The following is a 144,179-nucleotide window of genomic DNA, read 5'->3' on the forward strand; positions in this document are numbered from 1 at the left end:
CCTCCTTCTAAGGAAGGGCCTTCACCTACAGAGCAGCTTTAAAATATTGTTCCAGACACCGCAAGCAATTCTAACACACAAAGCCTGAGATGTTGAGAAAAGCTTGGCAGGGCTATTTCTCTGAGGGCTCTAGAGGATTCGAACAGGTGCACAGTCTTGACCTTACATAGAAAGAGCACAATTTTTCTCAAGCATGAAGCATGACTGCACACTTCCTGTAAGACCTGGGGGCCATGGCCCCAGGAAATTGGAAGCTCAGAAAATCAGCATTCAGATGGTGAAAATATTTCATCTGGTTGTAAGAAGCTTGCATGGAGTAGTGCCTTCAACAGGCACTTGGATATGCTAAGCACATCCACTGCAGTGTCCTTGGTTTGTGGGTCTAATTTTATCACCCTTCAGGGATGAGGGTGTGGGTGGGAGGCTTTTACCCTCCATCATTTAGATCCACTCATTCCAATAGGAGTGTGAGGGGGCAGAGCTGATGGTAGTTTTTCCTCTGTTTATATAAAAATGCTCAAATAGAAACAAGGAAAACAAGGAGATGTAAAGAAGAAAATAATCTTCTATAATCCCATCTTAACATGGAACCACCAAGAAACACTCACTGATAGTCATTAGTAACATTGTGTCATGTGCATTGTCTCTCTGTTCCTTCCTCCATCCATTTATATATTTTAACAATTTTATTAATACATATTCATATGTTACACTATTACTCCTTTAAATGGTAGGGTTCAATGATTCCTAGTAAATTTACTGAGTATTTTAGCCAGCACCCTAATCCAGTTTCAGACACTTTTTCATCAGCCAGTAAGACCTTACATGTCCATTTATATTAATCTCCAGCTTTAGGTAACCACTGTGCACTTTCCATCTCTAACAGCCTGTATTCTATGAGTAATTTCATATAAATGGAATCCTACAATATGTGGTCTTTTGGTTTTGCTTCTCTCAGTTTGCATAACATTGTTTCCTCCATGTCATAGCATATATCAAAACTTCATGTACTTTTAAGGCTAAATAATATTCCATTGTAGGCAGACACCTTACTGACACCCTAGTGGACATTAGGTTATTTTCTGTTTGCTTATCATGAATTATGCTGCCAAGAATATTCAAATGCAAATATTCATACAGGCATATGTTTTCAATCTCTAGAGCAAATATTCAGGGGTAAACATCTACCAATTACTAGGTCATCTGGAAAATATATGTTTTATTTTTTAGGAAATTAGCAAGCTGTTTTGCAAAAGGTCTGTATCATTTTATATTCCCACCAGTAATTCACGAAGGTACCCATTTCTTCACCTCATCACCAGTACTTGGTATTGTTGGCCTTTTGGATTGTAGCTATTTCAGTGGGGGAAGCCTATTTGCATATGTCACTTCATTAAACCAAAGAACACATTTAGATGGAAACTTCAAAATCTCTTACACAAGGTAGCACATAAGTAAACAAGATATGCATTAGTACTTGCAAAAGTCACGGAGTTTTGCTTTTGTTCAGTTACTGTTTTTTCTCTCCATGGCCATGCTCAACAGTATGAATACATATTCTATGTGTCACTGTGATGTGACATGTCATCCTAAATTACTGGCCCAGGTATGTCATTTCTCCTCTTATACATAGGCCTCAGAAATTTCTTCTGAGGGCACGCAAGGCTTCAACAGACTTTCAAATGCAGAGTTCCAAGCAGCTGTCACCAATCATTTGGCTTTGGCATAAAGATGAAATTGATTTGCCGTGTTGACATATAAAGTTCTGCATATTGCTTTTTCATCGATTAAAATTAAAAGTATGTAACACATGTTTTGCATGAAATAATTGTAATGGTTTGTAAGAATCCACCTGGAAGCACATTACCATTTAATCATTCACCTAGTGTGCACACAAAATTTTCCCTGGTTTGTTTCTATTATAAATAATGCTATAGTGAATATCTTGATACATACAGAAACTATATAAGAATATATTCATATATTCTAGACGTAGAATTATTGGATCAAAGAGTGAAAACAACTTGAGTCTCAGTTTATCACCAATTGAGGCTATACCAGAAAACAAGTACCAGGAGGTAGAAGCCTGTTGAATTTTCAGCACATAGTGCATGTTCAAAAGTAAGAATGAGAAAATGCATCTGAAGCTCCTCAGTAGCCAGACACAGTGCTAGCAAATACAGGGACTAAAGTCGCATTTTGAGGCACATTTTCCCCAAAGGAGCAACTATATTTAAGCTCAACTCTAATTTCTGCCGCTACAGAAATAAATTACCACAAATGTAATAATTTAAAACAACCCAAATGTCAGCAGTCCAAAATGAGGGACAGAGTTGTGGTCCTGGAGGCTCCAGGGGAGAATCCTTTTCTTTGCCTTTTTTTTTTTTTAGCTTCTAGAGGTTGTCTGAAACTCTTGGCTCATAGCCACACCTCTCTTTTAAGCCTCCAATCTCCTCTCTTCTGCTCGCTCTCTTCTGCTCTCCTCTCCTTTTCTCTCCTCCCCTCTCTCTCCTCTCTCCTTTCTGCCTTCTATAACCACATCACCTCCTGTATACTTGATCTTCCTATCACCCACCTCCCTCTCCTAACCAGGACATCCCTAATGAGCTATAAGCTCACAGATGTGAGTATTCAGAGGTACAGGCAAGATCACCTCTAAAGTGACTTTTGACAGGCATGTTCTAGGATATAAAAGAAAATTCATTTTTCATGCAACATCCCAAGGTATTACCACATTTTTGAGAGGGAAGAATACAGAAACTCTCATGATGAACAAAGCTTTGACCTCGAAGTTGGGAAAATGCTAGATTGGACTGTCCTTCTGGCTAGTGTTATTGGGTCAATCACAGGATGCCTCCGACACATGGATTCTTGTCATGCATCAAGAGGGACAGTGACTGTTGTCATGCTGGCTGGAGGAGAGGATTAATGGGGTAAGGTGTGCAAAATACTTTAAGTTCATAAAGACCTGACACGATGCCTCTCATTCACTCATTCTCCTTATGATCTTTTTTCACACTCCCCTCCCAATGCTAAAAAAGAAACATGGAAACACAAAAGACTCATAGAGATACCAGAGTTAAACCAGCATGTGTTCTGGAATTAGATAATTGTGATGGTTGTGTACAACTTTGCAATTATACTAAGGAAATCACTGAATTATGTTCTTAGAAAGGCAGACTGTGATATGACTTCTATATTAATAAAACAGATAAACATTTAAAAAGTAAGCCCCCCACATAAATACACACAAACAATCTATAGTCAAATTTTAGGAATGTAGTAAGAATTGAGAAAGTCATGGATTTATTTTAAAAAACAATACACTCTTGCTCACAACATAGAAAAGTTAAAATCTGATTCCAGTCTGAACTCCAGGGTTGGTGAATCTGTGGAGTGAAATCACTCAACTTTGAGAGCAGTTGGTGATGTCCTTGTGAGAGGAGCCCACTGGAAGTGGAAGAGGTGGGAAAGTCCCTTCAGTGTTTTCTACAGAATGATGGCGTCATTGGCTCCTCATGTGCTTATAAGTTCCAGTGAATTCTCAGCCACTGTGCAGAACAATACCAACTCCAGTAGACAAAAGTGAACACTCATCTCTCTTCCAGCATCTGATAATTTCTGCTTTGATCAGCTAAACATAAATTTTTCCAGATATTTTGCTCCATTTCTTGCTATTTATTATGTTGAACACAGATAAACTATAATGGGAGGTTTGGAGGCTTGGGTTTTTTTCTTTGTTGACTAGCAGAGAGGAATCTTGCTTCTCCTATGTAAAGAGAAAGTATGTGATACGACTTTCAGTGCTTACAACTGTTGATGGCTTTCCATTGGCAACAAGTTGATGTCAACACTACCACTGTGCTCTACTTAGACCTTGTCTGCATTTCCACCTCGTTGCCTAATTCCAGGAGGACGTCTGATCTTGCTCTTATAACATCTGTATGAAGCAAAACCACACACAACCTCTAGCTCCACACATGCTGTAGAAGTAAGCATTTGAAAACAGTCTGTCCCTCCTTCCCTGCCTCCTCCTTTTCTTTCTCTCTCTCTCTGTCTCTCTCTCCCTCCCTCCTCCTTCCCTCCCTTTCTTCCTTCCTTCCTTCCTTCTTTCCTTCCTTCCTTTCTGACAGTACTAGGATTTGTACTCAGTGTCTTGTGCTTGCTAAGCAAGTACTCTACTGCTTGAGCCACTCCCCCAGCCCCTTTTGCTTTATTTTTAGGGTCTCATTATTTTGTCCAGGGCCAGCCTCGGATGTTGATCCTCCTACCCCTGTCTTCTTTGCAACTGGGATTACAAGTATGAATCACTGTACCTGACTTGGTTTTTGAGAAAGGGTCTTGCTAACTTTTTTTTTTGCCCAGACTGCCCTTGAACCATGATCCTCCTATCTCTGCCTCTCAAGCTGGACTGACAGGTGTGAGCCACCTGGTTGGGCTGTTTTGTTGATGCTTATGTTTTCAGCATGAGTATGGAGGACATGATCTATAATAAGCTCTCTCTCTCTCTTTTCACCTAGGTCACTGGGGTTAGTAACAGTCTAATCAATAATGAGGCAGTCTCTGCTAATTGGTTATTTACCAAACAGAGGTAGCTATATATTGAGATACCTTTGGCCACAAGTTAAAAAGGGCTTAAATCACAGCACTTTACTATCTTTTTTTAACAAGAAGTGCAGAGGTAGGCAGATTGGGTCATGAGTAGCCCTTCCCAGTTGGGTTGTATATTTTCTTGCTTGTTTATTTATGTATTTGGTTAGTTGGGTTTTTTTGCAGTGCTGAAGATAAAACCCAGGGCCTTGTATATGCTAGACAAGCACTGTACCACTGAGCTATCTCCCCAGCCCTATTTTCTGTTCAATTTTAAAAATTTTTTCACATGCTTTAGATACAAGCTGCTGTTGGATATGTGATGTGCAAATATTTTCTCCTAGTTCTCTAGCTTGTCTTTCATTTCTTTATGGTGTCTTTCAGAGAGCATTATAGAATCATATGAGCCTCATTCTTTTTAAAGCAAGATCTTGCATTGAGTGAACGAGCTTGCCAGTCTATGAGGTGGAAGTGGTGTATCTGAAGACACCATGCATTCCCATGGCACAAATTTCCATGAAGTTTTGCTGAGCCTATCTTTCTTTTTCTTCCTTTCTTTTTTTCTTTCTTTCTTTCTTTCTTTTTCTTTCTTTCCTCCTTCCTTCCTTCCCTCCTGCTCTCCTTTCCTCCTCCCCCCTTCCTTTCTTTCCTTCTTTCTCTTTCCTCTTTTTGTCTTTGCAACACTGTGGTTTTGAGTTGAGGATCTCACATTTGTTAGGCAAGTGCTTTACCACTTAAGGCACGCCTCCAGCTCTTTTTGTTTTAGTTTTGTTTTTTTAGGTAGGGTCTCTTACTTTTTTGCCCAGACTAGTATCAGACTGAGATCCTCCTGACCTCTGCCTCCTTAGTAGCTGGGATTACTGGTGTGTGCCATGGTACCCAACAAACCCTCTCTTTATTTTTTTACCTTAAACATTTATGAAGAAGACACATTAAGGAAGTAAAACAGAAAATCACAGACTTGGAGGAGATATTTGCAAAACATATCTGATGAAGGACTAACCTCCACAATATATAAATAAAACTACAAATATATAAGAAACAAAAAACAGATTGGATGTGTGGTTCAACTGGTAGAGTACCTGGTTTACAAGCATGAAGCCCTGAGCTCAAATCCCAGTTCCACAGAAATAATTAGAAGAAAAATACACAATGATGAACAAACAGGAGACCTAGTTAAAAGTGGGCAAACCATTTGGATGGACATGCCCCCCCAAATAGAATGTCAAAATGACCAGTAAACCTGCACCATTAAACACATCAATACCATCAGATAGCATTTTAAAAGACTGACAATACCAAATACAGATAGGGAGGTGGAACAAGTGGTATCTGCTCACATGGCTGGAATGGGTGTGCAGTGATATTACCTCTCTGGAAAATTGTTTGGAAGTTATCCTGTAAAGCTGGGCATACCCTCCAATACAATACAGCAGAATGCAAGAATGTTTGCCATTGCTTCATTTCTAGTGTGTGAGACCATTGGCAGTTTGAATATTAAACTATTCCTATACAGCAATTAAAAGAGTAAGAGTAAAAGCAACAAGAAAGTGCCACACAGGAGATATTGAATAAAAGGAGGCAGACACAAACATATATGTGCTGCATTTATCATATATAACGTTCAGAAATGGACAAGCATAATACTTGACTGCAGAGACTGGAGGACTCACCTCCAAGTGGGGATTTTGATATGTTGAAGCAAGAACACATGCGGGAGCTGTTCCATACATTGATATGGGTGCCGTTTCCATGGATACACACAGACATGTAAGCTTACTACATTATATGCTTAGCCTTACACTTTTTAAATTTTTTTACAGTATGAAGGATTAAATGCAGGGCTCCCACTTGAGCTATACCCACAGCCCTTCTTATTTTTATTTGTTTTTGAGACAGGCTGTCACTAGTACTACCTTTTCCTCAGGTTGGCCTTGAGCTCACAGTCCTCCTGCCTCTGCCTCCAGAGTAGCTGGAATTACAGATGTGTACTTACCACACTCAGTAGACATACACACTTTACTGTATGTAAGTTGCATCTCAATTCTTTTTTCTTTTTTTAGGGGGGGTGGGATTAGAGTTTGAACTCAGGGCTTCATGCTTATAAAGCATTCTACTGCTTGAGCCACTCTGCCAGCTCTATAGCTTTTCTTTCTTTCTTTCTCTCTTTCTTTCTGTCTTTTTTTAAGGCTATACTAAGGATGGAACCCAGGACATTGTACATGCTGGGCAAACAACCACTGAGCTATATTCCCAACCTCATTCTTGGTCAATTCTTAAACCATGTACTTTTTGGTGTGGTGTCATAGCTCTTCAGGAGCTAATGCTTACCTTCCTCAATGCTCGTATTTTGCTGGAGTAGCCAATCAGGACCTGACTTTCCCAGGTATCTCACTGTCAGGATTTTGCATATTGTTTCCCTCACACTATTCCTTTAAGCATGAAAAAATTGCTTCATAATCGTCCAGTACCACTTTCAACATCATTACCTTCCAGAATAATCTCTCTGTCACCCTTTCACCAAGACTCCGTTAGACAGGTGTGCCTCTTTTTTGCCTTCACACCATTGCATACTTAATCTTCACCCAAGCTGAGCCCAAGTTACTCCCATTATATTCTGAAATTCTTAAGGGCAGAGGTCCAACTTATGGCATATCGTCAGTACCCTTTGCAAGGGTACCATCAATGCCTGAGGAATTAAATTCTAAATCTCTCCTCTCAAATATGCCACCAGCAGCCCAGAACTCTCTCCTCCCAAGAGGGCTAGTGTTTATAAGGCTTTTGCTAATGCCACGCTGACATGTTCTGTTCTCTGGGCCTGTTGGAAAATTAGATCAGGTGTCTTCCCACTTTAACATATGACACTTTTCTAATTAGGGCAATGTTTAATTTACTGTCTCATGGCTTTTTGAATAAATATAAATTGTCATACTAAAGTGACAGGTGTAAAACCCAGGATGGCTGTGTTAGAGAGGTTAATCTGCTGTTAATCAAATCAGTTCTGCTTGACTTTCTCCCAGGGAGTGAGAGATAATGGCCCTGTTTAACTGGAGATTAGCCAGCTTTTGGCTGGAAATCCCCCAGGGTTCACCTGAGCCTCCTTGTGCCTTGTTCAGAATGAAGATATTCAAATGTGTCTATAATTAAAGTTGGGCTTTTCTCCCTCCTTGGTATCCTATGATGTAAAGACACTTTCTATTGGACCTTTCCTTTTACCAGAAGGTTTTCTCTCTAAATCTAGTTAGTTCTAGAACATTCTGGAATATTCTTAAAAGGTCCTCCAAAGTTCTAAGTTCTTACTAGCAACAGAGTTAGTAGACTCAACTCTCAGAGCTGCAAACCATAGCAAAGCTGGAACAGTCATAGCATGGTGGGGAGAGTCTAGCCTTTCCTTGATGTGGCCCCATAGATGCACCTGTTTGTGGTCCAGGAATAGGGTTGTTGGTAGGAGCCAATGAGACAGTTGGCATAAGACACAGTGAGTCTGGGACTCAAGACCACTATTGATTTGGGGTCTAGGAGACTAAGTAGGGTCTGGGCTTGGGAAGGGAGGAGTTCTCCTTAACTTTTGCCAAGATTACACATGGCTTTGGTACTGTGAAGACTGAAAGAACAACTTTACTTTATAACCTCCAAGACTTGTGGCCTCAAGAATAGTGGGGTTCTTATAATAGGCAGAAAAATATCAAGATTTTCCTGGGCTCCAGTGTTGAGCATGAGGCCCCATGATCAGTGGCTTTGCAGGCAGTGGGGCAAAGCAATTACAGATGGGTGAGAAGAAAGATTATATTCTGGAACTCTTAGAATTGTCTCAGGAAGATTTTGGAGGGTTGGCAGGTACCATCATGCAACTAGGGGAAAATCAAACAAAATTGGAGTCATCACTATTCACTTGAAGCCACTATGAAAGAAAGGGGTATAATGGCATGGTGAAAGTCAGAGGACTCTCAAGCCAGAGTGCTAGGTCCCAAGCACAGCTCAATACTCAAGTTCTGTGTCTGTGGGCAAGGCCTTGAACCGCTCTTAGTTTCAAAATTCCCACGTGTCAAATTAGGTGGCTGTGATTAAATGATACATCATGCATGATGCACTTAAAACCGCCTGGTTATAAAGTCACAAAATAGTCACCATCATCACATATCATCGTTGTTATGTCATTACTATAACCATCGTTATTCTCATCACCATCTCCACGATGCCACCACCACCACCATCATCATCTTCACCATCCTCCTCATCATCCCCACAGTCTCCATCAGCATCAGCATCATAGGTTTCTAGAATGATAACAGTAAGGAAATTAAAATTCCATGGGCATTTATAGTTGAAGAAAGCATTGATCTGAACTAGAGATTTGTCTGAGACCAGATAAGGACAACATCAAGATTTGAACCCAATTCTCTTCATGCCTCCAATCCAATCCTCTCTCCAGAGAGTTGCTACAGAGCAAAGACCCTGGGAAGCAAATGACTGAACAACAATAAATACTGTCAGATTATATATCACCATTAATTTAAGATGTGACATCATTACATGGTTGGCTGGTTTCAAAAGAATGAGCATGTTCTTAATTACTGGAAGTTGGAACTTAATTTTTTCTTTCTACCTATAGATTAATGATGCACTAAGAACAGACTTGTCCCCTGGCATCTTTGCAGCCAGCATCACTTGTTCATCTCCCCCATGACCCTGAACTGTCTCTGGATTTTGGAGAGGCACAACAATACATCCACTTATTTTCCCGTAACTCACCCAGCATGTAAAACAAATAACTAGGCTGACATGTCTGAAGTGCTATGTCGTGGACAAAACAAGGAGAAAAGACAGTCATGCTCTTCTATTTATGGACCATAAACCCTTTACAGTGGCATTGATGAAGGGTTTATAGTCAGTACACAAGCTGCTTACACCATAAATTGTGATGTTATATGATAAACTGGGACTTTATAGCAGTAGTAGATATCAAAGAAAAAAATGAGTTGGAGTCTGAAAGGATCTATCATTGAAGATACTGCTGCAAGTTTAAATATTCAAGCTTGTTTTGTCTTCATTTCATTCAAGCATTGGATAATTCATCTTCTTCTAAGTGAGGATTTATAGATTTACCTAGAGATCAACAGTGTAAAGAAACAAACAAACAAAAAAGCAGAGGGTGCCATGAGCGGTGAATGGCACAGTCATGGCATGGATAAGAAATAAAAGAGCAGAAACACTGAATTAGTCAAACATTTGGGCTTTCTATTTTTATACTGGCAGATGACAGGTGAGGCTTACTTTTGGGCCTATGAATGTGGTGCTGTTATAAGACATCTTGGTTACTATATTGAGAAACAGAAAATATTTACAAGGGAAATGTGTTAAATATAACTTAATTGCCTCCAGTTTACATTAAAGCAACAGCAGTAAAATGTCAACAAATGTTAATTTCCTTGCCTCTCTAATGGGCACACACTCTTTTCAGCTCTCAATTCTGTCCTTATTCATTATGGAACTGCGATTGCTAATATTTACTTATTACTTATTTATAAGTAATTTCACATTTTCATTTGAAAGTAAAAGTAAGCTCATTTGCCATAATAACAGCTTAATATTACTTGTGCTAAGAAACTGACTTTTAAAAGATTTCTATTAATGGCCTCTCAGAAGAAGAGATGAGAGGGATCTCACTTTTTGCATATGGAATACAAGGAAAGTATCATTAACTTACAGCATGATCATCACTCACATCGGTGTTTACTTAGCATTCTGGAAAAGAAGGTGCCTTGAATTCTTACAAGGAAAAATTCAACATTTGACATTGGCTGAGGGGCAAAATCCACTATGCAGAAAATGGGAGCTGAGAGGCTATCCCAGAATCTAAGGGTCTCACCTCACATCTTGACATTTGCATGGCTGACAACACATGGAGACCCAACTGCTAGAAGGTTAGGAGGAATGTGGCAGAGACTGGAGGAATTCTCACCTCTGAGCTAGGTTAGCCAACTTCCTCTAGTCCAGTTCAAGTGCCTCTTCAAAGGCTTTCTGGAGAGTGTAAGCCATCATTCCCCTTGACCTGTGCCCAGTTATCTGATTGCCCAATCAACAAGCAGCATGGCAGATTGCTCATATGCTTGTCTACAATGACCCAACTCAAATCAGTACTAGAAAGTACCAAACCTCCAAGCTTGCCTGAGACTGAGGGAGTGCCTGGGACATGGAGCTTCAAACTTTAAATTCAGTGAAGTCCCAACAAATTTGAATGTGCTGGGTACACTAGTGATTCTGAATTACTAGGAGTGACTGAGATGAAGAAATCCCTTGGTAGCAATGCAAGTCTGGGTGAGGCTCAGAGAGAAGCAGGGAGTGATAAAGATGGAGGACCACCTGTACAGAGGTCACTATGGGAGAGGGGTAAGAATCTAGCTATGGGGTTTAGAGCAAGGAAGAAAAATAAATATCACCTTGGATGACAGCTCCAACAGCCTGCAAATGGCAACCTGGGAGACACAGTGCTGATAAATGTCATGGAATAAAGAAAAATAAAAATGATAGCAATAAGTACATAGCTTAGTACCCTAAACTTGGTGGAAGGAGAGAGACTGCATTGACTGAGAATTGGAGGAAGCTGCCATTTAAAACTTAATTTAAAATTAACTTTAGAACATCTTACTAAATAAACTAGCAGTCATCAATGAAGAAAAATGAGAAAGCACGTAAGTCTGATATAAAAAAGCTGTATCATTTTTCTATGCATAAATGAATTCTTAACAGATAGCACTATGTATATTGTTTTACCAACCTTTTGCTTTTGATTGTATTGTTGTGTTCAACAAACTACTTTTTAAGCAACATCTCTGTTATTAAATACTATTTTACAGCATTATTGCAAAGTGTATTTTTACACAGAGTATATTGCTTAACAGCTATGCTGTTATCAAACATCTGATTGTTGTTATTTTTTGACCTGGAAACATTGAAGTTTCAAACAGTTCAACCTAATAATACATTTGATCCTACCCTGACTTCATGTTTCCTACAATAATAGTGGAAATGTGCCCTTTTTTGAGACAGGCTCTCATTACATAGCCCAGGCTGGCCTCAACCTCACAGTTCTTCTGCCTCAGCCTCCTGAGTGAGTGGGATTAGGCTATGCCATGCCTGGCTGCAACATGTATCCTTATAGTTAGGGTTTGTACACTTACGTGGCTCTGTCAGGGGAAATTACTGAAAGTAGACTTGCAGTTTCTAAGTATGCATTCCAATCCTTAGGATGAGACATCAGACCTTAGCACTGGACATTTCCTGCAAGCTTAGCTTAGCCATCACTCACCATAGAGAAAGAAAAGCCATCCAAGGACTTGATGACCTGTTCACAGTTGGGTCACACGGAAAACATACCGTAGACAGCTTCTTCCAAAGTCACCTCCTAAAATCATAGAAGCACCTGATGTTGCCAAAGATGCAGACGGGATGAAGGCAAGTACGGGCATGTGTTCAACATTTGGAGGATGGAGCTAAGTAGAAAAAGGTGTGATTGGATCATTCTGAAGGTGTGAATCAGAAGTGTTCTTCCAAATGCAAGCAAATGTTCATATCCACCCTCATCAACACATTACTTATTTCTGAAATTGTATGTACTAACTTATTTTATAGAACAGAAATTATGTAACAAAGTCTTTACATTGTTTCACTGTTGTCATTTAAATGCATCCAAAATGCATGTTTATATCATCACCAAAAGCCAATATTTTTCTCACATAAATATAAACATTATTATTTTTAGGTTTATCTATAGGTCACCAAATATCATCCCATTCATCCATGTTGAACGGCACAATCTTGAAAACACTATACTCAAAGACATTCAGAGAGGCGTTATAATTCTCTTACTTTACAAAGGGGGAAAATCTGTTGAACAGTGTTTGGTTTTTTTTTTTATTGTTTTATTATTCATATGTGCATACAAGGCTTGGGTCATTTCTCCCCCCTGCCCCCACTCCCTTCCTTACCACCCACTCCGCCTCCTCCCTCTCCCCCCCCACCCCCTCAATACCCAGCAGAAACTATTTTGCCCTTATTTCTAATTTTGTTGTAGAGAGAGTATAAGCGATAACAGGAAGGGACAAGGGTTTTTGCTGGTTGAGATAAGGATAGCTATACAGGGCATTGACTCACATTGATTTCCTGTGCGTGGGTGTTACCTTCTAGGTTAATTCTTTTTGATCTCACCTTTTCTCTAGTACCTGTTCCCCTTTTCCTATTGGCCTCAGTTGCATTTAAGGTGTCTGCTTTAGTTTCTCTGCATTGAGGGCAACAAATGCTAGCTAATTTTTTAGGTGTCTTACCTATCCTCACTCCTCCCTTGTGTGCTCTCGCTTTTATCATGTGCTCAAAGTCCAATCCCCTTGTTGTGTTTGCCCTTGATCTAATGTCCACATATGAGGGAGAACATATGATTTTTAACAAAACTTCACAATGGAATTATGATTTTAGCAATTACCTCAGAGTTTTCCACTGCTTGGCAAAGCTTGTCCTCCCCAAGTTAAGTGTTATTAGTAACTGTGCCTTGCTAGCCTATCTGTTTTAGCCTTTGAAAAGAACTCACCCATTTGTTAATTTCCTTTCATTCTCATTGCCTGTCAGTCAGTGTTAGCTGCACTTTACAGATGAGAATATTGAGATGGGGATATTTAACTGCTTATCTACATTCACCCAGAAAACTCATTGTGGAGCTCAGATGGGAAGTCATGCCTCTTCACAACAGTATGGGGTACGATACCAAGGACCATTTGGAGAATCAGATGGTTTATTATTCAGGGGTCTCCATTCTTGTCTTATAAATGAGAATATCATCTGTCTGCCTCTTCATCACTAGCCTCACGTGACTTCCTTGCATTTATAGTCTTTTGTTTCTATCATTCATACACCTTTTTTCTGCTGAGGTTTTTCCTTCTAAGCCAGCTACTCTGAATGTGTGTTAAAATCATCTGTGGGTACTTAAAAATATGCTAAATCTTGAACATACCCCCAGAGACGCTGATTTAATTGAGTGGGATGGTGCTTAGAAAGTGGTGCTTAGGAACACAAATACCCCCAGCAACTCTAAGTTGCACCCTGTTTTGAAAACCACTGTTCACCAGCTTAACATTACCCAGGATCTTGAGTGAAATTCAGAATCCCAGAGTCCTCTCACCCTGCATAATCAGAGTCTGCATTAAAGTTTGAGAACCTCTCTTCTATAATGGCAGTGTTCTACCCGCTGCATCTTTACCAAGATATGTGATTTACTTTATATAGCATTCTGTCCAGAGTTAAAATCTCAACTCACCCTGAGAAAGCTGTCCAATGAGCAAATTAATAGATACTTTTTCTTCTTCCTTAACTTCCTTCCTTTCTCTCTCTCTCACTCTCTCTCTCTCTCTCTCTCTCTCTCTCTCTCTCTCTTCTCTGCTCTTCTCTGTTTTCTCTCTCACTTTCTTTCTTCTTTTTGGTGATATTGATGTTTGAATTGAACCCAGGGCTTTGCACTTGCTAGACAGGCACCCTACCACTCGAGCCATGTCCCCAGCCCCTTTTTTTTTTTCTGGTTATTTTGGAGATAGGGTCTTGCTTTTTTACCCAGGCCAGTCTGGACTCTGATCCTCCTACTTCCTGCAACAACTTGGATGACAGGTGCGTGTCAACATGCCCAGCTTTTTTCTGTTGTGATGGGGTCTCATGAACATTTTTCCCTGGGCTGACCACAAATAGCTATTCTGATCTCAGCCTCCCCCAGAGTTAGGATTACAGGTATGAATCACCATGCACACCAACCAAAGGATTTTGAGAATTCCAAAATGTAGCACATGATTTTGAATAGCCCTGGGATGCTGTCAGTTTTGGCAGCAGTAGAAAGAGGTTTGAGAATCCAACAGCCTCTCTACTTACAGAGTGGTCTTGGGTGGGTGGCAGTCTCAATGAGCTTCCCAGTGTTCTTAGGAGAAGGAAATAAAATGATGTGTGCCCATTAGCATGATAGAAACCCTGCAAATGGGGTCAGATGTCTGCAAGATGTGTGGTCTTGGGGAAACATGACTGAGTCTGTGAGACTTTGTTTTCCTTATTCACACCATGGGGAAAACAGTGGTAGAGACATCCAAGCATTAAACTAGAAAACACGGCTCATGGGGCTAGTGAACCACCTGACACTTGGACAAAGCTCCACAAATTCTATTGTCTTCATCACTAGCCTCACATCACTTCCTTGCAGTCCAGGTGTTTAGATTGGTCCTGATTAAGAACTTTGGCCTAAAATTTTAGACACAGAAAAAAATAGACAAAACCCTCATGACTTCATGTCTTTTCTGTTTTACCTTCCCATTTTGCTCCGGGATTGGTTACCTTTTCTTTGTTTCCCTTTTTTCTCTGATAGCCCTACAAAGCATCACACCTCACTTCATTCAGATACCACATAGCTATTGCTTTCTTAATCATTATCTTCCCCAATTTCTGGCATCAGAAGCCAAGCAGGATTTGACTAGGGAAATAATCTTGGTGATATGCCAAGATTATAATCACCAGGAATGAACAGGCTGCTGTCAGGGGCCCCAGGAAGGCATTCTGGAAAAGCAGGTGAAAATAACACAATGCCACTTAGCTACAAAAAGTGAGGTGGGGACAGGGGCCAAGTGGGAAAATCCAGTTTAGAGATGAAAAATGGCAGAGCCTTAGACTATCTGCTACTTCCCACTTCAAGCAGCAAGGTCTCCCTTGAGCCACATTCTGCCATATTTCTTAGCACGCATTGCTTCTGAATGCATATTCCTCCGCTTTGGAACTATATCTTTAAAAACAAAACAGACATTTCCAAAAGAACAAATTAGGTAGCAGCTTCTCTCTTTCCCTCCTTGCCCCACCCAAAGTTGGAGAATCACTCTGTTGTCTTTCTCTCCTGCACAGAATTACCCAATTATCTTCTAAATTATACAAGGGAAATCTTCCCCCACCAACTGTTCATGGCAGGGCCAGGATGCGCAGTGTTGCGAAACTGTAGCAAAAAAAAAAAAAAATGTAAACAAAAGAATCCCACACAACAGGGGGCAAGCTGTCCACATCAGCCAATCCCAGCGGCTTCAATCAAAGGCAAAATTGCTTCCCCAATAAATGAAGCCAGAACAACTAATAAACTCAGGCGCTAATTGCTGGCTGCAGATGTACGAACTGAAGCAAATGTAATGCCGGCAACCATTAATTATCTAATGAGGCCAGCAGTCTTCTGATGAGGTGGGGGCTGATTAAATATTAAAGGGTGGCATATGGAAAGTGCCAGGAACAAAAGATTTCAATCTGGGGGAAAAAAAAGAAAGGAAAAAGAATGCATGAACGAAGAAAAATTGATATTCTCTCTCTCTCTCTCTCTTCCTCTTTTAAGACAAGAGCCATCCTTGTGTCTGAGAAAGGTAATTAAAGTCCCATTGCTCGCACAAGTCTCAAAGTGACTTCAGTGAAATCTGGCTTCTGAAGCGTTAGGATAGATGAAAAGGTTTCACATTAAAAGAAGGTGACAAAAACATTCCAACGTAAAAGCAGTTACCTCTTTGTTTAACCCTCAGAGCCAGGGTGAATGCCTGCTGTTTAGGTATTTCTTCTGCTTTTCATCTGGTGGAAGTGAGCTTCCCCCACAGAATCAAACCATGAGGCATGCTTCTGGGGGAGGGTCTCTGTGGAATCTGTTCCCAGCTTGGTCTTCAAGCTTCTCTTGAAGGCTCACATAATAAATCATAAAATAAAAGGCCTCTTTCACAGTACTGTAACAATATGCCAGTTATACTGCTAAACATTGGCTATAAGAGATCTCATTCCATCCACAAAATAACATGCAAGCTAGGTCGTTACTCTCCTCATTCCAAAGGCAAGGCATCTGAAGTTTACAGGGGCAAAGTGACTTGCTCAGATTCACATAACTAGTAAGGAGCGAGATTTAAATCCAGATGTCTATTCTAATGTCTTAACTCTTAACCATTGCACTATACACCAACAAACCCAGTTTAATGGTCAAGGCATACATGAAGCATTTCTTCTGTAATAACTGCTTCTACAGTAGAACATTAACGAACAGAATCAAGTAGTTTTTCTGGTTGCCCCTCCATGGTCTGACTTTCAATAGTATCAGAATGCAATGTCTTTGAAGTTGTCTCTGACCAGAATGTTGATTTTGGGTGACCAACCATCTAGTTTTCGGGGTTTAAGGGATTTCTTGGGGGCACACAGGACTTACATTACTAAAATCAAGAAAGTTCAAGACCAACAAGGATGCTGCATACACTGGTATATATGAATAGAAGGTTCTGTAGGTCTCCTTAATTTAAAACTCAGCTTATGTTTGAATGACATTTTTAACCTGTTTAAATAAAACTTGTCTTAAAAGAGATAAAATTTAGATTTATCAGGGATAAAGTTGAAAAAACATTTAGAATAACTTAAGATCCTAGATCAGCCTCCATCAAATGATGAGTCATTTTTTTCTCTGGGTCTGAATTTTAACATTCATTGATAAAATGGGTAATTGCTATATTTTCTTATAACTTTAAATTCCTATAAATCCATGGGGGTGATAAGAGTATTCAAATAATTGCCATTGAAGATAGTAATCAGCATTTCACAGAGTACGTTGCAGTTTGCAGAGTATTTTCTTTGGTGTTGTCTACTTGATTCTCATGCAATCTTGAGATAGAGACAAACTGTCATGTGTTACATTGAGAATAATAGTGCTCATTAATTTGATTAATTTGGATTTGTTATAGAGATTAATACTAAACTGACATGCATTATAAATAAATCAAGGTGATAATATTAAAACAATACACACTGCTCCCTTGCCCATTATACTTATTAAGCTTTGCATTCCTTGCATGGGGAAGATACAAAAACTTTCTAACAGAAAGGTGATGAGTGCGTCTTCATAATAGAGACAAAACTATTTTCTTCAAATAAGTTTATTTTCTTTAGAAAAGTAGTTGCCTCTTCGTGGGTAATTAGGTAAAGATATTGACTAGGAAGGGGCAAGTAAAACCAGTCTGTGTTGATGATTTTCGGTCACATGGATCTATGCATTTGTCAAAATCCCTTGATTAGTAGCTTTAAATTTTGTACATTTTGCACTATGTAATTTTACCTCATTTAAACATATAACCATAATTATATTTGAATCTAGTTAATAATATGCATGCTGAAATGTTTATGCTTAAAGACCGCTGTCGTGCTGCAATTTACTTTGAAATGTCTCCAAAAATCATATGGTTGATGGATAAGGATGGATAAGGGAATAAATAGATGGATGGATGGATAGGTGGATAGATGGATGGATAGGTCCATAGGTGGCTGGATGGGTGGATGGGTGGGTGGATGGTTGAGTGGGTGGGTAGGTGGGTAGGTGGATGGATAGATAAATAGATGATGAGAGAAATACAGCAAAGCTTTAATTGTAGAGTCTATGTGATGAATACATAGGTATTTTCTATATAATTCTTTTGACTTTTGCATGTTTGCAAATTTTCATGATAAAATGTTGGGGTAAAATAAACAAGATCATAATCTTTAAAATGCTTCCATATTTAGGAAATGCCACATGCTATTTATGCCTCACAGCCTTCCCTTGGGAATGTTTACAGAGCAGAAGTATATTAAAGGCTTTAAGTCTTGTAGTTAAAGTAAAATAAGTGAATGTCATTTAGCCTAACATTTTCTAAAAGTATTTATGAAACTCTTGATTTTATTTGTATTTTTTGTCTGTGTTGGTGGAACATCGCTAGTTTTTTTTATGGCCAAAGGGCATACTACACTATCAGAATATGTTTACACCTAGACTCAGGTATTCTGTAAGTATGTGGTTTCTTTAGAATGCATCAAATCATAATCAGGATGTGGTAATTATTAGGATTTGCAGAAGAAGTGTTTCACATTTTCAACCAGAGTTTGCTGATCTGTGAGATGTATAAAATGGTCTTTTCTTTGCAGGGATGCTGTAAGGAGTAAATGAGGTAATTATGTAACATCTTACCTGTAAGGTGATGTCAATAGCATTCATTGTTCCCATGAAAGCATCTGAGCAGGGAGTGGAATAAACAATCATAAGTCCATACCAAGACACTGCAGTAGAAAATCAAAACTCCAGATATTCAAAGAAAGATGTTAAATCCCCACAGAGGAAAGACTGTTATGTAAAAGTGATAATAAATAGCCGAGGGCTATCTCAAAGGAGCCCAGAAGAAAATGGAGTGTATCTTCAAATTCTGGGAGAAAATTAGGAGCTGCCTTAATATCCATAAACACTAGAATGGGCAGATAAAGTGTAAGCATATTCACGCAATGGAATAAGAAACAGTAATGAGAAAAAAATGGCCAGCAACTTTCTACAACAGTGTAGAAGAATCCTGCCAAATTAATGCTGAATGAAAGAAGCCACACATAAAATAGTACATAACTTATTACTTTATTATATAGAGTTAGAAATTCAAATATTGGTCAGCATTGTGCTGGTGGTGACAGGTGGATGGGAGTGACTGAGGTGGATTTTAGGTATTAGTAGTATTCTGCCTGTTGGTCTAAAATCTACCTGACTTTAATATCATAATCTATATGTATCTATCTTTCTAGCTATAAAACTCCAATATAAAATTAAGAGGTTCATAGACAGGAAGCAAAAGTCTTAATTTGCTAACAATTGGAATTCATCAAGGGCAAAAAGACACAGACTAAGGAGAAATATTAATCATAGAAATAAAAGTGGAAAACTAACCAAACTAAAGAAACACATGAATTGTCACATGAAAGGATCCACATCTCCCAGATAGGAGACACCACAGATTTCATTAATGAAATGTACAAGTCTCAAAGGCTGACAAATTTTACACATTTTTTAATAAAGACAACAGATTACAAACACAAGACAGAACTAGACAGGTTTCTAAATTTATCTCACCTACTATACATAATAGCCTACAGTGAGAAAAGGGTACTGATGTAAACTATTCTACATCTACTAAAATAAACTTTTGCTCAAGTGCAGAGGAAAACATGCCTAGGTAAGTTTATTAAGGAGGTATATTAATATCAACCAGAAGAAAATTAAATAAAATCAGATCTCTCCAGATAAGGAAAGATAAAGTATACAAAAAACACAGGGAGCAGTGCATATCGTAATATAATCATGCCAGATTTGTTAACTCTGTGTACTGTGACTGAGAATTATAATTAGTGCTTAGATAAGAATTCTCAAAATAGTAGCACAGGGTGCCACTTCGATAATCTGGAAAAATTTAGGGGTACTAATGGAGTTGAATTTCTCAATGATCTAAACACCTGTGGGAGTTGAGAGTGTTGGGGTGCAGGATGGAGGATTTTAAAGGCCTTGGAGAAGTAGACAGTCGATGAACAGGAACAATACCTGGCAGCACAGTGGTTAATAACATGGTTAGTTATTAGCACTTGGTATATGCTTTAAAATAGAGACTTCAATATAGCTGCTTAGGAGAGAAATGCTAGTGGCACCAAGCTTCAGAATACCAATTCCAAATTATTAAGAATCTGAAAGCTGATTGAGTTATTTTGAGTCAAGGGTGGGCATTGCCCAAATCTTAGAGCACTGAGGTTGACAGAAACACCAGTCTGTAGCCAGTGTGTGTTCAGTTAGTGGTGAGGGTCCCTTTGCTTTTGTGAAGAAGATGCAGGAAAGGAAAACACACAAGAAAGAAGTTCTTTTTGTGGAGAGCTGTACTGAGTAGACTTCAGATGACCCATTGCATCTTTAGCAAGGGACATTGCAAACACAGCCCCTGGGGCAATTCAAGAAAGAATGCTGTGAAATAAAACCCAGCAGCCCACAGCTGCAAATCCCTTGGATGTGAACAAGATCCTGAGGGGGTTTACTGCTAAAGAGAGTAGTGTCACATTCCAGAAAGCAGTCACCCTAAAACTGCTTTGCTGTTAAGTGTGAGAGCCATCCTTTCCCCAACTGCCATTTTAGTTTTTTGATAATCCCCCTCTTTATTATAATCTTCTTAATATTCATCTGTTACCCTTTAGGCAGTCATTTCTTAAATTCAAGTATCTGGCTATTTTTATCACAGAAGAATATGTAAAGCAATAGAAAACAGTTTAATGGATTTTGGAGCCCGTGGCTCTCTTTAGCGACATTTCCATAATGAAATCCACTTATAGGCAACCGTGTTGCCACAGTTGAAGGTTCGCGAAATGATGAATGGCTGTTCCCCCATGTAAGGTGTTCCAGAAAAGCAGAGTGTGAGATGATTACCTCAGACAGTCACTTGGCCTTGTCCTGTCCTGCTTTGCACAAGTTACCCCCTTGTGCTTCTGGGAAATGCTAGAGTCTGGGAAATGTGTTCCACATCTGGGTGCTATGGAATGACAACAGAAGATGGCTTTCATGGAATAAGACATAGTGCAGTAAGTTCTCCTTAGGGATGACTATTATGGGCAAGTTGGAGGCTAGAGATTTTACAGCATAGCATTGGGACAAGATGTGCTATAAAGGAATGAAAGGGCTTGTCAGACATTGCTGTGCTTCCAGAAACATTAGATAAACTGTTGTTTAAGTGGCAAATCATGTCTCCAAATCTTGATATAATAACATAAAAGTGTGGAGGAGCCAGGCATGATGGTGCATGTGTATAATCTCAGGACTTGATAGACAGAGACAGGAAAATCACAGCTCAAGGTCAGCCTAAAGATAGTTCAAGATCCTATTTGAAAAACAAACTAAAAAGTAAAAGAGCTGGGGGTGTGGCTCAAGTGGTAGAGCTCTTGCCTAGCAAGAGCAAGGTCCTGAGTTCAATCCACAGTACATAAAAAAATATATATATATAGACAGGAAAACTCATCGAATGGGGTATGGACTCTCTAAGCAAACACTGCTTTCTCACAAGTTGCATAACAAAACGTTCTCCAAAAATTTTGGATTCTGTAATTCATTAGTTATAAATACATGATACAAACTTGAGAGAGAAATTATTCAAATTTAGGAGCACATGCTACATTTGAATTACACATGCTTGCTGAATGTTTGGTGAACTCTTTTGAAAGAGCTATTGAGAAATTTATGCCTATGCAGCCTGGCCCCTGAAGGTTCTAAATCCATGATGGGAAGTCATTGTCCCTGTAAAAGAAGGAGCATCCTGGCCCTCAGTCATGATAGTCTGACCCAAGGAAACAATCACTCACAGATTGGGTGAGTTCCACTGAATCTCTTAGAAACTATAGGCAAAATCATTGTCCTTGTAACAAGAGTGTTAAAACAGAAGCTAACTGGCTGTATGATTCATCCATTCGTTCATTCATTCACTTACTCATTTATTTATGCAATGCTGGGGATTGAACCCAGGGCCTTGTATATGCTCAGAAAATATCCTACCACTCTGCTAAATCCCTAAACCAACTTCATTGTTTTCTAAGTCAAGTCTTTGGTAATTTTTGTTTCTATCACCATTTTAAAAAAGGAAATAAACATGAGGCTCAGAGGAATTTTTTATATAGCAAAGTTTACTGTTTATCAAGCTTTTGCACTTGTCCAAGAACCAGCTGTTCTATCCTTCAAACCAGAGCTCTTAAAATTCTATATTTCGAGCCAGGAGCCAGTAGCTCATACCTAGAATCCAAGCTAATTGGGAGGCTGAGATTTGGAGGATCTCGGTTCAGTGTCAGTCCATGCAAATAGTTCACGAGACCCCATCTCCAAAATAACCAAAGCAAAATGGGCTGAAGGTGTGGCTCAAGCAGTGGAATGCCTGCTTTGCAAAGCCCTGAGTTCAAACCCTGGTCATTCCCCCCAAAATTTTCTACATTTCACTGCTTTCTTAGTGATGACCAAAAGCTGACCCCTGGCGTTCAGATCTCGAAACTTACAATGAGAGAGACAGGATATGTGACTCATGTCAGTTGAACTCGAGACCTTAGTCTCTAGGTGAGAATCATTCTCTTCAATGTCAGAGATTGCGCAAGTGGAGTCAACTATTGACAGGGAAGTCGGTACCACAGCAAGCTCTCTCTCTTAACTGCAGGACTAACACTGAGTACATTTTTTCCAAACCTGCAGTCACAGGGCCACTTTTTGCATCTTGATTTTCAAAACGGGAATGTGGACAACAGCAAAGCAACAACAACAACAAAGTGTCCACGTAAAGTTTATACTGACCTCCTGCATCAGCGTAGTGCAACTCATTCTCAGCAAAGAAGCCATCTCACGTAAAGTGTGCTCCATAGAGACACCCTTTTGAGCATTCAGAAATTAATAACAAATACAGGACTGTAAAATAGGTATGGCATGTGGGGGTACTTGTGGGAGGAGGGAGAGTGAAGAAGGAGATGAAGGTGAGGGAATACGGTTGGTGGATTTCATGTACTTATATGAAATAGAACAAAGAAACCTCTTGCAATTGCTTTAAGTGGGGCAGGGAGGGGATTGAGGGGGAGTTGGTAGGGGGGTGGTATACCAATGTACAATATAAGCCTATTTGGAATTGTCACAATGAATCCCCCGTGTACAACAAATATATCCTAATAAAAAAATCAAATAAAAATTCAAAAAATATCAAAAAAGAAGTCATCTAAGTGATGCAATTGTAGAGGCAACAGAAGTAGCCTTGACTTCATCCTGTTATCTTCTTGTCTTATTCATGCATTCACTCAGCAGTAATTATTTTACTATTGTTATTGTGGTAGAACACATATAAGAATTGCCACTTGAAGCATTTCAAGCGTATAACTCAGCAGTATTAAGTACATTCACATTGTTTTTCTACCTCCCAAACTCTTTTCAGCTTGCAAAACTGTAACTTTATGGGCATTAAATAATACCTCCTCATTCCCTTTCTTCCAACTCCTGCAGCAACCATTCTACTTTCTGTCTCTGAATGCAACTACTCCAGGTAGTTCATATAAGTGGAGTCACCCCGTTGTCTTCTTCTGACTGGCTTGTTTCACTTAGCGTAATGTCTTCAAGGGTCATGTACACTGTAGAATGCTTCAGAATTTTCTTCTTTTTAAAGGCTGAATTATATTCTATTATATGTGCATACCACATTTAAAATTTATTTTATTAATTTATATTGTACAGGGGGATACATTGTGACATTTACATATGTGCTTACAATGTATCTTAATTAGATTCACCCCCTCCATGGTTTTCCCTCTTCTCTCCTCCTCTCTTCTTAGAACAACTTGAACTGGTTTTATTGTTCTATTTTCATACATGAATACAAAATACCTTCGCCATATTTGCCCCCATTCACACTTTCTTTATGCCTGCCCCTTCCCACTGGCACCTGCTCCCAGAAAGAACCAGTTTTAACCTTCACATTTTTTGGTGAACAACCCATGTGTTTTTGACCCATCATTTTGCACCACTGGGGTGCATCCGATAGGATTGTTATCCACTAACTGAAGCAGTCATCTTGAGGGGGGACTCCTGTATCAACACACCCTCAAAGTGTCCTTTCCTTTATTTCCAGCTAAAACTGTGTGACAGTTGAATATGCTCACAGACATTCCTGTCCACCATTACTCCATGACCTTGAGCCAAGCATGACCTAAAATGTGTCTGCCATCTTTTTAAATTTGACCTTAACCTGAGCATGGTCAGGAATGTGCCCCCCCCAGAGTAAAATCCCTTGCTTCCTTTTTTCCAGAAGGGCATCACTGAAAATAACTCCCATACTCTCCTTACCTGCTGCAGGAAATGTCTTTCCTCACTGTTTTACATCTTGGCCATGCTTGTTTTGGCTTTGTACTCAGTAAGATGTGAATACATTGTATTCAGTTACAGGATTAATCAGCCAGAAGCCCCAGAAAACAGGTTACTTGGGAGAAGCAAACAAACATAAATATTCAATGACAGTAATTGGAATAAGTGGACAATGAAGGGTTGTCCAGGACAGCATGGAAGCCCTGGAAAGAGTACACTTGACATGTCCCAGAAAGAATACAGGGTGCTTTCAGGAGGTGGTGGCATTTGAAATGAATCTTGAACATATGTTCACAAAAAATGGGGCTTTATCCTGCAGAGGAGAAGCTAGGGACTTCTGACTGTTGCCTTTGAATCTCTGAAGAGCTATTATGTAGAAGATAGAGCAGATGTCTTCTGTGTAACCCCGATATGGAAAGGAGGTAGCTTTCAGATCGATAGAAGAACGAGATTGCCAAAACTGAGAGCTGTCCAGCAGCAGAACAGGCTGTCAGAAGGGAGAGAGTTTCACATCACATTTCCAATGACAACCTGTCAGAGGATGGCAGGGAAGATTCATCCAGCAGTTACTGTAGAATTGATGTTTGCTAAGGCCTCTGCCAACTGTGGTTTCAATTATTCTAACACTGGTTTCATTAAAGCATCTCGTAAGGTCTGAATTATTATATTTTCCTTGTGAGTTAGCTGTTAAAATAGATATAGATAGACGGTACATAGGTAGTATATATGCATATATGTATACAAACAGCAATCAGAGTGCATTTTCATGTGATCTATAGTAATAATAGCTAATATTTATTAAACAATCCACTTTGTACTGAGCACTGTTGTATGAATTATTTTGTTCCTCTAATCTTCATATTAACCTTAAGCATTGCCTAATGTCATCAAATCCACCTTACATATTTGAAGACTGTGGCAATGTTGCTGAGTAACTCATCCAAGGTCACAGGCTGATTGAGTTGGTATTTGAATATGGGCTTTGGTAGGTGGACTCTATTTTAAACACTATTATCACACAGTCTTTCTGGACAGAGTTACATTTAACGATTGCTGCAGTGTGTTGATACCTGATTCATTCTCTCTGCAGTCCTAAGAGGTGCTTATTGCAATATCTCATTAAACCAGTGGGGAAATAGAAGATCAGGGAAGTCTACCAACATGTTTGCAAGCCAAAAATTAAAGCCAGACTGTCTGTCTCCTTAAACTATTGGTCAATATTACCACCACCCCCCTTCAATGCCCAGGCAGATAATCTAGCATCTTAAGGTAAGGAAGTGCATCTTGTTCTCCATTTTATCATAAGAGAAGATTATAAAAGATAAAATGAACCAGGCACCAGTGGCTCATGCCTGTAATCTGAGCTCCTCAGGAGACAGAAATCAGAAGGATTATGGTTGGAGGCCAAACCAGGCAAATAGTTTACTAGACCCTGTCTCAAAAACACCCAACAAAATAGGACTGAGGTGACTCAAGTAGTAAAGCACCTGCCTAGCAAGCATGAGGCCCTGAGTTCAAGCCCCAGTGACACCAAAAAAAAAAAAAAAGATAAAACAAGATTTATTAACTTTGGGCAGATGTTCAGTTTCACCTCACCCTATTAGCTCACCCCACTCTTCCCAGAGAAACATAGTTTTTGGAAGTTTTGTGCAAACTGTAATTTAGTTGCTTTTTTTTCCTCCCTCATGTATTACACACAAAGCTTCGTAGAGGACTTGGTCATAGAATGGAATTGTTTATTTTTAATGTTTATTGCTGAAGAGGACGAAGTTGAAAATCAAACACATGGGTCTCATGATTTTAACCAGGAGGAAACTTGTTAATAGATTTTTTTTAACTTTAAATTTAACAACTTAACAACTTGGCAATTTAATTAACTTTTTAAACACAACATAAACCAGCCTGTCGGACTTTCTGCTGTTGTACTTAATTGTGGCAAATCGCCTAAGAAGTGGCAAGAAAAAACAGATGAGACACCTTTATGGTGGAAGAGACACCGTCTGTACTTACTAGCTGGAATATTTTGTCTCAATCCATATGCAGGAACTGTAACTCAAGACTGTACAATGGCTCTTTGTTGGCTTTTCCTTGAGAGGTTAACCACGGTCCCACACTGGGGGAACATTATACTACAATTCCATACTAGAAGAATTTATTCAGCCTGGTGAATTAATTCTTGGGAGGACATCCATGCTCTTCTAACTAATTAGTGCAACAAATATGTATTGGTTATTTACTATTGGAGTAATGTCAAGGAAGAAACACAATTGTCCATGTTTTCAAAATACTTACAGTGAAGTAGAAGATACATATTAATCCAGTAAACAAAAAGCACAGCACTTACTCCTAAGCAAAGCAGGTATCGTTAGGGAGAAACTCTTACCCTAATGTACTTTTGAAGGTATTTTTGTTTTAGCTAAAACTTTTTGGAAAAAGCTGAATTTGCCTAGAAGCATCTCAAGATCTTCCATCTTCATCATGCAAACTGAGCATGCCCAAAATTGTTCCTGTTCACCATTTGAACTTTTCAAAAGTGTCCTCCATGACCTTCAACAGAGCATGCCCAAAAGTGTGTCTGCCATCTTCTTAAACTATGACCTTGAACTGAGCATGCTCAGATATGTGCCCACCCCCAAAGTGCTGTCCTTTTCCAAAACATAAGCTCCCCACATTAAATCCTCACACTTGGCTTCCTTTGTTTCAGGAAAGCATTGCTTTGGAAATAACTTCTGTGCTGTCTTTGCCTGCTGCAGGTAATAAATCTCTCTTCACTTTTTTATTTCTTGACCCTGTTTGTTTTTTTGCTTTGCACTCAACAAGGATTCCCATCTTACTGAATATTATTATTACCATGCTTTCTGCCAGGAGGCTTATACATGTTATTTCATCGACACTATGTAGACTTTTAATATTTTATGTTTCTAAATGTAGTCCTATATTCCGCAGCAAGGATTTCAGATTAATGTCTTGATTTACCCAAGGTCATATGGCTAATTGCAACGGGTTCAGTATTTAAATTAGCTGTCTCTAAAACTCACATTCTTCACCATGCTGTTCAAAGAGAGTCAGGAATTTTAAAGCAAGAACCACTATTATATGAACCTTATAAAATTTCTAGTGACCTTTATGATTTGTACACATCTATTGTTTTCCCCATAGATATCGTAAGAAAAGCAAAATAAGGCTAACATGCTTATTTTGGGAGACTAGGAGGAAAAGCCTAATTATCAGAATTGTGTACAACTAGGATTAGGGAAATTAAATGTAATTTTCCAGGATTATCCAAGTTAAGACCCAACTCCAGACCCACACCCTTAGGGCTCTGTATGATAGCTCATGCAGCAATGTCATTATCTCTGGATCAACAGTTATTGCAACTCAACTTTCTCCCACTATAGTGTGTGGACATACCACCCCGAACAATATTAATCTTCCCCATTGGTGTCTTCCTGAACAACAGGGGCCAATGTTACCAAAACCAAAAATCATTCTGATTTTCCCTAGAGTTACATTTGACGGCAATGGCCCTTTCCTCCCTTACAACAAACAAATAGGGCTAAGAGTCCATGATTCATTCTTCCAAATAGAAATAGCACAGTTAGGTCATGGTTGCATGGTTTTTTTTCTTTTTGTTATAACGAAGTACTTAAAATTTTTACTTTTCTCAAAGTCAGTCTTTTTTTTTTGGACAGTACTGGGATTTAAACTCAGATCCTCATGCTTGGTAGGCAGACACTCTCCCACCTGAGCCACTCTGCCAGTCCTCAAAATCAGTCTTAATGTCAGTGCTGAAGAGATCTTGGTAAAGATGGCAAGAGCATGTGGTCAGGGACTGGTGGCCCTGCCCTGAAAAACTCAAATATCTAAATTTTCTTTTGGTTGATTTGTTCCATTTCCAAGTAAATTAACTATGTTGCCATTGTTAAATTAGTATTCCATGGCTGGGATAATAGTTTGATCAAAGGACAAAATTACAACAATTTTGTTTCAAGATCTTAATTGGCTTAAATTGGATTCTAGCGGCAGGTAACACTTTATGTATTCCATAAAATACAATAAGTATCTTCCAATGAGCCAAGAAGAGACTGGTCTTATAGCAGGAAAGAGCTGAAGGAAGCAGAAACAAAATCAAAAAGTGGGATTGGCGATGTCAAAGTGACTTTCTTCATAATGTGGAGACAGAGAAACAGAACAACAGAAAAATAAGGGATTGGTTAATATCAGGTTGCATTCTTTTGTTTAATTGTTAAGGCAGAGGGAATTTTATTGTCACACCCATTGAAACTTGTCTTCTGAAGGAAATCTGGCTGTTATCTCTCTCATCTCTCAGAAGATCAGACAAATAGCTCCCTAGTTTCAGCTTGGTGATGGGGAACTTTAGCATGAGGGACTTCATTTTGATTTTTACCCTGGTCTCTTGGGGCTAGTGCAGAATCTTAGTCCCAACAATGTAATTGTTTTTGTTTGGTGGTACTGGGGTTTGAACTCAGGACTCTGCGCTTAGTAGGCAGGTGCTGTACCACTTAAGCCACATCCCCAGCCCATTTTGCTTTCAAGTATTTTTCGAATAGGGTCTCAAGGCTATACCCCAGCTGACCTGGACCCAGATTCTCATATTTATGCTTCCTGCATAGCTGTGATGAGAGGCACATATCACTACATCCAACTTTTTTAATTGGTCGAGATGGGGTCTTGCAAACTATTCGTGTGGGCTGGCCTTAAAACACAATCCTCCTAATCTCTACCTCCCAAGTAGCTAGGATTAGAGGCATGAGCCAGCATGCACAGCTGCCTATTGTAATTTTTATTTTATACCCCTAACATGACTCTTTAATTTTCAAAGGAGTAAAAACTGATGGCCACAGAGAGGGAAGCTGACTTGTCCCTTTGGTCAATGTGTTGCCAAACAAGTCAGAACATAGACTTGAGCTATTCTGTAGCTTGGATCCAAATTCTTCCATTAGAACATAATATCGTTGTGGTGGTGTCTATTTCAGGATATGTAAAAAATTATCAGGTACTTCCTTCTGCAGAGCCTATTGTTCTTTGACAGTGAGTGGATTTTATGGGCAAAATGAGAGGTTTTGCTCGGTGGTCTCTGAGGTCCCACATGACTCTATAAAGCTCAGTGATTCTCTCTCTCTGAACTTTTCTTTTATTCCCCTGTGGTGTGGGGATGTAATGCCATGTGCTACACGATGAGCAAAACTTTCAAAGTCTTAGTGGATCCTAAATGTCTATTTAATCTTCATGGAGACTTGAATGCTCACATAAGACACTTGCCTTAATTAAGCCACATTCCAACATGAAAAAGTCATGTTCATACAAACTCAAGGATCAGATTTACAACTGCTGAGCACCTCCAGTCTCAATTAGCCACATCTTGATTCTTGCTAAGAAAAGGTCACCAGATTTTTCAGTCTTTTAGTTACTTAAAATTCAAATCAGCCAGCCCAATCATCATCAGCTATTTAAAAGGAGAGGGTTTACCATGCATTCTTCAAGGAAGAAGTCACTCACTCATCCCTTCCGCAAGTATGTATTGAGAACTCTCTTCCTCCTCCTTTGTTATACACAGGGATATACATTAACAATGGAGACGGGTTTGCTTCCCACTCTTTTGAATGATACAACTTAATGACAGTCCAGGACACTAGATACGGATGGAAGAAACTAAACTTGGTAATCTGGAAGCATCAGATGACACAACTTTAATATTTAGGATGTCTGAACTTTCCATTGCAGTGGTTTAGGAACTATGTCTTTGTTCTCTGTCTTAGATTATAGCTTTGGTGTTTTTTTTAATTAAAATTTTATTATGTATTTATATATTTATTAGTGGTGTTGAGGATCAAACTCAGGGCCTTACACATGTTTAGCAAGCACTCTATCACTGCTATATACCCCCAGCCCAAATTTTTAAAAAATTGAGACATGGTCGTACTGTTGCCAAAGGTGCTGGCATTACAGGTACATGCCACTACACTTAGGTGCTTTGTTGATTTAGTGGAAGAAATGTATGTTGATTATAAAAATACTAAGCAGAAATGTATGTCCCTCCATATATTAGTCTAAAGAACATTCACTATTGGCAAATAGCATGGTAAATATTGTTTTGGCCATAAGCATAGATTTAAAAATCAATACCTAAACCTGTCATTTTTTTAAATTAAATGAATCACATTTCCTAGAACTTGGAGTGAAAAGCATAAAAACTGAAATGAATTTGATGGGCTAGCTGAGCTCCAAATAAAAGTTTCACTATTGCAGAAGATATAATTTCCTAACAGGTTTCTCTAATATAAGAAAATATGTTATGAAAACATTAAGAAATTCAAATCTTTATTAGGTACTAAATTTCTTTTGCTTTTCACATCACATCATCTGACTATGCTATAAAAGTTGAGGCTTTTAACACAAATATAGCCCAAATCCACTTTTCCACAACTTCCAAATTGTTTAATTAATCTTTACATTGCCAAGTGTTCTGACATTTACGTTTCATTCTGTAACCTGAATTTTCACAATTGCCAAATATTGGCACTATATAGAAATAGAGGCTATATTTGAGGTGTTCAGAGCCTCTGGAACACCATTTCCTCATTCCCAAATTCTTTAGCTCCTCTTCCAAGGGCTATGAAACATGTACATGTCTTCGTGTTTTGCTTAGATAGATCCAGGGATCTTGTGAAAAACAAATTCTTAGTGGGTCTGATAACGTGCCTTTGTTCCTAGGTGATGTCTGTGGACCATGGTTTGTTTTAGTAGTGAGGACAAATTTTCTTTCAAGTTCTCTATTCCCTGAATTCTTAATGAAGACTTTCTGTGTGTGCCTTTAGAAAACACTATTTCCATTGGCTGGAAATATTCCTGAATCACACTTATATACATATTGCTCCAAATTCTTTTAACATTAAATATTATTTTGAAGAAATGGAAGAACCAACAGAAGTTCACTCTTTATGAGTGATTTTCCTTTGTCTCCTTAAAGATTGAATTAAAAAGTTATTTTAAAAGTAATGTTTAATAATACAAATAAAATATGCTTTTGTATAGATCATTTGATATCACATTTCCTTGAAAAAATGCTGTGTCCTTTGGTTGTATAGATTCAGTACTGTTTTGTTTTTCCATTGCAAAAACTCCTCTTGTGTGTTATACCTTTGCAGACTTTTAGTTTTCTTGTTGCATTTGTCAATTATTTTCCTAGAAGGACACTCATTGTCTTTATTTTAAATCGTTGTTATTTGGCTCCCACAACTATTATCTTCTCTCTGAATGAATATTTTAAAATTTTTATCTGAACTCACCAAATTCATATCAAGCCTTTCCTTTAGATGAGGTGTTTATCTTTTAGTGTTATTATTTCAGTTTCTTACTACTCCTCAGTTTTTCTCTTGCACAGCTACCTCTTACTCATATTTGCATTTTCATTTCATCTTGCTTTTGAGTTATGAATATTAATTTTTAAATGTGTTGCAGCCTAGTTGAGCTATTGCTTGAGCATTGCCACAGTTCCTTTTGTGTTATTGTGGACTCACTTTTTTCTATCATTTGCATTTACTTATTTATGCCAATTCTTAGTTTCTTTTTAAATGTTTTTTAAGGCAGAGTCTCAATATGAAGACCAGACTGGCCTCAAACTCTTGACCCTCCTGCTTCTGCCTCCCGAGTGCTAGAATACAGGTATAGGCCACTATGCCAAGCCCAGTTTTACTTTGCAATTTTTTTACTTCATGTCTTGGTTAGATAGATCTACCCAGGTCTTCTTTTCTTTCCTTCCTTCCTAATTTATTTCCTTCCCAATTTTCTTCCTTCCCTCTTTCCCTCCTTTTCTTTTGTTTCCTTCTTTCTTTTTCTTTCTTTCTTTCTTTCTTTTGTTCTCTCCCTCCCTCCCTCCTTACTTTCTCTCTCTCTCTCTCTCTCTCTCTCTCTCTCTCTCTCTCTCTCTCTCTCTCTCTCTCTCTCTCTTCCTTTCTTTCAATAGGATCTCATGATATAGCCTAAGCTAGCCTCAAACTCACAATCTTAGCCCCAGACTTCTCAGAGCAGAGTTTCTTACAGATGTTGGCCACCAGGATTTCTTGACTCCATTCCATCCATGCAGGGGAATACAAATGGAGCCATAGTTTGCCGGCTAAGTATTAAACAGTATGTCTTCTTTTTTCATACAGCATGTGGTTGTGACTAGGGGAAAGAGCTCACTCAGAGAAAAGTTCTCTTTGTTAGAAACCATGCTCTGCAAAGATCCCAGTTTTTGAAAGGTCCTGGCTCACTACTTCATGTTCCTGGATGGATCCTGTTAACTGTGATGAAATATTCAGATTTATGCTCGTCTTCCAATTCATTACCTTCATATTCACTTTTTGCTGTTTTTATGTTATTCATTTCTTCCCAGAGAGACATTTTCATTGCAATATTAGTCACAATAGCCAAGATGTAGAAACAACCTAAAAGTCCACCAGTGGGTTAATAGATAAAGGAAATGAATATACACACCGTAGGAAATTATTCAGCCTTAAAAAAGAAGGAAATCCTGCCCCTCGCAACAGTACGAACCAACCTAACGCTAAATGAAATAAGCCAGTCACAGAGGAATAAATATCACAAGACCCATTTATCTGGAGCATTGAAAATAGTCAAATTCACAGAAGCACAGAGTATGGCAGTTGCCAGAATCTGGGGAAGGGTGAATGGAAAGTAGCCATTCCATGGGTACACAGTTTCAGTTATGCAAAGTGAACAAACTCTAGTTTTCTTCTGTACAGCACAATGCCTGTACTTAGCAATACTGAGTTGTATGTTTAAACAACTTAAGAACATAGATCTCACGTCATGCTTTCTTACCACACGCAGAGAAGAAAGGTGGGGAGGATCCAAAAATATATATCTCAATGATATTGTTCATAATAATAATAACAATAATAAATATGCTGTGATTCGGTGAAGGTAAACTGAGTAACAGCAGAGCTGGGATTCAAATGCAGGGCAGTAATGCCACTGCCTGTGTCCTTCCATTGTAACATAGTCCTCAAGACATGAGAAATGTGCCAGCAGCCAAGCCAAGAGGACCAGTTAGTTCACATGCAATACACTAAATTGCCTAAGCACTAAATACAGATCATACATGTCATCTATGCCCTATGCAGATTTTTTAAAGTATTTTTTGCCAGTTATAAAATAAGGAGATTTTGCATACAAATCTGAGTTTCTACATGTTCTAAGACATCAGAGGGTCTGATAATATTGGTTCTGCAAACTTCATGGTGACAATGACAGTGGCTGGATCATGATTGTCCCTTGGAGGTGGCATATGACTCTGCAAGTCACCATAGCCTGCCACTCCCTGCTATGCACCTTCCCAGGCCTGGTCTCTAGTGATGTTTAATTCTGCACATTAACTTAATGAAAGTTGGCACAGGTTCTCTGCCCAGCCGTGCTACTTCAGACGCGGGTGAATTGAGGGAGAAATCACCATCTCAGGAAATCCCAGTCTTGAATTGAACATGCTCACAAGAGACCTCCCTGACATACAACACTGCCCCTGAAGGTCCCTCAGCCCTACCTCACAGCATGGGAGTGTCATCTCACTCAGCTAAGATGTATGCCAGCCTTGGCAGGCTCTGGAAACAAAGTGGCCTCCCAGGAGAGTTTGCAAATCCTTCAGGGGCAGCTGGAGCTGAGGCTCTGGTCTCTAAGGATGGCCCTAGGAGAGACCAGCCTGGAATGTGGTGGCATTGTTTCTCTCAAGGGAGAAAGAGTTAATGAGAGCCAAGAAGGCTTGTCCTCAGGGTCCAGTAGGGACTCCTTATGAGGAAGGAGTAGCTTCCAGGCTGCCTCCTGACAAACCTGAGGCCCTCTTTGGGATTTACTACAGAAGAGCGATGGGTAAGAATTATCACTCAGGGAGAACAAACCTCCCCTTTCAATGTTTCTGTTCAGTAGTGAGGGCTCTGTTAGCCACTATTTGACTCAGTCTTATGGGGCCATCTTGCCACCCTGGAATTTGCAACTGAGGATGTTCACATTGAACCATCCACTGAAATTCCTACATAGCTTCTCTACAGTGGAGACTCCCAGCCCTAACTTGATGCCAACTGAGCCAGCCTGTGGTGGAGCCTGGGAACTTAATAGCTCAGGTGTTTAAAGATGGACAGACTGGAGTTTGATGGGAAGAAATCAACGTAGAAATTTCTAGAAAAAGACAAAAAAATGTAAAGACAGAATACAGGTTAGTGGTAGCGTGAGGTTGCAGATGGGTCAGAAGTACACTGGGGATGATGGGAGTGTTCACACACTGGATTTGGGTCATGATTGCAGAACTGTATAATTTCACTAAAACTCGTCAAACTATATTCTTAGAATTTTATAGTATGCAATTTAAACTTCAATAATGCACACAAAGAGAGACACACACATAAACTCTGGAAAGTAATGATAATTATGCAATAAGAAAGCAACACAGGAAAATAATAAAGTGAATGATAGTGAGTAAAAGACTGATTATAGCAAACCATCACCAAGCTGAGTCTCTGGGCCAGTGCTGAGTTGAAGTCTTACACATATTAGCCATTATTTCTCATTATTACTGCATGTCATGCATACAGTAACCATCATTTTGCAGTTAGGCAAACTGAGGCTTAAGAGGGTAATTTTCTCCTGTGCACACCCATGAAGGGTTGAACTGGGATATGAACATATGAGGTCAGAGTCCAGAGATGTGGTCTCTTATTAATTGATTAGCTAATTAAATGGATCTATGATGTGAAGGCTAGCATCTAACACAAGTTTACCCAAAGTCTAACTTCATGAATATTGAAGCTTGAGTTTTGACTCTCCAAGACTCAGTCTTCAAATCTGAAGACTGAAGGTGACACCACCTAGCTTATAGGGTTGTCAGAAGAAAGAGATTAAATGAAATAAATGTAAACTCTGGTACATATGCAAAACTCAATGGAGATGTGGTTCAGCTAGAACACATAGATCTTTTACAATAGGTATTGATGTACTATAGGAACTTAGAAAGTATTAGCACGTATACAACTTTAAATATTGGTAAGATTTGTTTAATGGTCACTTGGGCATTCACATTCACTAAATACTAGTGTTACTGGTAGGTGGTCACAGAAGACCCTGATTGAGAAGATCAAGTCCCTGTGTCTGGAACAAAGAATTGGATAGAGACACACAGATTGCAAAGTAGCAGCACAGTTTATTGAAAGAGTGAATGAAAGCAGTAAAGTACTCCCCAAGGAAGAGCTCTATGCAAGCTGGCTTAAGAGCAGTACCTATAGCTCAAGAGCACAAGTGAGCAAAGGGAGGAGATTTGGGTGGCACTTAAGAGTGGCTGTTGGTGAATCACAGCACATGTGAATTCAATGAGCTACAATTAGGAGCCCTTGTGTGCATGCCCCAATTTGGATCTAGATGAAAATGCTATTCCAAAGGGAGTATTTTGGAGCAGTTGTGGTTGGAGATAGATCACCTGTTCCCTGTGAGGTGATCTGAGAGGAGGTCACCTACTTCCCATGACCTGGTTTGGGTACTTTTCCTAAACTTCTTGCCTCGCTAGAAGGATGTGACTGACTCAGATCTCACACCCACAACAGAACACCATCCTGTTCTTCAGGACAACAGGCATGCAAACTAATAACTGTAATAGAATGAGTGCTTTCCAAAGGTATGGTTGTTGACTTAATTGGCTCTTTCAATGGTGGCACAAAAATAAAGATCATTGTTACACAGATAGGGAAATTCTGCACAAAGGAGCAGAAAGGGTGAGCTCAGCCTTTAAAGAATAAACCTCTTTGTAGCTGACATGAATTGTTTTTTGTGTTTCCAGCATCTGCTTAAGTCTCAGAGACACCAAAGAGAATTTTCCCAGATTTGCAGATCTGTAGAAATCTTGGTTTTCTTTCTGGAGGCTACCTTATTTGTTTAGGGATCTTGTTTTTCCCCCTCACTTCATCATTTTTGTCCTACCAATCCCAATGGCTCCATTCTCAGAGTGGAATTCTCCAAGTGGAAACACAGTCCTGACTTCTTGAATGTCAATAGTACCATTTACCCCCTCCATGCTAACTCCCCGAAGCTGCTGTGCAAAATATGGCTTCTTGGGGACCCTGGGATCCACCATTGTGACTCTGCATGTGACATCCTCTACATATCCCCTGTTGTGATGAAGCAGCCATTCGTGAAAAACTGTTCTCCTACCTGGAGTGTGGTTTCACTCCTCGTTCAACTAACAAAGTTAGGTGGGCAGGGTTGTTTAATCGGTCCCCCTCAATTTTCCTTTTAAACTCCTAGAAGTGTAGGGTTTCTGGCTAAAAGAGAGTCACACATTTTCTTTCCCTGAATTTTCCATTGCAGGGGGAGGATCAGCTGAAGGTGAAGTTGTTGCTGCAAGCTTCATTAGGGGCTAGCAGGAGATGGAGCGACTCAGGAACTGCCTGGCTTCAATTTTAAATTGCAAAAGTTAAGGCAGGAACTTCGAAAATGGCTCTTCTAATTCTTAATAATGACTCTCTGCCTGCCTCAATCTGATTGAAAATAGATCAGGGGGGAAAAAAACACGGAAGGCCAGGACCCAGAATATTTTAATTCTCCAAAGCATGGACGTAGGAAGAGAAGAGCAGGAAAGCCGGTCGTTTTGCACATGGTCATTAGCAAAAGCACAGATGATCTTCCAAATGTCTTCGTCTAAATCTCATTAGATGACAAGGGGGCTCTACTTTTACACAGGCATGTGGTAATTTATAAAACATGTACGTAAATTACCTGATTCTTCATTCAGCTGGTATTCTTCCAATTGCTTTAATAGACCATAAAAATGGTAATGCTATGGTGAACAGTTAAATGCTCAGCTATTTACCCCAGCAGCCCTCCTTATTTAATAGTTTTGCTCATTTAGCATGTGCAATTTGTGACTGAGTAAATCTAATTTTGAAGGAGGTTGGAGGAAGTTAAGCCACCTCTGGGAGGGCTGGACACACCTTTTGTGGAAGGAACATTACTGATTGCTACCTGGACTCTGCACACCTGCTCATAAAGCCAGATTCTCAGAGTGACTAATGAGTTCTGGACTTTTTATGTGACTTAAAATGCTAGACTTTTTTTTTTCTTTCTGTTGTGGGGTAATTTGGAACATCCACGGAAACTGGATACATCAATGTGTTTGAAAATTTATGCAAACAGGTAAGTTGGCTTAATCATTTACATATTCTTAGAATTAATGCCAGCAACTCCTACTTTTTGGATACCACTGACCCCTTGAATGAAGTACAAAGTGAAAGAGTAGAGTGTGCACCAAAAGATTTCATGTTGCAAATTAGACAAACGAAACAAAAACCCCAACAACTACATAAATTGGAAAACCTGGTAATTGAGAAGTAGGGTGAAATGGTTTTGGCAGGGAAGGTGGGATGAGGCTATTTATCTCTCTTGCAAAGACTTTCATTGCTATTCATTGAATGATGTGGCCCATGGCAGGTATCTGAATAGGGGACATCAAACTGATAGCATGGAGGAGGAAGTCTGAGAATAACAATTAGGAAGTACTTTCATCTGGAGTGGTGCTAGCCAGAATGAAGGAAAAGAGGTAGGTACAAGCAGTATTAAGTTGTCAGGGGTAGAATTCCAAGATGAACACTCCAAAATTTCCACTTCCCACCACCTACCCTCTTGTATAATTCCTTCATCCTGAATGTGAGTGAGGCCTGTGAATTTAATGGGCTATCACTCCCATGACTAGGTTGCTAACCAGTTGACTTTGAGGTAACAACAAAGGAGATTATACCAGGTGGGCCTGGCCAAATCAGGGGAACAATGAGGATAGATTATGGCATCATTCAGATCCTCTCTGTAAGTCTTAAGGAGGATAGCAAACAGTCCTGTGCAGAGGGGTGGCTCCTAGAGCCTGAAATCCTCAGTCCTACAATCATAAGGAACCTTATTCTCCCAACAACTGGTCAGTTTGGAAGTAAAATCTGATGAGATTTCAGCCCAAATGCTATCTTGATGGAGCACTGAAGACTGAACAAAGAACCTTGCCATGCTGTGCCTGAATTTCTCACCTTCTGACCTTTGCTCTGACAGATACCTGAGATAAACAGTTTAAAGGAGGGAAGATTGATTTGAACTTTTGGTTTCAGATGTTTCAGTCCAAAGTTGGCTGAATCCATTGCTTTGGACCTGAGATGAGACAGAATATCATGGTTGAGGAGTGTGTGGTGAAGCAAATTTGTTCACCTCATGGTGGCCAGGAAGCAGAGAGAATGCCTGCACTAGCTGACTTCCTCTGTCTTCTCCTTTTTGTTCCATCTGGGCTCGATTGGATGGGGCCATCCACATTCAGGCCTAGTCTTCCCTCCTAATCTTCTCTGGAACACCCTCACAGACACACTCAGAAGTGTGCTTTTCTAATCCCCTTGGTGTCTCTCAATCTAGTCAAGTTGACAATCAAGATCAACTATCACAGATGCCAAGTTTGCAGTGATTTGTTAGGCAGCAATGGAAAACTAATACAAGTTCAGACTAGAAGATGATCAGCTTAAAAAATTAAGCCTAAATTAAAAGTCAAAGATGCAATGTGCACAGTGAATCAAATGACATATTGACAAAGTGTTCTCTGCAAAGAGATCTTTGAGCTTTCTTGTCAACTATATATGATGTGTTTACAACCACTTCATTTACTGTATCCAGTTGTGATGTTGGTTATGTGTTTATTTACATTGATTAACAATTAAATGAAGGTTAATCTTCCTTTCCTTTCCCCACTTGCATCATTCTACTGACCCTTAAGTATATTATTTTAGGTATTGCAGTAAAGATAGAGCCTGTATTCAAAACTATGTATCACTGAAACCCAATAATGCTTACTCCACAGGAGTCTCAGGTACCAGGGCTTCTTGAAAGAGAAGATGAGGAGTTTACTAGGGAAAGCTGAACTGCCAGCTCCCTGGGTTCCCACCATGAGGAATGTGCTTAAAGGAAATTAGTTGAGGCCACAGGGTGGAGTCTTTATTTTGAAAGCTCAGAAATTCTATATTGATAATGTTGTAGATTGGAAGTGAGTTCAGTCTGAATTCAGACCCAGATTATAACTCTCTCTACTTCAGTGTCCATTTGTAAAATGATGAAAAGGTGTGAATCTTAGAAAACTTTGAGGAAAGGTGTGATTTAACTGGGTAATTCTATAAACTGCTTAGAATAGTGGTTAACAATAGAAAGTGTTCATTTTCTAGGTCAGTTGGAGGAGGAGGGGGAGGCAGGAGAAGAGAAGAAAAAGGAGGATTTACCAACATGGTGCACACCCAGCAGGGAATTCTCTAGGTGAAGTTTGGCAATAGCATTTAAAGCCCAATTGATGAGATAAACATGAGAATCTTAGACTGGAAAAATATGCTCTGGTGTCACATCACACAATAGGGTGAGATATATAGCAATAATGTACTGCATATTTCTTCCTTTCTTTTCTTCTTTTTCTTATTTGTTTGTAGTTTGAGACAGAGGCTCACTATGTAGCCTAGGTTGGCTTTGAACTCATGAAGCCTTTTACTGCTACCTCCCAAATACTGAGACCACCACACCTGGTTATTGTGTATTCCAACAAAAAAAACTAGAAGAAAGGATTTTGGATATTCATTCACACTACACAGAAATGATAAATGACTCAGGAGAAAGATATGTGTACCCTGATTTCACCATTGCACAGAGCTTACATGTATTGAAACATCAATGGCACTCCATAAATATGTACAGCTATTATGTATTAATTAAAATATATCTTAAAAATAAAGTTCAAAAAAGTGAACATGGGGACTGGAATCATTAGTACAAGGATGGTTTTTTTGGCCTGACCAAGAAGTGATAGAGGATACCAAATCATTTCCAAAGGTCGTTTGGTAAGTGTGAGATTCTGATGGAGGCCAAAGAGAGTGTTTTGTTTTACACAGGAATTGGCTGTTTCTCAGTGCTAATCTGTGACCTCCATATACACCACACCAGGGATAAGGGAGCCCAAAGCCCAAAGTCCTTAGGTTGACTTGCTAGCATCCAATCTCCCTGGTACATGGCCTCACTGGACACTCACAATGGAGTCTGAACTCCTTTCTTCCTTTACACCACCAGCCCATTGTGAAGAACAAACTCTAATCCAGCTTGTGGACTCACATCCAGCCTTGTAGCCTCCACCACAATTCTGTAGCATCTATTCATTCTCAAACATATCAACATCATATTTTAAATCTCAAAGGGTGACTTTATTAGCAGTCCTTGCAGGAAGTGTAACTTCAGACTTCTTATTCCATCCTGTCTATAGAATAAATCACACAAACTGAATAGACCCAGTGAGATTACAAAACCAAAGCCAAGATGTATTTTGCCCAAAGTCATTCTAGACCAAAGACAATCCACAGACAGTGAAATGAATATTTTTCCTTGTGTTTTATGATCTGAAATATTTATGGGCCATGACTTTCAGAACCCATTTAATTTATGTAGAAGAATGTCCTGATTTTTAGATGTATGCAGAAGTATTTAGAAAGGAAGGGTCATGATGTCTATAACTTATTTTCAACTTGGTCAGCAAAAACCAGAAAGGAGCACATGCATATACATAAAGCAGATTTGGCCAAATTTTAGCAATTGCCAGCTATAGGTGGTATGGATGTGAGTATTCATCATATTAGCCTTTCAGTATTTCTCTGTTTGAAAATCTGCATAATAAAAAGCTGGAGAGGAATTTCACCTGTGTTCTAATTCTGTGTTACATATTCAATGGTTCATTTCCTTTCTCTTTTCTTCTACAATGTTGACTCTGACTAGTTTGAAATATGGAAACTTTTCATAGCTCATCCTTTCACCATCTAGTTATATTTTGTATTTTATTCTTTTATTCCCCTATGACTGTTTTGTTCAACTCTCTTTTCCTCAGAGTATGGAGTTGCTTTCTGCATTTAATGCAATTTTACATTTAACCAGAGTCAGTTTGCTTTGGCTTTTTCTTTGCACTGATGTCTTATTAATAAATCAAAAACATCTCTGGCCTCTGAGATTAAGCCCAGCCAGTGTTCAATTTCTCATTAGGACGGGAGCATCTGTAACTTTCCCTTGCTAGGCTGCCACAAAATGACTTTGCATCTAGTGACGGTGGCCTAGAAGTTACAGGGAATTAGATACAACTCAATTTGACTCACTTTGATCTGAGCCTCTTAACATAATTTTCAAGTGTTTGACCCAATCAGGATCATGAAGTGGAAAATTTGAGAAAATATGATTACTGGTTTTTTATTTCCTGAAAAAAATTCAAAACGTCTATTGGAACATGTTTAAAGAAATGACACTACATGGGGGACATCACAGTGTGTGACAAGACACTTCAGAACCAACCAACCAGAAAGGCATCATGGTGTTACTCTACTGAGCAGGCAGAAGGACCTGGTCCCTGCAGAGAGAGCTGGGAAGGAGTCAATTTCATTGCCTGTTGCCTGCCTCTCACAAGAGTGTCTACCTGAGTGTGTCTGCACTGACCTTTTGAAGGCAACAATGATGGAACCTGGCCCCTAGAGATAGTGAGGTCTTACCATGGGGGAGCTGCTGACCAGAGGGCATTCCAATGGCGGTCACACTAACTTGTGTGATCCTTCTAACAATGCTAGAAGGTTAATGAAATCACCCCAAGCAGTAGGCTCAGAGTTAGGTAATTCACTTAATGACACACAGCTGGATCTTCTCATTAGTCTTTCAGACTCAAGCTTGATGAGTTCTGAGTCATGAAACGGGAACTCAGAGATTGCATTCTCTAAACTTGTCCTTCGTTCTTTCCTTCCCTCCCTCCCTCCCTTTCTTTTTCCTTCCTTCCTTCCTTCCCTCATTCCTTCCTCTTAACAAGCAAGGCACTATTAACAGATTTCAGGAAGACATCTTGAATAAAAGAAATGAAGCTTCTTGTTCTCATGCAGCTCTCACCGTTGGATCTTAACTGTTCAATTAAAAGGGGGAAAAGGGACCAAGCAAGCAGGCTTGAGTGCTGGGCGGGGGGCGGGGGGTGGTGTTTCAAGTTTAAATGGGGGCCTGGATAGCAGCCAGTGCATAGGTCCTGTAGCTGAGGTCAATGAGTCCCTGGTACTTTGAAGAATAGCAAGGAGATCTCCATGCCTGAAACAGATGAAGAAAGGGAGAAGAGGAGAAGGAAGGGGTGGAGTGGGGGCTGATGAGGCAACTGGAGGCCAGATCTTATATAGATTTCCCTTTATAAAATTCATTGTGGGGGTTGAGATAGGAAGATCACTACCTGAGGCCAGCTGGGCAAAAAACGCAAGGCCTTCTATGAAAAATAATGAAAGCAAAAAGGGCTTGGGCGTGATTCAAATAATAGAGTGCCTGCCTACCAAGTGCAAGGCCCTGAGTTCAAACCTTAGCACTGACAAAAAAGATTACAAATGAAAGAGATGCTCCTAGGCCATGGTAGGATGGGAGAAGTGCTCAGATTCTGGAAGTATTTTGCAGGTAGAGCCAAAAGAATTTCTCAGTGCCAAGTAGTGCAATGTCGGGGGAGCAGCCTGAAGATGGCTGATTTATTTGGGAAGATGCAGTGTCTATCTGTTGAGATGGGGAAGTTTTTGTCACAGCTCATTTGGGGTAGAATGGGATTGGCCTAGAAGCCGTTTAGTTTTGGACTTCTCAATTTTGAAATGTCTATTAGATGTCTGCATAGAAAGGTCTATAGTTTAGGATAAAGATGAAGACTAAAACTTATAGGGCTATAGATGCTATAAAAATGTTCACAGGTAAGTGGTCAACCTTTGCAGTATTCTATAAGCCCAATATTTTATAACATTGCTCTCTCATATTATTTCTGTTAGGTTGGTTTTACTATGAGGATCTGTTTTCCTTGAATTTATTTTGTTATTATTATTTATTTTTGTTTTTTGGCAGTATGGGGGTTTAAATGCAGGACCTTTAGCTTTCTAGGCAGGCACTCTACCACCTGAGCCATACTCCAAGCCATTTTTGTTTTCATTATATTTTTAATAGGGTCTTGAGGTTTTGTCCAGGCCTGCCTGGACCTCAATTTTCTGATTTTTGCCTCCCACATAGTTTGAATGACAGGCTGAGATAGAGTCTTGCTAACTTTTTGCCAGGACTGGTTTCAAATTGCTAGGCTCTCCATCTCTGCCTCCTGAGTAGCTAGGATTACAGACAAGAAACACTGTACCTGGCCCTTAAATTTACTTTTAAAAGTTGACATATAAGCTGCATATTATAAAATTCAGTAATTTAAAGTGAGACACATCTGGCATTGTAAATAGGAGGGAGGAAGGAAGGAGGAAAAGGAGCACTGAGTTCTCTGGGCCTCTTTGGACAAAGCTTGTCTTAACTTAGGAGAACTGGCAAACTTTGGCATGCTTTCTTCTGCAGTATTATTCTTCCCGGGGGACTGAGGCTTTGCAGGTAAGGTACAGCACAGCAGAATGGAAAGGATGTGGAAGTCAGAGTCACAGGCACTTGTCTTTGAATCCCAGGCCTGTCGTTTAGTTCACCTCTGTGACCTTGGGTCAGGAACTTCACGGATCTGAACTTGAAATTGCCCATTAGTAAAATGACACGTTAGTGCTTTCATTGAAGATGTGTAAGGATTAGTAAGGATTATGACCAACCTATGTTCAACACCTAACTTAATACCTGGTACAGAGGGTACACCCTTTGCCAAGATGGTGCTAGGACTATAATTGTGGCTAAATTCCCACAGGAGCTTTTGGCTGGAGAATTTCTATTCAGTTCACAGATTTTGGCTCTGACATCAATTTCCCAAATTGATGGAACTCTCTCCAAGGCCAACCATATACCTGAGCTTCTGCTCCATAAATGTGGAACCCTCCATCCCACATTTTCAGAACACCAAGCACTTTTCTCATGATTTGCCGATAGTTTACAATCATACACACTCAAATGCACATATGCCATTTGCACAAATGTCTGTTACGAGTTTTCTCTCTTATACTGAAATATAAATTACATTTAATAAAGGTTCTCATGATGGTATAATCTGATGAGTTTTGACCAGCATAGTAAAACCCTTATCATGAAAATCAAACACCAGAACAGGGTATTACCCCCCAAATGCCCTCATTCCCCCCCTTGTGATCAGCCCTTATCCCATCCCCAGCCTCTAGTATGCACTAATCTATGCTACGTCCATATAGTTTGCTTTTCTCAAAATATCACAAACATGGAAACATACAGCATGTGGCCTTTGAATATGTTTTCTTTCACAAAACAGTACACTTGATATTCACTCATGCTAGTGTGTATAGCAGCAGTATACTAATCTTTATTTCTGAGTAGTATCCTATTTAATGGATGTACCAGAATTCATTATCCCTTCCCCTGTGGAAGATATTTGGATTGTTGCCATATGTGTATGATTATAAATAAAGCCTCTGTAGATACTCATGTATAGATTTTTGTGAGAGCGTATCTTTTCATTTCATTTGAGGGAACTACATCAGAGTGAAATTCTAGGCTTACCTGAAGTATTTTAATTCTTAAAAAAATAAAAGAGCCAAACACTAATGGCTCACACTGGTAATCCTAGCTACTCAAGAAACAGATTGGGAACATCATGGTTTGAGGCCAGCCTGGACAAAAATGCTTACAATATCCCATCTCAAGCAATAGCTGGACATGGGGGGGTGTGCCTATCGTGCTAGCTACATGAGGAAGCACAAGTGGAAAGATTGCAGCCCAGGCTGGACTAAGCAAAAAGTAAGACCCTACCTCAAAATTAACCAGAGCCAAAAGGAAGAAGAATATGGCTCAAGGGGTAGACTGCCTGACTGGCAAGTGCAAGGCTTTGAGTTCAACCCCCAGTACTGCCAAAACAAAAAAAAAATAGAAGATATATGCTCAGTACAGTAGTTAATACATGTCATCCTACCTACTTAGGAGGCGGAGATCAGGAGGACTGTGATTTGAGCTTAGCTCAGGCAAAAATGTTCATGAGACCTCATCTTAACCAATAAAAGCTGGGCATGGTGGTACATGCCTGTCCTTCCAGCTATATGGGAACCATAAAGAGGATGATCACGATCTAGGCCCAGTTTCAGCAAAAATGTGAGACCCTATTCAGAAAATAACTAAAGCAAAAAGGGCTGGGGTGGTCACCAAACCTGCCTAGCAAGAGCAAGGCCCTGAGTTCAAACCACAGTACCACCCAAAATAGAAGAAATATCTAAAGTAAACATAATGAAGTGTTGGTTTAACAAATGTGAGTTGAGGGACTATAGGTGATAGGTATAATATTCTGTATCCTTTTCTTATGCTTAATACATTTTATTAAAACAAAAACAATGTTGTGCAATAGAAGTCAACTGAAAAATTCAAATGATACGTGTGCAGCTGACACACAAGGTATGCACACAGGCCTCATAACAGTGACATATTATCATTCTAATAATTTTACCCATACCACTGAAACCTCTTACTGTTTGTATAACTAGAAATGGGCCAACCCCATGCTTAGCTGACAGACTTGTCTGTTGAGAAGATGCAAATCTCTCCTGTAGTCATCCATCTTCTAGAATACCACAGTAATCACCTTTCACAGGTGTCTACTGTCCCCTCTCTCCTTCTGCCTCTCTATCTCCCCTCTGTTTCCACTTCAGTGAGGTTCTATCTTCTTTTCTTCTCTTATTCCTATTCTTCCAAAAAGAGTTTTCCAGAGCACCCCTATACTCCTAGCATTCAGAAGGTTGAGGAAGGAGGATCATGAGTTTGAGAGCAGCCTGGGCTACGTAGTGAATTTCAAGCCAATCTTAACTGCACAGGAAGATCTTGTCTCCAAAACAAAGTAAAACAAAATAAAACAAAAGCCAGCTTTCCAGCCAGTGGGTAGGAATTTCCAAGGCCACAGTCTGTCTCTTGAATATAGATCATGACCCTGCCCTGTGACTCCCTTCCCACCTTGGTGAAAAAAGAGGATAGAGACAGAGAACCTATTGGTGTGAGACAGAACAAAGGGGTGGAAAAGCCAAGACCATCAGGCATTAAGAAGTAGGGTGTCTCTCACCAGTAGTCTAGAAGGTGACAGTGGGGACACTTTCAGGCAGAAAATGCTTTTTGCAGAGTGCCTCTGGATTATGTTTCAGAAAATAGCACTAGCGGTGGTGGTGATAAATGATCTTTTAAACCCACAAAACATTCATCAGCTGAGCACTCAAGCCCTTCAGGTAATGCAAAGAGGGAACATTGACTAGAAACATGAAATATGGCCCAGTTCACCATCCACTAACTAAAATGTTTCATCTGGTAATCACTCTGGAGCAAGATTTATTTTTGGTTTCACAAACATCTTTTTAATTTAAATTAGATTTAAGGGATCCTTTCTCTCCATCATCTGACTTCCTAGAGTTTAGCATTTGCTGCACTCTTTTATTTTCGTTAACCCTCTCACCATCATTTTCCAATCCTGTTTCCAAAGAGAAAATTATGCAGAGAGCTGAACAGTGATTATTAACTCCACTGGAAGTTTTGGTCTAATGATATGTTTTTGTGGAGAATGGCCTGCCAGTTCTTTATCTAAAGGAGACAAATCTGAACCCTAGCTACTCAAGAGGCACAGATTAAGAGGTTTGAGGCTTGAGGCCAGCCTCAGGAAAAATTCAAGAGATCCCCACCCCTTATCTCCAAAATAAGCAATGCGAAAAGGGCTGGAGGAATGGCTCAAGTGGTAGAGTGCTTGCATGAAGCCCTGAATTAAAATTCCAGTAAAGAAAGTCTGATTTAGAATTGGAATTCCACTTACCCCAGCATCCTCCCAGGTACCCATGACTTGTATTGTGAAGCTCAGTTTGGGTGCGGTGTTTTTATTATGGAACCATTATTTTGTTAGCATGATTGTTTCTTCTCCTCTCCACCCAGACACAATCATTTGCTTCTGGCTCCACACTGCACTGTTGTCACTTCCATGGGGTGGAGCACAGGACAAAAGCATGGAAGGAGAGTGGCAGATAAGGAGTCCTCTTAGATCCAGGGTTCAAACCACAAGAAGCTCTTCCCTGGATGCACCATGGGAATCACAAAGCTCAGAAACTGAACAATCCCACTGCATTTCGTGTTTTGTCTGAGGCAAAGCCATACAGCTTTGTGGGAAAGATTTCCCCCCTCCCAGCCTCACATGGAGTAAATTCTTAACCAAGATGCTAATTCTTTCTGTTTATAAGGTATCCATTTAGCAGAGCTGCAAGTTAACTTGTCTGTAGAGGGCTGTGAAGAAAATATAAGTCACTCAGAAACTGATATTTAGATCTGATCACACCCTCAGGCATGTGGAAAGGGATGGAGGAAAGACAATGAGCTTTGGAGTTGAACTGAGGGTAAATTGAGTGCCCACTCTGCTGTTACTTGCTTTGTGACTTTGCAAAGAATTTAACCTCTACAAACCTTCCTTCTTGTCCATAGTTCCTTTTCTTTTCCATTTATTTTTTTAATAGGAGATATTTGTTGTGCAGAGAAGATTCATTGTGACACTTGCAAATAGACTTATACTGTACATTGGTTAGATCACCCCCACCATCTCTCCCCCCTTGATCCCCTCCCCGCCCTGTTTAAAGCTATTGCAAGTTCTATTTGTTCTATTTTGTATAAGTATATGAAGTCCATCAACCCTATTCCTCACTTTAATCTCCTTTGCTCACTCTCCCCACTCCCACAAGTAGCCCCACCCCCGACACTGTACCTACTTTACAGTCCTGTCTTTCGTTATTAACCCCTAGGTGCATGTTCAAAAGGGTTTCTCCATGTATCACCACTGTGAGTATACTTTATTTTGGTCCATTCAACCTCTTCCATTAGCTTTTGTAGGGGTCTAAATGAGCTAAGGTGTTTAAATTTCTCAGCATAGCACCCATTAACGATAAGTTTGTTAAATGATATACCTGCACATTAAAGATGCTTAATAAATTTTTATGAACTGATTTTTCTCACCATGAACAATGGATGTGTTGGAATGAAGCAAAGGACCTTGGCTGAGATCACAGAGGCCTCATGTCAGCTCATGAGTCTTGCTGAGTAGATCCTCCAGAAGCAAGGGCTGAGATGGAGTTCAAGGAGCTAGATTGTTTGTTTGAGATATTAAATTGTGAAAAAAAGGGGAAGAAGTCATATTGGAAAGACAGAGAACCCAAACGCCAATGCAGCTTCCAGATAGTTTGAACCAACAAGGCCTGAAGCTCCAACTGGATGAGGCCCCTGGATTGTCTCATCTTGGGCTGACATGGCCAGGCTTTTATGGGACTGAAGCTGCTCCAAGAAGGGTGTGGTGTCACTTAAGGGTCTTTCCAAAGCTGAAGCAGATCCTAAAAGAGGAGCTAGCCCAGAGCTCCATACTTCTCATAGCTGGGAAGTGAGGCCTGCCATGATGGAAGGCATGTCTTTGTGCAATGCCAGTGGGATGCACAGATTAGGGACACAAAATGCAAGGACATTTCCTCAGGTTGTGTTAAGGTGGTGGCAAATATTCTTTAGAGATACAGGAGAACAGAGAGGTTGCTATAAATAAAACTTAGAAAACCTTTTATATGATGCATTTCTATTTATAACAGCAAGAACATTTGTATGAAAAAAAAATAGTGCTTCCAAACAGATAAGCATAAGGCAGGAAGCATGGGATTCTGAAGGAAAAGACAGATTTGGATCAAACAGAGAAAGCTCATTTGCTAATTACAGTGATTAAAAACCCGGGCAATGACATAAACAAATTTGGCACCACATCCTGATTCTGCAGCTACCACATAACAAGTAAATCATAGAAGTTCCTGAAGTCTCAGTTTCCTAGTTAGTAAAATGGGGATGGAAAGGTAATAACTGCTTAGCACTCCACTGATGAATCTAAACAGCTTAGAATTGTGTTTGGTGCAAAATACTCCATAAATTTTACCTACGCAATAGCACATCAGATCCTATAGTTTCTTAATGAGGAGATATTTGAAATTAATACTAGACTTTCCTTCCCACCAAACACATGCACTCTATGTCACTTAAATTTGATCCCTGTAAGAATACCAAATGAACCATTAAAGCATATGTATTTCTAATATCATGTTTAAGAGTCAACATTATTAATGATTTATAATTATTTTCATAGAATCATAAGCTACAGACTCTCCCAAGACATTGTTCTTTGCAAGCTTTTGTCAAATTTTGGCATTTTGTAAAACATAAAATAAAAAAGGAAGAAACAAGTCTATGGTAGCAGATGTCAAGACAATGTCTCTGTCTATATCGTCTCTCAGAATCACACAGCACATCAGCATAGGAAATTATCTGAGAAATCCTGTTACAGACAGAACCATATGCTAGTATTTAATTTTGTTTAACCAAAATTAAAATTTGTTACCCAATTACTTTAGGCCGCATAACCTTTATTTTTAATAAGCAGATTTCTTAATCCTGGACCCTTGAAATTACAAACAACAGAAACCCTACTCTAACATACTTAGGCAAATAAACAGATGTATTACACTAAGGAAATGCATTGACCAAAGAAGAGGTTCCAGCATGTTTGAATCATTGACAAATGATGTCGTTTGTCAATCTCTAGTCTGTATTTTTTTTTTTTTCTGTAGGTAATTAAGTCTCAGAAAAACTCTAAGTGGTTAAAACATGAACAGACATCTCTAGGTTTTCCATGAAAATGGCAGTTCTCAGAAGGGACCAAGCAATGTTTGTTTGCTTATTTGCTTTGTTTGTCAGAAGTGTCAGGGTGGCCACTCAGTAGCTTCTCAGATGGGGCATCATCATAGTGACCAGGACGATGTAATGATTCAGCATTCCAGTTGGCATCAGCTTAGGTCAGATGTCCACCTCTGGAACCAAGGTAGGGATATTGAGGTCATGGTCATTGAAAGCATAAAGAATGGGGGACAGCTATCCCCCCCAAAAAAACTAAGAGTTCTAGGGGCAGTTTCCAGAGGGGAAAAAATACTGAACATGGGTGTCTCTCCCTTGCCTCTCTCTCTCTCTCTCTCTCTCTGATAAATTTTACAACCCTAGGGGATGAAAGGGTTAAGCCCTAAATAAGCTAGTGCCAGAAAGGCCATCTGAGGTCTTTGTCTTGCCAAACCCAGCTCCATGCTGAATTTGCAGAAAGGTCTAATTTCTCCTCCAGAGCTCTGAACAAGGCTATTAAGAGACCTTTTCAACTTCTCCCTCTGGGAAGCTCTGCAAACAGCTGCACTACAAGGAAGAAGGAGGAACACTAAAGTTTTCAGAACCGAGGCTCCATGCCACCCAGAAGCCCCAGGCTTTACCGAGGCAACCTTGATGTGGAAACAGCCTTGTGCAGGGCAATTGGAGACCTGAAGATTTTCAGTGAAGCTTGGTTCTGATCAGATGGCTGCCAGGGAGTGCCCTGGGCAGTCCTATCCAGGGATGAAGAATAAGGCTGATATCCAGGAAAAAAGACTATGATTTACTGTAGGACACAGATGGGCTAGTCAGAAAACATTTTCTGTGATTGGGAGAGCAATGCTATTTTCTCAACTTGGGGACACACACATAACACCATAAGACTCCTTGCTGAGTTTGATATTCTGTGCGTTGCCATAAAGTGCTCTGAGTTACTGGCATGCATGCTTTGTTTGGAACACGTAAGTCATTGCAGGAGCCATTACCAGGAAAGGAACAAGTAGGTGGGCTGGATGGTGTGTGGAGAAATAACTGAGCTGGGATGTAGGTTTACATTTGTACTGATTCACTGAATCCCCTTCCTTCTCTGGCTTTCAATTCTTATCCTGTAGGCTTTTTGTTGACGGTTCTGAGCTCATACCTCCACTCTTTAAAAACAGGTATGCGACTGTTTTTGCAATGATTTGTAATAGCCATGGGAAATGGGTGCAGCATGGTCTGTTTTATTTGCAGTCCCTGGAGAGGATGGTGTCTATGATCCCTTCTCTATGGAAAATTCTGTTATTCTAAACACTTATATGTTTTCCTTGATTAAGACTAAAGAATGATTTTAAACCCTCCAAATCATTTAAAATATCAAGTCATTTAAAATATCCACATCAGTCTTCTGGAAATATTTAGGGTTATGGACTCTGCTTTTAGGTATCAAGGCTCAAAATGTGTACAGAATACAGAGTGTCGACATTCCATTTGTGGAGGATCTTGACTTCCCCTCACTGTGTGTTGTGGTAAATGAACTCTGCCATACATTAAAGCTACAACACGTAGAACTGCTACTTCTCTCTGCTTGTATTTCTTTCCTCCCCCAGCCCTGACCACATTGTTCCTTTTTGAGAGTTTGTAGCTTTCACAGATGCTAGGAAACCATGTCTAAGCAGCTGGAGAGTTCCTGAGGCAGGGTTTTGATCAAAGCTAGTGGCCTCTCAGTTCATTGTATTCTCTTCAGCAAAGCTGTCACTGTTCTGTTTCTTTTGCGGTTTTTAAAGGAAGTGCTTCTTTGCCCAGCAATTCAGCTCAACAAACATTTCCTAGTGTCATTTGTGGGTAACTCTCTGAGTTAAGTGCAAGAGGAAAATAAAGATGGGGAAGGCACAGTCTGTGTCCTTGTAGAGGTAACAAGTTAGTGAGGGAGATAGACTTGGCCATGACTAATGGTAATAAAAATCAGGCTGTGATAAGTATTGTAAGAAAAGTATTCAAACACAAAGCGCTATGGGAGAATGGAACAGAGAAAAGCGTATTCTGTATGGGAAAGTTTGGGGCACATTTCCAGAGAAGCTATTTGAACTTGGCTGTGAAAGATGAATGTTAGGGAAGAAAGAAGAGTATTTTCCAGCGAAAGTAGGCAAAAAAGATGGAGGGTAAGATGTGTGTGATGTATCCAGAGAAGAATGAACGGTTCAGAGTGACTGAGATGTAGACTATGTGAAATAGCAGTGGGGGTGGGGTGGAGATTTCATCAGAATTAGAAAAACATCTTAACACACTACAACTTAGAGATCTCGTATTGAAATCTAATATGTAATTGACATTGTGCTGCAGGCTGAGTTGGGAGGACAACACACAGCAACCCTGTTCTCAAGAGCCTCGTAATAAGGGAGTGCATATCCAAAGTACGAATCACAATATGAGGTGTGATAAGTGTTCTGTTTTTCATTAGGATATATTTGTTGTACATGGGGGATTCATTGTGATGATTCCAAATAGGCTTATGTTGTACATTGGTTAGATCACCCCCGCCATCTCTTCCCCTCAATCCCCTCCACGCCCCACTTAAAGCAATTGCAAGAGGTTTCTTTGTTCTATTTTGTGTAAGTATATGAAGTCCATCCACCATATTCCCTCATCTTAACCTTCTTTGTTCACTGTCCCCCTTCCACAAGTCCACCTCACACACACTATACCTATTTTACAGTCCTGCCTTTCATTATTTTCAAAGTCAATGTTCAAAAAGTTTTCTTGATGTATCCCCACTGTGAGTATACTTTACTTTGGTCAGTTCAGCCCCTTCCATTACTCTCCATTATGCCTTCCCTCCCACCCCTCATTATTCAGCAGCTTTCAGTACACATCCTTATATCCTCCACCCTCACAGACATTATGTGTTATGATGTCATTGATGCTCTATCATTCTCTTCTCCTTTCCTCCTTCCCCAAGTTCCACAGAGTAGTTCCACTGTTACAAACATGTCCTACATATAAGTTTTTATATGATCATGTTTGTTTTTGTGTGTATGTTTCTTGTTTGGATCTATCTTCCACATAGGAGAGAAAACTTGTGGCCTTTATCTTTCTGAATCTGGCTTACTTAACATAATGTCCTCCAATTGCACTCATTTACCTTCAGACCACATGCTGTCATTCTTTCTTACAGCTGAGAAAAACTCATATATACCACATTTTCTTCATCCCTTCATCAGTTGTAGGGCATCTAGGCTGTTTCCGTCCCATAGCTATTGTGAACAGTGCTACGATGAACATCACATCCAAGTGTCTCTATTGTATCCTGACTTATGTTCCTTTGAATATATGCCCAGAAGCATATCAGTTCTAGTTTTAGCTTTTTGAGGAACCTCCATTCTGCTTTCCATAATGGTTATACTAATTTGCATTCCCACCAACAGTGTATAAGGGCTCCTGTTTGATGTGTGATAATTTTTCTAATACACATGTATAGAGGGTTAGTACCGTAAATACTCAACATCCAGTGAGGGGTAGAGAAAAGGTGTTGATGAATGAGTGCAATACAGCAAAGAAGATCATTCTAGGTGCTGAGAGTAACATAAATAAGTGGTGGAATCATGAAGGATTCTAGCACATTTGGAGAATAGTGGTAAGTTTCATATGGCCAAAAAGCAGACTAAAGAGAAGGAAAGTGATAGAAATTAAGGTTGCAAAGCTTCTAAGTAAGTTAGTCTGAATGAATGAAGAAAAAATGTAATGCTTTAACTTATTGGAAATTGAATTGTAATTTTTAAAAAAATTATAAAGAAGTATTTGATCGAGTTAATATTAAGTGCCCATTTTAAATGGTCCATGATTTGTAGTGTGTAATCAGCACTCTCTATATATTACTCCTTACAATTTTAAGGTCAATTAATTTCCTACTTTTATCAAGGGACCATGTGCATGAAATATATAGATGTAACCAAATGAAAAATTTATCTTTAATATAGAACACTTCATGATTTAGACCAGCCTTATCCCATCAAACTTACCAATATGATATGAATGTTCTATGCTTTGCTGTCTAATATGACACCCTCTGGGCACCTGTGATTACTGAGTATTTGAAATGTACTCAGTACATTGAAGAATTGGATGCTCTGTTGTACTTAGTCTTATTTAATCTAAATGTGAAATTGAATAGATAGATGTAGCTAATATCTTCCATATTGGATAGCACAGTCTAGAATAAAACAAATATATGAATATCTGAGATATGAAATTTAAGCAAACTATATTATTTAGGTCACCAATACAAGAATGAACTAGTCCAACAACTTATTGGAAAGGGCTATGTCAAATAAGAATGCCATTAATCCTTTCTGCAAGTTCTGAAGTCAGTCCATGGAGAGAGAGAGAGAACCTGGACATTCTCTCTTCTTAGAATTACCTCCTTGTTAGACTTGAAAGAGTCAAGTTGAAGAGGGATGAGTTTTGAAAGCAGTAGAAAGGAAACAGCAAATTTTAAGACAAAACTTCAGCCTCAACCTTAATGCAGGTGTATTGACCTCTAATAGAATGATCTTATAAGAGGATTTATACAGTCCGGGATATGTCAGAAATAAAGACTCAGAGCTGAGGAGGAAGAGGAGGAGGAGGACTTCCCCACCATCCTTTTCCCATTTTTCTGGTAGCTGCACCACACCTTTTCTTTGAGAACCTGCCATTTCCATATTCCACATAGTCCCCAAAGAGCTTTAAATCTCAAACCCTGGGTTCGATGGCCTAGGCCTGGCCAGTAAAAATATTTCACCAACCTAAGGTAAATAATTAGTTCAGAAATGAACCAAATGAACCCTTCCTAGAGCTTAGACTTTTCTCTAAAACTAAAAGCTATACATATAGATTTGGGGTTTCTAGTGATTGCTTTGCCATTTATTGAAGGAGGAAACAAGCAGGTACAAAAACAGACACAAACCTGGTATTGTTCAAACTCCTACATCCAGCTCTTTCAGAATCACACAGTTTTCCCCTTTAGAATTCCTAGGATGTGAGCTGTTTGATTTCCTCTTTTTGCAGAATTGAGTTTGAGTTGGCTTTCTGCCATTCACAACCAAAAGTTTTTTATGAATACATTGGCTCGCAGAAGATACAGATTTCAAAATTTGATAGATGCCTTTTTTCATTAACTAAATCCAAATATTTACCTCTGACAGACAGGTGAAATTATGATTTTTAGTTAGTAATGAATGATTGCAAGGCAGAATAATTTTTCCTTATTATTATTTTAGCGATTTAGAGAAAAAGAAAAACATGGAGGAGAACATGGGTATGCCCAATATTTCGACAACTATCATGTAAGTGATTTTGAAATAAAAATAGTCTAGGAGTATGCCATCTATTTTAAAATTCCTAAAATGCAAACACTAGTTCCTAAAATGCAAAATCTCTAGTTCGTGTGTACTTGTACAGCAGCTGCATCACTCTTAGGCCTCTGACGTGTCTGAGAATTACATTTTGAAAAAGGAGCCATAGCCAGAGTTTGCAATACTGATAGAACAATCAGTTGTCTTATCAGCCTCTTCTCCATTCTTTTACCTACACATGTTGATGAGAAGCTAAGGAGCCCTGAAAACTCCAGAAGAGATGCTCCCATGTGATTGACATTGGCTTTGGAATAGACCAATACTACTTAGATCGTATGAATATCTGCATGCCTAATTTATGGACTGTCATATGAGACACGATGTCCTAAAAGTCAGCAAACAATCCCCAAATGAACATGGATTCTATCCAAACTATTAATTAATAGCTGTTGATTAAGAGAAAGTATTGAAAGATTTATGGTCTCTGCATTATGTGAGTACATTTGTAGAGACGGGGGTTGTGAGCTCGGAGCCACAGAACATGTGACTAAAGTGATTAAGAACCTGGGGAGGACTTGAGTACGAACATCAGGTTTCTAGATGGACTAACTGGGTGTCATTTTGATCATCAGAGCTATGAAATCAGCATGGTGGCAGAAAGAGAGAGAGAGTTAAAGACAAAAAGACAGAGAGAGAGAGAGGAAGAGACAGAGAGAGAGAGGAGTCGTGAAATCTGAGACTACATGATAGGGAAGAAGAATAGTATTTAGTGAGAGGAAAGAGGTCAGATTGTAAAGGATTAAAGATGACCACACAGGTAAAGAAAATCAAGCTCATGAAATTGGTTCTTGGAAAGAGAAAACAGCAGTATCCTTGGGCTATAGATTAAAGAGAGGTGTTTTAGATATATGAAGGCAAAGTATTAGTAATTGGGAAAAAAGACATGAAAGTAGAAAGGGGACTATTTGGGAAGAGGAAGAGGACCAATGGGAGAGGGAGGAGGAATAAGATAGGGTAATTGGATAGTGAATAGAAGCAACGTACATTTATACATTATGAAAATGTCATAATGAAGCCCTTTAAAATGTACAGAAAAGAAAAGGCATACCCAGTATAAGATCATGTACTTCAATCATCTAGACAGAATAAACTACACATTAGTATGTATCCCCCAAATGAAATAGAGCAATGCTTATAAATGAGCAGCTTACAATGAATTTATACCTGATACATAGGTTTTCTGAGGTTTTTGTAAGAACATGCCTTGATTATTTTTAAATAAACAAAATGATTTTAAAATCACATATATAGATTGTGGGTTCTAGAATTAAATGAGTGAGCTCAAATCTGGATGTCATTATTTATATAGTTAAATAGCAGAGAATTTCAGGTGGGGGCATAGCCTCCAGCAGGGCCCATGGCACTGTCTGCAGATGTTTTGATCATCACTCATGGGGAAGAGGGATACTACTGAAATCTAGTTGATAGAGACCAGGGATGTTGTCAAACAGCCTACAGTGCATAGGGAAACCACCCACCACAAAGAATGACTGTCCCCCAGTGTCAAAGTGCAAAGACTGAGAAACACGGTCACAACAGAAACATTTTTAAGCTCTCTAGAACTAACTCTTCCCAGTGCTAACATAGGAATTGCAATCCCTGCTTCTTAGGCATTTAGGGATTCAGGGAGTTAATTTGTGCAGAGTACATGGTGTTGGTAAATCCTCAGGAGGTCCACCATCATTGCTGTGATTTTTATCACTATGTGTGATGAACCATGATACCAACGAAGACAGGATACAAGGCTAGTCAGAGAGAGCCCGGCATAGGTTAGTATGTGGCAGGGCCTTTGGTTTCCTAGCCCTCTTTTGTGCGGACCAGTCAAGCTGGAGGGAGCAGGGAGCTGCCTTTAGAGATAGGTTCTTTTTTCTTTCTTTCTTTTTTTTTTTTTTTTGCTTCACTCAGAAAAACTCCCTGAATGTTTTGCTTCAGATATAGAAATACTATCTGCAGTAGCATCTTACCAAGAAAGAAGTACTGTTGATTGCTTCCTGGGTTAAAACTAAAATACTTTTGACAGAAGTGGTTTCCAGGCAATCAGGCTGATTCCATTTCATTACTATTTAGAGTAGTCTGTTTTGGACCAGGATAAAAGGATGGATGGATGGATAGATAGATAAATGAATGGATGGATGGATACATAGATAGATAGATAGATAGATAGATAGATAGATAGATAGATAGATAGATAGATGGATGTGTGGGTGGGTGTATGGGTGGATGGATGGATGGATACATAGATAGACAGACAGGTAAATTGGTAGGTAGAGATAGATTATAGACAGATCACTAAATCACAGATAAGTAGGTAGATAGATAGTTAATATCTATATTGATAGTTGAATAGATGGGTGGGTAGATAGATGGATAGAGAGGTAGCTAGGTAGGTTGGCCAATGTATAGATTGATTTATGATTGGTAGATGATAAATAGATAGATAAGTAGCTACATAGATGAATATTATTTTGGAATACCTCTAATCAATGGATTCACTAATGGAAATATGTACATTTGAATGATTGCATATGTTAGAACTATATCTTTTTTTCTATTTTCTGAAATGGCTTAAAAGCAGGTTGGCTAGATCTGGAGAAATAGAATTGCTTTGTCACCAGACTACAGCCAAGATCGTGCGTGTGCGTGCGTGTGTGTGTGTGTAGCTAAAAATCACCTGCAGAAGAGCTGGGAGAAGACATGCATTTGAAAGATTCTTCTTCTAGTCAGACTCACTTAGCCCCTTAATCCCTTACATTGGCAGCTGAAGCCTGAGGATGCGTTCAGAAACACAGAGGAGTAATAAACAAACACAGCTAAAGGCTTCTGGCATCATGGGAAAAAAATTGCCTATTTCTTGTAAGTAGATTGCAATAAAACAATAGCGACTAAACATTCAGTGAAAGAGAGAATCAAGTAAAAGGAACTCTGACTTGGTGGCCTTTAAATTACAAAAACAAACAAAAGAGCAAAGAAATGGACTCAAATCCTTTCAAGACAACCAGCTTTTGAAAGTTTATTAATCAATCTATTGACTTGAATACCAGACTATTCCAACCAGAGTGTAGGTAAAAACATATGATAAGAAACTGTGGATCTATCACCTAGAAGATGTGTTTCAACATTAGCAATTAAACAACTTTTTCTGCCTTGTTTTCATATGTCTGCACTGGTCAGGTTTAGTGTCTGTCTTTCACCGACTAGTAAAAAAGAGAAATGGAAAGATAAACTGTTGACATGGACATTTCTAGGTTTGTCAGAATTTTCCAACAATATGTGGCTTCCATTTGGGGATCATATGAGTCAGACTTGCACCTTATTTGCAGGGGCATAGTTTGGAACACATGACTTGGACCAAACCAATTAGGTCATCATATCCCACTGACCACAACAACTGGCACATCTTTGGCATAGGGTCTAACCTGGACTTTATGTGGTTCCAACCAGTATATTCCCCTCATTATCAGGTCAGTTCTGATGCAATATTGACTAACATGGGGCTCTCATAGTTCAGTGTCTCAGTTGCTCAAGTCGATACTTACTCTGTTAGTTTCCTAGTACTGCTGTAACAAATTACCAAAGCTACCAGCATAAAACAGCTGTCTGGTAGTCTCTAGGACAGAATTTTGACACAGGTCTCACTGGGCTAAAAAGTCAACGTGTTGTCAGAGCTGGGTCCCTTTCTGGAGGCTCTGAGGCAAAATCCATTTCCTTGACTACTCTTGTAACTTCTGGTGGCTGCCTGCATTTGTGGTCTCTCCCTTCATCTCCAAAATCAGCAAGGAATCATCCCCCTGACTCTGGCCTCTTTGTCATATTTCTTTCTGGGGCTCACTTCTGTCTCTCTTCCATTTTTAAGAATCCCTTCAGCCCCTTTCCATAATCCAGGATAATTTTCTCAGGTGATTAACAACATTAATTCCATCAAAAACCTTAATTCCCCTTTGCCATGTAAGGAGGTCTATCCCTGGAATCCAGGGATTAGGACATTTTGGGGAAGACATTTTTGTCTGCCATATGGAAGGTATTTAGGAATTTCCTCATGACACTTTTCTGTGTGCCTGAAGAGAGACTTTAGAAAATATTTGAAGTCAGATGGAGTTGACATTGGATCTGCTACATGGGAAATTTGATGTTTTGCTGTCACCATTTTTAGGTAGGTATTGCAGAACCTATGTAAATAGTATGTAAAACAAGTTTCAAAAGTTATCAATGATTGTGTAATAAGACATCCCTGACTTCTATCCCATCTTTAATTCTTGGAGTAAGTGATGGAAAAAGGTAAGGGAACCAGCAATAGGGTGAGGATATGGAACAGGCTGATAATGCAGTGATCCCCTATGAGTAGGGTGAGGGCAGCTATAAGAGGTCTGATGATTATACAATTTTCAAGACCTTCTTAAGGAAGCCAACATAAATGCAAGTAAAAATGTCTGCAAAAGTGAATATTCACTTAAAATGAGAACATAACCCCTCCCAGATTGCATATTTTATAAGCTTACCAAAAAAGTACATTTGTCACGAATTTCAGAGAAATGATATATGTTTTTATAATGTCCTTAACACGCCTACAGGATACCTTTTTCTTACATCTTTTAGCTATAAATTTTGGTTACTTTTTCATTTGACAACAATTTAGTAATGTTTTTAATACAGAGAAAAGGAAGATACCCTAACCCTATTCATTGGGGTGTATTTCTATTTTTTTATTCATTTATTCATATGTGCATACATTGTTTGGACCATTTCTCCCCCTTGCCCCACACCCCTTCCCCCGCTCCCTCCCTCTCCCCCCACTCCTGTTGCTTCCAGGCAGAACCTGTTCTGTCCTCTTCTCCAATTTTGTTGAAGAGTAGACATAAGCAATAACAAGAAAGACACAGCGTTTTTGCTAGTTTGAGATAAGGATAGCTATACAGAGAGATCCTAGAATTACTTCCATGTGCAAGTGTATTATAACCCGAATTGATTCATCTCTACCTTACCTCTTCACTTTTGTTATTGTTGATGTTAGTAATTTGTAAGACATTTGGTTTTACTCACTTTCTCACTGTGCATAGTAGTGCTACAGGCTTTTGTACTTAACAGTCAAAAACTGCCTAGCAAGCATGAGGTCTTGAGTTCAAACCCTATATCACCAAAAAACTCTAATGAAGCTTATTTACTGTGATTCCTATATGAAATAAGACCATGTAGCTTTCAAAACTATATAACATATTTTCTGGCATATTCATGTTGATAACAAATTCCATTTGGATTAGAACCAAATCAGTTACATATAATTCTACTGATTGGAAGAATGTTATATAGACTTAATTATACTTTAACTTCTTTGTATTTCAAGCCATTTTGGTTTTTCAGTGCTGAAGATGGAACTCTGGACCTGAGCGTGCTAAGCAAACACTCTACTACTGAGCTACATCCCCAGCCCAAAACTTACTTCTTTATCACTAGCTATATATTTGCAGAGCAGGAGGCTATAGGTTCAGGTATATCATGATAATATGGATTCAGCCTGACATGACTGTAGGCATCTTGAGTCATCATCACCATGACCTAGCCAATTTTTCCTGCAGAGTTCCCAGCAAATTATAAATAGACAAAACCATGAAGTGATACATGGAGCTTTGCAACCAGGATGTGCCAGACTCTTTGACATTACCTTGTGATAAACCAGGTACATTGCAGTGTGAATTAAGTCACTTTTCTCCTCTACACTGTATATGTAAAGTTTGGCACTTTACCATTTTAAGAAAATGTTTTCACATTCTTAGTCTCATTAGAAAGTTGTCTTTTGTGGGTGAAGTCTGGAGGTTTTAACTCATATTTCAAATGCTCTACCACTTAAGCCATGCTGGCAGCTCTAGAATGCTCATATTATATCATAACATCTGACCTGTTTTAAGTGATATGTGTGCGTGTGTGTGTGTGTGTGTGTGTGTGTGTCTGTGTTCTGTCCTCTGATCAAAGAGAATTTGTTGCTAAGGACCAGTGTTCTCACGTGATCTGGTGGACTTTTTCCACCGGCTCGTTAGTTATAGCAGACACATCCCTAAGAAAACATACACAGGTTAAAACTAGGATCCATCCCGTTACATTTTTTTTTCAATAAATGTACCTAAAAACTACCCTTCATTGAATAAATATTCATTGAGCCTCTACTATGTTTTTAGCACTCTGCAAAACAGTTGGAAGACAACAATGAGCAAAACTGGGAAAAATTGGGAAACACTTTGACATAAACCAAAGATTAGTGGGTGTTCTGTTTAGCAGTCTCTTCTGCATTAACTAAGTCTTTCCTGTCTTTGGGCTATTTTACAGTTCTATAAATTGTAAAAAACTGATAGTAATGCAAATGAATCTTGTTCATAGAAATTCAAATTATGCCCAGGGAATGCAGTTGATTCTTGCCCTGTGGATATTGACCAATGTGTCCAGTTTCATTTCTATTTGTAAATTATTTTTAACATTCCTGATGCTTATATGTTTATATCTGTCTTTTGGAGCCTTCTTTGAGCCATTCGTAACATTTTACAGGTTCTTGCGTTACTTTAAGGGTTAAATAAAATTTTTGACATGTGTTCAGATTATATTTGTAGGAGAGTCATGAGTTTTCCATTTTTAAACATTCATCCTTTAGCAACACAACATGGACTTCATGGAGATAAGAGCCTGAATAAACATATTAACCACACTATCTCATGCAACTGTGTATTGGCAGGCTCTTAAGGAGCTCTGAGACTTTGTAACAGGAAGACCTGATATTGTCTTTTGATCAGGGCAGAATCCCCCATGAACATGAAATGTGAGCGGGTCAAGTAAAATTTACAAGTTATGTGTACTGTGAGTAGGAGGGAGGAATTCAGGAGCCAACTAGCTTGTCACACAAATAGCTCAAGATCATTTCTCCTGGAGGATATACGTGGACCAGGGGAGAGTGGGCTTTGGACAATATTTCAGAGAAGCAGGGAGAGCTGGCAGCTGCCATTGTCTGTGCTTCATGATAAGAGATTCGCCAGTGAGTGATCGTCAAATGGGATGTGTTCCAGGGCTTGGTGAGTCAGAACTAAGAACCTGAGGGCTGGCTGTCTCTGACCTTCCTTTCCCAGGACAAGTGTTCCAACCACTTGCTTTGATGATCAGTCAGTGTTTCCTTTGTCACACTCTCCATCCAGGCCCTACTGTGGGGCATTTCAGAAAGTGGTGGAATCATTAAGACAGAAAGACTTGGTTTATCTCTGCGACCAGGGTAGGTCATTATACCTATTTTCATCAAATCCCATCGCTAGATTTTAAAAGGATCACTTCTCAGTTTTCTGACCATTTTCATTTTCTGTCTTGGCTTTAGGTGATTCCTTATGTAAACCCCACTACCTAAAATGCCTTTTTCGGGCAATAAGCTTACTCCTGCATTTCATTTGTTCCTCTACCCACTGTCATTTCCTCAAATGGCCTTTCTGAATGCCCCATCTAAAATGCATTCCTTCCTCAATCTCCACTATTTTACCACACTGCCAGAAAGATGGCAGCTTTCTGCCAAGAAAAATGCCTCTTCCAAGAAAATTTTAGGTGAGATCAAGGGGACAGAGACAGAGGGGTATGAGGAAACACCAATGAAAAATGTACTGTGTGTAGCTTTAAAAAACTAATTTTTGATAGAATTCTGTCTGTATGATAACATAAATGATAAAAATGGCTACATACTGATCAAAACAGGATGCACATTCTTTCTTGAGCCTTGGACATTTGCTGACAGTTAAATTGCTGTGCGAATCATTCACACTGGAAATTTACTCTGCCAAAAGGGAAGAAAATTGTGGAATTTAGCAATACCTTGTAAGCCTTGAGAAATGCCAGAGTGCCCAGTTTTGACTCCAAATCTAACCATTCCAATGGACTTACAAAACTTATAACCATCCTGATTTGTGCTCAACTTAACCTCAGCTCTGTCTAGGTCCCCCAAAGAATGCTGATTTGCATGCACCCACTTCTTGTAAAAACCCAAGTGTACTTTCTCTCTGGCAGAGCACTTATTCAATGTAACTGAACCTCCATTTCTGTATCTGCAAATCTATTCTGTAGCCAAATAAAACCATCTTTGCTTTTATTTAGGCTTGTTTAGGATTCCTTTGGTGAAAATCACTTTTTGTCTGAGGAAGCCATTCATTAGCTGATTGGACTTACTCAAAAGAAACACAACTTCAGTGAGGAAACTCAAGTGAAAGGACTTGATAACTGCATCCACATTTGTAAGATGTCTTTTTAGTTCTCGCCCAGCTCATGGAATCTCCCTTATAGATCCCAGATGAAGCTGCAAATTCTCCTTAATAGATTCATTGGCCCTTTGTCAAACGAAATTTTTCTGAGGAACATGAGCACACATTCATGCAACGGTTGGTTTGCACAACTCAATATTTGCCTCAAGGACGTTTAGTTTTGGGCTTTGAGGATATTAGCCCCTGGTGTGAGTGAGAACATCAGATTATCAATAGACCTGAAAGACCCCTATCAATAAAAGGTAATATTGGTTATATAATTTGTAATTGCAATAATGACACTCAGGTCCTTGTGCTAACTACTGTATCAGACATCTCACTTATTTCAGTCTGATAGGTTTCACGGTTCCCATTTTTTGACAGAAGCAGGGTTATTTTTTTGTTGTTGTCGTCTTTGACTTGTGCCCAGTCATGCCAAGATTTGGAATCAGAATTTCAACCATGGGCTTCTACCATCTTAGAGCTCGAGAGTATTTTTTCTTATTTATCCTCTCAGTTCCTAAATCAGTGCTGTAAAAAAGGGAGGTACCTCTCACACTTGTGTTAAAAATATGATACCTGATACACAACCTGTGAAGTGGTCATTTCAACCCAGTTTAAAAGCAGAATCATCCAGAGGTTTAGAAAAAAATAGATGCCCAGGCTTATGCTGTACTAAGAGCACTGATTCACCTACTTTAGATAGAACTCAGCCACTGATACACATCTAAGGACTCCTGTGCATGTTGTTTAAGAATCACTGGAAAAGGCAACAAAAGAGACTTCCCTCTAGAGCCTCCGAAAGGAATTGCCAAGATCCTGACTTTAGGCCCTTAAAACTGATTTTGGGCATTAGATCTCTAGAACTTTAAGGTGTTAGATGCATGTTGTTTTAAGCTACTGGGTTTACAGTAATTTGTTATAGCAGCAACAGGAAACTAATACCGTGGGCCATTTTGTTACGGTAAAGCACTTAATCTAGTGGAGAGTTTTAAGCAAGGGAGAAAACATAAGGGGAATGGAAACTTAGCTGCAGGGTTGGAAGAATAGAACTGGACATGATTCCAGTAGTTGACAGGAGAAGTGATCCTGGGTGTGGAGGAAGAAATGGAGGTGGTGATAGGATGATGACCTATTACCATTTGCTAAAGATTGAAAGGAGGTCCCAGGACATAGAAATAGAGGCAGTGCTGACCTACCATTCTGGCTCACATGGGGTTGAGGGGAATCTTGGGATATGGTAATGTCTTTGCTAAAACTGGGAAAGTCTCAAGAAACGTTTGTGGAATTGGTCATCCTAGTGACACATGAGAGAATTTCAGTTAATTGTAAGAGACAGAGCCAACAGAACTTACTGGTGTGTTTGGAATAAGAGATGGGGGTTTTGAGGCACTGGAGATTCGGGCAGAAGTTGAATGAATGTTGTCTCCATTTAAGGAAATGAGGGAAGAATGTGTGAAGCAAGTTGGGGAGACTTCAAAGAGGCCAATTGGACACCTAGTACTGGGAGTTCCACTAGGAAACAAGGATGCTAAAAAATGGTGCCACAAAAATCAACTCATTGCACTTTGCCATTTTGTTTAGCATTAGCTCCAATGTTATCCAGTCCAGTGGCTATTTGTTCTTCATTTGAAATAATTGTGATAACAGTTTTGTTCTTACAAATTGAGTTTGTCTTCCAAGGTGTCTGGTAGAGCTTTACAAGAAGCTTAATCAGTTTCACATGAATTAATGATGGCCATCAAATGGGGAGAAAAGAATGAGTTCCAAATAAATACTTATTACATAATTGAAGTTGCAAGAATCCACTATGAATAAAATATAGTTGTATTTACAATGCATAAATTTGATGGCGGCACTGTGGGGCAATGCGGAGCTTTTTGATAAGAGCCCTGAACATTGTTAAATTAGTAATAGGCTGAGTACATTTCTTAATTATGTCATGGGCATTGTGCTCAGGAATACCATTTGTAATAAATTTAGTCCCATTTGTATGCATGCAGAATAAGGACAAAGTGCCTGTATTTTGAAAATCCTAATGTACTCCTGGGAACACAGGTTAATGTCATCTGCTGCTTAAAATGAGTCCTTGGGTTCAGAGCTTGCAATTGCATTAAGACTTATCATGTACTCTTTTCATCAAGGTAATAATGACCATAGATTTACATAGCCTGCCACAAGCATAAATATGGGTCCTTTAGGACCTTGCAAAAAGGAAAGTACATAGTGAAAGAAGGAGATTGAGTTTATATATGTACCCAAATCTACATTTATATATATGTGTATATATGTATATTCGCATATGCACATATATGACTTTTTAAAAAGGAAAATATGTAAATAAAAATAATGCTTTTCCTATAGGTGAAGGTAAAAACCACACTCATGTAATGGGTTGAATAATTATATCAAAAGAAAAGGTCTTTGCAAATATAATCAAATTAAGAATCTCAAGACAGAGTCCTAAATCCAATGACAAATACCTTCATAAAAAAAAGATTTGGACTAGGGGAAGTGGTGCTTGCCAGTATTCCTAGGTATTCAACAGGTAGAGATTGGAAGTTCAGCCCAGGCAAAATGTTTTTGAGACCCCATCTCAATCAATAAAAAGCTGAGTGTGGTGGAGTATGCCTGTCATCCCGACTATGTAGGAAACATGAGTATCATAGTTCAGGTCAGACTGGATATAAATGCAAGACACTATTAGAAAAAAGAGCTTGAATGGTTGAGTGTCTGTCCAGTAAGTTCAAGGCCCTGAGTTCAAACCTCAGTACTACCAAAAAAAAAAAAAAGACATGGGATTTGAGACACAGTAGACTGGATTAAAAAGGAAGATCCACAATTTGTTGCTTACAGGAGACCCATCTCATCAATAGAAATAAACATAGGCTTAGGATGAAAGGCTGGAAGAAAATTTACCAAGCCAATGGCCCTCGAAAACAGACAGGAGTAGCAATTCTTATCTCTGACAAAGCAACAGGAGACCAATAGGAGAAGGGAACCAGGAACTAGAGAAAAGGTTAGATCAAGAAGAATTAACCTAGAAGGTAACACACATGCACAGGAAATTAATGTGAGTCAACTCCCTGTATAGCTATCCTTATCTCAACCAGCAAAAACCCTTGTTCCTTCCTATTATTGCTTATACTCTCTCTACAACAAAATTAGAGATAAGGGCAAAATAGTTTCTGCCGGGTATCGAGGGGGTGGGGGGGAGAGGGAGGGGGTGGAGTGGGTGGTAAGGGAGGGGGTGGGGGCAGGGAGGAGAAATGACCCAAGCATTGTATGCACGTATGAATAATAAAAAAATAAAAAAATTTTTAAAAGACCCAAACAAGAGGATAACACACTGACCCATCCTATCTCTTTGGAGTCAAGAGGCAGAACTACAGCTGAGCTGTTATGATCTATGGGGGAGGGGGGCTCACAGAGTAAAGTGATTAAGTACACCAGATGGCCAGAACAAAGTATATTAGTAAAGATAATAGCTTGCAAGAGGGACCCCTACCCCTGCTAAGGATGTATATATACTCTTTAAAAAAAAAAAAAAAAGCCATGCATGACTCTTCTATGCCCACACTCTGCCATGAGTGTGTTCTGTCCTGTGCTTGCTTTGCTTTGCTAATAAACTTCACTGGTCTCTTAAAAAAAAAAAAAGACATGGGATTTGAGACACAGCAGACTGGATTAAAAAGGAAGATCCAACAATTTGTTGCTTACAGGAGACCCATCTCATTGATAGAAATAAATATAGGCTTAGGACGAAAGGCTGGAAGAAAATTTACCAAGCCAATGGCCCCCAAAAACAGGCAGGAGTAGCAATTCTTATCTCTGACAAAGTCGACTTCAAACCTACATTGATCAAATGAGATAAAGAAGGACATTCCATACTAATAAAAGGGGAAATAGACCAAAAGGAAATAACAATTATCAACCTATATGTACCCAATGTCAATACACCCAATTTCATCAAACATACCCTGAAGGACCTAAAAGCATATATTAACTCCAACACAGTGGTCGTGGGAGACTTTAACAGCCCACTATCACCAATAGATAGGTCATCCAAACAAAAAAGTCAATAAAGAAATCCTAGATCTAAAATATACCATAGATCAAATGGACCCAGTTGATGTCTACAGAGCATTTCATCCAACTTCTACACAATACACATTCTTCTCAGCAGCTCACAGCACCTTCTCCAAAATAGATCATATCCTAGGGCACAAAGCAAGCCTCAGCAAATATAAGAAGATAGAAATTATACCGTGCATTCTATCTGATCACAATGCAATAAAACTAGAACTCAACAACAAAAGTAAAGACAAAAAACATGGAAACAGCTGGAAACTGAATAACTCATTGCTTAATGAGCAACGGGTCATTGATTAAAGAAAAGAGGAAATTAAAAGGTTCCTGGAAGTCAATGAAAATGAAAATGAGACACAGTAGAGATCAGAGCCTAGGTTCATGGAATCCATGGAAGCAGTTTGTACTGGTACAGAGTTGAGACCGAGGCACAAGGAGAATAAGGTATGTGAAGACAGAGGGAAAGGTAGAAAGGATGTGTCTGGAAGTCAAGGACACCAAGTATGGATAGCAGCCATCGGAAACCAGGACAGAGTCAGGGTACAGATCTGTCTTTGAACTTCCAAAAGGAGTCAATCCAGATATGACATCTAGCCACCAGATCAGTGAGATAATAAATTTCTCTTGTTTTCAGCCACCAAGTTCATGGTTACGTATTATGGTACCCCTAGGAAACTAATGCAGTGATCTGCAGGGATCCAGTTCTAAGGAGGCCACCATCAAGGAAAACCTATGCCTGCTCAGGATTCATAGAGTTCATCAGTGTCCTGGGATGCTTGATTCATTTTTTCCCATACTGCTACCAAACTTTCCCCAAAGACAAGCCGTCTTTCGACAAATCTAAAATTTTCACTTTATCGCTTAAATTAAGCACATTCACTTTTACCTCACTTGTTGGGCACCATTTGCTTTAGGGGAGGCAGATTTTCACAAAATTAAGGGCAGGAGATTCAGAAGGCCAAAGCCATGTGTTCCCTCTCATTTGTGGATTGCAGACCTAACACAAATGCAGCAAAATTATGAAACACTGGTCACACAGGAGGGGTAGAGAAACAAAGAACTTGAATAGGGTTGGTATACTTACTATACAAGAACGAATATAGAAATCTTAAACTGACTGAAGGTAACATAAGAAAGGTAGAATGAAGAAAACTAGAGGAGATAAACCAAGAAGAAAATACTATAAGGAAAGTAAAATGAAGAAAAATACAGGTTATGATACATACATACATGGAAATATCACAAGAAAACTCCCTGTGAAGTTACCCTTATCTCAAGCTAAAATGTCCTGTTTTTGTTTTCTCTTTTCTCTTTTTTCTCTTACAAAACCAGAGAACAGGAGGGCAGAACAAGTCCTGCCCAGCGGGGAGGGCTGGCACCAGTGGGAGGAGGGAGGTGTTGGGAAAAGAGGTAGGAGGGTGAATATTGTGCAATACAATATGTACACATGTCAGTAAATGCAAAACTGAAACCTGTTGAAACCACTCCAGGAATCAAGGTGGGGTGGGATGAAGGAGAATGGTTGAGAAGATGAATTTATGTATGAGATATTTGATGCATGGTAAGAACTTGTGTAAATGCCACAATGTACCCTCACCCAGCACAACAATAAAGGGAAAAAAATTAAAGGCATGGAAATACTCAGCAGATCACACAACTATTTAAACACAGCTGACAATAACAAGACTGACAGAATTTCTCCTTATCAGCTGAGTTGTTTGATGTGAGCACAGGAATTTATTTATTTTGTTGTTTTTGGAATTCCTTTTAGTTAGTTAGCTAGTTTTGACCTTGCTTGGACAAAATTTCATATAATAGATCCACAAATAAGGAAGGTTCACTGTACAATCAGTATTTCCATCAAACACGGAAAACCATTGGTTTCCTCTGTATGTGAGAGAGATGTGGTATATGGTTAGGTGCAACTGTAAGCCCTATTTTATGGAGACGGAAACTGAGGCACAGAGGACTTAAGTGATTTGTCAAGGTAAGATGGGTGACAAATGGTCACACTAAGATTTAAACCTAGGTATACTGGCTCTAGAACCGGATTTTCAGAATGGCACACACTAGTCACATGTTGACTATTTAAATAGTCAAAGTAAACAAAGTTAAATAGAACAAAAAGCTGAGTTCTCACTCTCATTAGCAACACTACAGGACTCAGAAGTCACACGTGACTAGTGGCCCCTTTGTTGGGTGGTGAGGAGTACACACCATTGCTGCCGTTGCTAAAAGTCAGGCTCAGGTCATGCTCAAGAGGACCTCTGTGGGGTCTGGAGCCCAACCATCCTACCACGGCATGGGGTGACACTTGTGAAGTGTTTCGCACATTGTTTGACGCACAGTAAGATCTGTACACATCATAGTTTTATCTTTCTAGATTTGTTTCCTGTTGGGGGTGCGAGGGAGGGACTTAGCGAGTATATCTGTTTGTGCTTCTGTACTTACATACACCTGTGCTTATGGGGTCTGGTATAACTCCACTCCCAAGTCTATGCTCCTGCAGTTAAGGATATACTGTGCCTACGTGCAGTTCTGCTTCTTGTTTTCCCAATGGATAAGATATTGTCAGACCTTCTGGTAGATCTTAAGTCTTTGAAACAGTCTCCACATCTTGTCTCTGTGTTCACTGCCTTTCTGTCCTGGCTCTGTGGAATCTCTACCTTAAGATTGACTGGGTAGCAATCAGAAATGACTAGAATCCTGGATTGGAGGAACACAACTTGGTGATCTGGATGAACAAATAGAGTTTTCAGCTGCATTGTGACTGTGTGTGATGGGATCGTTGGGATTCTCTGTGTCATAACTGGTTGTTATTAAACAGGGTAATTATGTCTGTGAAGAAATGACCCTATGTAGTAATTGAACTTCAGAGTGATAACAGGCTCTGTGAAATAGTTAACTCTTTGTCTCATAAGGAACTCTTGTGTGACCTGGTGATAACTGATTCATAAATAATCGACTCCTTGTGCAATAACTGACTTAGGGTACTAAGTGATTCTGCGGAATAATTTCCTATCAGTACAGTAATGGACTCCATGTAATAATTGGTCTCTTTTGTGATAACTGATTCAGTGCAGTAATTGACTATGGATAATAACTAACCCTGTGTAATAATTGTCTCTGAGTAATAATGGACTCTCTGTAGTACAGACTTCTTTGAGTAATAGTGGACTTTCTGATCATAAGCACAAATGTGCAAATGTTTGGGCTAGCACAGATTCCGGTAATAGGGTGCCTCCAGTTCCATGTGATAGAAAACCAATTTAAAGCAGCTTTAAGGTGTTGGGAAGAGAAGGAACTCATTAGCTCATCCACCTTGGAAGTCTGGAGGCTAATTGGCCTCCAGCCCAGCTGAATCTACGCCTCACATGCGTTCTTTGAGACTATGTGCCTCTCTCTACCTCCAGGCTCTTGGCTCTATTCCCAGATATGTCTATTCTCTCTATGGTGGGAGATGACCCTAGCAATCCAAGCTTCCATCGTCCCAGGGAATTTAAGAAAGCACTTTCTTTCCACTATCCATGTCAATTCCCAAGAGTCTTCTGGCCAGCCTGGTTTAGGTGTCCACACCTGAGGTGTAGAGGCAGACACCTTGATTGACAGGTACATCATTGTCACAGGGGGTGGGGCATATTCACGAAATGAATGACTGCAGAGCAGAACAAACATGTAACAGATGTCTCCTCCTGTTCACAACCTGTGAGATACAGCCTTCCGAGGGATGAGCATCAGCTACAGGAATCATCCCAGCAAGTTCTCTAGTCTTCAGATGAACCATGAAGTGTCTTTAGAACAGTGAAAGATCTAGATATATGCCCAGAGGGGCATATATCTGGCTAATTTTTAAAAAACCATGAGTGCTCTTACGAAGACTAGAAGTACAGTTATTTAAAACACCAATTTTTTAGTGATAGCTTGTCTTTATGAGTTTTCCAAATCCACGGATACTAAATACATACTGCTCCATAATATAGATTTTTTAAATTTTTCTGTGAAGGCTGAGGCTGTAGTTCTGTGGTACAGCACTTGCCTAGCATGCTTAAGGCCCCGGGTTCAATCTCTAGCACCACCACCTCCCACCAAAAGAAAAGCTTCTCATGAAGTGTGTATTAAGCATGAAAGCACATATTTTATTATCTATTTATGCCTTTCAATTTGTGAGTTTCTTCAGTGAACATTTTACAATGTGGGTGAAATTTTGAAAATATTGCCTAAAACTCTGTCACCCAAACTGGGATGAGAAAAATGAGGTTCAATGAAAGACTCCTTGACTTTGTTTACACTCCTTTTATCTTTTGTCCTTCAGAATCAAAGACTTCTGGGTCCTCTGATGATGTCTAGTTCTCTTTTATGGTGTCTCTCATATTACTATGTCCTGCTTTCATCCCCACCCCCACCCTCAATACATAAACTATATATGTTGTAATTATCTGTGTGACTATTTGAACAGATTGTGCAAATCTAGTCTCTACTACACTATAAATACTAGGAGAGAATGGGATTACTTGTATCCCTGGTCCCTAGCACAATGCTTAGGACACAATAAGTGATGACTAAATATTTGCTGAATGGGTGAGTGAATCCATAAGTGCATGAACACCAAAGGGAAATCACAGGGTCAAAGCTCATTTTCTTCTTACAACATATAAAATTAGAAAACAAAGTGTCCAACACCTACTTGTCTCCAGGAAATAGATCCCTAAGCTTTTAGTATGTAACATCTTTCCAGTTCATTGGAAATTGTTGGTCTTAAACATGAATTCAGAAAATAGCATTGTAAATGATTAGAGGTGAGTGGAGAGGACTCAAAGGTGGGTAGGAAAAGCTAGTGCAAATACACTTGACTGATGGAGAACTCCAACTCCATTTCCTAATTTAGAAGAACAGAAGTTTTACGTCTGGTAACATGCAGAAGCATAAGTCTGAGGCAACATCAATGTAAGATCCACCCAAGGACCAACTCTTTTTGGCACTTTTGGTGGAGAACAGACCAAATAAGTTGGCAAATCATGGATGGAAACATAATGCTGGTGAATATTCCAATTTGCCTGTCCAGTGCATCATCTTCTGCTGCTGAGGAGTACCTCTTACCCATGGGGAACCCATTTCACAGACTGGACAGACTTGGTACTGCTCCTCTTTCCCACCCACTACCTCAGAGAACTCCATTTCACTGGTCACAATCATTAGCATTGAGAGGAACATGTGACCTGAGCTGAGCCAATCAGAGTTTTCATAGGCACTTATGATTAAAGAAAGAAGGAAGTCACTCTCATTGTCAAGGGTGGGTAAGCTCTACTGTCTGAATTATGCCTGCTACCTTGATGGACTCACCTGAGGGATGGGGAAAAATCCTTTGGGATTAAAGCCAGTCACACCCTGGATCTTCTTATTTATTGGAGTAAATGAGTGGACTTTTTTCTTTAATTTTGATTGAATTGGGTTTCTGTCACCTGTGACAAACAACATCTATAGGCCACATCATGGTAACATAAATTTTAAACACTTCTAGGACTGGGTAAACAGTGTATTGCAATGGGTTCAGCCAAAAGAACAACTTTGTAGACCAACGAGTGATCTCCACCAGACCTTTACATAGTTTCTCTCACCTATTAGCTTTGCATTAGATCCCTCTACCTTTGTTGAGTGGCCCATAAAAGAGTACAACCAAACAATCCTTCCAAAAGGCATCCTGAATGCATGGTTCTTTTTTTTTTTTTAAAGCTTAGGGAGAAAGCGAGACATTTTTCACATCTCTGGCAGCTCCATTATGATGCATTTGGACATTTTTGATAAAATTATGAGGCATAAAAAGTTTGAAGCATTGAAGATTAATTTTCCTCCATAAATATATAGATCATAGTCAAATTCTATATGATGAGTTTTGCCCCAAGCAAAAAATATTTTCTGTATAATTTCATAGCAGTATCGAAGCAGAGGCTGAGACAATGGCGTTGAAAAAGGCGATTGTGGATTGCAACTGTCAGGTTAACATTCATAACCTGATGAATCGAGCAGAAGCTGCTGTTAAAATGTAGAGTTTTGTTGTTTTAAAGTTTAAAAAAAAGTTAGGAGCTGGTACAGAAGTAAAATTAAAGTAAAAGAAAATAAATAATCCATATCTCTTCTGTTCTGTTTAAATATTAAAGTGTCAGATGCAATTTTGAAATGACACAAAGAGGCTTGCTAAGCTGGAAAAAAATGCTTCACTCGTTGGATTTTCAGGCTGTCGACACTGCAATTGCATTTAAAGATGATTTAGGGGATAAGACATGGCTGAATTGTGTGATCGCCAACAGGTTAAGAGTCAAGTACACTGTGCACTAGAAGGTTCTCTGACCTTCTGGCCTCTATCAGGAGCCTAGAGGCCAGTGGAGTGGAGTAATTCACCCTAGCTGGAATTTAAATTCCCTTCTTAATCCACACCTGCATCTTTTATCTCCTGCTTCATGGAATTCCCAAAGCCCATAAAATGAGTGACTAAATACTTCCTCTTATCTGGGGCCATCAAAGTTCCCTGCTCAGATGGTTCACTTTCTTGAGACTTTAAAATCTTGCACATAAGAATGGCCAGTTGTCTTTGAGTATTTGTGTCTTGTATGTGTGTGTGTGTGTGTTACTGGGATTTGAACACAGGGTCTCATGCTTGCTAACCAGGTGCTCTAACACTTAAGCCATGACTCCAGCCCTCTTGCTTTAGCTGTTTTTCAAATAGGGTCCCAAGTTTTTGCTGGGGCTGACGTCAGCAGTGATCTTCCTACTAGGTAGGAATCACATGTAGCTGGGATCACAGGACTACACCACTCTGCCTGGCTTATTGATTGACATGGAGTTTCACTAACATTTTCCTGGGGCCGGCCTTGAACTGTGATCTTGTCAATCTCTGCTTCCAAGGTACCTGGGATTACAGGCATGAACCACCACTTTCAGCTGTACATGTTTCTTCATTTGGAACTAACTTCTTCATTTGGACACTGCAAATGATACATGAGGGATCCTGGTGTGTTGTTATCCAGCTACGTTCTCTTCCTGTGGAACTGGCAACCTTATTGAGAGAGACATGAAAGAAGGTAAGTGGATATTAGAACTTTGCTTTTCTTGCAGGTGGTCTTTTGGTAGAAGCTTAAGAGCCACAGGACTTTGGTAGAGCAGATAGAAGGAGTGGCCAGCATGGTCAAATTAAAGTATGTAGGAAGAGTCAAATGGACAAAGGCAGACAGATACACAGTGGGTCCCCTCAGGGCCAATGGTTGGAGAAGGGCTGAGATAAGACTGGAGCAAGTAGATGTCAGAAGTGAGTGAGGATTCCAGGAGACCACAAAAGATGGCTTTACAATATCTACTTATACTGCAACTATTTTTTTTTTTAACATCAGATCCTTCTTATTCTGTTTTAGGAGGATTTTTATCTTATAAGGTTTTGACAGAAGCAGGACTCACTCTCACACTAGACCATAAACTCTCAGGTTCACCCATTTTTCAAACCTGGACAGGTTTTTCGATCTCAGTCTTGTTGACCTTTTAGACATGATGATCTTTTGTGGTAGAAAGCTGTTCTTTGCATTGCGTGGTGGTTTCTATGGGTGAGAACCCAGCAGACACCGCCCCTGTGTGACAACCAACACTCCAGACATGGATGAATGTCCCCTGCAGGCAAATTCCCCTAGTGGAGAATTACTGGTCTAGAGTGTGGCTCAAATCTAGAGTCAGTCAATCAGATGCATTTTCTCCAGAACCATGGAGCCAGCTCCTCTGGGAAGCCTCCCCTCCAACCCTGTGAGGGCAACACCATCAGCTGTAACAGTGCTACCCCATCTCCGAAATTATAACAAGCTAGAGATCAGATCTCTTTCCAGGGAGAGCTAGCAGTGTCCAGTGTTAGCCAAGCTCACCTGTGGTGTTGTCACCAAACTCTCTTGCAGACCGTGATTTTGGTGGAAGCAAGTCTGCCTGACTTCCTGTTTCCTGCTTTTCTTTTTAAGTCTAACTCTCCATCTTTTCTGTTGACTCTGTGAACAACCCACATGATCTATCAATAAATCCCTTTTTCTGCTTAAATAAGCCATGGCTCATTTCTGATGCTTAAACTAAGAACCATAATTGATAAGCCAGGCCTGATACTTCACAGGAAAAAAGCCAAATCCAGGGATGGCAAAAGAAGAAATAATGGATTGACATCCATTTAGCTGGATTCAGACCTGAGGTCCAGTGCACTTGAAAGAAGCACATAATATCCCAAGATTTTTTTCTCCCTTGTTCCTTCTCCCAAACCCATTCCTTCCTTACTTCTAAACTTTCAGAAAATACACAGAAAAATTGGGCATTGGCTTTCTTTGGGAAACCTCATGCATTTGAGAGGGCATTGAAGGTCTGGGGATGTAGCTCAGTGGTAGAATATTTGCTTAGAATGCACAAGACCTTGGGTTTGACCCCCAGCATTGCAAAGAAAAAGAAAACTTATAACTGATCACATGACACACACTTGTAATGCCAGCATTAGGAGGGTGGAGGCAGGAGGATCATGAGTTATGGCCAGTCTGGTAACATAGCAAGACTCTGTCTCAAAACCAAAAACAAAAAAGAGTACTTGCATGCAGGCACAGAATAGCTGGTAAGTTTGGATATTTAATGATCATGGGTTCATTCTCTTCCTCTACAAAATGCAAGCAAGGTTTCCAGTATTGAAGAAAATGGGCAGGAACGTTGTAAAGAAGTGCTCAATTTTTTTTCCTGCTCAGCCTACATTTGTGGGGTTTGTTTTGTTTTGTTTTGTTTTTGTCACATCACACCAATATGTTTTCCCACTTAGGAAAATAATATCATAGGAAATGGGCTCATATGTAGCAATCAGCACCTTCTGAATCTTAAATCCATAGTGAATGTTAGGGATGAACTCATGACTCAAGTTCATCCAACAGGAGACAATTTGTGGATGTTTGCTGAAGCAAGTAGTAAGACAGGTTTGCTGTTTCCAGGATAGGTTTAGAGTGCTGTAAATACAAGCCTATAGAAGCTGGCACACTTGTCATTGAAAAGGGGACCAGCCTGAGAACAGGGAGGTCAGGGACAAAAGTACAGCAGAGAAGAGAGTGGAGCACAGTCTGAAGTCCATGTTCGAGGCTCTGAATCCTGCTGTCTTAGCAGACATGAGACTCTGGCTTTGGGCTTCCCGGTGAGGCCCCTTCTCACCAGGGGCAGTGTGAGCTGAGTTTCTGTCTCCTGCAACAGAGAGGTGAAATTCCTTGGCCACTTTGTGCATGAGGTATGTCCACCATGTAAGTACTAAAAGTGAAGCCATAATAAATATTTGAAGAGTTTATCATGAGAATTATTCTTTAAGTTCTGTACCCAGCAGCTGGCAGGAGACCCATCCACAATTACCTATCGTTTTGGAGTATATTGTCATGAATATAAGAAGGAGCTCAGGATGTGACAGGATGGCTCTGCACTTGTCAGGGTTACCAATTTGGAATAAAGTCCTTAGGGAGAATGAACCCCTTGCACCTTCATGGGTGACTCTTGTGCTTCTCAAACACGTTATAGCTCTCCAACTCTGTGGAGAGTAAGCTTTGTATATCCAGACAGGTCTCAAAGCTTTTAGGGTAATGAAATTATAACAAACGATACCAACCTGGGAGTATTGCCTGGGCTCAGTCACAGCTCCCTTCCCTCCCATGGCTCAGTGTTGAGCACCAACATGATCTGTGGCCTGGAATGCCTGTATTTAAAAGTCACTGCCGAAGGGCCTTCAGATCAATATTATCCCCTCTGTAGCATTTCTTCACATTTTACATTTAAAAGACTAATCCCTCAGAGAGTTGTAAAGATGTTTTAGTGCAGAGCATATATTATGAATGTTTCATCGTCATTCCCCAGGATTTATTTAACATTTTACTCGACAGTCCCTTTGGATTTTTGATTGATTACTGGGCAAATTAGATAAGAAAACTCTCTTCTGTAAGAGATTCCACATAGCATCCATAGAGGTGATGGTATTGACAATTGCCAGTGTTTATTCTGTTCTTCCTGTGTCATAATCATGACAAACAGGTGGCACATTTTGTTTCTAAAGGCGAGATTGTTATCCCCATTTCACAGGTAAGGAGCTGAGCTTTAGAGAGTTCAGGAGTAGAGGTCAAAGCTTCGGCCAGGTCTGTTTCACATCAAAGCCAGTGTTCTCAGTCCACACCATCTTCTCCTTCACTTAATCCCCATCACAGTATCCTGGGGTGGGTGGCACCAAGAAGGTAAAACGTGTTCAGGTATCCAAGAGACCAGCTCAGTCCCGGGCAGCTGGCATCCCAAGCTACAGCTGGAAACTGGACTGCTTCCTGCTGCCTTGGTAGCTCCAGGCTTCCCTGTGTGTAAAAACCTAAGAAGAACACCGCCCCCCGGAAAATAACATGTCAGGATTCACAAAGTTTGGGAAGTATGGCCGACTCTGCACTTTTTTGGGATTTACAAACATATGACCCAATTAAAGATTCTAAGACCTCCTTTAGGGAGGATCCCCGTGTAAGTTTCTTGTACAAACGCTTTCGAAATTATTTGACTCTGGAACATTTTGGTGGTTGGTTGTGCTTGTTGGTTCACTCCAATATTGAGTGTATTAAAGGAACAACATGGCCTTTGGTTCAGTTGCCTAATGTTGACATAGAAAACCCCATGTGTAGCAGGAAACTTTTAACTTTCTTTCAGGGTGGGTAGCGCCACCAGTATGGTGGCTCACATCTATAATCCCAGGTACAAGGCAGGTAGAGATTGAAGTTTGAAGCCAGCTAGCAGTTAGCCAGTTAGCAAGACCCTATCTCAACAAACAAACTGAGTACGGTGATTCATGAGTGTAATTCCAGCTACATAGGAGGCAGGAGGATCAAAGTCTGGGAACTGCATGGGACAAAACTAAGACCCTAGGTAAAAAATAAACTGAAACAAAAAGGATTGGGGTCATGGCTAACATGGTAGAGATCCTGCTTACCAAGCATAAGGCCCTGTGGTTAAAAAGAAAACATAAGATTTCTTTGAATATCAGATCACAATTATTAGATGGACTGGACTTATTTTTCTTCTCTCCATGGACACCCTCCAGGATATATGGCTTATATTCTTATGGACGGCTCTGTTTGAAGCTAGAGGACTGCCAGGCAGTTGAATTTTCATCTGATCCTGAAATAATTTAATGAAGTCTGTAGCTCAGTTTGCTCAGTCATTAGGACTCTGTGCACAGTGCCTCGGGGTTGTCAGCCTGGACCAGGGGTTGTCAGCCTGGACCAGGGGTTCTCACTGGGACTGATTCCACCTTCCACCTCTGGGGACACTGAGCAGTGCCTGGGGACAATGAGGTTGTCAAAATGAGACTCTGTTACTAGAGTTTAGTGAGTATAGCTGTGACCCTTGCAGTGCTCAGGACAGCCACACCACAAGCAAATATCCAGCTCCAAGGCCAACACTGCAGAGGTTGTTCACTGAAGCAAAAGAGCTGAGGGCATGGCTCAAGCACTGGAGCAGGTACCCAGCACTGACAAGGCCCCGAGTTTAAGAAAAAGAAAAAGTTTCGTTGACAATCAAATCCCAATGATTAGATGGACTGCACTGATTTTTCTTCTCCTCCTGGCAGATCACCCTCAAGAATAAACGGCATGTACTCTTACTGATGGCTCTGTTTGAAGCTAGACTGTGTGGATTTCAGACATAAACCACCCAGTGTGATTCCAGAGGTGTAACATTCTATAGGATTTTGTTGTTGTTGTTTTTCTCATCTATGCAGGATCTAGTGCTGTTTGTCAACAGTCTGAGAGAGGGTCCTCCAAGTGTTGCCAAAACAATGCAGGCTTTCAAGCCTCTTCCAACATGGGCTTTCCTACCATAGTAGCTGTAATTACCAGCAGGTGAAAGAGTACAAGTCCAAGTGCAGAAATGATGGAGAACCTTTCCACATACACTTTGAGGGCCTGATCTCAGAAACGTGGGGTTAGCCAGACCCAAGGCTGGCTGGGAATAACTCTTCTTGCATTCTGAGAAGGAAATGAGATGAACGCATTGCATAGTCTCTGGCAGGCACAGAAAGTTCATTTTGAATAAATGCTGAATAAATAAGGGACAAGAGCCAAAATGTTTATACAGCAATTAAACAGAGGAAAAACATAATTTTAATTTAAGAAACTAGCATTGCTGCTGGGAAAACAGCTCTCAAGCCTATACATCAGGATTCAGGCAAGGAAAGTAATATTTATTAAGAAACCCCAAACTGTCAGTTACTTATAGTACATTAGCTCATTAAATTGCTCTGTGATATTATTACTGCCTGTTTCATAAATGAAGTGACTGAGAACCAGAGAGTTCAAGACACCAGCGTAAACACACACAGCAAATAAATTACAGTACCAGTATGCAAATCACACATTGCAAAACCCCTGCTCTTTTCACTTGCATTTTTCAAACCAACCTTTGTCACACACAATTCCTATAAAAATAATCCTAGCCAAGATAGTCCTATAAACTAAAGCATTTGCAAAATTCTGAACACTTGTATTTTCCTCTTGAAAAAGTCACAATGCCGATAGAACATTTAGAATGTGTAAGTCTTGTTTTAAAGAGCTCAATTAGACCAATTAGATAAAAGATTCCTGTGTTTTCATTACACACATTAATATTTCATGCAATTAACCAGAATAAATCTGGTGAAATGCTGTTTTCTTACAGCAGTTCTGTTTTCAATTTGGAATTTAATTTTATACCCACACCCATGCATATAAAATGCACAACTATACAGAAAACACTGTTTGAGGAAGAAGCAAGCATACCTCTATGGTCCTAGCCAGGAACGTGGGAGATGGAGGTCTGTCTCTCAGACATGGTTAGGACATTTTGCTTCCCTGGTTTTTAGTTTTGTCCTAGGCAATAGATGCCAGGCAGAGTAAGTTCAGGCCTGGTACAGAGGTCTTGTCTTCTGCCCGCAATCAAATGCATTTTGTTTTGCTTCTCTTGTTTTATTTGGTTTATTTTGTGTCTCTGTGGGGTTTGCTTGAATTCACGGCCAATAACAATTAACCCTTCCCCAAGGTATTTACTTTTCTCCTATTCACAGTGATCCTGGTAAGTGGCCGTACTTCTTTCCAGGGGAATCTCTCACTGAAGAGTGACACAACACACTTGTGGTCACATTGCAGGGGGCCTACAACTATGTGAGCTGTCTTAGATCCAAAAACTGGGAAGAAGGCCAAGAATCCCACTACAGGAATATGGGAACCCCACTGCAGGAATATCAGAACCCCACTGAAGGAATATCAGATGGGTGTCTGCCCACTGGATCCAGATCACCACCTAAATATGGTACAGATTGTACCTTGTCATAGATGCTTATCAGGCATGCACTAGGTTGCCACTCAATCCCGGGGAGACATTCATTGCACCCATTTGGTGTCATGGCCTTTATGTTTGTGTTCCCCTCCCCCAAATGCCCCAAACATGTTGCTGGTGAATGTAGCTCCTAGAACGAGGTCTTAGGGAGCATTCTGAGGCCAGGCCGGGTAGAAGAAAAGGTTGTTCTTAGTGATTCCTGGTGTCAGCCATGGCACAGGTGGGAGAAGTTGTGCTCTATATTTACTGTCTCTGAATTGTAGGAAACCTAAGGTCATTTTCAACTCTTACCGTCTATGATGCAATCTGGTTTGAAAATAAGATGAATTACCTGCTTCTCTTCCTACCTGCAAATAAAATGTGGTAGGGGAACCAGGGAGATCATCAGCCTATTTCTAACTTATAAGATTCCCAATGTGCCCTTCAATCCAAAGGCAAGGACTGACTATACAGATCAGAGAGCTGTCTGGCTGATAGAACCTGGGGTTGGGGCAGTTTTTAAAGAAGTGATATTTAAGCTGGGTTTTGAAGTGTGTGTAAGATCTCAGCAGGCAGAAGTGGGGGAAAGCCAGTCCCAGCGGAAGAAATAACAGAACATCTGTTTGATGATGGTGAGTGCCTGGGCCAGTGGGACTATATGGAGAGTCTGATCTGGAACAAGAAGAAAGAGAGGCAGGAGAACAGATAGAAGCCAGGTAGGTGGAGACTGGATTGCTGGCTCCTTGAATACTTAACTCCAGAAGCTGGTCACTTGTTCTGTCCTGTGACAGCAGAGGCTCATGGTGACTGAAGTCACAGTAACCCCAATAGAGTATCTTCAGAACAACTAATTTGTAGATGGACTATTCCAGCATTGCTGACAGAGCTGGCATCTGTCCCCTCTGCTTCCTCTTCATGCCGCCCAGGACTCCTTTCCCAGGACTGGACTCAATGAAATGTTTCCTGTTTTAATTTTGTTTCCTGTTTTAATTTCAGCTCTGCTGGGAGGAGCCCTTTTATCTTGCTACTTCCTCTGCCATCAAAGCCCAATCAACATTGAGTAGCTGCCCGCCCCCTTGCCTGTCCCATCCTCCCAGAATCCTGCCTGAAGGTTTTGATTCAGAGTCTCAGAAGGCAAGCAATCGGGCTGCTCTCTATTGATCAATCAAACACAATCCCTTCACAATCGTCTTTGGAGAGTCAGGCTCCAGACATGAAAGATATAAACAAGTGATGCCAGCTTGGTTGGAGATGGAAGGGTGTGTTGAATCGTTTCGTTCTCCCTTCAACTCTGAAAAAATAAAATAAAACAAAGGCTTTCTTTCTCAGTGCAGCCAGTGCATTGTTTTCCTGTCTACCCATCTTGTTCCAGTGTCTGAATGAATTTTTACGTATTTCACCTGACATTCATTGAGGTTCTTCTGATCATGTTATGTAATTCTAGAAACTCTTCTTGTTTTAACCTGTTTCCTCTTAAATACTGTCATACCAAGTGTTACCATTATTAACCTCATGTTACTGATGGGGAAACTGAGTCACGGAGTGCTAAGTGATCTCTCCCTGATAACACAACTGTTGAGTGATGAAGCTGAGACTTACTATTGTAGGATGTGGTCCCAGGGTCTCTGCTGTGTGGCAACACTGTATCCCTGACAGTCCATTCTTGTGACATTCTCTGTGCTGATGTTTACCAAGGCACTATGTTATTTTTTCATGGAACTATACTGCAGATAGCTCCTGGCTGCATGGATAAGGGGTGGTGAGTAATTCTTGAATTAAATGAAACCATAATATGTGGTCTTAGCACTGACATCGACTTTGACTGGGCTTGCCTAATTTGCTATTTTAATACAGAAAATGGACAACGATGATAGACAACATTCTCAACTTTGTGGAAGAAGAGACCTAACACCAGAGTAAAGAACTGATACTGACTGATACTGTGTGATAGAGACAATACCGTGTAATAGGTGGGCTGGGGTAATTCAATTCAGTTTCTACAGCTCCAGCCAAGGTTAGGTGCTGAAAGAACAGGAAGTGTATTGAATCTAATATGATATGACTTTCTTTGTATAAATAGGCTCATTATAACCCTCACATCCAACACTCTGAATCCAGGAGTCAGTTGGAGAATATTATAGGAAAAAAGATTTTAAAATATACTTGGAGCCCTGGCAAGGTAGCCCATGCCTGTAATCCCAGCTAGTCAGGAGGTGGAGATTGGGAGGATCAAGGATCGAGACCAAATTGGGCAAAAAGTCTGAGCGACACCATCTCAATCAATAAAGAAGCTGGGTGAAGTGGCTCACTCCTGTTATCACAGCTATGTGGGAGGCGAAGGAGAAAGACAACCATTCAGACTGGTCCTGGGAAAAAAGTGTGAGAGATTTATCTGAAAAAATTACTAAAGCAAAAATGGCTAGGGGTGTAACTAAAGTGCTGGGTCCCTAGTTCAAACCATAGTACTGCCAAAAAATAACCCAAAAAACACTTTTAAGCTCAAAACATCCTGTATGCAGGATGAGAACTCCCCCAAAGTGTCTAGGCTCTTGGATTACAGGAAGAGAATTCTCTCAGAGGCCATGAACTCACAGTCTGCAGATCAAAAGTGCCTCATGGAGATTTTTTTTGGTGTGACAGCCAGAGCCTCTATTCTAATTGAATTGCTTGAAAATATTTACGATTTAGAGTCATTTAAATCTTGTTGATAAAACCAAGATTCAGAAAACTGGCTTCAAAAAGCTCTTAGGAAAATATCTTTATCAAAGCTATTGGAAAAAAAACTCCTAGAGGGGTGGGGGGTACAGCTCAGTGGTAGAGCATGTCGTTAGCATGGACCAGACCCTGGGTTCCCTCCCCAGCACCCACAAACAAAACAAAACAAAATGAAAAACAATGCAGGAGAATTCAGCTGGAGCTGAGTAGCAGTGCATGTGATCTTTGGTTTGCCAAGGGCTCTGACACCCTGTCTGTTTTCTTCTACAGGCATGCTTTTTGCTCATGCATTTTCTTTGCCACAGACCCCGCAGTGTGTCTTCTTTAAGGAAGCAGTAAATCTCTCTTCTATCTGTTCACCAAGCTGCCCCTGGAGTATGACCAGTCATTGTGGTCCAGAAGGTAGGACGGGTAGAGAACATGCAAAGTTTGGTGACGGTTGCTCTCTGTTGATCCAAAAATGGCTGGGCAGAAGCTTCAGGAAAATTATTTAGCCTAACAGAAAGCCTTCATGACCAAATCTAGCAGATTTGGAATGGGTTGTTTGGGGGGATATGGAATTCTGTTATATGAAGTTAATAAACGGAATATGACTCTCAGTGTTTCTAGAAGATTGTGAACATACATGTACACAGTAAGAATCACTGTAGACCGATCAGTATACCCTGGGATTAAGGATAGGAAGAGAGGCGGTTCAAAACCAGCATGGGTTAAGACCTTGTGTGTGGGGGCAGGGGTAGGAAGTGTGATAATAGTGTATCTGTATAGTCTCAAATATTCCCCCCAGTAGACACTTATCAATTATGGACAGGAAAATATTTTCTGTACCGTAGAGAAGCCTGACCAGAGGGTTGCTTGGACCAAGTGATCAGAGCAAACATCCACAATAACAAAACATCAACATGATGTTAACCCTGAAAAGTCCACTTCAGTACTGTGCTATTCATGCTCAAAATGCAAATCCACCGTAAGAGGAAACATCAGATGGACCCAAGCTGGACCCTTGAAAAGCATTTAAGTCAAGACAGACAAAATATCAGGAGTTATCATAGATTGAATTACAATCGAGTGCAATTTAGGAGCCAAAATCCAACTGTGGAACAGAAAAGAGACATTCATTAGGAAGGATGATGAAATTCAAGTAAGGTCTGTAGACTAGCTCTCATTAGTGTTAATCCCACAGTCATGATCACTGCTATGTTTCGGAAGACGCTTGTGTTGGGAGAAGGTAGATGAAGGGGCCATGAGAATTCTCTGCACTGTTTTTGCACCTTTTCTGTGAGTCTGAAATAATTTCATTTCTTTTGTTTTTTTTTTTGTGGGATTGGATTTGAACTCTGAACTTTGAGCTTGCAAAGTAGGTGCTCTACCACTTGCGTCACACTTCCAGTTTGAATTAATTGCAAAGTAAAAAAAGTTTTCCAGAAGTTGTGGAACCAATTTGGGTTGTAATACACATGTACATGGAAGCAATGCTAGGAATCTCTGGGTATAGCTATCCTTATCTCAACTAGCAAAAACGCTTTGTCTCTCTTATTATTGCTTATGTCTTCTCAATAAAATTGGAGAAAAGGGCAGAACAAGTTCTGCCTGGAAGTGAAGGGGGTTGGGGGGAGAGGGAGGGAGCAGGGGGCAGGGTGGGGAGAGATGGCCCAAAGAATGTATGCACATGTGAATATATGAATAAAGAAAAAAAAAGTTGTGGAGTATAGTTAGTAAATGCATAAATACAATTGAGTTTTACTATCTTTTCCAGGGTTGAATGTCTCCATGAACATTTCTTGTCCTTTTCTTCTGCACTTTCTTAAGAAATTATTTTATTTTAATGAACTTAGTTAGATTAATATATTCCTCCTCCCTCCCTCTCCCTCCTCCTCCTCCTCCTCTTTCTTATTCTTCCTCTTCCTCTTCTTCTTCTTCTTCTTCTTCTTCTTCTTCTTCTTCTTTTCTCTCTCTCTCTCTCTCTCTCTCTCTCTCTCTCTCTCTCTATATATATATATATATATATATATATATATATATATATCTCATGCAACTTTTAAAATCCCTCTTTAGAGGAACCTCTCTGGAGGCTCTGGCACACTGAGAAAGGAAGGAGGCTGAGTGAACCTAGGAGGGCTTCCTCAGGTTGCCACTATTGACAGATTGTCAGAAGTATAAAACTGCCTTGTGAAGGAGAAGCAAATGGTAATTTGCTTCTGAAGATGCTGCTACACCAAGTGTCAAGCCATAGGTTATGAAACAAATGCTTGATACTGCCAAAACTCTGTGGAAACAGAGCCTTATCGCATTGGTGACAGGTGAGTGTGGAAACATGGAAAAGAATTTGGTTCTACCAACCATTGCTCTGTACATGATAAGATACTTGAACTCCCTCTAGGTCATTCACAGTGAGTGTGAACATGGTAGGCACATAAGTAGTGTGAAACAATTACTTTGGGGAATAAAGGGAGTAAGAGAAGAAGTGGAACTGGGAGGGAGGGAAAATTGCAAGATTCCCTTTACGTCAGAACCTGGAGTGGAGTGCAGTGAGGAGCTCTATTTGCCTTAAGATGGGAGTGGAGGGGTGTTATACACCAGAGATATAAGAGAAGATCCAGGCAGGTAAATATGTGGTGTGAGGCTAACACAGCGTTGGAAGCTAGGGACAGGAAATGCACTTATCTGCTTTGAAGGTGGAACTTCTCCCCTTTCCCTCCCTCCTCCTGCTCCCCCCCCCCCCCCCCGCCCCCAGCTAACACAGGCAGCAAGCATTCTGGCCAAGGCTGCAGAATTTTGTCTTCCTTCCTTTGTTCCTCTTTTTCCCTCCTTCCCTCCCTCTCCCTTTCTCCTTCCTTCCTTGTTGAGTGTCTGGATTTCTATGGGAAGCCTCCTGGTTTTCAACAATTGACAGCTAATTCTTTTTCATTTTGTTTTTGCAACACAATGTTGACCTGAGCAAACTATGTTGGCAAACCTGAAGTAACCTGCAAGCTACATGTTTGTAGCCTCTGTTGCACAGAACCAAAAAGATAGAAGGTGACCAGACTGGGAAGGACCAACTACTAAGATCCAGATGAACAAAGAGAAGGAGAAACCAAGAAGAGTGCTGCTTGATTTTTCTCTCTTCTTACAACTTATAACCCCAAGGCTTGTTGACATGGCCACTAGAAGACAGACTGGGGTAAGGGATCTCTGAAAACCAGTGCATGAAAAGTCACCATTGGTCCATCCTGGCAACTGTTAGCCTCGTAGACTGCTCCTGGGGAGAAAAAGGTTGCCAAAACACAAAGAAATTTCAGACAGCAGCCTCTCGGGAGGCCATGAGCTATATTCTTTGTTAAAGCATCCATCTGATCACTGAAGGGTGCCCCACCCCCTTCTTTTCCCTTTTGACTCTGGAACATAAGGGACTGAGCAAAAACTGGCAGTGAATGATAACCCTCCCGACTTTCAGTGATTATGTTCGTTAATAATGATTATGGCTTCTATGTAATATTTGCATGATAAACTATAGACATCTGGTCGAGTGTGCTTGTGCGGGTGGTGTTTGTTAGGAAACAGAAGCAAGCTAAATGCTGATGAAATTTGAAATCTAACTGTGCAGACTAAAAATAAAGTCGGCAGGCCTTAGGATTTCTGCATGGCAGCAATTCTGAACGGCCCACACTCACCGCCTTAGTTACTGGGAGAAACGTTTGGCTGTGCACACATAGCAAACAGAGTATGCAGTTTGTGGGCCTGGACCCTGGGGGGCCCATTACAGAATTTGTATGTTTAGAAATATTTTGTAATAAGGCCCCTGGCGTCACTTATTAGTCATAAAACATATAACTGCCTTCATCAGCACCAACCACAAATTTATTTCTTGTGGAAATGAATCTGCATGCTTCAGGTAAAAGACTGTATATGTGTGTGTGTGTGATGTCGACTCTATTATCCTCAAAGTATTCTGTGACGATTTCATTTTTCTCAGGTAATTTTTGCCTTTTCTTTTAAGCTACAGAAGCAAACTGAAATTTCTAAATGTTGTACAAAGCCACTTGCATTTCTTGAAACCAAGCTCAAAGGCAGAGAGCCACTGAAGAGGACAGGAAGTGTGTGGGGGTTTCTGTACATTTTCTCTTAAAGTGCAGATTTTAGGTAATGACCCATTTTCAGCATCAATTGCATCATGAATTCCAGGAGCCCAGGCTGGGAAAACCTTCACCCACTTGTAAACGCTGTGTTGTTTCTGTACTGTTGGAGCAGCATTTGTATAAAGGATCGAAAAGCAAAAAGATGGCTGTGGGTTGTTTTTTCTTACTTTTTTTTTTTTCTTTTTCCCATTACCTGTGCTGAGTTGCCAGGAGAAAATGACTCCTCCTGATATTTACCTTCTTGGTTCTTTTCCAAAGTGTTAATCTAAATGTCTTCAGTAGCAGAGAATGGAATGCTCTTGTCTGTTAATGGCTTTCAGCCTGTTTCAGAAGGCCTGCGGTTTAACACTCCCTGGTGGTTTCTACAGTTATAGGAAAGATGTACCTCACAGAAACTCCAGATAGCCTGGCACTTTCTATGCAAGCCAAGCTGCTATTTACAAACACCCTGGGCTACACTATCTATTCCGAGGCTCAGCTCTTATACGTTGGAATGGATGCATGGTGAGGTTGGGAGAGCTTTGGTTCTGTGGTTCTTCATATCTAAGGCAAAATACTGGCTTTGTGATTCAGTCACCATGACTTTGAATAATGTCCTTGTCTAAAAAGCTGAGGGACTGAAATTTTATCAGGACCTTGGAGAGATTAAAGAATATGGAGTTGTAAAACATTTCCAGCTTTTGAGAGGATGGAGGATGGGTTTGAAACATTAAGAACTAATTGAGTTCCTGGGAGATTCAGACATAGGCTGGTTACCAGACAAAAGATGGACTTCATAATCTAAATGGTGATGATAACTAGCTTGGCAATTCGACTTTGAAATCTAGAACCAAACTTATTAGATGGTTAAGGCATTCATATGGATACAATGGTACATCCAGGGAGGATGGATTTCATGCTCTGGGATTCAGGATTGGCAACTGTCTCCTCTCCCTGGCTTTGGGATGAAACTTCCAAGCAGGAGCTCCAAACTGAGATGGGCCATGACGAGATTCACAGATCTAATGCTCATCTGCTCAAAAGAAGCCACATTTAGATTGTAGATAAAATGTAAGAAAATTAAACTAATATAGCAAGGTCTAGTTTTCCACAGATAGCTTTATGGAGCTTCCCTGTCATGAATACAAGAAATTCCAGTATGGGACAAGATGCCTGCCCTCCACAGGCTCACTCTCTGGGAAGCACAGCCCAGCAGAACATTCTGTGGTGATGGGAATGATTTAGGTATGGGTGATCTGTTATAGCTACAGAGCTCCTGACATCGGGACAGTGTCACTGATGAATTGAATGTTTGATTTGATTATTAACTTTTTAATTTTAATTTAACTAGACATATGTAAATAGTGTCAATATTGGACAATGGAGACCTGAGACATGGGGAGATGGTGGTAAACCCATGACTGTGAGGAAGGAGCCTCTCTAGACTTAGATGAGGTGCTGGAGACTGTGGTCTCTCCCAATAGTGGCTGTGTGACCTCAGGAAAGTTAATTAATTTACCTGAGTCAAGAACAACCATTGGCAAAATGGAGGACAATTTCAATAAATGAATTATAAGTTTGCTGTTAACATGGGGAAGTCTACATAAGGCTCTTAACAGAATTTAAGAGAGGGCTAACAAAATACTAGTAGCTATTGCTAGGGGTTTGGCTCAAGTGGTACAGTGCCTGCCTAGCAGAATGCAAAGCCCTGAGTTCAAACTCCAGTGCCACCTCCCAAAACAGCAATAGTTCTGTCATGGTTGTCATTATTTTGTAATCAAAGGATGTGTGTGTCACTGAAAGGCCACTGAAAGATTAACTCTACAGTGATTGAGGCAGACAGAGAAGGAAATATCAGGACATATCTCACACACGGGGTGACAGTTGAGCTTCAGTGTCTGCCACTGATAGATGTACAATTGCTCAACAAGGTGACAGCTAATTCAGGTAGAGGGTGGGTCCTGGGTGTGCACTGTGTTTTGAAGGAGTCTGGCTTGTTTGTAGGGGTGAGTATGAACAAGGTCCTACCATCTAGCAACCCTTGTGTATGTTGGGGAGTATATATAGACTATAATGATCCATCATATGGATTTATGGAGGGAAGTGAGATTAGATTTTTCATATCAAAAATAAATCTGGCTCCTGTGAAGGAATGAATGATGGTGGAGGGAGGTTGAAGGCAGAAATAGAAGTAAGAAGGAGGTGTGAGATGAGAAGGTTCTTCGTTGGGTCAGTATTCAGGGTAATGGGGAAAGGATAGATTTGGGAGGCAAACTAAGGGAAAAATTGACAGGGACTGAGGAGAAAATACATTTGGGTTTTTTAAAAATTAGGATCCTTGCTCTGGAGGTATGGCTTGAGTAGTAAGTGCCTGTGTCACAAGTGCGAAGCTCTGAGTTCAAACCCCAGTACCACCAAAAAAAAGTAGGAACCTGATTTAGGTAAATAATATCATCAATGGTGATGACATTGTTGAATTTGTCCATTGAAATATTCAATTTACAAAGTGTTTATCTCCTTCAGTTCTCCCAATAGCCCAAAAGACACCTTGAGGATTTGAAGAGTAGTTGTAGAGGAAGTGATCAATCCAGGCTGTGTACAGTGCTCTGAACAAATGATTGTCACAGTCAAGGTTTTTGTGGATCCTTGTGGTCATCAATGGTGCTTCTTTAAGGAATGTTAGACTTTATCTACCCAAAGAGGTAAGTCCAGCATGGAGAGGATGAGACTCAGAGAAAACCTGAAGAGGGCTTCTTGCATCAGCTAAGATATTCCTAGGACCAGGGCTGTGTCATTTTGAAATTTCCTGCTGGAAATTTTCAGGTTCATGATGAAAATTCTCTGAATATGTAACCGGTAATCTGCCTTTCCTTCTGTATGCTTTCTTTCCACTTTTGGATGTCTTTTTTTTCAAGACTAGGGTTTGAACTCAGGGTTTTGTGTTTGCTAAGCAGGTACTCGACCACTTGAGCCACACTATCAGCTCTTTTTTGCTTTCATTATTTTTTACATAGAGTCTCCTGCTTTTCCATAGGTTGGCCTCCAAATGAGATCCTCCTACCTATGCCTTCCACATAGTTAGGATTACAGAAATGCACCACCACACTCAGTCTGCACAATGTCATTATTTGTACTTACTCTTTTCCTTTTTTTTGCCATTCTGGGAATTTAGCTCAGAGCCTCATGCTTTCTAGGCAAGTGCTCTACCATTTGAACCATGCCCCAGTCCTCTTGCTTTTAGTTTATTTTTCAGATGGGGTCTTGTACTTTTTCCCACACTGACCTTGGACTATGATCCTCCTACCTTCACCTCCCCAGTAGCTGGGATTACAGGTATACACCACTATGTCCAACCCTTGACTTATTCTTAGCATACATAGCATAGTGAGAAGAACTCTGGATAGAAGTTGGACAATAATGAACTTGCATATCACTCTCCTTAACTGGATTGGTTTTTGCTCAGTTTTTTAATTTGGGGAACAAGTAAGAAGAAATAATAAAACATTTCATTTTCTCTTTTTTTCCTCATTGGTCAAAATCAGGTAGTATTATTTATCTCATAGCATTTTTTTGTGCTAGTAATACCTTATTTTTTAATTTTAAGAGAGACAGATAGAGGACAACAGACAGAAACAGTGATATCCAAAGATTGAGATTTATTTTTTGCTCTTCTTCCTAGTATTTCTATGACTTATGTGACCTCAAACTTTGGCCAGTAAATCTGAGACAGGATTCCAAATTAAACTAATCATGTTGAAAACAGCCTTCAAGGCAGCTTCCTTTAAAAACTCATTAGCCAGAGATGGTGGGAAAGGAGCCGGCTGAGCCCTTGTGGCCTTGGAACTGAAATGTGCCTCCCTGCAATCAGTGCTTGAGTGATGACTCCTGGTCCTTGTCTCTACAATGGGCAGGGCCGACAAATCTTTCCTTTGATGTTGTTTGCTGTTCTGGTGCAGAATGAATCTGACAGCCACACTAGCCCTGGCGACTGTGCTCCAGTGGGCAGCTGGTACCAATGTGGGTGAGTTTTTTTTTAACTTCAAAAGCTTTAAAGAGAAAGAAGCCTCCATAGCAGAAAAAGGCTCGCAAAAGTCTTCAAGTCGTTGCTTCCTCCCAGGGAAGGTCTGGCTCTTTTCCACCCATGGTAGCACCTAGCCACTTATGTCTTCTTCTGCTCTGAAAAAGTAATTTATCAGAAAATACAAGAAAGAGAACTGAACCATTCTATGAATATTTATTTCGAAATAATTTACTTTTTTCCTGTTTTGGTGACATTCTTATTTTACCATGTATTAATTGTACAAAGGGGTTTCACTGTGATATTTCCATGTGTGCATATAATTTATCTTGATCTGTACTGTGGCTCTTTCTTTCTCCCCTCTTCTTTTACAATTTTAACAGATTTAATTATTCTATTTTCACACATGCATACACTGTACCTACATCATATTTACCCTGTCACCCTCTCCTTTCATATTTTCCCCTTTTGCTAGGGACCCCTTCCCCTCCCAAAATAGGCATCCTTTTATATTCATGTCATGTTTTTTTAGGTCTAGACTTTTTTTGATCTCTTTAAATACTCAAGCTATTTGCTCTCATTTTACCTTTCATTATAGGAACATTTAAAGTAAACATTTCAGTCTCCTCTCTCTGTTTTCTTTTTCCTTTTTATTTTTTGGTGGGGAGGGTGGGATGGGGTTTTGAATCAAGTTTTCCCACTTGTAAAGCAGGCACTCTACCACTTGAACCACACCTCCACTCTATTTTGCTCTAGCTATTTTGGACATGGGGGTCTCATGAACTATTTGCCCAGGCTGGCCTCAAACCTGATCCTCCCAATCTCAGCCTTTCAAGTAGCTAGGAATTACAAGCATGAGCAACTGGTGACCAGTCCCCTCTGCTTTCTTAAACAAAGTTCACCCAACACAGTACAAATTTTCTCCAATGAATCTAGGTCAATATCTGGCACACACTTTGTTTGAGCAGTAATATATTTTTTAAAATGATGTCCTGGGATTGATTCAGGTGAGAGAGAGGGCACATCTTTGCCCTAGCTGCTCATGAACAATCTCGGCTCTTGGAGCTATGCATCTGTGTCCTGTGTGATTTTTTTAAGATTTGTTCTCCTTTCCTCCCTGTGTGTCCAGCATCCCATTTTGTTTCTCATTCTCATCCACTTCCAGAAGACCCCTTTTCTCCTTCTATTCAGTGGCTTTTAGTCTGCTCCCCAGTGTGAAGCTAGATCATGAAATCTTATGATGATTGTCACCATTGCACAAATAAACTGACCTTGAGAAAGAGTATTGGGGAAAAATCCCCTGCCTGAATCCTGAGTCTCTTGTGTGAAATATTCTCTGACCACTTGGAAGCCTGATTAAGTTGTGTTCCTCATTTCTATGGCTTAAATGAGGGAGCCCCTTCCCCAAATCATGCTGAAATGTAATCCTCATAACAATCCTCCTTTATGAGGGGATGAGACTAGCACCCTTATAAAAGGGCATGTGGTTGAATGGAGCAATCTCTTGCCCTTCCACCTTCCCCCTTACAAGGACACACAAAATTTACTGTCTTGTAAGCAGAGAGCTTCCAGACAACAATGCTGCTAGTCTGGAATGTTCAGCCTCCAGAACTATAAGAACTAAATTTCTGCTCATTATAACTTACCCAGTGGGGGACTCGGGTGGAGGGGGGCAAAGAAGAATGATGAAGGGGGGTGAATTCAACTATAATATATTGTAAGAACTTTTGTAAGTGTAACAACAATGTACACCCACCACAACAATAATATGATAATTTTAAAATGATTTAAAAAATAAGTTACCTGGACTCATGCATTTTGTTATCATAGCACAAAGAGACTAAGGCAAAGACTGAGCACAGAGAGGAAAGGACCCTGATGATGTCATTGCAAGACACAGAGTCCTTAAAGCAGCAGCCAATCAACTAAGTCAAATTAGAATTTTTGTAAGCCAATATATTATAAGGTTAGGAGATGTTTTGATTTGCAAATGCAAAACACCTAAGATGGTCAGGTCAGAAAAGGAATGAAAGAAAAGTTTAAGGAAAGAAGATAGAAGGATTCCAAGATGGCGGCTAGAGGGAGGAAGCAGAAAGCATGCCTCCTAAACTGAAATCTTGGAGAGACACTGGAGACACACCTTGCAGGCAAGGCCACCAAGAAGAGGCAAAACTTTGACCCCTCCACACCTCCAGCCTGCACAGAGAATCTCCACTTCACATTAAACAGAGAAACCAGGAGGGTCTCTGGGCCTCCAGATGCCCACGCCCAGATGGCTTGGGAAGACACAGACAAGGTGAGCTAAGTGTTACACAATACTTCCATAGACAACCCTGGGCCAGAGCAGCATAGCCCCCTGGACAGACCAACCCCCACCCGGGGAAAAAATAGAAACTGAGTAATAAGCAATAAGAACAATAAAGACACATTGCAAAGAGGGTGGGGCTCTCTGAGTGCCAAAGAGGAGGGGAGGGGAATCCCTCACAGAACTGAAAATAAACAGGCCAGGCCTGACTGGAGAGGGTGGGAACGGGGGTGTACGCCAAGCAACCAGGAGCAGGAAAGCTTGTGAGAGTGGCGAGGGGAGAAAACTCCACAGGAGAGGGGGGAAGACCCACCTCCCACATGAACTGTAAACAAACATGGCAGCTGGCAGGAGCAGCAGCACACGCCCAGTAATCAGGAGCAGGAAAGCTTGTGAAAGTGGCAGTGGGAGGAAAACTCCACAGGAAAGGGGGGGAAGACCCACCTCCCACATGAACTGTAAATAAACACGCAGGCCTGACAACACGGGTGCAGTGTCACCTTTCCCAGTGCTTGGAAAGGGGAAAGCCTGTAGCAGAGGCTCCCGCACAGGAGAAATCTGAGCAAACAAAGCCAGTGGGGCCAGGTGAGTGCTAAGCTCACCCCAGAGATCTGCATAAATAATGCCGCCAGCAACAGCAGGCTGACAGCAGTGGGCAGGCAAGCCACAGCCACAGATACCATTCACAGAACTGTCTCCAGACTCTTTTTCTTCTCACTCCTTACCTTTGATGAGAAAACAACCAAACTACACCTGCGTGCTGAAAAACTTACTGAAACTGTATTGCATTTGAACTTGGGACACTTTGTGGGGGTTTTTTTGTGCATTTTGCTCTACTTTATGTTTCCCCTTTGATGAGACAACTACAGAACAACATCTGAGGCACCATCTCCAGAATTGGAGGCTGAGAGAGACACCAAAATTATTAAGACTGAAACTTCATTGCATTTGAACTTGGAGGTTTTTTTGTTTTGTTTTGTTTTATTTTATATATATATATTTTTTTCATTTACTTATTTTTTATTTTTATTCTTATCTTTATTCTTTTTATTTTTTATTTTCAATCCTCTGTCTGTCTCTCTAATGCCTTTTCAGCTTAAGGTTGATTAGTACACTGTCTCTCCCTGTTTATATCTTTGAAAATTTTTTTGTTTGTTTCTTTGTTTTGTTTTTTTTTCTACTTGATTATTTGTTTTTCCCTTTTCCTTTAACTTCGTTGCTTTCCATCCCCTCTCACCCTTCTATTCTAAATACACTAGTGCTATTATTACAGGCCAGAAAATACTTAATTGCACACAGTACAGGGACAATAACAACACCAAGGGCAATGACGGGAAGACAGAAAAAACAGGGAAACCAGTTTCCCCACAGCAAAAAATTAGTACAGGAACCAGAGGGAAATGAAGAAAATAGATACTCAGATCCAGACTCCAAAAAATGAAGATAAACTATGCCAAAGAACCCAATGAAGCCCACAAGAATAATTTAAAAGAAGACATACTACAGCTACTCAATGAGAATTTTATAGAGATGATACCGGATAGGGTCAAACAAAATGTACAGAAGACACTCAAGAAATTCCAAGACAACAAAAATAGAGAATTTGAGAAAGCAAAAGAAGAAATAAAGGAAGCCATAGAAGCACTGTATAAACACCAAAGTGAAACAGAGAACACGATTAATAAAGAGATAAATGAACTCAGGACAAAAATAGACAACATTAAAGAGGAAACCACCCAGGATATGGAAAACCTCAGAAAAAAGAATGAAACAAAATTGCAAAACAAAATGGAAGGCCAATCAAGCAGAATAGAACAAACAGAAGACAGACTCTCAGAACTTGAAGATGAAATGGTAATGAAAGGAAAAACCAAAGAATTATTAATTAAACAACTCAAGACCTGTGAAAAGAAAATGCAAGAAATCACTGACTCCATCAAAAGACCAAACTTGAGAATCATGGACATCAAAAAAAGAGAAGAGGTGCAAGCAAAGGGAATGCGTAATATATTCAACAAAATAATAACAGAAAATTTCCCAAATCTAGAGAAAGATATTCCCATACAGATGCAAGAGGCCTCCAGGACACCAAACAGACCAGATCAAAATAGAACTACTCCACGACATATCATCATTAAAACAACAAGTTCAGAAACTAGGGAAAGAATATTGAAGGCTGTAAGAGAGAAAAAACAGATAACGTACAAAGGTAAACCCATCAAAATCACAGCAGACTTCTCAACAGAAACATTAAAAGCAAGAAGAGCGTAGGGTGAGAACTTCTGGGCACTGAATGAAAATAACTTCAACCCCATGATACTCTACCCAGCAAAACTATCATTCAAAATAGATAGAGCAATAAAAGTCTTCCATGATAAGCAGAAACTAAAACAATATGTGACCACAAAGCCACCACTACAAAAGATTCTGCAAGGGATTCTGCACACAGAAAGTGAAACCCAACATAACCATGAAAAGACAGGCAGCACCAAACCACAGGAAAAGAAAAAGCAAGAAAGTAGAGAGTAACCTCAACGTAGGTACACACAATAAACCTTCAAACAACTAAGACAACTAAATGACAGCAATCACCACATACCTATCAGTACTAACACTTAACGTTAACGAACTTAATTCACCCATCAAAAGGCACCGCTTGATGAAATGGATTAAAAAGGAAAATCCAACAGTTTGTTGCTTACAGAAGACCCATCTCACCGACAGAAATAAGCACAGGCTTAGGATGAAAGGCTGGAAGAAGATTTACCAAGCCAATGGCCCCCGAAAACAGGCAGGAGTAGCAATACTTATCTCTGACAAAGTAGACTTCAAACCTACATTGATCAAACGATATAAAGAAGGACATCCCATACTAATATAAGGGGAAATAGACCAAAAGGAAATAAGAATTACCAACCTATATGCTCCCAATGTCAATGCACCCAATTTCATCAAACATACCCTGAAAGACCTAAAAGCATATATAAACGCCAACACAGTGGTTGTGGGAGACTTTAACACCCCATATCACCAATTGATAGGTCATCCAAACAAAAAATCAATAAAGAAATCCAAGATCTAAAATATACAATAGATCAAATGGACCTAGTTGATGTCTACAGAACATTTCATCCAACTTCTACACAACATACATTCTTCTCAGCAGCCCATGGAACCTTCTCCAAAATAGATCATATCCTAGGGCACAAAGCAAGCCTCAGCAAATATAAGAAAACAGAAATTATACCATACATTCTATCTGATCACAATGCAGTAAAAGTAGAACTCAACAACAAAAATAAAGACAAAAAACATGCAAACAGCTAGAAACTAAATAACTCATTGCTTAATGAACAATGGGTCACTAATGAAATAAAAGAGGAAATTAAAAAGTTCCTGGAAGTCAATGAAAATGAAAACACAACCTACCAGAACCTATGGGACACAGAAAAGGCAGTCCTGAGAGGAAAGTTTATAGCCATGAGTGCATATATTAAAAAGACTGAAAGATCCCAAATCAATGACCTAATGATGCATCTCAAACTCCTAGAAAAACAAGAACAAGCAAAACCCAAAACAAATAGAAGGAGAGAAATATTAAAAATAAGAGCTGACATCTACGAAATAGAAAACAAAAAAACCATACAAAGAATTAATGAAACAAAAAGTTGGTTCTTTGAAAAAAATAAACAAGATCGATAGACCCCTGGCAAACCTGACTAAAATGAGGATAGAAAAAACCCAAATTAGTAGAATCAGGAATGCAAAAGGGGAGATAACAACAAACACCATGGAAGTCCAGGAAATCATCAGAGACTATTTCGAGAACCTATATTCAAATGAATTTGAAAATCATAAAGAAATGGACAGATTTCTAGATACTTATGATCATCCAAAACTGAACCAAGAGGAAATTAATAACCTGAATAGATCTATAACACAAAATGAAATTGAAACAACAATCAAGAGTCTCCCCAAAAAGAAAAGTCCAGGACCTGATGGATTCTCTGCTGAATTCTATCAGACTTTTAAAGAAGAACTGATACCAACCCTCCTTAAACTGTTCCACAAAATAGAAAGGGAAGGAAAACTGCCAAACACATTTTATGAAGCCAGTATTACACTTATCCCAAAACCAGGCAAAGACACCTCCAAAAAGGAGAACTATAGGCCAATCTCCTTAATGAACATTGATGCAAAAATTCTCAACAAAATAATGGCAAACCGAATTCAACAACACATCAAAAAGATTATTCACCATGACCAAGTAGGCTTCATCCAGGAATGCAGGGGTGGTTCAACATATGAAAATCAATAAACATAATAAACCACATTAACAGAAGCAAAGACAAAAACCACTTGATCATCTCAATAGATGCAGAAAAAGCCTTTGATAAGATCCAACACCATTTCATGATAAAAGCTCTAAGAAAACTAGGAATAGAAGGAAAGTACCTCAACATTTAAAAATCTATATATGACAAACCTACAGCCAGCATTATACTTAATGGAGAAAAACTGAAACCATTCCCTCTAAAATCAAGAACCAGACAAGGATGCCCACTATCTCCACTCCTATTCAACATAGTACTGGAATTCCTAGCCAGAGCAATTAGGCAAGAAGAAGGAATAAAAGGAATACAAATAGGTAAAGAAACTGTCAAAATATCCCTATTTGCAGACAACATGATCCTATACCTTAAAGACCCAAAAAACTCTACTCAGAAGCTTCTGGACATCATCAGTAGCTACAACAAGGTAGCAGGATATAAAATCAACATAGAAAAATCATTAGCATTTCTATACACTAATAATGAACAAACTGAAAAAGAATATATGAAAACAATTCCATTTACAATAGCCTCAAAAAGAAATCAAATACCTAGGTGTAAACCTAATAAAAGATGTGAATGACCTCTTCAAGGAAAACTATAAACTTCTGAAGAAAGAGATTGAGGAAAACTATAGAAAGTGGAGAGATCTCCCATGCTCATGGATTGGTAGAATCAACATAGTAAAAATGTCTATACTCCCAAAAGTAATCTACATGCTTAATGCAATTCCCATCAAAACTCCAATGTCATTCATTAAAGAGATTGAAAAATCTACCATTAAATTTATATGGAAACACAAGAGGCCACGAATAGCCAAGGCAATACTCAGTCAAAAGAGCAATGCTGGAGGTATCACGATACCCAACTTCAAACTATATTACAAAGCAATAACAATAAAAACAGCATGGTACTGGCACAAAAACAGACATGAAGACCAGTGGAAACGAATAGAGGACCCAGATATGAAGCCACACAACTATAACCAACTTGTCTTTGACAAAGGCACTAAAAATATATGATGGAGAAAAAGCAGCCTCTTCAACAAAAACTGCTGGGAAAACTGGTTAGCAGTCTGCAATAACTGAAACTAGATCCATGTATATCACCCTATACCAAGATTAACTCAAAATGGATCAAGGATCTTAATATCAGACCCCAAACTCTAAAGTTGATCCAGGAAAGATTAGGAAATACTCTGGAATTAATAGGTATAGGTAAGAACTTTCTCAACGAAACCCCAGCAGCACAGCAACTAAGAGATAGCATAGATAAATGGGACCTCACAAAACTAAAAAGCTTCTGTTCATCAAAAGAAATGGTCTCTAAACTGAAGAGAACACCCACAGAGTGGGAGAAAATTATTTGCCAGCTACACATCAGACAAAGGACTGATAACCAGAATATACAGGGAACTTAAAAAACTAAATTCTCCCAAAACTAATGAACCAATAAAGAAATGTGCAAGTGAACTAAACAGAACTTTCTCAAAAGAAGAAATTCAAATGGCCAAAAAACACATGAAAAAATGCTCACCATCTCTAGCAATAAAGGAAATGCAAATTAAAACCACACTAAGATTCCACCTCACTCCTGTTAGAATAGCCATCATCAGCACCACCACCAACAACAGGTGTTGGCGAGGATGCAGGAAAAAGGAACCCTCTTACACTGTTGGTGGGAATGTAAACTAGTACAACCACTCTGGAAAAAAATTTGGAGGCTACTTAAAAAGCTAGACATGGATCTACCATTTGATCCAGCAATCCCACTCTTGGGGATATACCCAAAAGACTGTGAAACAGGTTACTCCAGAGGCACCTGCACACCCATGTTTATTGCGGCACTATTCACAATAGCCAAGTTATGGAAACAGCCAAGATGCCCCACCACTGACGAATGGATCAAGAAAATGTGGTATCTATCCACAATGGAATTTTATGCAGCCATGAAGAAGAATGAAATGTTATCATTCGCTGATAAATGGATGGAATTGGAGAACATCATTCTGAGCGAGGTCAGCCAGGCTCAGAAGACCAAAAATCATATGTTCTCCCTCATATGCGGACTTTAGATCTAGGGCAAATGCAGCAGTGTGGTTGGACTTGGATCACATGACAAGGGGAGAGCACATATGGGAGATATAGGAATAAATAGAAAACCCAAAACATGAAAGCTTTTGATGTCCCCAGTCTAGAGGAACTAATACAGAAACCTTAAAATGACAAAGGTTATCATGAGGAGGGGATCAGAAACCAACATAAAGATCAGTTAGAGTTGAATCAACATGGGTTGTAACACATGGGTTAACAAAAGCAACAGTAGGAATCTCTCTGTATAGCTATCTTAACTCAACTAGCAAAAACGCTTTGTCTTCCTTATTATGTCTTTTCTTCAACAAAATTAGTGATAGGGTAGAACAGGACCTGCCTGGAACTGAGGGGGGAAGGGGGAGGGGGAGGAAGGTGAGGGAGGGGGTAAAGGGGGAGAAATGACCCAAACAATGTATGCACATGTGAATAAATGAACATAAATAAATAAATAAATAAAAAGACCTACCTGGATAGACATTAGATGCAAAAGGCTGGGTCACATGGGTATTGGTTCAGTCCTACCTAAACAAAGAAGAGGGGTTGGCTCCCAAAGGGAATTTGAGGTTGTGTGGCCAAGTAAGGCAATGTAGATATTAAGACATAAAAGAACAGTGGTCCAATTAACTCTTATCTTCCTTTCATTATAAGACAAAACTGCAAACTTCTGAAACATTATCTTCAACGTTTGCCTTAAACTACCATTAAAAGTTTGGGCAGCATTTTATGAGCTCAAAGCAACCTTCACATCAGATTCTACAAAGCCATTCCAACCACTTTTTTCTGTTAGATGAAAGACAGTGAGCTCATTGGCTGATTTAAAGCACACATCAATTAATTTAATTGACTTAAGGATTGTTCCTACATAAAATGCCACTCTTTGGATTGTTTTAAAGATATCAATTTGTCATTAAAAGAGAAAATACCACACAGTAGCTTTAATTTTTCTAATTCCTTTAATGTGTGTTTTTGCTAAATGCTTAGCAACAAAAGGTTGGCTTGGGTAAAAGCTTCTATGCCATGAAAAAAATAATCTAAAATTTAGATGTGTCTGCAATGATCATGACAGTGTAAATTAATTAGAGACACCCTGAGCCTGAATCAACAGTGTCTCTAAATTGATCTTACTTTTATGCCACATGGTTTTCTAAAATGTGCTCACCCTTGAAACTAGCCATTCTTGTTATTACTTCTCTTTCTCAATCTGAAATCACAGTTAGCAAGACATTCTTTTTGTTGGGGAGGGTGTTGTGGTTAATAATTCAATAATAAATATTGGAATTTGGATTTTATGTCAGGAGCCAAGCCAAAGGCGGTCAAAATGAGAATATTGAAATAAATAAGAGATTAATCCTATCCTGGGGGAGTTTATATTCTTTTCGGGCAGGTATTGAAATATGTATACCAAAAGTTAAATTACACAATATCAAACAACAAGCAGTGTCATGAGGCAAGGTGGCTTTCAGTCGCAAGAAATAACCACAAATAGAGTCACGCAGGAATAGCTGTTCATATTGGAAGGCAGGAATAGTCTGAAGAGACTTTTTGAAAGGAGATGGAGTGACAGTAGTGCACGTGTCTAAATTGCTTGCTAAAGTTGTACATATCTTTCTTTCAGCTTTTATTGAGGTATCTGTGTAACTTAAAATTCACTTAAGTGTACAAGTCAATGAATTGTAAGTGGTCGTACAGTTATACAACCGCCATCACAAAATCTATGTAAAATAAAATTTCACATTTACGTCATCCTAAAAAGCTCTCACAAGCCCATTTTAGTTGGTCATTGTTTCTGTCTCCTAACACAGGTCATTTATTTTCGGTCTATATAATGTGCCTTTTCTCAACTTATGTATAAATGGAATTACACAATATGCAGTCTTTTTCCACTTAACAAAATGATTTCGAGGTTCACCTATAGAGGGCGCACTGAGTACTTTGTGCCTCCATATTTCTGAATGATATTCCCTTGTATACCTCAACTATATTGCATTTATCCAGTCATGGATTGACAGGCATTTGGACTGTTGGTTTTCTGGTTATTAGTAATATTGTTGCTCTGAATGTTCACATGTAAGTTTTTTGTACAGACACAATGTCCCTTGAGTAGGTACTTCTGAATAGAATTGCTAGGACATAAGACAAACTCATGTTTCACCTTTAAAGAAATTGCCAGTCTCCCAAAGTGACTACCCCACTTCACATTCACACCACCAGTGTCTGAGGGAAACTCTACAGATCTTATTTCTCTTAATTAGCACATGAGCTCTGTCAGGGGAATTAAATGGTGAAAAGGGTCAGACCATCTTGCCCACGGTTAGGCACCACATAGTCACAGGCTAAATTTTAACAAGGATTTTGATTTTGGTGGTAGTGGTCCAAGGGTTTGAACTCAGGGCTTTGCGCTTGCCAAGCAGCACTCTACCATTTAAGTCGCCCCTCAACCCCTTTTTGCTTTACTTATTTTTCCAATAGGCTCTCGAATTTATGCCCAGGTCATCCTAGACCTCGATCCTCCTATTTACACTTCCTGCATAGCTGGGATGACAGGTGACCTCCACCACATCCAGGTTTTATTGGTGGAATTGGGGGTCTCATGAACATTTTTGTCTTGAACCACAATCCCCCTGATCTCCACCTCCCAAGTGACTGGGATTACAGGTGTGAGCCTCCATACCTGGCCTTAACCAGGTTTTAACTAATTCCAAAGCACTGTTTCTCCCTCATGCTGGGCCTCCAGGATTTGGACACATTCTTTAAGGAGGGCTTTCAAATCCAGGTTCAAAAGGAGATAAAGACTGATTAATAATGTCTGCCAAGGGCACACTAAGGAGATCTGTGGTACCCATCCTGCTATTTGTTGACTGCAGACTGGGGTCCAGATCCTAATCTTCTGAGATGGAATGTGATTCTCCTCTATGATTCCTCACCATTGCTGTTGAGACTAAATTCAAGATTATTTAGTCTAATTCTCTTCTCCTCTCCTCTCTTCTAACATAGGGGTATCTTCTAACTATGAAACTTATTGTCTGACATTAGAATTTTCTGTTTAATTTCTCTTCTCCCACTGGGCTGGGAGCACCAAATGAAAAGACGCTCATTTCTGCTCGGTATCCTGACCAAATAACAGAGGTCCTGGCATAAACAGGATGCCGGACAAACACTGCTTTAGTTGAAATGCAAGAGTAAAAGTCAGCATTAAATTAGGTTTCTTCTTCCCATTTTAAAGACTACCAGTAAAGCAAAGCAATGGAGACTTTGAAATGAATAATACACCATATCTCCAGAACTAAAGAAAGATGGAGAAGAGACTTGAGTCCTCAAATTTCTCAATCATTGAGCACCAGCTCACTGCTTGAGAGAAATCAGGCTCTCTCTGTGCCTGCTAAATGACTGATGTGCCTGTTAGCATCTGCTGATGTGGAAGGTACTTGGATGAAGACTTCCAAGATTCAAGGTCTCCCTTGGTTCAGAATGAACAGGACATGGTGTGTGAGTTGTACAGAGAGGATACACTGCAAGGAGGCTTTTTTTTATATAGCAATATTTGAACCAAAAAATTTAAAGGTAGTATGGTGACCCAATGCAGTTAGTCAGTGCAGTGGACTGTGAACATGCTATAACTATATAATCAACAAAGAAGGATGAGATATTATATAATTCATGTAGCATGATAAGGGAGCCTGCTTCTCCCTCTCTCTCTCTCTCTCTCTCTCTCTCTCTCTCTCTCTGTCACCAAAAAGACAAATGAAAACATGTTAATGATAGTCAGTACTAAATAATGCAACTGTGGTTTGTTTTCTTTACTTCCATGATTTTCAATTTTTTCAGAAAGAATAAGCATTAATTACTTTAATACTTTTTCAGCTTTGATATTCCATGAAGCAGTGCATTTCCATTGGTAGAAATATAAAGAGACAAGGAGATAGAAGGTCATGAGAAAGTTTTGATGGAAGAATACTTTGCACCCCAGCTATGAGGGTGTGAAAGGAGGCTTCTAACCTCCTGAGGGTCAGACTTAGCAGAAGTGGGGAGGCCAGGTAGAGGAAGTGGCAGGGTCTGTGGGGTTCCCTGCATGGTGAAGTCCACAGATTAAAAGGCAGGATATCTAGACATTAGAGTGAGGAGGTGTATCAGATGGAGGTAAGGACATGTGCACCACCTCTTCTAAGACCTCATGTGGGGAGTTCTGGATATTGGCTGAGTTCTGGATATTGGCTAGCTTTATTATCTATCTATCTCTCTATCTGTCTCTCTCTCTATCTATCTATCTATCTGTCTATCTATCTGTTTATTTTGAGATGGGGATGTCACAATGTTGCCCAGTCTGGTCCCCAACCCTTGGATTGAAATTATCTTTCTGTCTCAGCCTCCTGAGTAGCTGTGTTTACAGGTGTGTACTATCACCCCTGCCTGTTATTTTTATATTACATCAAATTCATACAAGAGTTATAAGAAGGTATAAGAATAGTCTTTATCCAATTTTTTATCTTTGGAACATGTCTACTTTATGAATCATTGGCATTTTGCCCTGTTTACATTATCTTTGTGCTATGTATGCATACATACATGCATATGTAGTCCTCCCTATGAATCTGCAGGTGATCAGTTCCCAGAACCCTATGGATCCCAAAATCTATGGATTCTAAAATCCACAGATTTGGTATTTGCATATAACCTGCCCATACCTTGTTTAAATCATCTGTAGGTTATTTATGATCTCTAATACAATGAAAATGTTATGTAAATATCTGTTATACTGTTTGGTCTAGAGAATATTGACAGAACAAAAGACTACATGTTTACTTAAAGTGTAATTTTTAATGTTCTCAATCAATAGTTGATTGAATCCACCAGGTGCAGAATCCTTGGCTATACAGGGCCAACTGTCTGTTACAAATATATGATATATATTGCATTTATATACATTAACTTTTATAATGTTAAGCATAAACACATTTTATCTCACATATATAAAACATCAGTTTCTTCCTAAATTATTTGCAGTAAACTAGATTGTGTGCCCCTTTTATTCCTAAATTTGTCACAATTTATATCCTAAAAGCAATGCTATTCTCATGTGTAATGCAATGACTAAAACCAGTAAATTTAACATTGGCACAATGCTATTATTTAACCCACAGGCCATCTTCAGATGTTGACAGCTCTCCAAATACCATCCATGAGAGCTATGCCTTTCCTCTATGTGCTACTCAGGATTACACTCTGGATTCCTAGAATCTGGCTCGTTTTCTCAGACTTTCTTCACCTTTTTTGATTTTTGATATTTTGGGGGTAGTACTGGCCAATTGCTGGTAGAACACCCTCAGTTGAGCTTGTTCTGATGTTTTCTCCTAACAGAAGTCATATATTTAAATTTTTTTCAAGTGTCGGGTCCTCAGAGAGGAACATTGGGTACCTGTTAGTCATGATATTGGAGATAGTAAACACCTTGTCAAGTTGGCATCTACTGGGTTGCCCTGTGAAGGTACCACTGTATCCTTTATCATTGTTAAGTGATGGATGAGACAATATTTGAGACTATTGTAAATACCCTGCTCTCCATCAGTCTTTCAATCTCTAATGGTAGCAGCTCTGGTGACTTTCTAAGTCTGACATTCTTTTGATATTTATTATTTAGCAATATAAGGTAAGAAAAAGGTTTACCTTAACCAATTAATTGATTTATAAATATCATATTGACTCATGAAGTAATTCAGTGATCGTCATGCATTTCTATCATTGCTGTGTTCATTATTCCAGTTGCACCAGATTCGACTCGTGGGAATCAGTTTAAAGGGTTTTTGGCCTTTATCCCATAGGCAATGGGAAAGATACTGCCAGACATTAGACAGATGAGTGGAAAAACAAATTTACTCTTTGATAAATTACTCCAGCTAAGTCACAGAGAATAGATTAGAGGAGGTTGCCTTTTATTATTTTTATTCTTTCTCATCTTTATTTTTGTGATAACACTACAAGATCCACTCTCATGACAGGTTTTTAAGTATACAGCACAGTATTGTAAACTCCGGGCACAATGATGGACAGCAGACTCTAGAACTTTATAATGAAATTTTAGAGCCACAAACAGCACCACTTTCCCCTACACAGGGAGTCCTTATCCCACTCTCTACTTTTTTATTTTAGATACCTCCTATAAAGGAATTAAGAAGGATTCATCTTTCCATGATTCTATGACTGGCCTATTTCACTGATCATAACTGTCCTCAAGGTTCATTCTTCCTACAGCAAATGTCAGAATTCCATTCCTCTGAAAAGCAGAATAATATTTCACTGTCTGTACACTTCATATTTTATTTCTTCATTTATCCAAAGCTTGACACTAAATTCCTGTCATGTTCTAGTGATTGTAAATAATGCTGCTATAAATATGGGTGCACAAATATCTCTTCAAAATTCTGATTTCAGTTATTTTGGCTGGATCATATGGAAGTTCTGTTGTCAATGTTTTGAAGAACAACTATACTGTGTTCATAGCAGATACGTCATTTTCATTTCCACTAACAGTGCATAAAGGTTCTACTCTTTCTACATCCTTGCATAACGAGTCATTCTTTAGAGTAATAGCCATCCTAAAATTGTGAGCTTACATCTCATTATGGTATTGACTTGTATTTCTCTGATGATAAGTGGCATCGAAGATGGTTCCATACACTGTTGGTCATTTGCAGAAATGTCTACTCAAGTCTATTTTTCAATTGTGTTGCTACAGATTTTGGAAGTGCTACTGAATTGTGGGAATTCCTTATATATTTGGAAATTAAGTCATTGTCTGGTACATGGTTTGCCAATGTCCTCTGCCATTCTGTTGGTTTCATTCTACTCTGCTAATTGTTTCCTTTGCTGTTCAGAAACATTTTAGTTTGGAAGTTGTCTCACTTGTCTGTTTTTCCTTTTGTTCTCTGTGTTTTTGTTGTCAACTCCATGAATTTATTACCAAGACCAATGTCATGAAGTACCACCTCCCTATGTTTTCTTCTAGTGCTTTTATAAGTTCTTATGTTTAAGCTTTTAATCCCCTTTTATTGATTTGTGTGTGGGATATAAACTAAGGGTCCGAATTCATACTCTCACATGTAGATATAAAGAGAAGACTGAGAAAGAGCTGCAGAGTGTGGAAGGAGCATAGGTGAGGCTCTCTACCACTTTGTTCTTCCTCCTATCCATGGTGTGTGTTTCCTGGTTTATCTGTTTCTGCCTTTTTTGTGTGTGTTTCTTTGTTTCTCTGAGCAAAGATCACTGTCTCTCTTTTATGTGGATACATAGTTTCCTTAACACTGCTACTTTCTCCACCACAATTGCACCCTGATGCCTTTGGAAATCCTCTGAAATACTTTTCCTTTTACTATGATAATAAGCCTTCAAATACATAATTGAATTCAGATATTAAATATTGTAAGCGCTATCATTTAGCTTCTGATGAAAATGTGCATTATTGTGTTTGAAACGACAAAAAAATGGCAAATCAAAACAACATTTTTTCCTTCTTCCTCCTGTGAAGCCTTTGTGTGGAATAACTCAATCTCTCTTAGGCTGCACTCTGTGGTGTGGGAAATGGAACTGCGCCATTATGCAGCAATAAGACATAGTTTCCAATTCTACAGCACTGTGGGAATCTGCTCCACAGTTGGTTTTTATCACCTTCCCATTTGTCCAGTATTTCTAGTAGGGAGAGTACAAGACTCATTGCTCATGGTGGTGGGGGAGGGGCACAGGGGCAGGGCATGCGATTTAGAGGGAACCTTTCTTTCTCATTCCTCCCACCTAACAATACTTAATCAATCGCATGTGCCAGACACTCAGGTAGGTGCTAGGAATACCAGATATGATCTACAGCCACTAGGTTTCTATCACTGCCTCAGTAATGAGGCAGTGTTTTTCATTTTTGGTCGTTACTCAACTTCTCTGATCCTGGTTTCTGGTCTGTGCAGGTCTGTCAGTATAGTCATGGCAATAGCCAGACTGAGAAAGACAAGTGTCACCTGTTCTGTCTCATATGCAGAATCTTGTCCCTCGAAATGAATGACAGGAATGTAAAACAGGTTCTGTTTGGGGGGTGGGTACCAGCTAGAGGGGAGAGGGGGAAAGGAGAGAAGGAAGGAGGGTGAATATGGTCAAAGCACTTTATACACACATTTGAAAATAGAACAATGAAACCTGTTGAGATTTTTTAAGACGGGGTAGGGAGTGATAGAGGGGATGAATTTGATCAGAGGTAATTAATTGTATGAATGTGTGGAAATATAACAATGAAGCCTGTTTATACAATTCTGCTTGGGCAGTGTGAAGCATTTTCTTATCTCTTCCATGGAGCACCCAAAGAGAGACTGTTGTCATTTCATCTCAAGGTGCCCTGTGTTTTGCCTCTTGACTGATGGAAGACCTTTATGCTATGTTAGCAGTGAGCTGGACCTTGTAGATTCATCCACTAAGAGTCTGGAAAATCTTCAGTGTTTTCATGTTCTAGGCATAGAAAATTGATCACAAGATGCTAGAAGCTTTCTGAGAAGAAAGTAAGAGACATTAGAGGGACAAGAAAGATTTCTGAGGTGAGCTATTTCATCCTTTCTCCTGATGATGTTCCTGTACTTTTCTTTTTCCTGTACTTTTCCTTTTTATAGAATGTGGGTGTTTTATACTTAGCACTGGGGAGAGATATGCAAGTTGGGGAAATTGTGAACACTATGCAGAGTGGGTGTCATTTGGAGACCTATGTTAGTTTTGGCCAAAATTATATACTCAGAAACAGACACAAGAAGTTGCATTGGCTGTCTCTTTTGTGGAATAAAAATACTGGAGCATACCATGTCAATCTCAGACAACTTAAGCTTTCTCGCTTTGGAAGTTATTTTTTTTTCTTTTGTTCGGAGTAGTGGGGTTTGAACTCAGGGCCCTGGGCTTGTAAGCAGGCACTATACCACTTGAGGCACACCTCCAGCCCAAGCCTGTCTCTTTCAACCTCTGGGCTACCTATGTCCTGTGGCAGAAACTGCTGGACACATCCTAGTATTTCCTGTCCTCTTTATTCTTCTTTCTTAGCGAAAGCGGTCTCAACTTCAGCTAAGCACAATGATTTCCTAGCCAGGAATGTTTACTTTTTAAAACTGTCTTGTTGCTAGATGTACCTGTGAGTAACTTTTAGCCCAAAGGCTATATATGCAAGTGTCATGAAGGACATCTGGAGAGAGTCCTCAGAGGGAGCAGCACATTCTTTCTCTTTGTTGTTAGTTGGAACCTGGTTATGATGGCAGAAGCAGAGGCAGCCTTGGGGTCTCATGAAGTCTATATGCAAGAGATAGAAGTCTACATGCAAGGCAGAAAAGGCTTTGGTTCCCAAAACTATGATGCTACTATGCCAGTCTTGAATTACTCACTTCTGCACTGTTTTTACATGAGATGGAAATCAACTTCCTGTTTCTTTCCCTCCCTCGCTCCCTTCCTCCCTTCCTCCCTTCTATTCTCCTTCCTGCTCTTCTTCCTTCCTTCCATTTTGTTATATACTGTTGAACCTCTTAAAATACTCTTATTTTATTTTATTTAGCAGTCCTAGGATTTGAACTCAGGGCCTCATGCTTGCTAAGTTGGTGCTCTTACCACTTGAGCCACTCTGCTTGCTCCAAACATCTTTATTTGAAACAAAAAGAAACAGCTTAGAGAGGGTATGTGACTTAGCCAAGGTCTCAGTGTCAGAGCTGTAATTAAAATCCAGCTTCTTAGAAGTGAAGGGCAAATCTCTTCCAATAATTTCAAGATGCCTCTTGTTAATTCTGGGTAAGGCATAAAAAGAGCAAAAACTGGGCAAGTAAGATCTACTGAGGTTATCAGAGGACTGTGAGCCTATTACAAGAAGGAAATGTCGAATGTGTTCAATCTATTATGAATACTCTGGAGCTGTGATGTCTAAAAAAAAAGCAGATTTTCTCATTTCCTTTTTTTCTTTTTAAGAATGAAGTAAGACAAATTGAGAGATTAGTCTATTGGCCAATATTGATTTCCTTGAAAATGGCTGGTGCCAAAAAATTATACCTACTGACTGGTTGATGTAACAAGTTGTGAGTTGAAATGAAGTGGAACAATGTGGTTTGAGTAAAGTCCCAGGAGTGCAAATATTTGGGAAGTCTAGTTGAGTTCATAATGGTGCTTTTAGGAAAAATTCCTTTAAAAGCGCATTCTGGATACAGTGGAGACATAACAGCTCTCTTGGATGTGCACACAAGTAAGCAGTCTTTACTGCCAAATTGGTTTTCTTTTCACACTGTGGTCACATTTCCTTCCTGTTTAAAGGTTCTGTTTTTAAATCATGAAACAATTTATAAAATGGAGGCAGTATGTAGCTGTCAAGAGCTGTATGGGAAAATATTAGACTTGTTGATTGGATTAATGTACAATGATAAAATTATATTGTTTTCTAATTGCTGATGCATTTGTAAGGCTAGGAAACTGTTGGGAACAGCCTTCTGAGGAGGTAAGAATCTGTCCAACATAGGATATAGGATGGAGGGCTACAGTTTAATTCCCTGAAGTCCTCTGAAGCATGGAGCTGGAGAGAGTGAATCAGAACCCATTATATTACAATATCCCATCCTCCAGGAAGGTCAGCATGATATGCAACTCTTGTCTGCCTGAACATCCCACAGGCTCCCGGGCACCCTTGTAATATTACTGTTAGAACATGCACTGCAGGAAATTGTTACAAATACATCCACAGCAGTAATTATCCAACCCCTACAATATGCCAAATGTGGCATCATCTCCTTTCTCCTCCCCACAACCATATCAGGTAGTCAGATTCTGATCATTGTTATCTTTTCTGATCACAATTTTGCAAATGTTAGACTTTCTCAATGCCGTCTTCAGGGTCAAACAGCAAGTAAGTATTAAAAGCAGAATTAAGCTGAGCATGGTGGCACACCTGTATAATTTCAGCTACTTGGGAGGCAGAGACAGGAGGTCAAGGCCAACCTGAGTAAAGTTACAAAACACTGTCTCAAAAACAAAATACAAGCCAGACATGATGACCCAAACCTGTAATCCCAGCTACCCAGGAAGCAGAGGTAGGAGAATAGTGGTCCAAGGAAGGCCTGGGAAAAAGTATGAGACCCTATCGGAAAAACAAGCCAAAGTAAAAAGGGCTGAGGGAGTGCCTCAGGTGGTAGAGGGTTCGATACCCTGAGTTTGATCCCCAGTACCACAAACAACAAAAACAAAAAGGAAGAATTAAAACTTATTTTGTTTCCTACCCACCTGCACTAATGGCAATGAAAAATTATGGAAATGGAGAACACTGTGAAAACTGAAGTTGTACCTAATGGATAGCCTATCAATGTGTGTCAAAAGCTTTACAGTGTGAATAACCTGTGAGTTACCATTCTAGTTCTAGGAATTATTTTAAGAAGATGACCAGGAATACTATATTACTTTTGAAAATAGAAAAGAAAGCTAGATGATTTTTTTCTTTAAAAAAGGAGATTCAACTAAAACCATGTATTGTCAGGTGTGCATTTGTTTTTGTTGCTGTCTATAGTTCTAAAGACAAGCTAAGCTTCCAACTCATCTAAAGAAAGATGACCTTAAGAGTAACGAAGTAGTTGAAGAATTAGCAATGCAACTGAATTGCAAGGTTTTCCTTGCTGTGAAGTTCTCTAAAAGTCTTTCAGTGCCTGTCATACAGTTTGGTTATTGACTCCTCCTTGGCTGTCTTGCCGTAATGGAGGAGGATAATGGCACACAGATGCCCTCTTCCAGCTCTGCAATACCCAGTGATCTTGGGCCACTGCTCCTGGCCTCACAGGGAGGTCTCAGCTATCACAAAGCTTCCTGACATGCATTTTCTTCTCTCAACAACCCAGTAATGAAGAATCCAGTGTAGACTGTACATGATTGAGGTGCCTGCCAATTGCACTGATGGAATTGAAGTCTTATTAGACTAATAAGGTTTTCTAAATTGGACTTGGAGCTCTTGGTGAAGTGAGTATTCCTGAGAGAAGTCGCCTAAGTATTTGAAATGAGTTTACCTAAGGAAAAATGTTGACCTTGGATGAATGGGAGTGAGTTGTGGAGCCAGGGAAAAGTGGGTCCACATTCCAATTCCACTCCTTCTCAGCTATTTGATCTTAGGGATGGAGTCTCTCAGAGTCTCCAAACCCATCTGTAAAATGGTCATATTAATTCCTACCAAACTGAAAAGTTTATGATGAAAATTAAAGGATTAAACAGCACAACATTTGATATTTATATGAATTATCTTATCATGCTTAATTTAGACATGGTTACTTAATCGTGCTACACAATAAAACAAATGCAGTACTATTATTATTAAAAAGATCTCATTGTCTTGGGAAGCTTTGGAGACAGAGACCTACACTTGAATCTCATCTCCAATATTGGCAAATGCTGATGATTTCACCACTCTTAGTCTTGATTTCTCTCTTTAAAAAAGAATAAAAATAATAACAAGGGTAGATAAGTCTTTGAATGTTGTAGAAATGAAATGAAAATGAAAAGCATTTACTACCCTGCTTGTCTTAGGAAAAGAACTTCCTGTTCCTATGAGGCCAAAACATTTTTGACAAAATTATTTTCAGTTGAATTTGAAAAGTATTTGTAGCATAAGTTTTCTAATTTGAAGTTGTCCAAAAATACAAAACATATCTACAGTGTGATCATGGTACTATTCACGTTATATGCAATTCTATGCATTAAGATTCTTTTAAACTGGGCATAGTGGTATGTGTTTGTAATCCCAGCATTCAGGAAACTGTGGCAGGAAGATTGCCAGTTCAAAGCCAGCCTGGGCTATAAAGTGAGTTCCAGGTCAGCCTGGGGGACAGAACAAAAGCCTGTCCTCCAAAACAAAAACAAGCGAACAAAAAACATGATTCTAGAAATAATTAAGTCAATTAATTTTTCCAGAAAACTTAATTTTTAAGTCTAGGATTTAAGTTAGGTTGGTACTTTGATGAACTGAGACCTCATTGATAATAACCAGCCTCTTTCTTCATCTCTTGACTTTATCTTGGTTTGTATATCTCCACATGAACCTGAGCACTGCAGGTGGAAAGTGAAATTATCTCTACCACTGTTTGTGTATTAGTCACAGGGAAAATTCTGATTGGCTGTGCTCAAGCTCATTTATAAAAAACATTTTTAAGGCAACTGAAGTTGCTGTGCCCATGCATGTGTTCAAAACCTTCCGTGACATCTCTAAGTCATCCCATCACTCATGACATCTGCTTTTGCTGTATCTTAGCAGCAGCAGGGTCCTCTACCCAGACAACACCCAAACTCTCTTTTAGAAATTTCTTATTCTTCCACATTGTTCTGACAATAGGAGATAAGGAGGGAATGGAACACATCTTCGGCATGTAGTGATGAATTTTCCCTTAGGAAGGACAGAGAGATTTTAGCAGAACCTGAACTATAGATACTTAGTCTACAAGCATATTAACCGTGCTTTGAGAAATCTCAACAAGAGAGTTTAGGGAACAAATATATAGCATTTGGCCCCATGGGGCCCCCAGATCTACAGTGATGAAATTTATACAAATGACCAACATTAACTGTGAGAAGTTTATGATTAGCAGACAGTAGACAGGCAAATACACCAGTTAGAGCTGTGTTTGGAGCATCCAAGGTCTTGTAGGGGAGGTACTTTTTCCACTGGGTGCTGAAAGATGGACAGAAATCATTTTGTCTTTAAATGATGAGCAGAAACATTCTCTCTGGCTTCTTGCCCTCCAACCTGTGGTTGGAGGATCCAGGGGATCTCCAAATCCCCTGGTAAAAACTAATTTCCTGCTGGACCAAGGTGGGCCTATTTGGGAAAGTCACGAAGTTTTAAAAAAAAAAAAGGCAGAGAATAAGAGGAAAAACAATAAAAGATAAGAGAAAAGGCAAAAACTGGTTTACCCAGTGCCTGTGTCTCCATCAGAAGAGATTGAGCTGCCAATAATTGAGCACGGCTCTCTGATGATATAGATTAAACCAGAAGAGCCAACAGTAAACAAGATGAACTTCAAAAGAGAAGCATCTCTGCTCTATGGGGACCTCCATTAATGAGTCACCAGATAGGCAATTACTGTACAGTTCTTGTAATGACCAGGATCAAACACAAGCGTTCTGCACAGTAAGCAGTCAGAGAGCAGGCAGACAAAAAACTGTGAAAATATGCCATTAAATCTTAATTATTCTTCAAAGGAAAACAAGCGTGACCAAGGGGCAGAAAAAGAAGAAATATTCTGAGTCTCACCAATGCCTGGGGCAGTAGCATAGCTACCGTTTCAACTCTCATATTTACTTAAAAATTACTATCTTATTCTGACTTCTAAGTGGGGCTGGAGAATTTGCCTTACATAGCATACCAGCTTCTTCTTCTGGAATATGTGAAGGCAGGAGTAATGGACCAAATTTGAAACACAAGGTTTAAATAAAAATGGTTGAAGGGCTCAGAATGTAGCTCAGTGCTAGAGCACTTGCTTAGCATGCACAAAGCCCTGGGTTCCATCCCCAGTATTATGAGGAAAAAAAAGTGATTGATATTTTTATTATTCAAAGCAAATATCTCACCACCAGAGTTGGCCCCCAATGACGCTTGAATTCACAATAGTCTCTTAACACCTTTGGAATTAATATGCTCTGTTCTGCAGTTCAAAAGCATCACGTGTCAAGATCATCATGTATCATTTCTCTGAGGCACAAATCTGAGATGCCCTTGATGGTGTGTGGAAGCCACTGCACTCCAAACTTAATATGTGGTACTGGTTAAGTGAAAGATTTAAAGAACTCAAAAAGTATTGATTTCTGAATGCTGATTTGAAAAACTGTATATGTCTCTCTGGCATGTGATTTTGTGCATTTGTAAGAGAAATGTAGGTTTCAAAGAATCTATACATTAAGATCTTATGTTCATCACTTACCATTATGATTTTAAATAGTCTTTAAGAGAGGCTGTCCCAGCGCTCCTATTGAAAACACAATGCAAAAGAAGTATGTAATTTTAAATGTTGTGGTAGCCACATTTTCACAGGAAAAACAAACCATTAAAATTAAACTCAATAATATATTTTATTGAACTCAATGTATGCATACCATCATTTTCAATATGAAAATAATCAATGTGCTATTTTATATTCTATTTCCTTTCGTACTGTCTGAAATCCAGTCTATATTTTATAATTCTAGCTCATCTCAATTTTAGCTAGTCACAGTTTAAGTGCACATGGGGTGATAGTTAAATATTAGACAGCCAGGGGCTAGACTGTGTCTAATGCTCCATTCTGGGGGCATTTCCACCACTATACACCTATCTAAGAAAGATGTTGCCTACTGGGTAGGTCCTGATGCAGGTACTATGTGACTCCCACCAGCCTCAAGCAATGACTTAGACATTGTCTGGCCTAAGAGTTGCAGAACCATAAACCTATAAACAAATAAACCTGCAATGTGGTCATCCCAACCCATAACCACGATGAATGTGGTCACTGCCCGATGAAGACAGCACCAATGGGATCCTCTCCATTGGGGAACTTGAACTTGAGACAAACTACCATTTCTTTTTCCCTCACTCTCCATTCTCTAATAAGAAGCCCTCTGTAGGAGAAAGAGAGAAGGGTAAAGCAGTATTCTTAGGACATTTCTGTGCCTAAGAATACTACTGGTGTGTTTATGAAAAACACAGATGCTCAGGCCCCAGCCCCAGAGATTCTGATTCAGTTAAGTGGTATCTGTCCTTTTAGAAAGCCAGTTTTTATCTGTAGTCGTGGCCGAGTAGTTAAGGCGATGGACTAGAAAGCCACTTTTGATTGTTTGTTCATTTGTTTGTTTAGTTTTGGAGACGGGGTCCTGCTATGTACCACAGGATGGCCTTGAAGCCACCATCCTCCTACCTCAGCCTTCTGAGTGCTGATATTACAGGTGTGTATCACCCAACCTGGCTTCCTAATTTTTAAAAAGCAATTATAGAAACAGTTGAGCTTTGAGATGTTAACTAGGGAAACATGCAGCTAACTCCATGACCTTGTTCTGTGATCCTTCCTATGTTCTCCCACAAGACCTTTCACATTTGGGAGCAAGACACGAGAATAAGAAAAATGGGAACCATTTCTCATCAGCATCTCTAATGGGAGTATTTAATCTTCCCTTCCCCAACACACACACACATACACCCTATTACTGTATTGTGTGGTTTCATTTATAATATGGAAATGGTTTATAAATATTAGATTACCCAAGTTTCACCCCAACAGGTGTTTTTCATGCATTTCTTAAATGTTCTCTGTCCCTTTCATAACTCTTAAGTACCTATAAGACCAAGGAACAAATCTCAGCTCCTAAGGCAATTGTAGAAGGCATGCCCATGAACCAACCCAGGAGAAAAGGATGGGCTCTGCCTCAGGTCCACAGAGAACAGTACATTCAAGGGCTCCTGCAGACCAAGAGTGGGTTTGGAAATGGTGTATGCATCCTCTTAACTCTCCAACAGCTGATTGCGTCCATAATCACAGGGCTAGCAACACCAAAACCTCATCCTTCCTCCTGTTTGTTTCACCTTCAAGTGATTTCTCGGCCTAACAGAAGTGTTCTCCAGTAAGAAGACCAAATTGAAGCTTGCTAGTGTTGCTGTTGTAACAAATAAGAGAGCCTTGAATTTCACACAGATGCTCACTTACAGATAGTTCACTTACAAGTAGTACACATGTATTCACATACGTGACTATGGTACATAGTCACATGTACCATATGTGACTATATGGTTTGGACCACTATGAAGCTTCATGCTTTTAGTATTAATTTTGAGACTACTTCCCTGTTCAAGGAATAGTTTCACATTCATTCTTCTGACCCTTGAAACTCTCCTAGTGTGGTTGAAAAGGGCAAAAAGTAGGATCATTTTATAATCAAGGATGTTGAAACTGAGATGTGTTAAATGTGAAATCACAGAACTATTTGTCTCACAGCCAAGGCAAGGAAGCATTTCTATGGCCTCAAATGTTGGTTCTCTTTCTACAACCTTTCACTGTCACTTTCCCAAAGAAGATTCCTACATATGCCTGGCATTTTGTGTTCTTTCCTAAGCTTCATCTAAAATAATGGTTTTGAGGAGAGATTCAGGCCTGACCACTGGGTTCTTGGACATGACCATACTGTGTGACAGTGAGAACAGCTTGTGTAGTACTTATGTCTCAAGTCTGTCTACAGAAAAGTTGACAGCCAGGAGCCATTCCCCTTTTACAAACTCTAGCCTGCCTGCTGGACAGAAAAGAGAACACTTTCAAGTGTGTTGTTTAACTGCAGTCACAAAGGCTACAAAGGAAAACAGTTCCCTTCTTTCCCTTTTATCCCAACCCCAGTGACATCCAGCTCTGAGGGCATCTTACAGTTGTCTTTGAAGGAGTCTGTAGGAAATTTTCATTGTATTAGATATTGTAAATAACCTACAGATGATTTAAAGTGTATAAGAAGGCATGTATAGGTTATATTCCAGGTCCTGATGAGAAAGGTGTATGTAATCTGTGATGACATTTTTTCTGTGCCCCTACAAGAGAAAGTCATTAGAAGAGCATGAGGAATACCCCATGGCAAGCAGCAAGCTATGAGGTAACTCAGATACTCACTTACTTTGTCTTGTGGCTGCTGTATACAGACATTAGAGCTGGGACCATGTTGGGATCATGAGTCAACCCGATGGAGTAGGGCTCCAGCTTATTCAGTCTTTTCTCATGTTTCATGGCCAGTCCAAAGTCATCTGCTTTCCAGCGGATGTAGTCACACCATAATGGCTCCATATAAAGCAAAGTTTAAGCGTGTGAAGTCAATGTCAAAGCTGAGTACCCATTGACTGCATTATCTCAGGAAAGCAGGTACTGAACATCAATACAGAATGCAACTCACATCTGTCTACAGCTCTCGCACTTCACAAGTGTGGGCATCAGAAACCCAAGAGGGGTCATGACTTTCTAAAATCACATAGCATGAGAATATGGCTCTCCTGTCTTCTAGTCATAGCTAATTTTTTTCTTCTAAACCTGTCATGCCCCTGTCTCCTCACTATTCATGTGTCCATATTTGGACACATGGAAAAAACTTCCAACTCCATTATTAGTGTTACACGGCTCTGAGTAAGCTCCAGCCTGCTCTCCCACATTTCTGGTCTACTCTATTCTCTTTCCTGGGTCATAGTAGCCTCATTCTGTTTGTTGAACACAAACTTCCGCATCTGTCATGGTTTGCATATGAAGTGTCTCCCCGCAAAAGGCTCATATGTTGGGTGTTTGGGCTTTAGCTGGTGACACTATTTTGGGAGGTTCTGGCTCCTTTATGAAGTAGGACCTAGCTGGAGGAAATAGGTCACCAGGAACAGTCCTTGGGGGGTATATTATCTGCCATGGGGTGAGTAGCCCTCCTATGCCAAGGCTCCCACTCCATGATGTTCTGCCCAAGTGCCTGGGGCCAAGTGTCCATGAATGGAGCCCTCTGAAACCATGAGTCAAACTAAATCTTTCCTCCCTTATGTTTCTCTGTCAGGTATTTGGAGAAACAAGAAAGCTAACTAACAGAGCCTCAGAGCTTCCCCGCTCCCCTGTTCCAGGAACACAGTGTTCTCCCTTTGGTGCAGATATAGATTTTTCCTTTGAATCCTGCAGACTGGGCTCAGAAATCCCTTTGCAGGGAGGCCTTGCTTCCTGGCTGTCTTCAACATTGTTTGCACTCTTCCTTATTGTCCTTTTCATGCCAACATCTAAAATCACCTTTTACAGGTGTATTCAATTGTTTTTCAGTTCTGTTCCTCTCTCTTCACACTGCAGCCTACAGGAATATTACTATGCCCAGTAACTAGAACAACACCTTTCAAATAGGTGGAACAGGAGAACATCATCTTAAGTGAAGTTAGCCAGCTTCAGAAAGCCAAAGCCTGCATGTTTTCTCTCATATGTGGAATATAGACCCAATATAAATACAGCAATATAAATACAGCTTGACCTGAAAAGCAGGTCAAGCTAAGGGTAGGTCACATACAAGAGCGGGAGGGTAAAAGGAGGACGTTAAGAAGGTGAATAAGGTTGATGTACTTTCTATACAAAAAGGAATATAGAATTTTTAAACCTGTTGAAATCACCATAAGAAAGGAACTAAGGTAGAAAGGAGAAAAATAGAGGAGATGAACCAACTTGGGTTATAATACATATATACATAGAAATGTCACAAGGAAACTCTGTGTAGCTATCTTAAACAAACAAATATTTCATTTTGTTTTTATAAAATCTGAGAACAGGGAGCATACCAGTGGGAGGGGGGAGGACATGAGGAAAGTGTGTAGGAGGGTGATTATGGTGCAACTGTATATGCATGTATGTAAATAGAAAAATGACTTTGTTGAAACTATTTTGGGAATGGGGAGGGGTAAAAAGGATGATGGAGGGGTGAATTTAATTATGATATATTGCAAGAACTTTTGTAAATGCCACAATGTCCCCCAGTACAACAACAAAAAAATAAGGTACACTTTTACTTGCATGTAATTTTTAATGAGTTTAATAAATGAGTTACACTTTTATTTATATATGATTTCTTTTAAATCAAGATTCTTTTCAAGCTTGATATCTACATTTTAAACAGTAATGTCACTTTTTACTGTATTCTATAAATCTAGCACTGAAACCCTTCTATCGTTATTTCTATAAACACACTGATATTCTGTCTGTCTATAGTTATATTTGGGGCTTCCATTCTTAAAGCTACATTTGGACTTTTTGGTCCTAACTACATTTTAGGAGTGGACACGCCAGTCTTGATGGATGACACAACTTCCTCAACTCTAGTACATGGCTGCTGCATTGATAAATGTTGATTTTAGAGTAAAAATAAATTTGGACTTTCAGCAATTTCCATTTGGGATTTTCTGAGAATTTATTAACAGGATAACCAGGTGCTTCTTTTAATTCACCAGCATAGGGAAAGGTTCTGTTTTCTTGATCATGAAATGTAAAAGCAGGTTCCATTTCTGTAGGGAAAGTGCTGATTTGGGATTAAAGATCCCTGCTTCCCATGGTTCTCTTCTTCTCTCCTTTCCTTCCTCTGTATGTCCTCTTCTCCCTCCATCTTCTTCCTTACTTTTAACTTTCTTTTTCTTCCCCATCTTCTGTTGTCTTTTTCTCCATCCTCTTTCTTCCTTACCAAAAGGATTTCTGGAACAGTAAAACCACAGTCTAAAATGAATGCAAGCCCACATTCCTCCATGGGGAAGTTATTTTCAAAGAGCTCACCCTCCATTGCAATTTTTAAAAAAGAAATCCTTACTTCTCAATACAAAAATCGCTCTCATCAGATGAGCCTCAGAGATAAAGATGAAGTGATCACTGTGCCCCCAATTATACAAGATGCTGTGTTTTTACAAAGACACTTACCTTGGAAAATGGAATTATTCTTTTTCTCTCTTCTGATTTAAAATTGTTCTTGCAAAATTGTTATATCCTTTATTCACGGTACATTATAGTTCACTGTGATAACCTCAATAAATAAATACAGCTCTAGCAGGAAGGGAGACAAAAGCCTGTGTACTTCAACACTCAGATCACCCCAGATTACAAAACACAAGGAGAGAAAGCAAACGACAAATTAATGAGACAGCAAGCAGGATAGTGGTTGGCATTTATTCCATAGATAAAGGGACACTTGTGGTCAGGGAGCAGGTTCGAGTTTGCATTACAACTGGACACGTGGCAGCAAAGACAGTTTTATGGGTATTCTTGAGAAAACAAGAATATGCCTTTATGTGGATGACATTTCCTTTTGCCTCAAAGACCATCTGATAAGGAATGTTCAGCTTTGTGATGGGAAGGCTAACGAACTTTGCTTTGTGTCCACCAAGTTTTCAGAGAGATTACCAGGGTCTGAAGGAACAGAGAAAATCTGGAATCATGGACTTTGTTTTCATTTTTCCCTGGGTGTGTTTGAATGCTAAGAATTGGGGAGGGGGCTACTGAAGTCACTTGCATCTTGACAAGCTTCATGCACCTGTGATTCACACAGGTAAATAGGACAGGAGCACTCAGGTGTCTGCTGGCAGCTCTTGTCATCCAAGTGGTGACTGTGACTGTAATTTCTGTTTCAGATTTCTCCAATCTGAGTTGTATGTTGAGGGGGAAAATAGGCAGATGAAATTGGCGAAGGTCCTTTTCAATCAAGCAAAAAGAGAGTGAGAATTGGATGTATGCTAATCGTTGTTCCAGGTGCTCTGGAAAGCAAAATTGCACAACGGGGCTGTTCTTGTCCTGATGTAAGTTGATGATGTAGAGGAGAAACTGATCAGCACACAAGTATTCGTAAATCAAGGTGCAAGTTCATATTTTACTTATTTTTTCCTCAGACTCACCCAGAATATAAACTCCATGGGGCCGGGATTTGGGGAAGATGGGTTTAGTCACTCACAGTTGTGTGCTATTCACCAGAAAATAGCAAACATCCAATGGTAATTGTCAGTTGAGTGAATCAGTGATGTAGGTAAAAGCCCACACAGAAATTTGAGAGATAGGATTGCTCTAATAGAATCTGTAAGAAAGATGATTTGGTGTGGTCTTAAACAATGAAATAATTTTTTATTCTTTAATTATAAATTGATATCATAATACAAATAAATTTTATTAAAAGGAAGATCAACTGAGAGGCCAGTAACTCTATTTTTTATAGAACCACGAACGTTACTTTTTTTTTTTTGGTGGTACTGGGATTCAAACTCATGGCTTTGCACTTGCTAGGCACTATTGCTTAAGTTGTTTTTCAGGTAGGATCTCACTCTCCCCCTCCCCGGAAGTAACTTCAGATCTCAATTCTTCAACCTACACCTCTGCATAGATGGAATTACAGACAGGTGTGCACCACCATGCTAAGTTTGTTCTTTGAGATACAATCTTGCTAAATTTTTTTTGTGCCTGGGCATGCATTGGATTACACAATCCTTTTTTCTCTTCCTCTCAGGTAGCTAGGATTATAGACATGCACCATCCTGCCTGGCTGTATCTTTCCTTCTTTGTCCCCTCCACATATAGATCTTCAACAAGTCTGCAAAAATCTCCCTGTGCTTATGATACTAAACCTTGTTTCCTTCAGTGAGAATGCAGGCATCCATGTTGCCCTGTAAACCTTCGTATATGTTATTTTTGGTAGAGGTGTTAGAGCCTCCATCAAGTGAGTCAAACTGTGATCTACTAAGGGATTCAACCACTTGGATCTTAAAAGATAGTGAGGATCAGACAAAAGAGCACAGGTCAACAAGGAGCCAGAGGTGGAAAAGAGCAAGAGTTCCCAATGGAAAGTGGGCCAGGTCAGGATGCACCATGACCTGGCATGGAGAACAAAGAAGGCAGGACTCAGGGACATTGTGTATATCCAAGCTAGTTTGTATCCCCCAGAAATCCACTCAGAAGTGGAACTCATGGGAACCAGTTTTTGAAGATGGAGAATTTGACTAAAAGGAGAATAAGGACAAACACAGGTAGAAACCTAGCTGGTAAGACCCATGTAGGAGTTGTGATAGTCTGTAAGAAGCCATTATATCAGGAGAAAAAAAAAAGGTCTCTAATTTGGATCCCCCAAGGTTATTTGACTCATGGCTATGTTCTCCTCAGGCTGAACGTGTAATTAGCTTCTGCATGCACGTTTGAGCCTCTTGTTTTTAGAGCAAAGAACGAACAGCTTCAGGCTCTGCCCAGCAACTCTGCTGAGCGTTGGAATCAGGTGGCTTCCTCCCTCACCAAAGTACAGACTTCTTACCAAAGCATCCTGCTCTCTATGTGGGGCACTCAGACTCCACCATGCCTGCTGTTCCTAGAAGCCTAGGGGATGAATTCCAACCCTAGGTAGACCATGACCAGTGAGGGAATGGTGGGATGTAAATGCATGCTGACCGGTCACCCCTATCTATAAACCAGATACATCTCTTATTGTCATCTCTAACAACAACAGAAACAGTCATAAAAGACACTGTGATGTTTGTGTGTTTTTATAAACTGTCTTAGGAGACCTGAATCAGACTGCAGGCTTGGCTTACGTGGTAGAGTGCCTGCTTAGCAAACACAAAGGCCTGAATTCAAATCCCAGTACCAATTACAAAAGGAAAACCAGAATCAGTACATAATTCATCGAAGGAGAAACACAGTATATTTCACATCCATTTCCTACTTAGACTTTAGCATAAGCTCATGCACAGCTTCTTCAGAAAAACCTTCCTCAACACCCCTTCTCATTGCAGATTCTGCTTCTCCCTGTTCTGCCCTGAGTTTGCCTACTACTCCCAGCACTGAAGACATAGTACACTGTTGTATGTTTGCAAGTTTCCCCTTCCCATTGGAGAAAGAGCTCCTTAAGGGCATCAGGTATCTTAAGGGTCTTCGTGGTGCTCTGTCTGGTGCAGGGTCTAGACTTGCTCAACAAAAGTTCCCAGCTCTGAACTGTCAGACTGATGTGTGAATATGGGTCATTTGTGCATGGCAAAGGATTAAGTTTCTGTAACATTCTATTTTCAGATGAAATTGTAGATGGTTCTAATATACATCAATGTATAAATTAGAAATACATACGTGTGTGTGAACCGTCTACATAAATTACAACACTTGTTCTTAGCTCACTGAGTGCTTTTAACAAAAGTAAATGACATGTTTTTTTATGATCTTGGACATGTATCTTCCCCCATCCTAGGTCTTAGACTCTTCATCTATGCTGAGTGAAATAGAGATACAACCAATGCTTTTTGTAGCCTTTCAATAAGAAACTCACTGGAAGAGTTTATAACTGCATTTTGGTTTTACTTGCTATTATACATATGGAACATTCTAGAACTTTTGTGGCAGTACTGGGGTTTGAACTCAGGTGCTCCCCCCTTTGAGCCACTCTACCGTCCCATTCTTGAACTTTTAGTGGTAGCCAGTAAGTAACTATGAAGTGAATTAACTCAAAGTGTCTTCCTAGGAAAAATTCTTGCCCATTTCCATATATCTCACAGTGTTCTCTTCCAGGTGTGGCAGACAATACCCTACAGGCTAGCCACTTGCTTTTGTAAATAAAGTTATATTGGAGCACATTCATTTTATATTGTCTGTGGCTACTTTGTGCTCCAGGGCAGAGCTGAATAGTGTTGGTTCTGGTATGGTCCACTAAGCTTAAAATATTTACTACCTGGCCCTTCAGGGAAACAAAAATGTTTGCCACCCCTTATCCAGTCTACCATGGTAAAAGTCATGCACACATTTACCCTGGATATTTTATGAGCAAAAATTGTTGGAGACAAAGATGAGCAAATAAAGATACTACATGGCTTGTGCAGTGTACTCTTCCATTCTGGGTATGTCTGCCTTTCATTGTCTTTTGATGTCTTTTACAAAATTCTGTCAGTGGAAGAAAACTGATTTAATGCAAGTGATTCGTATCCAAAGAAAAGCAAATGAATTATGTCCAGTGGAATCCAATATTGATTTTCACTTTATTCATGTTGCCTGGCTTTGTTGCCATGTTTAGGTTTATTTGTAAACTCACTTCAATATTTAAAGAATAGAAACTATTTTATAACATTGTACTGAGTTCCTCATTAACTATGAAGATAAATAAAATCGATGATACATGTTCATTTCACCTTTGTTAAACAAGATGTCCTTTAAGAACTTGTATATTATACATGTACCCAACTAAAACCCTATGCTAAATCAAGAATCAGAGAGCTAGTGTTAAAAGGTAAGTTGCTTTGTCTTCATCACACTGTCAATTAGAGGTTTGGAGTCAAGCAAATCACTCCCCATCTCTGAACCTCAATTTTCTCTTGTGCAGCAGGGTTATTAGAATAATTTCCACCTCATATGGTTGTCTGAGGATTTAGTAGCATAATTCATGTACAACATTGAATACTCAGTAAACAACCTGGCAGTGTGAGCTACTCTTGTTGTAATTGTGGTTAGAAATTGCATTTTCATTCATTAGATGAACGAAATACCAGCTTCTACCTCATATTACCTTCTGCCAGCTGCCTGCATGCAGCGCCACTAGCCTGGGATGGGTTCTTCTTTTTTGAAATGACATTTGTTAATGGAATTCATTATGACATTTTCATACATGTATGTAATACTCTTTGGGGTTCTTCTAAAGGCAGAGTCTGAGACAAGACTTAGAGAAGACTATCTGTGCAGAAAGGGTCCCAAGAAGCAGAAGTAAAGAACCAAAAAAGATGAGAGGTAGAGGGAAAAAAGAGAAAGAAGTTCCTGGATCTGAAGGTGTTATCTAGGACACCATGATTCCAGGCTGCATGGGCTGAACGAGATTTTGTGGCATTGGTGGAAACCTTGAGGCTGAGATAGATACTGGAGGAGGGACGCTCTGAGTATTCATGGAAACTGAACTTCACAGAGGAGACACCGGATTTTCAGAGATTTTGACATAGAGGCATCTCCTATGCTCATCATTAGAAATAGACGATTAAGTTTCCTATCCGATTTCTTCCCACATTCCTGCCAAGTGTATTCCCTGAGGCCCCAAACCTTTCATGGGGACAGGAAGTATAGAGAGTATGAGAAACAGTCATGCCTGGATTTCACAAGATACAAACAAACTGAGGATGTTAGCGTTTATCTTAGTGGTGAGACATCTCTGCACCAGAGACCTCACCTGCCCCAGGATAAAAATTCACAGATAAAACAATTGGACATTCTGAGCTCTGCAAGGTGGACCTCATGAAAGGACAGGAGCCTGGATCAACCATCCTTGTTGTCAATGTTTTGGGAAAACTGACTGTACTCCCCAGTCATTTTGGTTGCTTGCATTTAGGGAAAGAATTGAAGAGTAGATAACACAGTTGTTTCTCCTCTTACGAGTTCTCAGCTTCTTGGCGCAACTATCTGAAATGTGCATTTTAAACATATGGCATTAGAAATTCATATATAACTAGGATGCTACTGTGGAGCTATGTTAATTTAGCCACTGACTGACCACTGCTGGAGTCTTTACATGTTCTACACATTTTAACAAAGCAAAACCATACCAACAGCGAAAAGATCAGTGGTTGCCAGGGATCTGGGGAACAGACAGAGGGGATGAACAGGTGGAACAGAAGGTAGTTATAGGGCTGTGAAACTCTTCTGTGGGATACTGTAGTGATAGATACATGACATTAAGGATTTTTCAGTTCCCTAGAACTGTAGAATGAAAAAGTGGGCCCTAATGTAAACTATGGACCTCGGTTAATAATAATGGATCGGTATTGTTTCACCTATTGCAATAAATATGCCACCCCAATGCAAGATATTAACTCTGGGAACTTTGTGCTATCTGTGGGAGTTTCCTAAAAACCTAAAACTGGTCTTAAAAATAAAGACTATTGCTTCAGAAAAACACCATAGCAATTCCTTGCAGGTGGTCATGATGACCTCCTGTTTCTGATGAAGAAAGTAAGGCTTTGACAGGCTACAAAGCTCCCAGAGGCCACAGGCCAATAATGACCTGACAGGGAAGGGGACCTTGGTTTCCATGGTTGTGGGGCTCATGTTTCTGCCATCGTACCTCCTCACTTCCTTATTTACTACTTCCTGACTCCCTGTTAACTGCTCTCTCTCTTCGTGGCAAGTTGTCTTCACTCTTCACCCTAGCTGCCATTTTGACATGGCCTGTCCCCTTGGGTTACCCTGCCAGCACTCTGCAGTCATACTTTCCAAGCGACCCAACTCATCAACCTGAGGCTTTCTAATGAGCCCGTGAAGTGTCATCAATTCTCAGTCCCCGTTTCACTGAGGTATCTCGGGGCTGTGATGTATGGATCAATCTAAGTACTTCTGGTCTTTGAAAAGCCTAGTCCAGTGGCAGCATAGGGAATCCAGCTCATTCAGTTACCCTTTCACTAATTTATAATTTAGCTGACACAACCCCACTGCTGTTTTATTTGCCTCCAATGACTGCCAATTGATAAACAGGACAAGGCATTTGGGAGCTAAATTAACTAAATCATTGCACGAATTAGTTAGACCACGTTGACATACAACACCCATTCCTCTTCCCACTTTTCTCTTAGCATTCCACAAAGAGCCCACCCCTCCCCCCTTGACCCCAGCACCCCTCCCCACTTGTACGTCTTCTCAGAATCCTACACCTCAAAATAATTTACTCTGGATGGAGTAGCACAGCTAGGAGGATAATGCTCCAAATATATAAATACCAATGAGAACCTTTAATAAAATCAGGCTTAAGTTATGCATGCAGACATCAATTACAATGGATTTTAAAGGTTTTGATCTAGAACCCTGGTGGTGTTACATTTAGACTAATAACTGTAACTATGATTTATGTGCATGCAACCAAAACTGTTCCAGTGCCTCGATATATGTCCAAAGTAAAATTTATAGTCTGCTACAGAATGTATAAATAATGAACAGCCATATGTCATCACACATTTAAACCTGTGACTCCTCTTGTAGCAGCAATGGTGTAAAATGAATTAAAAATCTTAAGTTCATTGGGAATCAACTTTAAGCAACATGCACAAATGCAAACACTGATTTAATATATTTTTTTCCTCCAAGTCAAAGAAAAATGGCTACTGTAAAAATGACAAACACTCTGGGGAAGCATTAGGAGTTCTCAAATTAAACAGTGGCATGAGAGAGAGAAAGAGACTGGAGAGACTGACTGGTTTGGATGTGGGAAGGAAGATAGATACCGAGTAGGTGTATCTTTTGGTTCTGCTTTGACCTCAAATTAATATGAGGGCTTTTAATGTGACCAAAATAAGTAAATTGATGATGGCATTTGACTTCAGCTCTTCCCACCAAGTTTAGATAAGGCTATGCATGGAAGTTAGGAAAACTCTGATGGACACAAAAGGCCATTCACTTACTTTGAGTCCCTACAAGTTATATAACCACCTCAAGGCTCAGCTTCTTCATCTGAAATGGGGATCAAAGTCTATCAGACAGAGTACCTGAGAGTTTTAAAAAGTAATAATGCTCATAAGAGCAAGTGGCAAAGTGCCTAACACAAGAAGTTAATCCTCAATAAATGTTTGCCCTAGTCTCTTCTTTGTAGATCCCTCAGTGAATGGAAAGGTATTGGGAGATGAACCATACCTTATTCACCTTTCTAGTTCTAATGCCAAGAAAAGGAATTAGTGATTAGCAAACACCAGTGCACCCTTGCTTAAAGAATCCATGAATTTATGAAAGTGTTTCCATAGTTTTAGTAGCCCTTGGGAATCCCAGATGCTAAAAGAGTTAAGATACAAGAATACTTTACACAGGTAAGATTTTTGGGTGAAATTCAGTGGTCCTCATTAATAAGTTTATAGGAAATAAAAGTTTGCTTCCTTAGACTCTGAGACAATCTCACAGTTTCATTCTTGACAATCAAAATCTTTTGAAGAGTTATTCCTCACCTCTGTGGGTTATCAAATAATACGCTGGTGTGAATGTAATCTTTCTTCTTAACTCCAATCTATTAAGAATATATGAGTCTTATGTGATATAATTTAGCAATATTCATTGTGAGGAGTCTAGTGTTGAGTTTGGTTGTTTGCTCTCCCCCCACTCCTTTCTTGCTAAATGGTCTCCAACTGCTGTGTTTTGATTTCTACTCTCTCTGTTACTTCCTTCAAATTTAACTTCCATTTCCTACTGCTATCAGGTCTTACCTTTAATTAGTCTCCCTAATTGCTCTTATAAAAATGGAAACCTAGTATCCAAGTATCTATCAATGCACAATAAAATTATTTCAAATACATTAGTTTGAAATAATTAGCTAACATCTCTCCTGGTTCTGAATGCTGTTCGGGGGGAGATAGCTCTCACTTGGGATGTTTCCTGTGGTTCTAATCAGATGGCAGTTGGGCTGGAGTTACTAGAAGTTTCAACTGGGCTACACATCCAAATAGCTCATTACCTGGTCAACAATTGCTGGTGACGGTCAGCTGGATGTTCAGCTGGGGCTATGGAGAGGAGCACCAACATGGGGCTTGTCCTTGTAGTTTGAGCTTCTCACAACTAGATTCTGAGAAAGAGCAGCCCAAAAAAAAAGGCATCCCAATGGCCCGAGGAAGCTTCAAGGCTCCTTAAGTTCTATCCAACATCACTGTTGCCCCTTTCTAGCCCTCAAAACATGAAAGGGGACAATATACAGGTGAAATATCTCAGAGATGGCTCATTGGGAAGCCAGTTATGGAGACTGGCTCCCAGAAGAGCTATTAAAATTGGTCCTAGACTATTGAATAGAGGTTTACTAAGATATTCTGAAGGAAAACTTCCTTGTTTTTAATGCATAGGCTTTGGGATTGTCTTTGAACTCCTCAAAGATCCTTTTCTTTCACCACTTACTTTCTGATTATTTGCCTGTCAGGTTCCACTTACATAATATTTGGATATGTGAAGCTGGGTAGTGTTTCGAAGTGAATTGACTATTAGGTAAACATTGTTAAGGTATCTTATGAAGTCTCTGTTGGAAATCTCTTTTTACTACATCAGAGTGGCTATTATCTCAGCTTGTTGGTTACTTCCCTTTGTTACTTCCCATGATGGGAATTAATTTTGCTGACTCAAAGAACACTTTTTGTTATAGACTAGAGTTTCAAATAAAGATTGTGTCTGTTTTGCAAATAAGGATTGGAAGTAAATAAAAGAGTTCTTCTTTTGGGTATTTTTCTAAGTGTTTATCCCCATTGGACCAAATACCAATTTTAGTAGAATGAAAGAGGAAAAAATTACTCATACATGCTACTTTGTGCTCTGTGGATCACAAATAAATGAAAAGAAGAAGTCAGGTCATCTTCTTCTCTTAAATGGATGTACTATATGGCTCATTTAGATAACTCCCTGTTTTCATTTTTAATTTTGTTGTCTGTTTTTGCTTTGGGACTTTTGTTTTGAGACAGAGTCTACTATATTGCTCAGGTTGGTCTTGAACTCATGGACTCAATTCTCAGTCTCATCAATAGCTGAGACTATAGGCTTATACCCAGTCTTAAATACCCCTCTATCATTTGATTGCCTACTGGTCTTCTATAATTAAATCTTTGTGCCCAATCCATGCTCTCTTCCTCAGCATAGATTTCTGTTGTGCATTTCTCTTTGTTTCATTCATGTAAGTCAACAACCATGGAATTTGACATCTCTGTTTCCTTCAGCAAGTTATTTGTTTTTAATCTTGCTTTTTTAGAGCCAGGTAGCCCAGCATGAATGTTCTGAATTGTCCACTGGTTATTGATGTTTATTTGGAAGCAGAGCTCACTAATGCTCCTAGTAGCCACTGCTATCAGCATTGACTAAGTTTTGACCAAGATAAGTAAAGAGCAAAGGCTTATTTTGGCTCACAGTCATAGACATTCCTGTCCACTATTAGGCAGATCCATCGCCTTAGGCCTCCGGTAGGCATGCTGGAGGCCAAAGGCAGGGAGCATGTGATGGAATGAAATGTTCACCTCATAACTAGGAAGCAAAAGAGAAAAAGGTAGGGGCCACAGTTCCACAATCCCCTCTGGGGAATGTCCCCAGCGAACCTAGGACCTTCTATTAGACACAACTCTTAGATGTTTCACCAACTTCATATAACGCCAACCTGCAGACCAAGCTTTGAATACATGGGCCTTTGGGGAACATTCAATGTGCAAATGTTAGTATGGGTTTACATAGAACCTGAAAAAACTTCTAAAAGCAGCTTGACTGAGTGGTACAATGAAGAAAACATTCGCTGTTGTATGTTCGATACTTCCACACTCTAAGCTTCATTTCTTTATCTATGAAAAGGAAAGAATAAATTCTCACTCAATCAGATCAAGAGGCTTCAAAAAGAAAATATGCATTCAGCCCTTGGTTCAGTGACCAGCATATTGTCAACTAAGTCTAAACATGAGTTCTCTTCCCCTCTCTTCCCTCACATGTGATATGTGTGTTCTACTATCCCATTGGACACTACAGATGACTCCAGTCTTGTTGGCCAGGCGGAGCACCTATATTAATTCAAGTCCTGACAGGGAAGAGATGCATATTCAAATTGAGTGACTGAATGAGAGTTCAAAAAGGGAGCTAGTTACAAAAGTCAGTATAGAGTTAGGAAAAACTGTAAAGATTAATGTGTTGCTCTTGAAGTAAGAGACTAGGAATAGTAGACAGGGGAAGGAATTCCTGAAAATGTCTATGGCATTCAGTGAAGGGTTGCAGCCAGCCATGGTGACCTGGACTGGAGGGAGACAGGACATCTTGTACTCCAGCTGCATTCTTCTTCCAGTTAAGCTGGTACCTCCCATCAGACAAACCACATGAGAAGCCAAAAGGCAGGGGCAATCTGGGGCCCATAACAGGTCAACCTTCCAGCTTGGAGAGCAACCAAGAGAAGGTAGCAAGATAGCTAGCACAGTCCCTGTTCTCTCAAAACCAGTGGCTTCCACTCAATCAACTTGAACTCACCCATCGCCAGACTTCAGCCATACAAGATTCTGAGGCTTTGGGCTCATGAACTTGGCTGTCTACGCCAACATTTGTTTTCATACTGAAGTTCACCATGGCTTGAAAGTCTGAGGATGTGTTGTTGAGATCTGATACTTCTCCAAGAAGTGTTTTATTTCTATCTAGATGATAATCTGAATAAAACAAAAATATATTGTGGTTCACCTTAGTAACAACTATCTCACACACAATTTTAGGTCTGCTCTTCTTTTGTGTTTCTGTTTGAGTTTAGCACAAATTGCACTCCTGTATGTTGTAGGCATAAAGATTTTTCAGGGAACAGAAGGAAGCAGGTGTCTCATGGCAAAAAAGAGTATGATATAGGAATACCAAACTGCAAATGTCTTGCACCAGAATTTTTATGATTGTAGTCTCTTGAGAGTGGATGTGCTTCATAGATAACATCATCATTTGCACTAACTTGACAATGGTTCACAAACAGTAAGTTTAGAAGTCTTCTTTTCTGCTTTCAGCAATAATAGAACTGTATGTCCACTTAAGTCAGATTTCAAAAGGCTGCAAGCTAAACTCGTCCTCAACTGAGCAAGTCAGCTTTGTGGAAAACCAAGTGAGCCATCATAAGTTACTCTCAGTCAGTGGAAGAATTTTGGTTATGTATAGGAGACTTATGATCTGATAATTCTAAACTAGCAAGTAAAGATTAAATATAGAACTACCTGTGAGGCTACAGTTTTCTACATTTTTTTTCTTCAATACTGGGGTTTGAACTCAGGGACTTGTGCTTGCTTAGAGGAGCACTTTATTACTTAAGCTTTTCTTGCACTAGCTATTTTTCAAATAGGGTCTGTGATTTTGCCCAGATCGCAATTCTCCTACTTCCACCTCCCGGATATCTGGAATTACAGGTGTGAATTACCACACCTGGTTTGTTTTTTGAGATAGGGTCTTGCTACCCTTGTTGCTGGGACTGGCCTTGAATTGCTGTCTTTCTATCTCAACCTCCCAAACAGCTGGGATCTTAGGTATGAACCACCATGCCCAGCTCAGTTTTCTACTATTAAGCTTCATAATGGCAATTTATTTTTAAAACTCTCTTTAAATTAGTGTAGTTACTTTGAATTTTGTTGGTATCAGAACTTGTGTGCATTTGCTTTGCAAAATTGCTTTGATTCTTATAGTTGTATAAGAGCAACAGACATTAGAGTGTATGGCTTACTTCAGTGCTCATACATATTTAACCAAAGAAATAAAAATAATGAATCAACAGCCAGGCTTTGACTCATTGCTTTTCTTCTTCAAAAGTTATCTGCACAGCACTAAAGTTAATTCTAGCACTGTTAGTTAATTCTTTCTGTTTGGGGCTACTTTTGGCAATGATCTTCAAAAGTATTGCAATGCTATCAGGTTCCTGTTGCCAGGAAGACAGAATCAATCACTGACAGAGCCCCTAGATACAAAAGAGGAAAGAAACTACCCCCAGCTCCACCAGCCCCTGCTCTCAGCTCCAAAGTCTCCTGCATAGTGACGAAGTTCACTTTCATCTTTTCTAAAAGTGACAGGCCGCACTGCTTCCCACCTGGGGAGATGTAAAAATAAAAAAAACTCAACTTGTTCTGCAGAAAAGCTGTCAACCATAGGAGCCCCTCTCCTTTAGCAAGCTGCCCAGCATCATTGGGAAGTTATCTCAAGTGTCAGAGAAAACACTATTGATTTTTTAGTGTTTTGTCAACTAGTCAATAACCTTGATTTTTCCTAGATTTTTTTCTTCTAGCTTCCTGCCTCTCACCTCTTTCGAACTGCTTCTCTCTTCTCTTCCTTCTTCTTGTTCCTCTCTGAGTGTCTTTTCTCCTCCTCCTCCTCCTCTTACTTATTTCTTCACCGCTCTTCTCATTCTGTTAAGTAGGAAGTTACAAAAGCTTCTCATTAATTTTAATTCAGCTCATATCATATCTATGATAATGTATCCATATGATTCTATTTGAAGATAAATTAAGATTGATTTCTATTTAACACCACCAGCTGTAAAACTGGTAGAGTATATTTACTGCTTGTCCTGTAAGCAGTACACACGAACATCACAGACTTAGTATAGCCGAACTCCACAGCTCCTTCTTGTTAAATGATTGCAAAAAAGAAGCCATTAGTGCTTTTCATCTCTGTGTTTAGAGCTCCCCCCTAAAACCTAAAGGAGTTGTGAGGTCACAGTTGAACAGAGCTCACGTTGACACTGTTTCAAGTGCTTTACTTTTAGAAGCTACTAAATTCTTGAAACAACTTTAATAAAAATCAATTCTACTATTTTCACCATCTTACCACTGAGGAAACTGAGGCCCTAATAAGATGAATCCCCTTCCCTCTTCCTCCTCTTCCTTCTCCCATCTATGCTGTCTTAAGTGTACAGTAAAGTTATATTAAGTCTATTTACATTGTTGTACAACTATCCATGATCCTTAAAGATTAATAATATTGGTAGTAATTTCTCTTTCTCTCATATTTCAGGTATAAAGGAAATAGTTTTAGTTGAAAATATGTATGTTTCACAAGTCAAGGATTCAAAAAATGCATCAAGGTCTTTGTAGTTCTTGAGCATCTAATGGAATTTACCATCAGTAATGTGTGAACAAAGAGAAGCTCAGAGTGAATGATATATTCACATTTAGTTTTTAACTACATATTTATGTTAATTGGCAATGTGTATATAGCAGGAAATTTTCCATTTAGAATTTCAACTATCTTTGAAAGAGGTAAGATAGTACAGGATGGAAGAATCTTTTTCAGGGTGTCTTGATCCTTTTTGAAATTAAGACTTGCACCTAAGAGAAGATGTGTTGAATTCATATTCTTCTCTCTTTCCCTTCCTTCCCTTCTTCCCTTCTTTATCCTTTCCTCTTTACTTCCTTTCTCATTACAAATTTCTCCTGAACCATTAGCATGCCAAAATGTGAGTCCCAGACATACAAGGATCTCAGAAAACCTACGTACCCAATGGGGGAAGCAAAGCGAATTAATATGTTTTTAAAAAGCAAAAGAGTATATGATGCAAAGGAGAAAAAATACTAAGATAATGTGACAGAGTAACAGTCTACAGTGGACAAAGTGGCAGAGGAGGTCCTCTCCAAGGGTGAGCTGAGATCTCAGTGAAAAAGAATCCAGCAAGAGCACCATTTTAAGCCATGGCCAGCACAGAGGAAATGGAGAGGAGCATTCAATGCACTTAGAGACCAGAAGAAGGATCAGAAAATGTGGAGAAAGGAGAAAGAAGGAGGATGTTTTTTGATATATCAAGGAAATTTCTGCTCTCATGTTTTGAAAATGAGTTGAAGCAGAGCACACCAATATTGCACCCCAAAATTTTCTGAAACCAACAAATTATCCCTGAAAAGAATAAAATAAATAAAATCTGTTAGTAGCCTCTTTCCAAATATTCTCCAACAATGAGTTGACATTTGGTTCACCCTTCTATAAACCAGGCATGAGAGTTTATCATGTGGGAGGGGAGATCTGAGGGGAAATGACTCTTCCTATGATAATGACTGTGAGTCCAAATTAGGAGACTTGATTTAGCAAGTGTACTTCATTTACTTGAAGCAACAAGGCACTGGAATATGTAGAGACAGACCAACATGGTAGACCCAAGCTAAGTGGTCATTGTAGTAAAATGAGCCCTTGTTATGATACCTTTTGAAATTATATTTTATTAAAGTATTTTCCTTTTACTACAAAAGAAATATGTTTATGTACCTCAAAGCAGAAAATAATAAGACACATTCCATCGAGAAATAACCAGAATAACCTATTTATGCATATCCTCCCTAACACATTCTGCACGATTTTTCCTCAAAATTAAACTATACTTTATTAATTCATCCTTCCATTTACTCAATGAATGTTTATTCAGCCTGTATTGTGAGTCATATGTCTAGGAAACAGGCTTAAATAAGACCAATATTCTCACTAAGATCATGGAGGAAAACTTAGTAAGGGATATATTTTTAAGTCTCTGGAAGACTTCCAGCTTTTCAATGGCAAAGTAAGAATATTCATCCTCATACTTCTTTGAGACTTCACTCCAAAACCACAAAAAGAGAAATTTAGATGCATCTTCCCTTTTTTGGAGACTCTTGGAGAGGGGAAAAAAACAATCCTGTAACTCATCTCTCTGTCTCTGTCCCTGTCTCTGTTTCCCTGTCTCTCTCTGTTTATCTCTCTGTGTCTCTCTCATACATACACACACACAGTTCACACACACACACATTTCACACACACACACACGCACATGCATTGAAAGACTTGAAGTGAATTACATATTAGAAACAGAAAGAGAACAAGAGATTCTTATGTGACATAGAGCAAAGCTCTCAAAAATGAGAGTTATGAACTGAGGACAAAACACAAATTCATTTCGTAAATATCAGGAATGGCATACAGAGTCCAACTAGTGCCCCTGGATTACTTTTCTTTTTTTATATATTTTTTGTTGTTGTTTCATCTTATTATTATTGTTGTTATACTGGGGTTACATTGTGACATTCATAAAAATTCTTAACAATATATCATATTTGCATTCACCCCCTCCATCATTCTCCTTTATCTCCCCTCCCCCCATTGCCAGAACAGTTTCAACAAGTCTCATTTACACACTAGCCCAACAGATAAGTGGTGGATGGAGATTAAATGGAACACACGTGTTCTCGCACACGTACACACTGTGCACACTATATCTGTAAAAAGCTATCTATAAATGAGGCAAGGTGAGGAGAGAAAGTCTAAACCAGAAGTCTTTCTATAGCTGCTCATCTTGGTTATTAAAAAGGAGGAGAAGAAGAAATTGCCAAAACTGATTCTGGGAATGAAAGAAAAAAATCTAAGCAAACTATTCACTAACTACCAGTGAATGTTTTTCCAGAATGAAAAACAAACAAACAAAAAAAGAAGCAAACCAAAGGCTCTTCAGAAAAGGGTTAAACTTAGATGATTTTAAAAGGGAATTTGATTAAAAGTAAAAGGATCAGATTACTCCAATTCCATATAATCCTTTCTAGAACTTAAGGGAAAATCTTCCAAGTTCTTATGAACTGGTCATAAATTGATAGCACACCTTCCCAAAGATAGTAAAGACTAATCTCATTTTGATCAAAGATAATCCAGAAATAGTTAATAAACTCCAATACCATTATTTCTATAGGTTTTAATGTATTCCTTTCATCTCATATGAATGGCATTTCTAGACAGAGACCTGACATGCACATATGGCTGATGCAACTGTTTAATCAGTAGCCTTTAGCATAATGTTTTAAATAAAATCATTACGATATCATAATTGCATGCAAAAAAGATCAATAATTCTCAACACTTCCAATGTCCAGCCAGTGGTCAAGTTTCATCAGTTGTACCATGAATAAGATTTATGGTATTTTTCTGACATAGTTCTTTTAAAAAATATACTTCTTAAGTCTAGAAATCATTAAATTTTAACATCACTGATGTATTTTCACATTCATAATTATCAGTAATCATCATTCTAGGGAAAGAATAGCATTTAATGTGTAGATACACCATAAGGGAGGCCAATAATTGTCATGCTGATTACTTCAAAGAAAACCGAACTAAACTGCTTTGTAACTAAATGTTTTTGCACATTTATGTCCATAAGTCCTGTTTCTACAAGTACAAATGATACACCAAGAGGTGTGCCCATTCTAAAAGTGTCAGATGTAGTTTGCCAAACTCTCCCCTTGGAATTTTAAAAATTAATTTTCTTCTAAGGTGACTGCATTGTAAGTGTCTATTTCTCTGGCATACTAGGCATTGCTATCTACATTTGTAAAATCTACTTGAACAGTAGAAAATTGTGGCTCATTTTTGCTTAATTTGCACACCTTTTTTAAGGAGGCTGACCTCTTAGACATCAACTTATTAGCTATTTGTATTTCTTTTTTCATTACTTACTTGTCTTTTCCTATTGGGGGTTTTAGTCTTAGACTAAGCAGCTTGAGTGCTACTTTGAGTCTCAGTAATCACATGGGAAATCAAACCAACATACTCAAGTTAGAATTTACTGATGGGAGGGAGCCCTCTGCAAATAGATGACTAAGGTTTTTAGAAGAGTGAGTTCCCTGCCCCAACAGATACACAAGGAGAAGACTTGATCCTTCAGAGAAGCTTTCAAACTAACAAGACAATAAGACTCAAACTCTGGTATAAAAGCTTGCTGTCATTTATTTCACTGATAATGAAGATAATCCTATTTAAGAGAAGTGAGAGAGAAAGACCAGAGCAAAAGGTAAATAGAGGTACACTCAGAGAGAAACAGAAAGAAGAGAGAGAAAGAGATGCTTCATTCACTCAAATTTTGGCTTGAATTTCTAAATATGAAAAGGAAGTAGAATTTAGTGGTTTTGGTCAAACACTGCCTTCCTAATATCTTTTTAGCTTCTAAAAAGTATTTATACAGAAGGGGCATCAGGTTTTTGTCTTGTCAGCTGATTGTCTTTGTTAAATTCCAAAGAAGGAAACCAAATAAGATGGCATTATGGCTTTGAATTAAAACCTTCTTGGGTGGCTTTCTGGAACACTTTTCAGGAAGCAGCCAGAAACATGCAGGTGTACAGCTTCTGCTCACAAGAGGCCCCACCTGAATTCCAGAATCCATCATCCATCCTGTTTGCACTTCTGAAGCTGGTGTAGGTTTTGATAGTTGTTACTGGTGTCACTGAATTTGTGGTTGGAACTGTTTCTTTCTGGTGCTCCAGTGAAAATATGGAAAACAGTGAGTGAGTCTTGAGCAGGTAAAAATGAATCTGTTTTGTTTATACACACGAGTTGGAATGTTTTTATTTAGGAATCAAGATTTCCAGGGAAAGGTAGGTGAAGAACAATTGTGACTTTTTTTTAGTAAGCATGGGTAATAGATGGATCCACACAGAGTGTGAAGTAGATGGGAGTATCTTAGTTTGTAATGTTCTGAAATCAGACCCTGAAAAAAGAAAAAGCCAAATACAAGTCATCTAGTTGAGAATTGAAGAAAATACCTGGTAAGGAGTGGGGAACAGAGACAGGCAAATGAAGTTAGAAAATAAAAGACTTGTTCCCAAGTCACTTATCATGATGGATGAATTAGGTTAATCTCCTAAAGACCCTCTGGCACCCAGTGTGAGACAAACACCTCCATGTTACTATATCTGAAGGCTGAGAGATATGGGTTATTTAAGCACCAACTCCCTTCCTCCATAATTTGAGGTATTCTCAGGAGTCATGTTATTTCCCAGGTCTTCCAGTCCATATTACAGTGGTGAAAGTAGACATTGGTTGTCCTCAGGTCAGGAACTGTTGATGTTGGCTGATAGAAGTCTGGCCAGCCTCCAATGAAACATAAAAGTGAGTTATGGGCAAAGCATCAACAACATGGGCTCAGAGGGTGAATGTTCACATTTTTTCTGAAAAACACCTTAAATTGCTATTAACCTGAAGGCTATCACTTCACCTTTCAGGACCCTGGTTTTCTCATCTTAAATGCTAATGAAGAGATATCAGAAGGAAGTCAACTGGGATCTGAGTCCATGCACAACTGGATCCTTTTCTCTGAAGCTTGGGTATGCTTGTGCATATCACACACACAGAGAGAAATTTCTTCAGTAACTCACATCTTCACCTAATGGATAACTTAGAAGATTCTTTTTAAAATTCTTTATTGGGCTCTGGGGACTCATTGATATCTCTCCCTGGATTAAAGCTTCTGATGCATTCTGCACCCTGGTGAAATTGCTACTGAAAGCAAGCAAGATGAACATCAAACTATTTTGCCACATAGTACAATTTTTTTAGATGCAATCACCAGTTTAATCATGTTCCCATTTATGAAGGGAAAACTTTTGTGGATAATGCACTTTAAGAAATTTGGGCAAAGATAAGCTCAAGATGGAAATATATTATCTCAGCCGTCGGCTGTGTTGCACTTCATTATTGTTCTGCTAGCATTTGCTGGAATGGTTATCTATCTAATAACTCTTCTATGAAAGTGGAGACAACAAAGTTGGAAAATCAGAGTAAGTGGAACATGGGGAGGGCAAAGATAATAAGCACTCAAGAAAGTCCCAGCTATGGGTGATAAGTTAGGCTTTATCAACAACTTGGAGTCATGCCTGATCTATTTTCATTGTGTCCCATGAATGTCCCAGCCACCATTTGTACCAAGTGCGAAGGGTCTTACCTGCATTCATAACCTGTTACTAGACTAGGTTCAGGTCTTGCTATTTGAATTACTTTTTTTCAGTTACCCTCTTTCATGGTCAACAAAGAAAAAAAAAGTGATATCTTGAAAATAAAAATGTTTATCATCTATTACTCTTAACCCAAAGAGTATATATTACAGCAAGCATAATATATTCATCAACATAAATGGATTTAGCTTCTATGACATTGAGACTGACACACTGACATGTGTTCTTTTGTCATTTGCTACATGACTGGAGCTGAGTTCATCATTTTACTCCCTGGTATATGGCTAAGAAAGGGAGTGTTCTGTCAGTGAGTTGACATTCATGACAAAATCCATAATCCCAGCAACTTCAATGTCACTTGGATTGGGCAGTTTGTAACTTTTCCTTAACTGGAACACTATCACTTAAAATGGCCCCTAGCAATTGGTCAGTCCAAGAACATGATGGAATTATTGACGAAAAAGAGCAGAGATCACTGACTGGAGATCAAAGAGCAAAGGAAGCTTGGGATTGGCTGCTAACATTTTAACACTGGTTGTCACGAAAGAGGGTGTAACAAGAATGAGAAGCTTGGCTCATTTAAGGAATATTGACCTAAAATGGTAACAGTAATAATAATGACAAAGGGAATGATTGTGAAAGGGAGATGTTTTGAAGGGGAATCAACAGGAGGGGGAGGAGGAAAAGCAAGGAAAGAGGATCAAAATTTACTACATGTGTAACTTGGAAGAAGTCCTAATGAAACCCACCAAATCCTGTTGGGAAGGGAGAAGAGGAGGTTAGAGGGAATGGGACTATAATGGAGGTGGTGAACTTGTTCAAATGATGTTGCAGCACATGTATAGAGTTACCACAATGAAACCTCCTAGCATTCTTGTTGCATACTAATACAAAGAATAGTAAGGCTACTTTAAAAAGAACAAAGAAAGGAATGAGAAGCAAGAAATTAATATGACTAGGGAGAAGACATGTTTGAGAAAACATGCTTTCCTTTCTCTCTTTAATGCCTGTAAAACTGAGAACCAGGTATATTTCCTGGATTACAAAGGTAAGATGAAAGTGCCATGCTCCTTATTAGTAATGACAAGTAAAGGCTTTCGTGTGCCAACTTTAAAATGCAGATACAGGGTAGCCAGATAAGACTAAAAGGTAGGAAGAGCCATGTCTCCAAATCTTAGAGTAGGGTAACAGCCTCAGGCAGAATTGATTTTCCCCATCCATAGTTACAGAAGAAAAGAGGGGAGGAGCCAGCAAAGGTTCAGGCAAGTCTACTATTTTGTATGTGAAAAAGAATCAGAAGAGAACAGTTTCTTCTTTTTGGAGTTTCTGGTAGGAGACTTCTACAACATACTCACTCCCTCATATAGAAGAAGTCTAACTAATTACTGAAGAGTAAAATTCCTGTATCCACTGGTACATGTTTCTTGATTGGGTGGAGCAAATATATTTAACATCTGAACATAAGTGATCACTTTCTTCCTAACCCCTCTCTCATTTTCCAATAGAGCTTGCTCATCAATACACTTAAGTACTTGTTCCAAATCTGTTTGATTTTCCTATTTTACGCAATTGAAAATGGACAAAGATTAAAAGAAAAGTAGCAAATTTTTTCCTTCAAATGTACTGAAGGAGCCCAAGTCCTCTTATGAAAGACAAGGACAATGTCAAAGGTCAAGAATGTGAAGAAGAGGAGGATCTTCCAAATCATACTACAAAGAATGAAATACAGAGATCTGAAAATGGCACTGAAGGATTGCTGTACATGTTGGGGGCCCTAGTTTATGTTGGTGTCTGAAGTTCAGCCCCTGCCTTATGCTACCCCGGTGCTTTTATAAAACACAATAATGTGTAAACATTGTCCCTGATCTCACATATTTGTGCAAGGTAGAAAGTGAAGATCTATGTGTTCTTTAACTCCTGTTGGGAAAAACTAGGCAATCAATATTTTGAGACAAATCCTAGAAGAGCTAGAAGTAGAAAGACAGAGATTCAGTCCAGTTCAGAGAGGGCTTCTTAGGACATTTGCTCTGAAAACAACAGGTAAAGAGGGGTAGTGGGGAAAGTATGAAGATTCAGGGAACACAAGGTAGGAATCTCAGCAGAAAGAGAATACATGGCTCTTTAAAGGGGGAGAGCCAGACAGTGTTTCACTTATGGCTAAAGCATCATTCTTCCTCTATTTTTCAGATGACACAACTAGAGCTAGGACATTCAAGTGATCTCCCCAGCATCCCAGAGTTAATAAAGTACAGAAACCAAGCCTTAGAACTTACAACCCAGAGCTCTTTTCACCTGCACCACCACTTCCCTGCTTTCCCACCAAGTCCCCATAAGAAAAAGACCCACATGGCAGACTCTTGCTCAGCTATTCTTCCTGTCTCCTTCCAGAAATGAGTGTGAAGATGGAAGTGAAGAGAAATGAAACCTTCCAACTCAGGGCAAAGGCACCATATGTCTTCTAACTCCTGGCACAATGGGGAGTCTCTTTAATGACTTTCCTAATTCTAGCCCCCCTCCCACCCTTGCATTGAAATGTTGCCTGCACATATGGTGCCTCTCTTTTCCCGAGGAATTGCTTTTACTGATATCGTTTCCTGTCACAACCTTAATATTCTTTTAATGTACTGCTGTTGCTTGCTGCAGAGCTAATCTGTTATCCCTTGTTATGGAGGCCTCATTCCAAATGCCAGAGCAGAGAATCATGTTTCTGAGCTAGGAGAAGCACACTTGTTTGTTTGTTTTTGTCTTAAACTTTGACTTGCAAAGAACAGAAATAATATTCTGGAAAGTAAAATGTTTGAGCTTGTGTAAGGTATGACTACATTCATGACTTTAGTTTAATAGTAATTAACAATTCACCAGCTGGTTATAACAACAAAAATATTACATTGTTTTAAAAAATAACTCCACATTAGTGAGAAGTCCAACTGAGGGTGGAATATAAGTAAAGCTGGATAAGGCAGACCGCCCATGTCACCAAGAACCAAAGTATGTCACATCTCTCCCTTCCTCCTTTCTACAGTGTGCGCTCCATTCTTACCTTGGACACTGTGGTAGTCAGACTCTTTATCACTGAAGTAAATACCTGAGAGAAATACTTTAAAGAATTAAAAATTTATTTATTGTGGTTCACACAGTTTCTGAGCTTTCAGTCCATGGTCACCTGATTCCATTGCTGTGGCTAAACACCATAGGAGGGAGCATTTGGTAGAGCAAGGCAGCTTACCTCACAGTGAACAGAAAGCAGATCAAGGCAGGAACGGACCAGGGAAATCTATAACCTTCAAAGATATGCCCCCAGTGACCCACTTCCTCCAACCAGGCTCTACCTTCCATAGTTCCACCACCTCCCAGTAGTCTATTCAATTTTTAATATACCATTGGAATTAACTATTGGTTATGTCAGAGCCCTCAAGATCTAATTGTCTCTGGGAATGACCTCACAGGCACAACCACAGGTATGCTTCACTAACCTCTTAGGTGTCTATAATCAAGTTTAAAACCAAGAGTAACGATCATATGTGCAGTGTTGGTTATAAAACGGTTGTCAGAGGGCCAGGTATGGTGGCATATGCCTGTAAATCCCAGCTACATGGGAGGTGGAGACAGTAAGGTTGTGGTTCAAAGTCAACCCAGGCAAAAAGATAGTGGGATCTTGTCTCAAAAAACAAACTGGGTATGGTGACTCATGCCTGCAACCCCAACTACTGGGGAGGCAGAGGTAAGAGGAGAGTGGTTTGAAGTCATCCTGGGCAAAAGCAGTGTAAGATTCTAACTGAAAAAAAAAAAAAAAGCAAAATAACTTAGGTTTCATTCAAGTGGTAGTATGCTTGCCTCCCAAGCAAGAGACCCTAAATTCAATCCTCATTATCACCAAGCAAAAAACAAAAAAATATTGCCAGTTGCAACCAGGATTATTCATTT

The sequence above is a fragment of the Castor canadensis genome, chromosome 17 (genome assembly GCF_047511655.1).
Source record: "Castor canadensis chromosome 17, mCasCan1.hap1v2, whole genome shotgun sequence".
NCBI lineage: Eukaryota > Metazoa > Chordata > Mammalia > Rodentia > Castoridae > Castor > Castor canadensis.